At 37.8% G+C, this 114696-nt stretch overlaps 6 protein-coding genes across 6 annotated transcripts in view; 4 read left to right on the top strand and 2 right to left on the bottom strand.

Moving 5' to 3' along the window:
- Positions 1–45249: 45249 nt before the first annotated feature.
- On the top strand, positions 45250–45948 carry LOC125587215. Its single transcript, XM_048757421.1, has one exon. It carries the CDS (start codon positions 45250–45252, stop codon positions 45946–45948), a length of 699 nt encoding a protein of 232 aa, XP_048613378.1.
- A 36159-nt stretch (positions 45949–82107) lies between these two features.
- Positions 82108–83025, top strand: LOC106423826. Its single transcript, XM_013864581.1, has 2 exons — positions 82108–82381; positions 82523–83025. Exons 1-2 carry the CDS (start codon positions 82108–82110, stop codon positions 83023–83025), a joined length of 777 nt encoding a protein of 258 aa, XP_013720035.1.
- A 4801-nt stretch (positions 83026–87826) lies between these two features.
- Positions 87827–89741, top strand: LOC106423849 (protein disulfide-isomerase 5-2-like). Its single transcript, XM_013864608.3, has 5 exons — positions 87827–88174; positions 88277–88380; positions 88465–88835; positions 88918–89225; positions 89306–89741. Exons 1-5 carry the CDS (start codon positions 87965–87967, stop codon positions 89618–89620), a joined length of 1308 nt encoding a protein of 435 aa, XP_013720062.1. The 5' UTR covers positions 87827–87964; the 3' UTR covers positions 89621–89741.
- Positions 89742–96630: 6889 nt separating this feature from the next.
- On the bottom strand, positions 96631–97866 carry LOC125587214. The gene is made up of 5 exons (XM_048757420.1): positions 97857–97866; positions 97530–97776; positions 97000–97411; positions 96751–96832; positions 96631–96635 (listed from the first exon to the last, which is right to left on the bottom strand). Exons 1-5 carry the CDS (start codon positions 97864–97866, stop codon positions 96631–96633), a joined length of 756 nt encoding a protein of 251 aa, XP_048613377.1.
- Positions 97867–101521: 3655 nt separating this feature from the next.
- Positions 101522–103718, top strand: LOC106411739 (calcium-dependent protein kinase 11). Its single transcript, NM_001316222.1, has 7 exons — positions 101522–102059; positions 102342–102485; positions 102584–102736; positions 102824–102939; positions 103004–103171; positions 103265–103489; positions 103569–103718. Exons 1-7 carry the CDS (start codon positions 101522–101524, stop codon positions 103716–103718), a joined length of 1494 nt encoding a protein of 497 aa, NP_001303151.1.
- A 9834-nt stretch (positions 103719–113552) lies between these two features.
- Positions 113553–114696, bottom strand: part of LOC125587213 — a 2653-nt gene continuing 1509 nt past the window's right edge. Inside the window, exons 3-5 of the mRNA XM_048757419.1 lie at positions 114281–114696; positions 113860–114232; positions 113553–113800 (exon numbers count right to left, since the gene is read on the bottom strand). The exon at positions 114281–114696 is cut by the window's right edge and continues 556 nt beyond it. Coding sequence (XP_048613376.1) covers positions 113553–113800; positions 113860–114232; positions 114281–114696 — 1037 coding nt within the window. The remainder of the gene's footprint in view (positions 113801–113859; positions 114233–114280) is intronic.

The following is a 114696-nucleotide window of genomic DNA, read 5'->3' as shown; positions in this document are numbered from 1 at the left end:
GATGCATGAATTTTAGCCGGAAAATCTTTTATTAATTCTAATCAAACTCTTGGTCAAATCTCTTATCTTTTTCTTTTTGTAACTTTTGTAATGAATTTATCTTTCTATTTCTTGAATCAGTGTGAGTGCAAGCGTTCTCTATGTTCTCTCTTTATATCAAAGTTTCTTGTTGTTGGGTGGAATCTCTGTCTGGATCCGGCGTTTCCGTCAGTTCGCCTTGAGCTCCCACACCTTCCCTTATTTTGGCTTTCGATCTTAACAAATGGTAAGTTCTGGTTTAAGAAATTTTAAAGGCGCTTTCTCTCTTTCACGATGAATTGGTAAATTTTTTTGGTGTTGTAACTTCTAAGAAGGCCCAATTGGTTGTGGTGGTTCGCTGGTATCCACATTTTGTTTGAGGGCAGTGGAGAAGAGGCCTAATTCAGTTAGTAAGACATCATGATATAGGGTTTTTGTCTTGAAAGATATGTGGTTCACCACCAACATAGGTTCCATTTCGGGGGATGGCGGGTCCCTGGGTTGTGTTCCCTTCTGGTGTGGCTTCTCCTCGCCTCAGTAAAGGTTAAAGATGTATATGTTTGGTCGGACTTGCGAGATAGAGATGATACGAGATGACTGCGGTGGTTTGGGTTTCGGGTGTTAGATCTTGTGGTTCTGGCGTTGCTAGCAGCGAGACTCCTCCGACAGTGGGTGAATTTGACGGAGCTATGGACCAGCTTGGACACTTGGTGTCTGCAATGTAGTAATTTTCTGTTGGGCTCTCCGCCGGTGTTCATCGGAGAGGAAGCTTTGCTTCAAGATGTCTTCTTCCCACGCCAATTTCTCTTAGCTATTTTCTATTTTTATTTTGCTGTTTGTCGCTGGATACATGTAATCTATCGTTGTTAAGCTAGATGGATTTCCAACTATCGATGTGGAAGACTTTTTCTCTAATATATCTCCTCTAAATGATGGTTCTTTGAGCGTCCATCTCAGAATGTTCGAGGATTGATCGATGGGCTAACTTGGGCTAGATCGATATGGATGTTGTATTGTATTTATCGGGCTCTGATACTATGTTAAAAAGTAGATGAGTTTCCAACCTAAAACCAATAGCTGATAAATGGATTGGACAATCTATCTTATGTATTAATAAAGATCCTTTCCAGCTACCAATATGGAATATTTTGTTTTTAATAATCGGTATTGTTTCTCTGATAAAACAAAATTTTGTAACTCATCGTATTCCCATTTTTGGATTAGTAATGAATTTATTGTTTAAAAAATCTTTTATCCTTCTATCTCCTTTTTTTTTTCTCAACCTACTGTGTTTTTGTAGCATCAGTTTGTTAAATCCAGTCAATAATCTCAGAATAATTGTTATTAACTAGACATTTGGTTAACACCTACAGACCGTTCAAAGACATAGTAAATGTTTCTCCCTCATTTCTGGATCAGACATATTCCAAGAGCACAAAATACTTTGGCAGACAAACTTGCACGTGGTGCGAAAAATTCTCATACAGTTATGCTTTATGTGGATTTCACACCACCGGCTTGGCTCTCCGAACCGGCTGGCGTAGTTATTTAGTTTAGCAGTTGTTGTCAAATAAAAAAAAGTTTACACCTAATCGTGTGGGTAAAAGACCTAACCTTTTTCTAAGGATTTTGAAACCCTTGACGTTTACAAATATTTATAAAACATTGACAGTTCTATGAAAAAACAGGTTTTTCTTTTCTTGTGGCAAGGACCAAGTATGTTGGGTTGTTGCCCTACGCATAGTAAGTGGATATAATATAGTTTAGTTTATATTGTATATAAAATATACATATAATAATGCATAATATAGTCTATATCCAATTAAATAATTAACAAACTTAAAATAATATAATGCTGTGGAAGTTTGAATCCACCATCTGAGGATATATAATATCATGCTTGCCGTTGGTCCTATCCCTACTATGTTATCAGCCCGTTTTTTCTAAAGCCGGGCAAAGGAAAATAGACCGATCAGAAAAATCGAACCCATCTAATCGAAAAGTAGTACCAAATTTTTTGATTTAATATATAAAATATATAAAGTATTTTGAAGTTTGTCATAATACTCGTAAATATATACAAACAGTCAAAATAAAAAATAGTTAAACAATACAAAAAATACCAAAATACTCGAAGTATCTATTAATTATCTATCTAATATTCAAGTCAAGCTATTTTTTTTAACCATAAAGCCAAACCATTAAGTTTAGATATTTGGGCATACGTTATTCAAATTTTTCTGTAATAATATATTATTTTTCTTTAGATTTTAAGAAATTTAAAGTATATATGAACTTTAGAATTTTAAAATTAAGTTAAACATATTATCCGAACCCGAACCAAACCCACAAAGATCTAAACCAACTCGAACCGAAATTTATAAATATCGAATGAAGTTGAAATTTGTAAATTCAAAAACTCGAAACCCATAAAAACCCGAACCGAACGGATACTCTAAAACACACCCCCAATTTTTTTGATTCTTATCAACAAGCCAACTAATTGATTAAAAGCCTTTTAGTGGCAATTGAACTACACCCGCCTAATTGTTTTCTTTCAATTCCTTTACGCCCTTTCGAATCCGCTCAACTTTGACGACCCAACCCATGATCGACGTTACCTAAAGGTACTTCTTCATCCTCATTGCGAATTGGTTCAGTTTTTACATGGAAGACTACTAAGAAAAATTCAAATTCTGGTGACTCATTGGAATTACAGTAGAAATCCTTTTTAAAGGACAAAGGAGCGGCCATTGAAAACCCCTAGTTAGTCACCATGAGAGAAGTTTGTTTTTGCGTTTGTTTGAAAGGATTTTAATGACGCTGAGATGGGATGGCCGTTGGCGATGATTTCATCTCCTCCGGCCTAGATCTTCTTTCTATGCATTGAGAAGGGGGAGGGGTGTACGAGGCTTGTCAGAATTTCTGAGACAACGAGTCATAAAAAAAGCGGCGGTGATAAGCCATGGATTTGACCAACTTTCACCCACGGTTTATAGGTGTTTTTATAACTAATTATTATATTATAGAGTCTATTTATTATATTTATAAGATTACGAGTGATTTGGAGATAAGTGATGGTTTTGGAGCATTTTGGAGATATTTGGAGTAAGCACCCGAGATGACCATCGAGCTCGACCATCGATCGATACTGAGGGAGAAATATCGATCGATGTTAACATCACAACATCGATCGACAGCGAAGCGCGTAGAAAGCCCGTAGTCACAACCGACTTGGAGCCCAAGTCTTCACCAATTTACAAGATTACTCTTGACGAGTTTTAACCTAATTATATAAGCTTTGCCACCATGTTAGAGGAAAAGTGTGCTTTTCTTGTGTTTTCGTGTTTTACTATTTTCAGCAAAGGTTTTCTAAGATTTTGATAGATTGGAGAGAAGATCCAAGTTATATTTGTGATTTGAACTCCATTAATATCTATGTACTATTCTAATGAAGTTTTCTTACCTTATTGCTGTTTGAATTGTTTGACCATGTCTGAGTATTTCCATTGTTAGATTTTATGGTTTAAAAAAGTTATGAGGGATCAGCTCCAACTATAAATTGCTGAGTTATGATAATAATCATTAAGATTGTCATTAATGCAAGATTCTAGATTAGCTTCCTAGAATTTGCCATAGGATTGTTAGATATAAGCGATAGCTTTAATCTCTTCCTGAAACAATTTTAATTGAGCTAAGATTCTTGCTAGAGTAAGGCGAGAGCTGATCTAGTGAGCTTAGTGAACACATTCAACCCGCGCATTAACGCTTGACCAATAGCATCGATCAATATTCAAATAGAATAATCGATTGACGTTGCGAATAGTGTATCGATCGATATTCATATAGAATCATCGATCGACACTGGTCAATAGACAAACCTAGAAAGCGAAAGCCTAGTGGTTCGTTTATAAGTGTTGAACTCTATATTATCATGCATGCAACTCATTTGACATTTGTAGGATTATATTTTCAAGTTTTATGAATAAAAACCCTAAGTCTAGCTATTTCCTTTTTAAGCACCAAAACCTCTACCAATCAATCGAGCAATTACATGCTCAACAAACTGCAATTTTACATTTAAATCATTAAACCACCTTACTTAACAAATCCAATTAGATTTATTAGGTTCCCTAGCTTCTTGCGGATTTGATCCCTAAATACTACAATTGAACCTCTTATTTGAGAGAGTAAATTCACTACTTAGGGTAATTTGAGTGATATCAAATTTGGCGCCAATGCCGGGGAGCTTTGATCGCCTATTAGATTTAATTTTGTTAAGTTTCTAACATAAATTTTTTTTCTTGGATTTTCAGGTACATGCCCAGTAGTACCAGAAGCAACAAGGAAAGTCAACTGCTATTCTCACCAGATCCTGCAAGCTTGGAGCGTTCAATCCGCAAAGAAGCGCGCTCCTCATCGATCGACAACAACACTTGTTCGTCATTCGATTTTCGTCAACCACCGTCGACCTAGGCACTAGTCCCATCGACCGACACTCGCTCACCACCCTCGACCAAAGACACTCATCTTCTATCGACGGACATCTTCCATCTGATATCGATTGATATTTCAGTCCGAACATCGATCGATACTGAGCGCGAGACATGGTTGCAACTTTTATTCTTGTACGTGATGAGAGGGGAGACCTACATGACCAGGAGAATCATCTACGTAATGCAGCAGGTCAAAGGATAAATGCTCACGTAGCTGCAATCCCTGAGTCCGATACAAATGCTATAGGCACTACTCTACCTGTAGATGAGGCTGCTCGACCCAGAACATTGGCTGACTACAACTGTCCAGATCAGTTCTACACCAACAGATCAGCCATTCATCCTCTAACTATTCAGAGGGATTTCGAGTTGAAGCCGCAATACTACACACTCGTGGGACATACACCCTACTATGGATTATCTCACGAGCATCCTATGGACCATCTGGAGAGGTTCGAGGATCTCATATCTGCTATTAAAGTCGAGGGAGTCACTGAAGACTACCTCCTATGCAAGCTCTTCAAGTACTCAGTTGTTGGAGATGCTTCACATTGGCTTAAGCAGTTACCACCAGGATCTCTCACATCCTGGAGCGACATCAAGAATGCATTCTTATGCAACTTCTTTTATGAAGCGCGTGCTGAAGACTTGAGGAGCAAGATTGCTACATTCACTCAGGAGCCTGCAGAATCATTCAAAAGCTTCTGGAACAGATTCAAGTCTTATCAGAGAGACTGTCCACACAATGGATTCAATGAAGTACAACTGTTCAGTACTTTCTACAAAGGCATCACAGTTGCGGGGGAGCTTTGATCGCCTGTTTTCTAATTTTTGTTAAGCATTGTGACAGAAATTGTTTTTCTTGGATTTTCAGATACAAGCCCAGTAGTACCAGAAGCAACAAGGAACCCCAACTAATATTCTCACCAGATCCTGCAAGTTTGGAACGCACGATCCATAAGGAAGCGCGCTCCTTATCGACCGACAACAACACTTCTGTGTCGCTCAATTCTACTCAACCACCATCGACCCAGACACCAGTCCCGTCGACAGATTCTCGCTTACCCCTATCGATCGACAACACAAACCTTCCGTCGACCGATACCTTTCACCCGAAATTGATCGACATTCCATCTCGGACATCGATCGATACTGAACCGCGAGCAATGGTTGCGTATTTGATACTTGTTCGGGACAACAGTGGAGACCTGCATGACCATGAGGGTCATCTGTGTAATGCAGCAGGTCAGAGAATAGATGCTTAGGGGGCTGCAATCCCTGAGCCTGATGCAACTACTACATGTACTACCTTACCTGTAGATGAGGCTGCGCAACCCATGACGTTGGCAGACTACAACCGTCCAGATCGCTACTACACCAACAGATCAGCCATCCTTCCTCTTACCATTGAGAGGGATTTTGAGCTGAAAGCGCAATACTACACACTTGTGGGACAGTTTCCCTACCATGGACTATTCCACGAGCATCCTTTGGACCATCTAGAGAGGTTCGAGAATCTGATTTCTGCTTTTAGAGTCAAGGGGGTCTCTGAAGACTACCTATTATGCAAGCTTTTTAAATATTCACTTGCTGGAGAAGCTCTTCATTGCCTAAAGCAGTTACAACCAGGATCTCTTAAATCCTGGAGCGAAATCAAGAATGTCTTCTTATGCAATTTCTTTGATGAGGCGCGTGCTGAAGACTTGAGGAGCAAGATTGCTACATTCACTCAGGAGCCTGCAGAATCATTCAGAGGCTCTTGGATCAGATTCAAATCTTACCAGAGAGACTGTCCACACCACGGATTCAATGAAGTACTGCTACTCAGTACTTTCTACAGAGGCATCGCGGTGCAATACCAGATGGCTCTTGATGCTTCCAGCAATGGGAACTTCAACACCAGGAATCCAGAGGAGGCAGTGAAGGTCATTGAAAACGTAGCATCTAACATTAACACCAAGAACACTGATTTTGAGAGGAAGATATCTGCCACCATCCTTGGGAATGGTCAGATGGATGAAGTAAAAGCAAAGCTGGACAGTGTTCACAAGCTTCCCATGAAGCATGTCGGTTTGTTTGAAGATGCAGAGGCTGTAGACACAGAAGGTAGAGCAGAGGAAGAAGATGTGAACTTCATCAGTGAAACTGGATTCCAAGGTTCTGGAAACCAAAGTGGAAACATAAACTCCTAAGAAATAGGGGTAATTTCTACCAGAGTTCGCAACACCAAAAACCGTACAGCAACAACTACTACAACAACAAAGGTTATGGAAACTCCTACTACCAGAAGCCACCACCGCCTACTCAAGAGAGAAAGATTGAAGAGATGCTTGATAGGGTTCTTGAGCGACAACAGCGCATGACAGTGGACTTCAATGGGAAGATTGATTCTGTCTACACCAACCTGAATACAAAGTTTTAGACTTTGAGCACTTCTGTGAAGAAGCTAGAGATGCAGGTTGTTCAAATATGAGAAGCTGTTAAGAGGCAGGGATCCTTGACAAGAGGGGTAGAAGATGATGTGATGAAGCACCACGTGAATGCCATCATTGAGGATGATTTCTGGAAAGTGGTGAAGGAAGAGAAGCTGGAAGAAGGAGATTTCAAAGTAGAGAGTCTGATGAGTTTCGGCGGATCGCATTGGTGTTGATCTACCCCGAGCCTTGAACATCAATTGACAGAGGTCAACCAAAACTGATCGACATCCTCACCCGAACATCGATCGATAACACCTACGGAGTCCACCACATCTTGTAATGATGTGAGGATCATGAATAAAGAGGAGTTCACAGCAAAACACCCACATTCGCCCAGCCCCTGTCTACATAAAAATCGATCGACATTCTGACCCCGTCATCGATAGACATCAAGAGACCTCCATCGATCAACAACCTCCAGCACCGATCGATCAATGAGCACATCTTACATATCGAGTGCAGATGCCAAATATAGATGTTGAACATCTTAATGCACTCATGCCCAAACCCAAACCTTCAGAAAACCCACCAAAGACCGCCAGGACACCTTCAGATGATGGAGCAGATCCTATGGAAGTTGATAGGGTTTCTATGGGAAGAACCCTAAGGAAAAGAAAGGAAAAAGTGACGAAACATTTGAAGAGGGGGGCTAACGAGAAAGAAAAGGAATGTTTCCGAAAAAGAGTCTTGAGGATTCCTCTAGATAAGCCATTCGAGGAGACTTATTTTATCCACATATTGTGGATGTTCTTCGGAGAAACTAGAGAGACAGAAGAAGACATTAGGAGAATGTTCTGTGAAGCTAGAGAACATATGAGGAAGATGATTACATTGAAGAAGAAGAGTGATCCTAGAAAATTTGCAATACCATGCATGGTGAAGAGTATTGAGTTCCCACATGCCTTGTGCGACACAGGAGCATTAGTCAACATCCTACCTAGGGTTATGGCAGATCATCTGGGTCTGCAGGTGGAGCCTCCCAAGGAATTATTCACTTTGGTGGATTGTTCTCAGAGGAACCCATGAGGGATTGTGAGAGACTTAGAGGTGCAGATTGGTAATGCCTTAATTCCAGTTGATTTCCATGTCTTGGACATCAAGTTAAACTGTAATTCTTCTCAATTACTTGGGAGAGCCTTCTTGTCAATAGTAGGAGCAGTGTGCAACTTGCAAACCAACCAGTTGTGCCTAACACTCATCGATCCTCATGTCCACTATAACCCTATTCCAGTCAAGAAGCTACAGACGTCCTCCAGAAGAATCAATGATCATAGAATCATTGCAGCATGCCACTGTGGAGCCGAGTACGAAACAAAATACTCGGCGTCGATCGAAACTCACACTGCCACATCGATCGACAATGCCCATCAAAAATCGACGGACGCAGCAAGGAAAGAATCAGTCGATAGTAGTTAAGGAGAATGGGAAAACAATTACTACAATCCCACTATGGCAGCACACACCATGCATATGGAGGAGTATGGTGAAGATTATGAGGTAAAACGAGCTATAGAGAAAGAGCGATTCTTGACGAGGAAGATAGACTTCTCCATCATTCCTCTTGGAAAAAGAAGTCGCCATCGATCAACACAAACGTTTCAACATCAATTGACATTCAGCTTCATCAGCCAAGCTGCCTTCGAGCATCGATCGACACTAACGTCGACTATGCCCGAGACGGAGATTACTCAATTGGTAGTTGGGCAGATAATCACTATCACGAGATCTACGCAGTAGATACAACATACCGTGATCAAGGAGCTGATGAACTTCATGAGGCTTTCACATATGAGGAACTTCTCAACATGCAAAGAAGCGATTAAACAGATCAGAAACGAGCATAAGCTGCTTGGGAAAGAACACGTTTTAGCCATCCAATCGACAGAGCGAGCCATCCATCGATCGACATCTATCCTTCAACATCGATCGACATCGACCATACAACATCGATCGACATCCGTCTAAAACCAAAAACCACTAGAAGCGAAAAACCTAAATTTGATAACCAGTATCCAACTCCAGACAAATTTGGTATTTTCAAGGACCCAGATGGCTACGCGAAAGCAATAGATAGACGTACACTGCACGTATCTCGAGAGGATATTGTAGACATCCTTCAGACAGCCAATGGAGCAGACAACCTCTTCGTGCAACAACAAAACATTCCAGAGCACCAACAGAAGATTACAAAGGAGTTCTATGACATAACTGGTGGCATAGATAAATGCTTCAAGCAGAAGTATCGACATCCTAACCGACCGTCGATCGACGTTGACGTCCCAACATCGGTCGACAGACGTCCATAATTTGGCAGTAGCGCCTTTGATTTCTTTGGGACTAGGAGATTCTACTATGAGGAGAAGGATGAGTATGGAATCTACAGAGATGACCAGGGATTCGCCAGAGATATAGATGGACACACCATTCGTGTTCACAACAATGATATCAGAAGACTTCTAGAAAGAGCATCAAGAGATGCGCCAAACTACATATGTCGTCCTGAACATGCTAGGTCATTCACACAAACCAAGCTAGTACCATAGATCTACACCACGTACGAGATCAATGAGATGTTTTATGGAGTCTGTGGAGAACAAAAGAAGAATAAAGGAGACTTCCAGATGAAGCTTGATGGAGTCTACTATCCTTTGAACGAAAGTATCAGTTGGCTAACTACTTGCATGAAAGAGATGAGGCAAGACATAGCCATAATTCAGCGTGCGACCAACGTTTCTCGCCATACATTGATCGACAGACATCGACAAGCATCGATCGACAATCGCTTACCAGAATCGATCGACAACCGCTTACCAGCATCGGTCGACGACAATCCAAAACACTCACACACAATGAAGTCTCAACCAGATTTTCATACTAAGGCAGAGATAGATCAGTTAGTAGAAGGGATCTACAAAACTCTGGAAACTACAGAAGAGAGACTTGATAGGAGATGTAATGACATCTATTTCCCAATGGATCTTAGCATTAGTGCTTTGACTTCAAAGATAGAAGCTATTCAAGGGGAATTAGTGGAGATTCAAAGTTACATTGTCCGTCGACCAGAAGCATCGGCATCGATCGACAAACGCAACAACAAATCGACCGATATTCATAGACGAACATCAGTCAACGACGCTACAAACCCAGGGAGGCTAGTACAAAAGGTGACATCATATATGTCTGATACACACAACCATGGAGCGGAGATCTCAGCTGACACATATGCTACACTTATGAGACATCAGTTCAATCTTGAGTCTTGGATATAGACTGCAGAAGATAGAAGATGCAACTACAATAATGAAGGACAAATGACGCAGAGGATTTGAAGCAATGCGAAACTTCACTGGTACATGGTTCAACAAGCGCAAAGATGGGATGGAGACTTGTTTTCCAACAAGTGCCAGCTTTGAACATTACTAGCCCAATCACCTCCAAAGTCAAGCTAAATGACTATAACAAAGCGCTGAGTGGGAGGCAACCTACTACTAGGTAATATTTATTTGGTTTTTATTAATCTAGTATTTATGTTGGTTTTTAATTATTGCAGGTCAAAAAAAAGATCCGAGTAGACAATTCCCGTGAGTATCGACCGACGAGACACTGCCGACATCGATCGACAGAGCATCACTTGCCTTAACCGATATCAACATCCTTACATCGTTCGACATCCATTCCGGTCTGGTATATCGTTCTAACTTATTACATTGAGTCCTTATGATTGAATTATCACCATAACTCCGACTTAATTTACACAGTTTAAGTCTGGGGTAGGTTTACTGATATTAGTTTATTTATGAGTCTTATATATTTTCAAAAATAAGTTTTTATTCAGTCAAGAAGCGGATGATGAACTTTTTCAATTTTTACTTACTATCTAACCACTCTCTAGCACCATTCTTTGAGGTTATTGATTGCAGGGTGTACGGAATGGAAACACCAAAGTGGATCACCTACCAATAACATCTATGCTAGCTGAGAAAGTCTGAAGGAACCGAAGCTGACTTCCAACCTTAATCAATTCAACGTGCTTGTTTTTGGGCTTGATATACATTGGATCGGATTCCTCTTTCAGGTCTGAAAGGTACAAGTCTGTAAATTTTTGTTTCCTTCTCTCCTCTCTTTGGCATCTCAAAGATAAAAAATAAAAAAAAAAGACTGAAATGATTTCCTGGAAGAGGCAGAAGGGTTGGAGTGTCTCCTGTGACCCCATTATACTAAATCTGAAAGGAATGATCACACATTGTGGAAACGAGGGGTATGAGTGTCTCATGTGGCTCCATTATTCGCTACACTTTGTCAAAAAAAGAGTTACAAAAGTAGAAAAGTCAATGAGATGAACAAGATGGCTATATCAGCATCAACCTTCATTGAAATTGAAACTAATGAGATTCAGAGACGAGAGATATAGGGAGAATTGAAACTAGAATAAGACTACATGTTTACTCAGATACCTGCTAGAGTAAGAGTCCATGTGTCCCTTGATCGATACTCCCATGATTTAGCCTACACATTTATATGCAAAAATGAAGTCAGTGGAGGGTATGTCAGGCGGAATCAGCAAAGCTGTGGGCTGAAAGGTTTGGTTGCTAAGCTGAGGTCTAATACATGAAGTGCCTCTAAAGTTGGCACTGATTTGATGTGGCTTGCAACATTGCAGAGGTAAAAATAGTAAGTTTAAAATTGTGTGAGTCCCTGCTGTTTTCAAACTTTTTTCAGATATACTTCCTGTTTGTTTTGCTTGAGGACAAGCAAAAGGATAAGTCTGGGGGAGTTGATAAGCCATGGATTTGACCCACTTTCACTCATGGTTATAGGTGTTTTTATAACTAATTATTATATTACAGAGTCTATTTATTATATTTATAAGATCATGAGTGATTTAGAGATAAGTGATGATTTTGGAGTATTTTGGAGATATTTATAGCAAGCACCCGAGATGACCATCGAGCTCGACCATCGGTCGATACTGAGGGAGAAATATAGATCAATGTTCACATCAGAACATCGATAGACAGCGGAGCGCGCAAAAAGCCCTTTTGGTCACAACCGACTTGAAGCTCAAGTCTTCACCAATTTACAAGATTACCCCTGACGAGTTTTAACCTAATTATATAAGCTATGCCACCATGTTACAGGCAAAGTGTGCTTTTCTTGTGTTTTCTTGTTTTACTATTTTCAGCAAATGTTTTCTAGGATTTTGATTGATTGGAGAGAAGATCCGAGTTATATTTGTGATTGAAACTACATTGATATCTATTTACTATTCTAATGAAGTTTTTTTACCTTATTGCTGTTATGAATTGCTTGGCCATGTCTGAGTAGTTCCATTGTTAGATTTTAGAGTTTAAATAGGTTTTGAGGGATTGGCCTCAGCTATAGATTGCTGAGTTGTGATAATGATCATTAGGATTGTCATTAATGCATGATTCTAGATTAGCTACCTAGAACTTGCCCTAGGATTGTTAGATATAAGCGATAGCTTCAATCTCATCTTGAAACCATTCTAATTGAGCTAAGATTCTTGCTAGAGTAATACGAGAGCTGATCTAGTAAGCTTAGTGAGCACATTCAACCCGTGCATTAACGCTTGAACAATAGCATCGATGAAAAACAGAATAATCGATCGACGTTGCGAATATTGTATCGATCAATATTCATATAGAATCATCGATCGACACTGGTCAATAGACGAACCTAGAAAGCGAAAGCCTAGTGGTTCGTTTATAAGTGTTGAGCTTTATATTATCATGCATGCAACTCATTAGACATCTATAAGATTATAATTCCAAGTTTTTTGAATAAAAACCCTAAGTCTAGCTATTTTCTTTTTAAGCACCAAAGCCTCAACCAATCAATCGAACAATTATTTGCTCAACAAACTGTAATTTTATATTTAAATCATTAAACTACCTTACTTAATAAATTCAATTAGATTTATTACGTTTTCTAGTTCCTCGTGGATTTGATTTTTAAATATTACAATTGAATTTTTTATTTGAGAGAGAATTCATTATTTTGGATTTTGAGTGATATAATTTAAATGAGGCGGCTAGGGTTTTGGAGCCGTTTCTTCATTAAGACAAATAATTTATGGTCGTAGGATGCATCTACCGGTGGTTTAACTTTAGCGCTGACTAGTGACGGATCTGTGGTGGCCTTGAAGTCTCAAAAACCGGAATGCCAGCTATCGGTGTTCACCTGAGGGGAAAACTCGCTTCCCAGTCTTTTTACCCAGTACCTTCTCTTTTTGTTGCTCAAATCTGTTTGTTATTATAAATTTTTGCCAAATCTTCTGTAACCAATAAGCTGTTGTTTCTTCAGTTAGCCAGCCTTGTGTTTCTGTTCTGTCGCCTGTTTAAAAGTTGAGTTAATGCATAATTTTATTTTTAAACAAACTGACTAATTTGTGACGACGTTTTGCGTATTACATATATGATGATATAATCCTAATCATTCATTTACATGTCCTACATGGTTATTATAATACTCTTTCCGTTTATTAGGAGACAACGTTTTGGAAAAAATAATGTTTGTTTCAAATTACATGTCGATTTTGTTTATCAAAATAAAATTTATTAATTTTTATATATAAGGATTTTTTATATTCTGAAAATTATTTTTATTGATGAAAATATAGTTAACTAAATAGTTAATAGATCGAGAGTTTCCTTATTTAATTCGTGCTCCAAATAGTCTGAAATCAAATTTAAATATTGAATTATATAATAATGATTGGGATCATGAAAAACGAGATAACTCATTTTAACATCTTATACTCGTGACACGCATTATCGACGTGGCATGCACACCCGGGTTGGAATTTTGTAACTGGCGAGTTATATTTTATCTTTGATGTGAGATGTATGATTTTGTATACTCATTTTCATAAGTCGACAAGAAAAGAATACTCATTTTCATAATGGGTTGACAATAAAAAAAAGGTGTATGCAGTAGCGTGAAGCGAGCGTTATAATTTTCTAATAATAATCACGTGCACCTAATCCACCCGGTCCTTGAAATATTATAGATAATCCGAACCCTCTTATGATATAAATTGGTGATTCTGAGTAGCCATTTCCGCGAAAATGACCCAAAACGAGTTTTATTATACTTTTTTCATGTCAAATATGAAATGCAATCTAATATGTGTCGATTTATCTTCATCGTTTTCAATCAATATATGAGAGATACTTACATAGTGATAGTGACACGGAGACCATTTCTTTCGCGTTGGTCTTTATTTATTTTGCACAGGCATAAGTCATATGTTTAAACGTTACAAAAGATTTGGCGTATCTTTTTTTTTTTTTTCATCTGAAATTTTCATTCATCATTATAAAGTTTAACAAAACAATATGTGACAACCCATCCTCTCACTAGAAACCTAGGTTCACAGCGCTGCAGCGCACTGATCCCAACCCCTCCATTATGAGTCCTCGCTGACTCCATAATTAGGTTGTTGGTGAGACACGAACCCATGTTCTCACCCTTTAACAACACTCCTCCAGGATGCAGATCAATTGGTGACAGCTTGTCCTGTGGGAATGCTGTTAAAGGGTGAGGTCCTGGGTTCGAGGCCCACCAACAACCTAATTATGGAGTTAGTGAGAACTCATAATGAAGAAGTTGGGGTCGGTACGCTGCAGCGCTGTGAACCTGGAGCCCATGGGGCGGGTAGTTTCCACAGAGCGGGTTGTCACACAACACCTTTAAACAAAGAGCCATAAACAAGACCAACACTGATTCCAAACCTAAACAGAGGCCAAACTAACACACCAAGACCCTTAGTATACCAAAAAATTCGTTGAGAAGACAACTACAAGTCAAAGAGAGGCCAAACGTTTCTCACTTTCAAAGATACCCTTTCAAAGATACTCTGCAGCCAAAAAGGATAACCTGCTGCAACATAGGACTGAAGTCTTAGGTCCCTAGTAACATTTTGAGCAATGAGAAATGCACCTCTATTCCTGCTTTTCACTTCTTTAAAAATCTTCCACCATTCAATCTTCTTTAGCCCAAACAAGATATCTGCACGCATTGCTTTGAAAGATGGCCATGCTTTTGGTCTTGTCACCGCACCAACAATCATGTCATCATCAACCGCAAAAATCATCCTGTTTAGCGTATCTTATAAATGATAAAATTACCAAACACAAAACTGTCAATTTTCTAGCGTGGATAAGAATCTGACGCGGAATCAGATTAATTACTAGAAGTTTTCAGATTGGATATTTTCAATTGTCTATTTTCACCATGACTTCATGATATATACATACATGTCCAACTATCTCTCAGTGAAATGATACTGACAAATAGTTCGACTCCAGATGTTCTAATAAGACTTAAGATATGGTTTTTCCTTTATTTGACCATGCATGATCAACTTTAGTCTTTGACGGAAATCATATCTGAACTATCAGTACTAATTTTCAAAAAAGAAAAACAACAATGATTGCCTAATTTAGTGTACACTGTGTTTATCTCCTCTATCTCTATGTAGTCAACACTGAACCTATCATTCACTTAACTCTTTTATTTGTAGCACCTTCCAAATACTTACCTACTTCAAATGTTAATTTCAAAAATAGATGACTCAAAATATTTTGAAAATGCTAAATAATTTATTGTAATACTATTGTTGGGTTGCTTGAACCAGGCCCAAACAAACTCATTGAAAAAGACAATATTCTCAGCTTTCAAGCTCAATTCCATGTACAAGTTGTTGAAGACAACATATACTACAATCATGGGTCAACGTTTTCAAGATCATGTAATCAAAACATATCGAGCTTGTGGATAAATAGAAAATGGTTGTTCATGCGAAGTGTTAAAAGCGGAGCAAATATAAACCAATTTAGTTCCTCCAATAAGCCAAAGGACACTGATTGAAGATTATTGATATTTTCAAGACTTGCTCATATTAGTTACTTTCACAAGCTATTTAATCACTACAAGAAAATAGTCAATTCAATCAGTTGGGGGAATCAGTCGTTTATTTACGGTTTGCGACTGATTTGTGACTGAGGCACTTAGTCACAAAGCGTCGTGTTGCAAATATAAACAATCGGACATCAGTCACAATTTAATGGATGATTTACGGCTGACTTGCAAGTACAGAGTGCAGTGGGTATCTTGTCGAAGTTCAGTTGCAAAAAATTGTGCCTAACCTGCTACGTACCAAGCGTCTGGTCTACGACTACTTGTAAGTTGGTATGTGGTTGGGGAGAAGTTGTCGTTTGTCAGTCGTACATACGCAGTCGCTATATAGTCGTAAAATTGCGACTAAGTAGTGATGATTGGTTACTGATTTGGTGAGCTTACGGACTATCTGGGTAACTGAAAAGTGTAATTTGGCTATTTAGTGACTCCTTTACAACTGATTTGTGACGTTTTACCAACTGATTCGAACTTGTTACGTATTTAGTTTCTGGGATTTTGAAATTTTATTTTCTGGATTTCTTGTTTGGATGATGCTAATGTTATAAAACTATCCTATTAAACGATTCCAAATCTCAAATTAGAACTTAATTTGAAAACTAAAAATATTAACAAGCATTTGAACTTAATTTGAAAACTAAAAATATTAACAAGCATTTGATACAATTTACAAAAGAAGCTCCTATTCTTATGGAGTTAAACTAGTTTTCAACCAAAAGACATAAGGTTGTACAAGAGAAGGGGACCAAGAAGGGAAACTAAGCATCAGGTGGATTAATGGCGATATACTCAAGAAATCTTGGATCAGTTACAGTCAAAAACTTCTCCACCAAAGAGAGGTTGTTGATCTTCTTTTCTTGCTTTGCGTTATAAGGAGCCTGCTTCTCAATTTTGTGGTGAGCGTCGCCTAGCTGTTTTTGCAGGTTCATGAATGAAGAAGAGCATGCACTGAACTTTCGCTTTCCATTGACAAGAGTACTCTCTTGAGGCTTCCAATTCCGTAGTGTCTCCCTCTTTTGTTTGTGAAAGTAGACTACAAAAACAAATCAAATTGTCAGACTATCAAACCAGAAAAGAAGAGTATCATGTATCAAAATAAAAACCAAATATAAAAGAAGCAGTTTACCATAAGGAATATATCGTTATACTCTTCAAGGGAGAGCTGTGGATCGTGTGAAGTACTGAAGTCTTTGAGTTTTCAGTCTCAAGGAAAGTCAACTTGGTTGCTTGTTCTTTTGGTACGCATCTGCAACCTGCTGTGCTTTTTATCGACAAACGTCCCATCCTTTTTTGTATGCGTCGTGATGAAAGCTTATTCAAGATTAACCAGTCTGCCGAAATTCCTCAACCTGAAATGGTAAACAAATTAAAGGTTAATGTTACATAATAAAGCTTAACTTGTATGAATGGAGATAGAAAAGCAAGTTACCATTTCTTGTTCGATTTGTAGGTACTTCTGCCGGAGTTTTGCTTGTGAGGACCAAGTTCTTTATGGTCTGGCATTTGAGCTGCTGATGTTTTCACAATCTTATCAGAGGATTCAGCATTGTCCCAATACTCTGTCATTTGTTTCTACAATCCAGGTTGATTGCCCTCGAGAAGTTCTACATGTGCAAACCATGTCTTTCATATGGTGCTGATATATAGAAACCGATAATAACCCAATCAATCATCACTCATATTCATACAAATCAAATTGAACCCTTATTATATGAATGGTTAGTAAAGGATTGAAAAGTGATATCATTCAAATTACCTTAAGGAGTGAATCATTCTCCCAAATAAGAGGTTCAGATATAGTACTTAGGGATCGAATCCATAAAGACTCTAGGATTACACATTAGATTTATAGTCTTCGAAATAAAGCTAAATTAATATGTTTTAAGCAGTAAATGAAGGGTTGAGCAAGACAATTGCTCGATTGGTTTGATTTGAGGTTGTTAACAGTTAGGGAAATAACTAGATTCATGTATATTCTCAGGTATGATAAGTAAGCAACTTAATTTGGGGTTTTAGGGGTTTATGGATATTAATTGTTGTTGAACTCAAACTTAGGTAAAATCAAATAGATTTTCTATATCTAGATCTCGAATTTCAACCTTCGTTTATTAATCACGAGAAAGTGTCGATCGATGATTTTTAAAGAATATCGATCGATACACCTTTCAAAATATCGATCGACACAAAGATTGCTGCGTCGATCGATACTTCTTCCAGAAAGCTTTTCGAGCGGGTTTGATTAGTGTTCTCTAATTTAGTAGACCAACTTTCGTGTGTATATAGTCAGTTAGATCATACTAGTTTAGTTTCAGGTATTGAGTCAAGCTATGGCTTGTCTCAATTAATCCTCGGATCTAAGTTAAAGGGTGATCAATCCTAAACTTAGCATTAAGAACAACTAGATGAAGAATTATATTTTAAACACCCTAGCAACAGTTTAGTTAGCAATACATATATCAATCTTATGAGAAACCTAAATCTAACAGTAAGACTACTCAGACATATTCATAAGAAACATGGTTATGATGGTCTGAATAATACTTAAATAAATCAATAGTAAGAGAAATGTCTTCTCTGTTATGCAGTTCAGATCTCTCTCTCCAATCTTAAGCTCTCTATTCAATGGTGGAATCGGTTGCTCCTCTCCAAACTAGGTTTAAAAGGTCTCTAGGCAAGTTTGCCTCTAAAATGATACGAAACCCTAATAATATAGCTTAACAGGCGGCCATGGACTTAAATGTAAATATTGGAACTTTTGTGAAACTTGCAATCTTCTATTTTGTCATTAACTCGGGTGGCTCCGCTGTCGATCGATGGTAACAACTCACCGTCGATCGATTATTCTTGGTGATCGTCGGTCGACATTCTGTCTCAATAATCAAGTCTTTCTCTGTTTCCAGCAAAGCTCAAAAAGTCTCCAAATTACCCCAAATACATCATTTTACTCAAGTAAGTACATTAACCTGTAGTTACCCTAAAAAGGGTCCGAATACATATAAAAGACTAAAAACCTATATAAACCATGGTTAAAAGTGGGTAAAATACATGGCCTATCAAAAAGTACCTCAAACTTGGCGCAAGTGAAGTACATTCCATGTATGTGGTATGTGCTATATATGAGTTGTTTGTACAGGGGTGATGTGATCATGGCACAGCTATCTGATCAAGACAAGGAGATCAAGGACAATCCAGCTGATGAGGATACCTTAGCCATTCCGGTTGGGCCTATGACTCGTTCCAGAACCAAGAGGCTTAATGACACCATTTGAAGATTGCTTATGAAGGCATGAAATCAAGAATAATGTCTTGGTAGAAGCTTGATCAACTAAGACACACTCATCACCATTCAAGCTACTTCACCCTCAAGCTGATCATCATCTAGGCAAGTGACTTGTGTGTACTCTTTTTCCCTTGATTGGTTTTGTCCCACTGGGCTTTCCAATCAAGGGTTTTAATGAGGCCACAAGTTCACTTTCACATCTCCTATATGATGTATCTTGGATGAATCTCGGCCTAGGCAACTTGGACCGACTTCATCATCTATCTTATGTTATGTTTTTTAGTCTATTTGTTATGTCTTTATTTAAAAACCGTGTGGAGCCTTTCTCTTTATGTTTTCGAGACCTTGTGTATGTACAAGGATCTCTCTACTTAAGTGTTTCGAAACCTTTATTCTAAGTTAAGTTATCTTTTGTTTTAAAACTTCTTTTGTCTTTTCTCTTGCTTGGAGAGTTGTTGAAGTGTCTGGTGTTAATATCCAGTCTGCTGGTGTGTAATATCCAGTGTTAAGGGCATTAGTTTGGTGTGTCATATCCGATCTATTGCCTAGGAGTATCAAAGAGCCTTTTAATATACCATGGATTGAACCCATTTTCACCCAGGGTATATAAGTATTTTACTATCTATATACTATATATTCTATCTTATTAGGTATGTTTTCAGGTTCAGAAGTATCTTGGAGTAAAATGATGATTATGGAGCATTTAGGAGCTTAAATGAGTATTCATCCGAGCTGACCATTAGAAGTCGATACGAAGAAGACACAATCGATCGATGCACATCCAGTGTCGTCGATCGATACAGAAGAGAAGCCTCGACGATTGAAGATTATGATCGATCAATGTACATCATGTACCATCGCTCGATGTCGAGACGCGGAAGCACGACTTGGTTCCAGCCGACTTTAAACCCAAGACTTCACCAAATTACAGGATTACCCCTGACGAATTTTTAACCTAATAGATATATACTTGCCTAAGTGTTAGGAGGCAGGAGAGCTTGAAGCCACCTTTGTATTCTTATTTTCAGCAGAGAGTTTTAGGAGAGAAGATCATAGAGAGATTTGTGATTGGAACTCCATTGATTCATCTATTCTATTCTATGCAGTTTTTATTACATTTTGTGTCATGAATTGCTTAGCTATGTCTGAGTAGTTTACTTGTTAGATTCAGGGTTCAAATAGGTTAGAGAGATTAGCCACAACTATAGATTGCTAAGTTGTGGTATTCATTGATTGATTGTTCTTAATGCTTGTTCTAGATTAGCTACCTAGAATATTGAATCTATGAATCTGCATGAGTCAAGCATCCTTGACCATCCAGTCCTGAACCAAATCTGTCATACTAGACAACTGCAAAAAGGCTACCGCTGAACTAGGAAGCTAGTGAGCATTATCAACTTACGCCTAAGGCTTAACTAGAAGCATCGATCGATACTGTCTTCTGACAATCGATCGATATTTGTGAAAGGTGTATCGATCGATATCCCTATAGGACTATCGATCCACACTTTCTTGTGATCAATATATGACAGTTGAGATCCAAGATCTAGTTAGTTAACCAGTGAAACATTGCCATCGCTGATCAGTGTGTCTAAGGGGTTGAGCTCTAATATATCATGCATGCAACTGATAGGCATCTATAGGATTATAATCTCCAACACCTGAATAGAAACCATGCATCTAATACCTTTCCAACAAGTTACACCCCCAAATCATCTTGTTAGTCGAGCAATAAACTGGCTCAATTAGGATTGCTATTTACTTTAAAACCATAAAACAACAAACACTTAGAATTAATAAATTACTAGATTTAATAGGTTCCCTAGCTCCTTGTGGATTCGATCCCTAAGTACTACAATTGAACCTCTTATTTGAGAGAGTAATTCACTCCTTAGGGTAATTTCAGTGGTATCAAATTTGGCGCCGTTGCCGGGAAGCTTTGATCGCCATTACATTTAGTGTTATTAATTCTTTTCTTTTTCTTTACCCCCATTCTGACACAAAATTTCTTTCTTGTGTTTTCAGGTGCATGCCTAGCAGTACCAGAAGCAACAAAAAAAAACACCTGCTATTCTCAGAAGATCTTGCTCACCTGGAACGCACGATCCGCAAAGGTCAACGTTCCACATCGCTTGATGCAACAGCTTTCACGTCGACTGATTCTCGCACCAACCCATCGATTGACACCCGACCTTCATCGTCGACTGATACACCTCGTTCGACATCGATCGATCCTACACCGCTTACATTGATCGATCCTCAGTCGCGGAACATGGTTGCGACTGTTATTCTCAGACATGATGAGAATGGAGACCTGTATGACCAGGATGGTCATCTGCGTAATGCAACAAATCAGAAACTAGACGCTCAGGGGAATGTAATCCCTGATGCTGATGCTAAAGGAGCTGCTCAACCTGTAGAAGAGGCTGCTCCACCAAAGGTACTGGCTGATTACAATCGTCCAGACGAGTACTACACCAACAGATCAGCTATTCGCCTTCCAGAGATTCAGAAGGAGAATTTTGAGCTGAAGCCTCAGTACTACACACTCGTGTCACAGCTACCCTACTATGGGTTACCGCACGAGCATCCTATGGACCATTTGGAGAGGTTCGAGGATCTTATCGCTGCTATTCGTATAGGATGCTCGTGTGGTAACCCAGAGTAGGAGCTGTGACACGAGTGTGTAGTACTGAGGCTTCAGTTCAAAATTCTCCTTCTGAATCTCTAGAAGGCGGATGGCTGATCGGTTGGTGTAGTGACGATTGTAGTCGGCCAGTGCCCTTGGTTGAGCAGCCTCTTCTACAGGTTGAGCAGCTCCTGTAGCATCATCATCAGGGATTACAGTCCCCTGAGCGTCTAGTTTCTGACCTGTTGCATTACGCAGATGGCCATCCTGGTCATACAGGTTTCCATTCTCATACTGTCTGAGAATAACAATCACAACCATGTTTTGCGACTGAGGATCGATCGATGAACGCGGTGTTGTATCGGTCGATGTCGAACGAGGTATATCGGTCGACGGTGAGTCGGGTTTAGGTCGATGGTTGGGTGCGAGTATCGGTCGACGTGAAAGCTGCTACGTCGAGCGATGTAGAACGTTGATCTTTGCAGATCGTGCGTTCTAGGTGAGCAGGATCTTCTGAGAATACCAGGTGTTTTCCTTGTTGCTTCTGGTACTGCTGGGCATGCACCTGAAAAGACAAGAAAATTTTTGTTGTGTCAGAATGGGGGTAAAGAAAAAGAAAAGAATTAATAATACTAAATCTAAAGGCGATCAAAGCTCTCCGGCAACGGCGCCAAATTTGATACCACTCAAATTACCCTAAGGAGTGAATTACTCTCTCAAATAAGAGGTTCAATAGTAGTACTTAGGGATCGAATCCACAAGTAGCTAGGGAACCTATTAAATCGAGATGATTATTAATTCTAAGGTTTTGTTGTTTATTGGTTTAAAAGTAAATAGCAATCCTATATGAGCAAGTCTATTGCTCGACTAACAAGATGATTGGAGGTGTAACTTATTCGAAAGATATTAGATTCAGGGTTTCTATTCAGGCCCTTAACACAGTGATCAGCAATGGCAATGTTTCACTGGTTAACTAACTAGATCTTGGATCTCAACTGTCGTTTATTGACCATAAGAAAGTGTCGATCAATGGTCCTATAGGGACATCGATCGATACACCTTTCGCAAGATCGATCGATTGTCAGAAGACAGTATCGATCGATGCTTCTAGTTAAGCCATAGGCGCAAGTTGATAATGAACACTAGCTTCCTGGTTCAGCGGTAGCCTTTTTCCTATCGTCTAGTCTGACAGATTAGATTCAGGACTGGATGGTCAAAGTTGCTTGACTTATGCAGATTCCTAGATTTAATATTCTAGGTAGCTAATCTAGAACAAGCATTAAGATCAATCTATCAATAAATACCACAGTTTAGCAATCTATAGTTCGAGCTAATCCCTCTAACCTATTTGAACCCTGAATCTAACAAGTGAACTACTCAGACATAGCTAAGCATTTCAGCACACAAAATGTAAATGAAAAATGCATAGGATAGAATAGATGAATCAAATGGAGTTCCAATCACAAATCTCTCTATGATCTTCTCTCCTAAAACTCTTTACTGAAAATAAGAAAACACAAAAGGTGGCTGAAAATCTTTCTTGGCTCTAAACACTTAGACAATTATATAATCTATTAGGTTAAAAAATCATCAGGGGTATTCTTCTAATTTGGTGAAGTCTTGGGTTTAAAGTCGGCTGCAACTAGGTCGCGCGTCCGCGTGTCGGCATCGATCGATGGTACATGATGTACATCGATCGATCATAATATTCAATCGTCGAGGCGTCTCTTCTGTATCGGTCGACGACACTGGATGTGCATCGATCGATCGTCTCTCCTTCGTATCGACCTCTAATGGTCAGCTCGGATGAAATCTCCTTTAAGCTCCTAAATGCTCCATAATCATCACTTTACTCCAAGATACTTATGAACCTGAAAACATATAGTATATATAGTATATAGATAGTATAATACTTATATACCATGGATGAAAATGGGTCAAATCCATGGTATATCATGCTAGAAAGTGATTAGAGTAGCAATCAAATTGTATTTGATCTCAATCCTCTTTCGAGGCCAAGTGAATCGACGAAGGTGAGATCCCTGAGACTGATCTATCTCTCCCTCCGCTATTACTCGACTCGCCGTTCATCAACAAACATGTCTTGGCGGGACTCAATCCTTACGGGTCGAACGCTGGCCTTGTCGATCCCTGTACTGCGGTCATTCTTCGGACTCTGAGCAGTTCTCATGGCGAACAGTCGGGTGATCGTCTCGATGATCCTGCTCCCTTTTTTTGAACTCGAGGCCACGCCTGCTGCAAACGAGCTTATTGCCTCCAAAGAAACCTCTGACAATGCTCCACAGTTAGGCAGCAAGGTCGTAACCTCGCCAGGAGGCACGCAAGTTGGTGAAGGGGTCTTGGAGATTTCAGACTCTTCTTTGGAGGATAGGAGTGAGAGAGATCCAGTTGAGAAGACAATGGGTTCAGAGTTGGATGGCGCGAAGAAGAGCCCAGGCGCAAGGTCAGAACCTGTCGAGACTGTAGAAGCCACACCCGTCGATGAACAGACGGAAGGGATCAGCGAAGATCCCCTGAATTCTTCCGCCGATGTCCCTGACGGATTAGTTCCTCCAGTTGCTAACGCTTCTGAAGAATAACCCCAAATGTTGTTGTTGTTTCTCTTAGCCTTTTGCTTTCTTTTGGCCCTGCGAGACTTTTGGTGTTGTAAACCTTTTCGTTTAAACTCTATTTTAAATTTTGTTAAATTTCAGTAAGTCGTTTCGTTGTTTTTTGACTTGGAATTTTAACGAAATTTCCAGTAAGTGGTAACGCGAAGTTTTCGGACTCAGAATTGCTTCTTGTCATCGAGAGTGTTTGTTTTTGTTTTTTGGTTATAGCTGGACCGGTTAAGGCTGCCTACGTACCTCTGGGAGATGATCAAGCCACTCATAGTTCTTTTTCTTCGAGTGAAAGTGATAATGGATGCGCATTCACTCGGTTTTTTTTTGGCGAGTGAAAGTGACGGTACGTCATTCACTCGGTAATGTTTAAATTTGTTCGAGTAAAAGTGACTGGTTGTCATTTACTCGATATCTCGATGTTTCCGTTATGAATAATATCGACGGAGATGCATGGAGTTCCTTGCCCAGGGAACAGGTTCACCGGTGGATGTCTCGAGTCAGTAAACTCCTGGTTTGATGACTTGAGTGATTTTGTATGGGCCTTCCCAGGTAGTCCCAAGCTTGTCGGCATTCAAATCCTTGGTGTTTTCTAACACTTTGCGTAGTACGATGTCGCCTAGCTCGAGAGGTCAAAATCTGACTTTCTTATTGTAGTAGTTCTCGATCTGATGTTGATAATTCTGGATGCAGAGCAGTGCTTGGTCGCGTCGTTCTTCGATAGTATCCAAGGCGTCGAGCAACATGTCACTGTTGAGCTCGACGTTTGGTGGCATTTTTTATCTTCGTAGGGTGGTTACGTTTACCTCTGCGGGAGCCATAGCCTCGACTCCATGGGCCATCGAGAAAGGAGTTGACTTAGTCACTCCTCGAGGAGTAGTTCTGTGCGACCAAAGAACGCCGTCGAGTTCATCAGTCCAGTATCCCTTTTTCAAGTAGTGGTGTTTCTTTAGTCCGTCGATTATTATCTTGTTGGACGCCTCGGCTTGACCATTACTCTGAGGGTATCTCAGACTTGATGTATTGAGGTGCATCCTCCACCTCTCACAGAATTCTCGGAACTTGTTCAATATGAACTGGGAGCCATTGTCGGTCACTATTTTGTAAGGCAAGCCATGGCGACAGATGATGTTCTTCCATACGAACCGTTGAACCTCTTTTTCTGTTATGTTGGCGAATGCTTCCGCCTCGATCCACTTTGTGAAGTAGTCAGTTAAGGTTAGGACGAAACGCTTCTGTCGGGAGTTTGGCATTGGCCCGATTATGTCCATTCCCCATCGCATGAAAGGGTATGGAGCCGCATTCTCCGCAAAAGTTCTGTCGGGCAGTGGATAGTCAAAGCGTGTCGCTAGCATTGATCGCATCGTTGAGCATATGCTTCGCAGTCCGCATTCATCGTTGGCCAGTAGAAGCCAAGGCTTTTAACTTTTAAGGCGAGTGCTCGTCCTCCAGAATGATTTCCTGCGGCGCCTTCGTGCGTTTCGGCCATGACTATCGTGTTTCTTCGCCATGGATGCATCGCAGGAGTACTTTGGTTGTGGTCCATCAGTGGACCTCTCCATCCAAGACGACGTAGTGGGCACTTTGTGTTTTGAGTCGTCTCGCGATCCAATTCTCGGGGGCTAATTTTCCATCGACAAGGTAATCGATGAACTCTGTCCTCCAGTCGGGGGCCTCAATTTTTTCTGTCGCGGAGTCCTCTTCCATAGCAACAGCTTCGGATATTGGTGCTATGATGGTCATTTCTTCGGATCTCAGCTTAATGCTTGGTTTGTCGATCTTGTGGATTGGGATGGTTGTTTCACTTGATCGCGTAGTCTGCTGCCTAAGGCAGCGAGGGCGTCGTCGCACACGTTTTCCCCTCTAGGAACTTTTGTGAGTTCGAAGAACTCAAAGTCCTTAGCGAGTGTTTAGACAACTTTAAGGTAGGCGTCCATTCGTTCGTTGTGGGGCGTCGTAGTCGCCGCTGAACTGACTAGTGATGAGTTTCGAGTCGCAGTACGCACTGAGCCGTTTTTCCATGACCGCCTTAGCAAGTCGGAATCCTGCGTTGAGCGACTCGTACTCCGCTTCGTTGTTCGAGGAGGTGAAGCCAAAGCTTAACGACTGTCTGATTAATTCTCCTAATTTTTCTTGTTTTACTATCAAAAATGACTTATATCCTTGAATAAAAATCATCACAGAACGAAGAAACCAGAGTTCAAACTCACTTTGATGTCGGTGCTAATGTAGAGATTGCATCAAAAGATGAAGACAGATATGTGAAATGGTATCCAGGAATTGTGTTGAAGACATATATTCGAACTGGGGTTGAGATGTTGAAGGTTGAGTACTCAACACGGTTTCGGGACAAAGAGAAAATGACAAAGAAACTTCAGGAAAATGTGTCCATTGACAGTATACATCCTCAACCACCACCTGGAGATACAAAAGGTTTTGAACTGATGGAGAAGGTGGAGGCGTACCACAATGACGGCTGTGCAGTGGAAAAGTTCATATAATTTTAACTGATGACATATATTCTGTCCGTTTCAACAGTTCTACTAAATTCATTCAGTTCAACCGTTCTGATATGCGCATACCTAAAGAATGGGTAGATGGTGTTTGGAAGATGGAAAAAGAGGTAAACCAAATGCCTAAGATCCACTTAGATTGAAGTTCACTTCAATATTCTGATATATCGGTTTTGCTTCTCAGATAGAAGTACAGCAGACTCAGAGTGTGAAGCCAAGACAAGACGATCATGCAAAAAGGTATGAAATATTTATACATCATATTAGGAAGGCTTTCATGAATAAAAGATAAAATGATCCTGAATTTTGGTCTTTCTAAGATACTTTGTATTTGTTTTTAATAAAAGGGGAAGCATGTTGTTGGTATGAAGAGGAAAGCAACTGCTCAGCCAGTAGATCGTGTAAAAGAGGTATATAAATATTTGTACTTCATATTAGGAAGGCTTTCAAGAATGAAGGTAAAATGATACTAGATTTTTGTCTTTCTAAGATACTTTGTATTTGTTTTTAATTAAAGGGGAAGCCTGTTGTTGGTATGAAGAGGAAATCAACTGCTCAGCCAGTAGATCGTGTAAAAGAGGTATATAAATATTTGTACTTCATATTAGGAAGACTTTCAAAAATGAAGGTAAAATGATACTGAATTTTTGGCTTTCTAAGATACTTTCTATTTGTTTTTAATTAAAGGAGAAGCTTGTTGTTGGTATGAAGAGGAAAGCAATTGCTCAGCTAGTAGATCGTCTTGCTTTTCTTCAGCGAGAAGAGAAGAGGCCAATAGTACCTAGAAACCCTCCTATGCATGTAACACCTGAGGTTATCCTTCCTATTGATCTATTTGTGACACCTGAATTTCCTCTATTTTCAAGGCTTGGATATTGGATGCAGCTAAGGGGCATACATTATGTGTAAGCAAATTATGTCCTTGTATAAAATATTCGTAATTTATTTTGACAGAGATTTGATTCATACTTCTAACTTTTGTCAAGTACATGTCTCTCTATATCAATGGAAACAAAATAGAGAAATATTTCTTTGAATACCTTGACTATGCAGAAAACAATCTCAAAGAAAAGGTAATTAATTTAAAATATGTTTCATATCCCACAACTATTCTTTGTGCATATGAATATGAAGAGATTAGGTTGAGCTATACTAGATGTTCTTGTTGTTGCAATTGTGGATTTTGTCAAAAAAGAAAGTTGGTTTCGGTGGTTATAGAGCGTGATGTCATTCTTGTTTATTCGATTGTGTCAAAATTCCACTGTGTCTATGAAATCTTCTAACTATATTGTTACTTTGGCAGCACGTAGATGCTGCATTTGCAATGCTAAATCAAAAGACAATTGAGCAATCTTCTTGGTTCAGCGAGCAAGGTATTCCAAAAGCTTGGTTTGTACTAGTCCAGTACTTAGAAATGGTTGGATACAGTTATGAAAATCTCCAGAAGCCAGATAAAAAAGGAATAAAGATCTTAAAGGGTTGGGTAGACGAAGTTGTGAGAGGTTTAATACGTCCAAATAAGATGTGGATGCAAGATGTTGACATTGTCTATGGTGTCGTTTATGAAAGACTTGTGGATCACTTCATTGGGGTGGAGATATATCTGATGGAGAACACAATCACAATCTTTCATTGTGTCGTTCAAAAGGTTAAAGAAAACCCTCTAATCCAAAAACTGGCAGGTAAATGTTTGTGTTTGTTTAATGTCTTTTTTCTTAGGATTTTGCTCTGTTCTGATGTTTTAGGATTGTTGCTCTGTTGTTTAAACGCTATGTTCTTGTTTCTCTATGTGAAAATAAAGTTATCATTGGAAAGAGTAAGCATAGGATATAATTTGTCTAATTCAGGATGGCTTTCCAAAACCGTATATGAAAACATTTTTTTGTGTTATGACAGTGTTGATTCCTGCCATAAAGTTGGAAATGATGAATGAAGAGATAAAGTTCAACGATATCGTCCCGTTTCAAGTTAAGAAGGCAGAAGGGCTCCCGAAGACAAAACTTCCTTTCAATTGTGGTCTCTTTGTTGTCAAGATGCTAGAATGCAGATCATTACGATTGAAGAAAATATCCAATACAAATGATGAAACTGCGATGGATTTATGAAGCAAACTATGTTGTGAGATATTCGATCAGTTTATGGATAAAGATTTCCAGGAATGTTGCAGAAGATGATCATTCAGTTTCTGTTAGATGTTTGTGTCTGTTTAAAGTCTTCTTTCATAGGATTGTGTTTTGTTCTGATGTGTTAGGATGGTTGCTCTGTTGTTTAAGCGCTCTGTTCTTGTTTCTCTATGTGAATCCAGTGGCGGAGCCAATGAAGAACCACATGGGTCAACTGACCCATGTCAATTCTAAAATTTTATTGAGTATAGGCATATAACTGTAACCACACACTGATTACTTGGTTCATTTTTAATGGTTTGACCCACTCGATTGTTGTAAATCTTTCAATAGTTTTATATGTATATCATTTTGACCCCGGTAGATTTTGTTTCTACCTCCGCCACTGTGTGAATCTACGGAGAAAAGTTTACCCAGATATAAGACCACTAATCCTCTACATTCTAATCAGTGTTTTTGTTTTGACTGAAACACAACACATGAGAAAACACTGTAAACAAGTACTGATTCCATTGTTTTTCCAACTAAAAATAAAACATAATCTGGTTTCTTAAAACATAAAAAAAGAGAAGATGATAACATGAGATTACTCATCCAACATCCACTTTTCGTTAAGCTTAGACCAATCAGGGACTTTGACCTTCACATCAGCATGCATTTCGTCCGCTTCCATGAGTTCTTCTTTGAGTTTTTCCAACTCAGCAGTGAAGTCAAATTTTTCTTTAGCCTTTATAATCTCTTCAAGCAACTCGATTTGGGAAGCAATGGAATTTGCTTTGCTGGCTGCCTGATGCCATTCAATTTCAGATAGCCTGTGTTCGTTGGACAAACAAAGAAGAGCCCTGTAATGTTCCACAGTTTCCTCCTTTCCTTTATTGAAACCTTCGGAAGCATCAGATCCGTAAACCTTCTTTATCAGACGCTTCATCATCTTCTTTGAACCTTCCAGGATTCGAACCTGAAATGTCTGGGAGGAAAGACGGAATAAGGTCTACCACTAGACCAAGTGTGCTTCAATCGTTAGGTGATGTAAGTAATGGAATATATTTCTTTTATCTGTATTCAACTATAATTTAAAAAAAAAAATCAGATTTCAAGGGGAATCGAACCCAGGTCGAGACAAGTGTTTCAGATTTGGAAAGATATGTGGTTTAGCCGCTAGGCTGAGGTGAATCATCAGATATATGTGTCCACATAAATGAATTTAACCCCAAACGTTATATTATAAACTTTGGAAAGAAACTCTGAATTTCGGGATGGGATTCCAGAATAGTTGAATATTACTGTGTTTCTTTCTAGCGAAGAAGTTTGAACTAAAATTGAAATTAGATCAAAAGATAAGATTGTATAGTACAAAAAATAAGAAAATTTCAAATTGTGATTTGGAGTTTTGTAGAGTAATATATTAAAACCTAGGTTGTATATTAAAAACGTTGGAAGACATCATACTTATTCAGAATAGGGTTCCAAAAAGAAAATGTATATATGGTCTGGTTCATATCATGTAACCATCAAATAACCAACATCCATGAATGATCAATAAAAATGTAAAAAACATGAAAATAAAAAAGAATAGAGCAACGATGAATAAAGATCTTCATCCTATACGCCTCTTGCATGTGATCTTGTTGTGCCCTCCTATGCCACATCTGCTCAACTAGTGGGACTGAGATTTAGATCCATGAACACCAAACTCGCCAACGGATCTCTTTCTCGTTGTAGGAGAAAGTTCACTTCTCTTTTTGGTAGCTGGAGGTGGGCAAAACAGTTCGTCAATATTCGCTGGATAGGTGAACATTGACAACTCTCCACCAGGGTGTATGCTTTCGGCATAGGCTTTAGCCCACGTTTCTGTCAAGTGAGAAGTAGCGACGTAACGATTTTCATCTCTCTTAATATACTTAGCAGCAACAATTGCATGAATGCAGGGAATCTTGTCAATGTCGAAAACATTACAAGTGCAATGCCGCTTCTCTAAATCAACAACATACTTCATAGTTTCATCCTTCACCTCAAACTTGTTTTGATCAACTTGATACACATTCAGCACCATTGCAGCCCGAAACCTGGATACCCACTTCTGCACAACTTTTGGAGTAACCAGGTGCTTATGTTTCGCAGCCGCTTCGCATCGCTCAAAAAACCAAGTGGTCAGTGTCAATATGATCGTCTCAAGGAGAGAGATCAGTGGCAACTCACGAGGCAGCTTCAACATAGAACTGAGAGACTCTGCAATGTTGGTAGTCATGATATTGTACCTGTTCGCAGGGGCAAAGCATCTTGCCCACTTCCTAAAATCCGAATCTTCCAGATACTTAGCCAATTCAGAACATTTATCCTTTATGTCCTTGAAGATTAACCAGAACTCGTGACACGTGTATGCATCAGCAGCGCTTTCCACCAGATGTAGCAAACCAGTCTTCGAATATGTAGGAGTGATGTTGCGGAGCAGATGGATCCTGCAGATTCCATGGTGAGATAAGGGATAAACATCCTCCAGCGCTGAAGCAATGGAGTTACCCCTGTCTGATAGAAAAAAAAGATCCGAAGCGTCTGGGATCATCTGGCTCAGACCTCTAAAGAACCATTTCCAAGAGGCGCCATTTTCTGCGTCGACCACTGCAAAGGCCAAAGGATATAGATGATAATCCCCATCTTGAGCACAAGCTGCTAATAAAGTCCCATTGAATTTTTCCTTCGGAAATGTACCATCCACTGCAATAACTTTCCTCATCAATGAGAATCTCCTTATCGATAGACCAAAAGCTACAAATGCATACTTGAACTTTCCAGCAGCATCCACTTGTTGATAAGTTAACAAACCAGGGTTTGTCTCTGTGACTTTGTACAACCACCTAGACAAATTGTAATAGTTGTCTTCAGGAGTCCTTCTAACCAAAAACTGAGCTTCTTCTTTCACTCTCCAAGCTTGTTTGTAATTGATGTGAACACCATGCATAATCCTGACCTGTTCAATGATCTGTTTCGGTTTGAGACCTTCCTTCTTTTTTCCATAATTGCTGCAAATCAAAGAACCCAACAACTTTGCAGATGCTTGTCTGTGGTTGGCATTCCTGTGTGTTGTATCGCATGTATGCTCATGAACATACTTTTTAACAACGAAAAAGTCTGAAAGAGGTAGCTTAGTAGCACGCATCCTCCACGTGCAATTGTCATCAACACAACTCAATAAACTCTTGACTTGTTAGAAGAGACAGTATTGTACTCAAACTTCCACTCTAAAGCCCATTTCTTCATCCTCAACATCAACTCTCCCTTGGTCTTAAAATATCTATTCACCTTAATATCACCAGCTCCTCTCGTTGTTGGTGAAAATCCAATATGGACAAGACTAAAATCCGGAAGAGATTTCAGAGGAACTGTAGAAACACCTTCATAAAGAAGACACTGCAAAATCAAGTTGTTCTGGAAGGATTAGTACTTGGTTAGGAAGCCTATCCTGAACAGTCTAAGAAAGAAGAAAATCATACAAATACAAACAGCAAAAAAAGAAAAGGAAATTAGAGACGATGTACCTGTTTTTCTCTCTGCACAGTAGAACGAAACACTGGAGTGGCATTCAATGGAACATGAGAATCAAATGTATCACTAGTTTTCCTGTTACAGCTTTCTGGATCAGTATGAACCTGCAAAGGTCAAGTTGTTTTGGAATGCTTAGTACTTGATTAGGAAGCCTATCCTGAATAGTATAAAATATCATACTAACACAAACAACCCAAAAAAAAAAAAATAGAAACGATGTACCTGTATTTCTCTCTGGACAGTAGAAACAGGCGAAGCAAATGTATCAGAAGCTTGATTGTTACAGCTAGCTGAATCAACATTAACCTGCAAAAGTCAAGTCGTTCTGAAAGGCTTAATACGTGGTTAGGAAAGATATTTTGAATAATTTAGTTGAAAAAATCATACAAACTTAACACACAACCGACATGTTCCATCAAATGATCTACTCTTCCCAATAAAGCTTTTGAGATGGCGAGTGTTTGCAATGGAGATGAGAGGGAAACCTTCAACAGTACTTTTGATGTCAAGCGACATCCCTTAACTCAAACCAATCACTTCTTCTTTAAAATCTTCAGAGACAATCTTCATCAAATCTTCAAATTGAAGATCTTCTTCTATGGAAATGAAAGATGCATTCCTGTTCAAATCAAACATGAAACTCCCACTGGAATGCATCTTTTGACCTCCATTGTCCACATACGCAAAGAACTTCCATAGTGCTACAAAACAAAATCAATCGAAATCTCCAATTCTAGCTGTATTGATACAGCGAAATAATCTGATTCCTTTGCAGCCAAAGTGAATCTTAGCAACCTTTCCTTTAATACCTTTACGGCGGATGGCGGCGGATTCCTTTGATTATCGCAGCAACAGAGCTGAGTGACGGCGGAGTTAATGACGCCGACTCGCCGAGGATGAACGACGCTGGAGAAGTGGAGATGATGACGGAAGAGATGATCGACTCTGATCCGAGAAGCCGTCGCCGCGTGAGAGAGACGAAGATCTCCGAGTTTACTATTTTTCAGAAAAAAAATGTAATTAGATAATAAAAAAATGTAATTAGATAATCCCAGTTTTGTGATTTTGGGAGTGCTATTTTTGAGACAGAAACTTGGATTGGTGTCATTTTTGGTCTTTTCTCGATTAGAATTCTCTTAACCGTATGAAAACCATCACTAAATATTAAAAAAAAACAAATTACAACTTATACTAATATGTAAAATAATCCAAAAAGTAAACAAATTGCCCAACAAGACATAATAGAAGGAAACAACTAACGATTAAAAGGACTAGATATTATTCACAAACCAATATTTAATAACCATACAACATATACTTTACACTACAACGGGTTCCTCTAGTGAAATAGTTGGGCTAGGTATTAGCCTTATTGACGGGTTCATGCATAATATCTTTTACCCAAAGAAGAAAATGACGTGTGTTACTCTAGTATGTAACCTGCATATATAGACATATATATATAAACAATATTAATATACTAGGATAAGACTTGCGCTTTGTGCAGGATAAATTTATATGAAAATTATTTAAAAAATATCGTATGAAAAATAAAATTTATATTATTGATCGAATTAATATTTTTGGCCCTTAAATAATTTTTTAAAAACTTTTTTGTTAACTACATAATTTGTTTAATAATGAACTGGTCCCATTTTTAAAATTATTTTAGGTCAAAAAATTATTTATCACATAAAAATCTAACGTTTAGGCCAAAAATCTCATGGTTACAACGAAACTATGCCAGCTCGGTTTTATATCATGATTAGAAATTTAAAAGTTAATTATGGTTATGAGAAGTTTACGTTCACGTGTCAATCCTATTTATCTTCGAAATTTTTCTCATTTTTGTGTCATTTTGGTTATTTTCTCGATATAAATATTATTTGTTGTGTTTATTCTCATTTCTTTCTTTTATTTTCGCCTAAAATTTAGAAAATGTTTAAGATTCAAAATTATTAAAAGGAAAAATGATTGCTGACTACATGAAGTATTGGTTATCACATGGCTAACCATGCAAACTAGACAAATGTATACTTAGCTACACGAAGTATTTATTATGCATGACAACATCCCTCAACTTTATGATGTTATGTAGTTAGCATCACGAGTTTAATTCTATATCCAAAAAATGATGTGTATGTTAGAGACCGTTTAAATCTCTCGTTACAACAACGAAAATGTGACGTACCTGATGGTAATTTACCTAATTAGATTTTGACCAGTGTTTTAAAATCGTAAAAATATTTTTAACAAAATCTAATTTACAAAATCAAAACAGAGTTTTTCATAAACAGAAATTCCATTCATTTAAACTAAGTAAACCTTTCATATTAGATTCTTATTATTTGATTATTTTTATTCTTAAAAGTATATAATTAATAATTATATACGCAAGATTATGTTTGGTATAAGTTGACATCAAATAAGTTTTAAACAAATAAAATTTTTGAGTTAGTAAATTGACAACAAATAAGTTTTATAATTAAAAAAAATTCAAAGAATTATATATCCCACAATTAATCAAACAAATTACAATTTTTTTTAGTAAAACTTCATAACAAAACAGATTAAAATAATTTAAAAAAAATAAAACAGAGTAATAAAAATAAAAATAATAGAATTATATAGTTTTAAATGACACTAAAATAAAAATGTTAAAACATTACTTATTAAAAGTTCATAACAAAACAGATTAATATAAATAAAAGAAATACAATTATATAGTTTTAAAGCTACAAATAAAAATGTTAAAACACTATACTTATCATGTTAAAACATATTGATTTTGTAAATTAGATTTTGTTAAAAATATTCTTACGCTTTTAAAATGTGAGTCAAAATCTAATTTTAGTTAAATTATAGTCGGATGGGTCATATTTTAATTGTGGAAACAAGATATTTAAACGATCTCTAACATCCACATAGGTTTTTGGATAAATGAAATTAAACTCGTGATGTTAACTACATAACATCATAAAGTTGAGAGATGTTGTCATGCATAACATATACTTCGTGTGGCTAGGTATATATTAATTTAGTTTGCATGGTTAGCCATGTGGTGACCAATACTTCATGTAGCTAGCAATCATTTTTCCTTATTAAAAAGATACATACGTAAGTTAAGATCTGCGCTTTGTGCAAAATAAATATTTTATATTTGTTACTTATTATATATTTTTATGCATATTATGAAATAATAAAATAATAATTATATATTAAATAACTAAGAAATCAATTACTAATATGTAATAAATTGGCTTGCATATATAAATCAAATGACCGCTCTTGTTTATTCGCAATCATTTTAGAATAAATAAATCAAAAAATTAATCTTATCTATTGTATATGATATATTATTAAATTTAAACGATACGAACTATATATCGTATATGATATATAATTAAATTTAAACGATATGAAGTATATATAAACATAAACACCTATTAAAATAAAATTATTTGCTTATATGATTTTATTACCATTGTATCTTATTATAAAAAAAAATAAACATTGATCACAAAAGTTTATGTGAGACTTTTAATATTTTTTGTAATTTATATTCGTTTTGAAATTTAAAAATACAACATATACAAAACAAATCTAAATATTTAATAAATGATTTATGTAATTGTGTAATTTATTTTAATAATAAAGAATTAAAAAATGATAGAAAGTATATAGATTATTGGGGAATTTACCAAAACTAACCCACAACTTGATTTTAACCCCAAACATATACCCAAACTTGAATCAAATGCAAAACTAACCTAAATGCCTTGTGAAATTACAGCCAGTCCGTTGTGACAAAAAAAAAAAAACATGTAACTATAAAAATAAGTCTGAGATGTTGGAAGTCGTCTGAGATGTTGGAAGTCGTCTGGACGACTTCAAAGTAAGTCTTCTGATGTAGATGATCTTAAAAATAATTTATAATTTTTTAAAAAAATATTTTGATAAGCGAAAAATTAAAATCATGTAACTATAAACACTTTTAAGTGATATAAATTAAAATATAACAAAATTGAATTGTTTTCAACATAAATGAGTGTAGGTAGTGAATCATGGTATTCTTTGGTCTAGGGTTTGGCAACATATGTTGTAGTATTGTATGTACTCTTAGGGTTAGATTTTGGAAAGCTTGGATGTTTTTTTAAAAAATTAATTTTTTACCTATACGAGTTTATTTTTGTGTATAGTAAACACTTTTGAAGTTTAATTTTATTTTATGAAGTGTTTAGTTAGTTAATTAAGTTTAGGGGTTATATTTAGGGTCTAGACGATTTACATTTCAGTCGTCTGGTGAAGAAATTAAAACAGACGACTTACATGTAAGTCGTCCAAATATTCCCGCCTAAAATTTAAAAAACAATTATTTTCCCGCTTAAATAATTTAAACCAGACGACTTACAAGTAAGTCGTCTCAGAAGTCGTCTGAATCAAAATATTTAACCTAATTAGATTTTTTGTCTCCCTATATAAAGAAAAATTTACACATTCTCTCTCATCCTCTCAAATGGCTGCAACAAAAATGTAATGTTCATCATTCTAAAACTCTTCAACTTCTCTCTAATCTCTTTGACTTGAAAACATCAAACTTTATATGAATTTTTCAGTTTTGTCTCATGTAAAATCAGTAATAATGTTTCCCAAGATGTAATACATGTGCTAACAATGTGTTTACACATTTACAAATCTATGAAATAATAGACTTCAGTAGCCTTTTTCTTATCTTTGGATCTCTCATATGGAATAATAAACTCCAATGGCATTTTTCTCATCTTAATAAACAAGAATGTTGGTAGCTTCATATTGATACAACATTTTAAGAAGCATTTTAACCCTTCTTCCAACTCATAACAATAATCATCATTAGTGTCTATAACAATAATACGTAAGAGACGGAAACAAAAAATAGTAACTAGTCAAAGCATATCATATTTTTTATAAGTTTGTGTTGAAAAACTTTGTCAAATTTAGTAAAACTAAGGGAGAGAAAATATTTTGAAAATAGGAGTTTTACATATCTTGAAGTTACTTATCACTCTTAAAAATCCAAGTTATTAAAAAATTAGCGTAGAAGACTTAATAACTAGCGGAGATTAATTAACGTGAATGTTGGTAACCTCATAAATATCACCAATTAAGTTATAAATTTCATTCAGTAGTCCAAATATTCATTAATAAACATGAATTAACAACAAAATGTTAAAAAGTCTTAATAGTTTTAGAGAAAATGCAAGTTTATTAAACATTGACGCAGACGACATCCATGGAGGTCATCTAGTAGACTTCTAGAGAAGTCGTCCATTTAGGTCGACGCGGACGACTTCAATCTAAGTCTTCTAGACGACTAAAATATAAGTCGTCTGGTCAACATATAGGTTATTTTTGCAATTGACTTTCAAATCTGTTTTCTGAGACGACTGAAAGTTAAGTCGTCTGATTTTGTTTGGTTACAAGAAAATCTCCAAAGAACCTATTACATTTCAGTCGTCATAGGTTAGTTTTGCATTTGACTGAATTATTTCAGAAGTTTGACTTTCCTGGACGACTTACATTTCAGTCGTCAGGTGAAAATTAAAATATCAATATTTTATTAAAACTAGGCGACTTACAATTAAGTCGTCAGAGGTTAGTTTTGCAATTGAAAAAAAATCAATTTTTAATTATACCCAGACAACTTACAATTCTGTCGTCCGCCCGATGACTTACATGTAAGTCGTCAGGATTTACGAGGTTTGACCAGAATCTCAGAATAAAATCCTGGACGACTTACATGTAAGTCATCGGGCGAACGACTGAATTGTAAGTTGTCTGGGTATAATTAAATATTGAAGTTTTTTTTTCAATTGCAAAACTAACATATGACGACTTAATTGTAAGTCGTCTAGTTTTAAAAAAATATTGATATTTCAATTTTCACCAGACGACTGAAATGTAAGTCGTCCAGGAATGTCAAACTTCTGAAATAATCCAGGCAAATGCAAAACTAACCTACGGCGACTGAAATGTAAGTCGTCTAGGTTTTTTGGAGATTTTTTTGTAAACAAACAAAATTAGACGACTTAACTTTCAGTCGTTCCAGAAAACAGATTTCAAAGTCAATTGCAAAAATAACCTCTGCGTTGACCAGACGACTTCCAGGTAAGTCGTCTACAGCCAGACAAGACGAACAAATCTGGAAAAAAACTCGATTTCATACCTTAAATTGGTGAAATAACTTTCTTAGCACACATAAGGCTTCTCCAAGAACACATAATCTCAAACGAAAGTGACCCACCCATAATCGTTAGCTTCTTTGACTCTATGAACCATAAAAACTGTAGAATCAAAATTTTGGGTTTTTTTAGCTTAATGTGGAGAGAAAGTGAGAGAGATGTTGTGTTTAGTTCATAAGAATGGAGAAAGAAGAAGGGTAAATCGATTTTGGGAGCATTAAGAGCTTCAAATTGATTATTCATGGTGGTTAGGGTATTGATGACAATGACAATCTTGTAATTATTTGAAGATGATGAGGGTGAGAGAGTAAAAATGTTATTTTCGAAAAAAAAAATGAAAAAAAATTGATAGCATTTTCGTGAATTATATGAACTTGTGGGGTGAATAGGGCAAAACTAATTTTCAAAACAAGGGAGGTTAGTTTTGTGTTTGACTTTGAGTTGTAGGTCAATTTTGCAAAAAGCCCTAGATTATTAGCAAATCTTCATTATTTAAAATCATTAATTACTATATATGTCATAATCACATTAGGTAATTCCGTAGGTTGTATTTAAGGAAATAATATATAATAAATTTCAATTTGATAAATGAATGGTCCATCGTGAACATACTATGTAATATAACATTCTCTAGCAATTTAATTTTGGACTAACAAAATTGTCAATTGATTTTCAAGCCGCCACGTAAACAAATTAACATTCCAGTTACGTGACAACTCAGCATGACATTTTTTTAATTAGTACAAACTACAGGTTTTAAACTTTTTAAATGTTTCCCTATTAATATATAGGGGATGTTAAACCATTGATCATTAATTTTTAACATAATAATTTTAACAGTTTTAGTAATTTTGTCATTCTAAAAAAATTCAAAATATAACATATACGAAAAAATCTATACTTTAATTTTATATCTAATTTGATTGTTTAATTTATTTTAATAATATAAATTAAACAAAAACAATGGATGGGATATAAATTGTTATCAAATCTTTATTATTAGAATCATTAATTGTTATATATATATATTAGTCGTATATGGTAATTCCGTAGCTTTTATTTAAGGGAAGAAAAGAAAATAGTAATTGTACACTTTAATTAATTTTATGATTGATGTCAAGAAAATAATTAATTTTATGATTAGTTTAATAAAAAATATAATATATACTTAATTAGACCAACATATTTTCTAAGGATTCTGAATTTCATTCTGGTGATGGCACGTTGTTACACTTAAAGGTTGTAATGTTTCTCAATTAATATATAAGGGATATAGAATTATAAATACATTGTTTCAAAAAAAAGAAAAAGAATTATAAACACATCGGTACGTATATAAGGTAATAGTACTATTCAGTCATACATAATCTTTCACCCATCAATGACATTCGCCAGTTCTCTTCATAGAGTGTTCTTTTTCGGAGAGTGTTGGATATGTTGCAGTTAGAAAATCTGCAAACATCCTATATTAGACAACCACGAATATGAGAAATCATTGTGGGATAAATCAAAACCGAAGTTAATTAATTTCTAGATTATACCTGTCAATTGGCTGAATATAATCACAGTTTTTCAGAACATATGCATGTACACATCTATTGTGTTTCTCAGAAAGCCATATTTCTTGTCTTTCCCCACTTGGATGACCTACATGTTTAAATATATCATGTACTCCTGGGACATGATATAGGGACTTCACTTTCATCAAATCTTGTTAACTTGCCCAAATGATCATGAAAAGTAATCCACATTATATAGAATAAAAAGCATGTACCTGCACATGTAAAGGTTAATCCGAAGAATAATGATAGCATTTACTTTCATTTTAGTTCTTTGCTTTTGCTTTCAAATTTTGACAAAATCTTTCAAAAACATACATCCACCTATATTGCATAGATCCTCTTAACTTAGCTTCGTAAGGGAGATGTATAGGCATGCGCTCCATGACGTTGGAAATGATGGTGGAAAGATCTTCTCTAAATTGTAGATGATTAAAACCATGTTTTGTTTAAGAATTTGGACGCAATTTCTCTGCAAAGTTCTCGAACACAGGTCACGGGAAAGTACTCCAACCCTTACAATATTCAAAATGCAGATCTTACGAATACATACTATAATCATATATAAAATTGTATTGCTTCATATATAAATTGTATTAGCATCTGATAACGCAAGATGGAAGTTCTAGTCTAGGAGTTTTGAAAAGATAAATGGAAGTAGACATTCCATAAGAACATAGCAGTCATGACTCCTTATGCCTGAAAACTTGTTGTTCTCTGTATCAGCACAACTAGTTAAATCTGAAGCATAATCGTCTGGAAATGTAACCACATATTTAACACATTACAATAAACTTTTTATTTCATCTTCATCCAACGTGTAGGGAGGAAATGGAGCTTGGCCTTCACTATCAACATGTAAGTGTGGCCGATCATAGAATAGTGTTATATATGATCTTGACTTGATTGTGTCTTTCGATTTACCCTTCAAATTCATAAAAGTATTCATGACACTGTCAAAACAATTCTTCTGTATATGCATCACATCAAGATTATGTCGGACAATTAGGTCTTTCCAGTATGGCAATTCTCAAAATATGTTTTTCTTGTTTCAGTTATGGTTCTTCCCATAGCCGTGCATCCTTTTTTATGACCGTTTCCACCGCACATAGACGTTTTCGGAGGACTGACATCGTCTAACCACTCAGAATAAACTTGCTGACCAGTCAAAAACTCATGTGGAAAATCCTTCAAGGCGTGTTTTCCCTTCAAAAAGCCTTTTTAATTCTTCCTTAGTGGATGACCATGAGGTAGAAATCTTCCGTGACAAACAAACTAACATGTCTTCCTTCTATTATGCAGGTAAAAAGCATTTGTCTCTTCCATGCAAATTGGGCAAGCCAATTTACCATGGGTCGTCCTTCTTGATAGCATGTCATATGCCAGAAAGTTGTTTAGCATCCACATCATCACAACTTTAAGATTAAAAATTTCACTCAAGGACACGTTGTATGCTTCAATTCCAGTAAACCACAATTTTTTTAACTCCGCAATCAGAGGTTTGAGGAAAATATTAAGATTGAGTCACATATGATTTGGCCTAGAATTCAGAATTGAAAGAAACAATTATGATGTATTCATGCACATACTTGGGATAAAATATATGTAGTCAAGATCAAATGTCGCAAGAAATGATTACGAGACATCCCAAGTGAATTGAATCCATTTGTAAATCCAATATAAACGTTACGAGGTTCTTCGACAAACCTGAGATGTAAATCTTGAAAGTTTTTCCACTCCGCAACATTAGACTGATGACCTATTTCTCTCTCCTTTATTTGGGGCTCCGCATGCCATCTCATTGACGCTGCAGTCTTCTTCCTCTGATACATTCGGTTCAACCTTTCATTTATAGGTAGATACCACACACAATTATATGGTACTTTGGTTCTACGTTGTTTGTCCATAGGCTTTCATATTTGTGCACCACAATATTGATACTTGTCCCACAAACATGAATTTTACAAATGTTTAAAATGAAGTGTTATTAAACCTGTCATTTCATAAAATACTATGAAATTATTATTACTGAACAAAATTTATATTGTAGAATCTAAAGTGGCTAAAGTGATTCTAGAGTGTTTGCGAGAAGTTTTTTTAAAAATAAATTTTAATAGTTTTAGATAATATCGTAGAGTAATTTAGGCTTTGACTGTTTCAAACGCAATGGTTGTGATTGCACGTGTAAAAGTTTGCGGATGTGGGTGGTTGCGGTTTCAAACTTTATTAAACATTTTGTATAACTGACACAACGTTTAAAAAGTGTTGTGTTTGCTGGTCATTTTTTACTGGTTAACCCACGTATGCAAAAATTAACATATAAAAGTTTATTTAATACATGAAAAAATAATTTTAAGAAAAATAATTAAAATTAATTTTAAAACCAAATACGAAATAATAGTTAAAAAAAATTAATCTTATGGCATGGTTATTATTTCTTACATTCTAATGATCACCAAATATTTCATCGAATTGTATAACCACCAAATATTTCATCGAATTTTATAACATACAGGAAATGTTTGTTCCAAGACGTTGATTTCTGAATTCATCAAACACATATTGTAAAAAAAAACTTTTAATAATCCCAACGATTTTTAACGTGCTCCCAATTCAAATCTGTTCCAAAATGATCACCAGCTTCTTGACAATATATATGAACTATATACTGGTGATTAAGAAAAATTTGAAAAATCATCAAAAAAGGGCATTTATCTTGGAAGACACTACACCAAAATAGCACATAAAAAAAAAATGACCAAAATAGATTTTATTAAAGAGGTAAAAATCGATTTTACCCTCACTTTATAAATATATAAATATAAATAGTTATTTAAAATAATAGATAAAAAAATAAAAAAATATAATTATTTTTGTGTAATATTTTTTTAATTCGGACATTTTATAATTTTACCCTCATTTTATTTGCCTCTTTAATAAAACATTTTGATCATTTAACACTTATGTGTTATATTTAAGATAAAAAAAATTTAATGTCATCCTAAAGGTTTCCCAAAAATAAAGCTATAGAAAAAAAACATAATAATACAACAAAACTGTTATAAACCAAATGATGATCGACCATGGACAAGCCCGTACTGCAGGCCCAATCCGGGACATGATAAAGACAACCAGAGACTATGTGTTTATCTAGTATATATTCCATGTATATCTGTAACATAGTGTTTATCCTTATCCTTATCTTGTTAGGATAAACATGACCTTATGACGGTCTAATACCTTGTATATATATGGACCTTCTGGTCGACAGTAGTAATAACAGAAGTATTTCCCCAACACTTCATTTACAACACGTTATCAGCACGACGTTTCTCTCATAAACCCTAACCCTAAAAACCAGAAATAAATCCGAGCAGTAAAAACCCTAATTCCCGACGAACTTCAAACAGCTCTATCCCTCAACTCCGGTGGATCCAGACGACGAGCCAGATACCAAATTAAAGCTCTTGACGAGACGAAGCCAACGCCGCTAACCCCGCATCAATCGGAGTTCGGACGCGCCCTCACGCTCAGCTACAATACAGGCGGAAAATTTGTTCCAGAAACCAAAATCTCTCTCAACCATATACCAGTCTCTTATTCCAACAAGCAGCAACAAAAAACAATAATTCTGAGCAATCCATCAGCTATCCAGGAAGATCTCTAACTGATAGACTGATCAACCCATCAAAAGTTTTCAGGTATCATCGAAAACTCATCTAAAACCCATAAAGTATTAAATACCCCCATCCGCAGCCATGTAGCTATATTTAGCAACATGTCTCTGCAAATAAAATAAAACCAGAAACCATAAACTCTTTAAAATCTCGAACCTGAACTTGTTTTGAACATGTTCTTAATCTGAAACTGATTTTAAAATTGTTTAAAACTTTTCCTGATGATAGTTTCACATTAGAACTGTTTAGGATTAAAAGTTAAACAATTTTTTTTTAAAATCTGACTGCTATATGTTGAAAGAAACCGACTGTTACTTGCTTAAACTTATCATTATTGTCCTGTTTAATGTTCTTATCTGATCTGAATCAACTAGAACTGTTAAGGACTGCATGTTACATAATTTTTTTTGAAAATCTGATCATGGTTTCATAAATTAATCCGAGGTTTTACCTCCTGTTCTTGTCTGAGAAATTTGTTTTCCTGATGATTGATAACGACTAGAACTTGATTAGGATTGAAAAAAAAATATTTTTTTTAATATTTAAAATCGAAATATCAGAGATATATCTGAGAAAATATATTTATTTTTAAATCGAAAAGTATATAATAAATTGCTTGAATAAATCAAATCTTCCTGATTTTTTTTTTTAAGTCACAATAATTTCTGATTTGATTATTTTTCGAAAAAAAAATAATAATAAATATATGGTATATTTTTCGAAAACCCTAACCTGATTTCATGATTGAATTGGTTTGCTTGATTGCATATTGTTTGCATACTAATATTGCATACTGAACATGAAATCTCGACTGTTAGGGATATAGATCATTCATAGTTTTCAAGAAATCTGATCTGAACTGAAAAAAAAAATCATTATACTAAATGATCCGATCCAATGGGATGAAGAAAATATGGAACATTTTCCTGATCATCTAAGATAGAATCCCTAAAGGCCTTGAAACCTTGTGTTTGAAATAAGAGGACCTTAAATCTGAAAAATACATTGATCCACACCTTAAACCGTATGGTTTTAAGAAAATGCATCATTTAGAAATTTTTTTTCTTTTGGTCCGTGTGTGGCATTGATATGAAGCATGAAAAATTTCAAAAAGATTACTTGATTAAGACCTGTTTTGAATAATGATTTCAGATGTCGAGTTTCATACCCTCAGATTACAAAGCCCTTGATCTCTCTGGAGATAATTATCTTGATTGGGCTATAAACACTTCAGCCGTCTTGAAGTCTAGAGGACTTGGGAAGTGCATCAAGTATGGCAATGACACCCTTGCGTGTGAAAGACACAGAGCCATAATGATTATGCGACACCATCTCTGTGAGGACCTAAGAGACGAGTTTGGATATGTTAATGATCCTCATAATCTCTGGTCATTTTTGAATTCTAGATTCTGTGAGCCATTGTTGCACGAATCCAAGAAAAAATGGGAAGCTCTAAGGTTCCAGGATTATGAATCCGTGGACAATTATCACTCTGATCTTATGAGAATCACCTATAGTCTTAGACTATGTGGTGAATTGGTAACAAACGAGGATTTGTTAAACAAAACTCGTGACACATTCCATTCAGAGGAAGTGTTGTTATCACATCAGGCCAAAGGTTTCACCACCTATTATGACATGTTCTCATATTTATTAGACATTGAGCAAAAGAAGCAGAAAAGGATGGATAACATCAGACGGTTTAATGACATCATGGAGATATATTATAAAGTACTAGACAGTGAGATGAAAATCCCTGAAGCTAATAAAGCCACATTTGATAAGAAGAGATCTGAGGAGGATTCCGAGTGGACACTCATGGACCATGAGGTCGGATTATACATTGAATAATTTTCTGACATTCTGATTTTATGTTTTCATATCTGATTTGATTTATTTGTTATTCATTTATGTTATTGAAATAATAAAAACGATTTTGTTTTTATATTATCTTGCTTGGTCTTGCTTGATGATTTTTGATTAAATAACAAATAAAACCTTAATAAAAGGATAACCAGTCCACTGATAGTTGATTTCATGCATGGTTTAACTTTACCTTGATTGTATAGGTTTAACTTTACCTTCCTGCAATCACATAAAATCAATTGTTGGGTGTAGACTAATGAGCCTGTTCACTGATAGATTGATTTCTCGCATAGATTTAACTTCATCTTGATTGTATAGGTTCAACTTTACCTTCCTACAATCACTTGAAATCAATTAATTGGTACTGACAATGGCAAAAGACACGACATTATTCAGACCCATTGAGTTATAAAGAAAAAAAAAATCAATGTTTTCTACATTGAACCAGTTTGCAAAGAAAATACGATTCCTTTCAGATTTTTGAAAAATCGCCTAAAAGCATTATGAATGCCTATACCCATATTTTCTACTGATTTATTCTATGCTAAGGATCAGTATGAAAGAGGCATAAAGCCATGGTAACCAGTATGGTTCACCACGAAATAAACACTTATGGCATGACCAGATTAGCCATCTTGATCCAAAACATGATGAAAAATTAATTAAGGCACAAAAGTGATCCCATAAAATCTCACAATGTGTTATAAGTACACAAAAGGGAAAATCACTAAAATAATTAAGGCTCCACTGTCCTAAGCACTACGAAATTATGAGTATGTTCATGAGGGGGAGAGAGGACTAAAACCCACAGTCCATGATCATATCATAAATTCGGATTCCATGGTTTACAACCATAATATACACGGCTGGAAAGCTTTAAAGCTCTCACTAATGGTACATCACCCACGTCCAGCCTAAAGCTTAAGGACATTATGTATATAAATATTGATTTACATCAGGCCATACATGTAAGCATAGACATTCCCACCTCTGAATGATTAAGGGTCATAAACCAGACATATACACAAACCATCTTAAGAAAATACGAATATTCCACCACATATATGTGTGCCATTTAAGATGGAACCTCAGATGAGGATTGGGAATATATATTAGATAAATAAGACTTCCTCCACGAAACTATAATGTATCTTGTGCCAAACATGGATGATTTAATCAAGTGGCCAAGAACACAGATTACAAAAGATAGTAATCTGATTATCCAACTTTGAAAGGAGAAAGTTATCAGGCTGATAAAGAGTAAAGAGTAAAAGAGAAATATAATGGTATCAACCATAGTTGTCTTGGCAAGATCCTCAGACCAAAGATTATGATCTAGACGTTCTAAAAGAATATGATCAAAAGATATAAAAGCTAGCAGAAATATATGCCAGACACACTGACCCGAAAAGAAAAAATGACTATGTCATACCAGCTTAAGCACCACGAATTTGATGTCTAAGAGACACAATCAAGTTGCTACAATGTCTATTAGAGATAGACAAATAAGTTCCAAATAATAAGGAACCTCGGAAAGTAATGAAAGGTGCTCAGAATCGTACAAATCCGAGTTCATAAGAGAAACCAGTTCAGACAGAGAAATAAGGTTGCGCAACCACACATCTAAGGTACCAGACCATGTAGTTTGGGACGCCAAACTGCAAGGTATAAAGGTCTTGGATAATAAGATCTCAAAATCTAATTAGATCATGTCTGGAACAGTATGAAACTAAAGATAAAGAGTGTTAACACCAAAGATGTATTTACATACATAAGAGCTCATAAAAGATTGTAGTACTTGGGATTTGAAGGATATAACCTGAGGATCATGAACCCACATAGAGTACTCATAAAACCTATATAGGGACGTGGGGTGTTCAAAGAATTCAAAGTAATTATAAGACAGATGGGCGTAGTAACCATGTACATACAGAAAAGCCATCTAAGAAAGAAACCAGTGAATGGATCTTGTGAGATAAGAAATTTCGTGAGATTAAAGGACATGACCACATGGTATAGTGTGTCCATGTTCCTTCTAAATAACGTTCAAGTATAGCTTGATTACACAAGGATACTCACAAGGACCAAGAAACAATTTATAAAGAGATATGCTCCTATATGGTGGATGCTACTACAGAAAATCAAGTTTAATTTTGTCTGGATATTTACTAAAGAAATAATGGTGTAGTAAGCAGCAAATGGATCACTGGATAAAGGTATCAACGTACCATAGAAATATGAGAAAGAAATTCTCATAGAACAAGCTTTGTTCCTAAGTTGTTTATGGATTGTAATATACAGCAGCTGTAAGTAATATGAAAGACTAAGTATTTACTTAGTACAGTCAGTCCATACAGAAAATATTATAATTCCTTGTGATCATAATAAAGACCAACTGAGAGAAAAAAGGTTTAATGGTTCAAAGGTTCAATGATACAAGTTATCGATTGATTAAACAGGCTATGTTTTACATATGGAAAGTCTGTAGAAAAATCATAGCCGTGTGTGTGTGTGTCAGCACGCCTAAGTGAGAACCATAAACCAGGATAGTGACCAGAAGGATGTCTGGTCGTGGCTTAATGATTATAAGCATTGCTAAAGCAAGAAAAGATCGATAACCATGTACAAAGGACATGAGTGTATGACTGCGAATTCATTGTGTGATGAGTTTCATTGCAGCAAATAATTATTGATGGTATGACCTTAGACACTCATGATTATGAACGAATATAGACAAGGTCTATAGCTCAACATGGATCGACAAAAGAAAATAAAGAATGATTGGTTACAATGGATAAAGCCATTGGCACATACGAAGAGATATAAGTCCGAATGAACGAAAGATATGAAGTAAAGTTGTTCATATGTGTTCTGGGTCTATGACTCAATATATATTGAATGTCCACGTTTTGGGAAAGCCATATAACCAAAGAGAATCCGTGGGACATGAAAAAGGACCTGCAAGTAAAGTTTTATTGCAGATTATAAAGTCCATCCGAGCACCGTTTGAAGCACCATCTGTTCATCCAAGACTTACAAGTTCATTCAAGGAGAATCCAGCTGATCATCTTCACCAAGTCATAGGCAACTTCAACGTTCAAGAAGACTCGGATACCAGATGGGAATGCGTCTACTACAGTGATGCATTCATCTGGGGGAGTTCATGTGTTGTATTCTTTTTCATGTCCTTGGTTTCCCATTTTGCTACATTAGTTTTGGGGTTTTTCAGGAGAGGTTTTAATGAGGCAACATTAAGCATGCAACGAACCTGTACCGGATGTGTCGATCAAGGGGGAGTGTTATAAACCAAATGATGATCGACCATGGACCAGCCCGTACTGCAGGCCCAATCCGGGACATGATAAAGACAACCAGAGACTATGTGTTTATCTAGTATATATTCCATGTATATCTGTAACATAGTGTTTATCCTTATCCTTATCCTTATCTTGTTAGGATAAACATGATCTTATGACGGTCTAATACCTTGTATATATATGGACCTTCTGGTCGACAGTAATAATAACAGAAGTATTTCTCCAACACTTCATTTACAACAAAAACCACTTACGTTGGTTTTGAAAATCATAAACCACCGGTCATGAATGCAACACCAAAGATGGAATCAGCATCAAACCTGGATGACAACTCGAGACACGCAGGACTCCGGAGGGGCTACTATTGGAGGTGGATTTCATCCCACTCCATAACCGGTTCAAGGATCCAGCCCAATAGCCCAAGACTCATTAAGAAGATAATAAACCCAAGAAGAGCGAAGCTCCATCCCAAGCTCAGTAAGAAGTGAATGCAACCTGATTAGTAAACTCCACCATAAAGAAGATCGGAGCATTAAAAGCGATATTATTGGCACTGGATACGCACAGAGAATCACAACGCCGTTATGATTGTCCTTTGAACAGCTATAAAAGGGGGGGGGGGGGGGGGGGGCAAAGGAGAATCAAAAGGGGGATTGAGGCTTCATATATCAAAAATATACTGATTTTTCACTGAAATAAATCTGTATTCACAAATTCTTTATTCACATCATTGTATCAACTTGGAGTATCAATAAAAATAAACACTTCTGCACCTTCAAATAATTCACAATTAGTCTTTTTACTCATTTCTTGTTTGGCATATTAGGCTGGGGGGGGGGGGGGCAAAGGAGAATCACAAATTCTTTATTCACATCATTGTATCAACTTGGAGTATCAATAAAAATAAACACTTCTGCACCTTCAAATAATTCACAATTAGTCTTTTTACTCATTTCTTGTTTGGCATATTAGGCTAAACCCTAACCATAATTTATGAGTGGATCATGTTGTTCATCAGCACACAACCTAGATCATCTCCTCATATAGCTGGACCATGATGCTTGAGATAACGACATGACCCGAAGACCACCAAAACAACCATCGACATCTCAAATCTCAAACATCAAATCTATCAGAAAATATTTGTACCACAAGATGAAGCACGAGGCACAAGACCCTCTCACAGCACCGATGGCAGAACTCGACTGCCGTAGAGAGTGATTTAAGGAGATGGTATCTTCAAGAAGAGAGAAAAGATGAGAAAGATAATATATTGTAGACACAAATTTACCCTTTGTCATTTAGTTCAAAGATAAGCAATATGGTCAAAATCATGCGCCATAAATAATCAAATCATTCCAAGATAGCTCGCGTTACCGAAAAGTAGGAGAATATCTTTGAACTTGACCAAATCCTAAGATCCTAGAGGCTTGAGCAAAAGAATAATTATTTCATACAGACAAGACTAGATTTCTATTGGGAACCTTCCATCCACGTCCAACAGTCATATAAGCATCTTGACTATTACAACAAAAAGTATCACTCCACATCATTTTCTAATGGCCACAGATACCTTGTCAAGAACATGAATTCATTTCATGTCTTTATTCACTAGCGCACACACACACGAGTTCAGTATAGGACTAATACATTGTCCATTGTGCGATACCCAGTTACACCAATTCTCAGAAACTTCTTCAATTCTAAATCATCTTTTTGCACTTCTCTAACACTCCATAGCATGTCAGTTCAGTCTACTGCTTCCAATCCAACATCATTCTTGATAGACCATATATTTTACCCATTTTTAATCATGGTCTATAAGTGTTTTAAAGTGTTTTAAGATACAATTATTATGTTTTGGAGTCTATTTAGAGTATTTACAGGTTCAGGGACGTTTAGGAGAAATATGGTGATTTTAGAGTCTTTTGGAGCCTTTGGAGGTGCAGAGTTGCACAGACGCATCAGATGTTTAGCTATGGATGGAGACCTTCCGAGCGTTAGATTGAGCTCATATTTTGACACAAGATAGAGCATTGAGTTAGCTTTCCAATGCCACCGGTCTCAGGTAAATCAGCATCCTGTAGCAGACGTTATGCCCATTTTACTGAAACGTGGTCAGTCTGCCTCGTGAGAGGAAGCTGCCGAGAAGAGGAAGCCACGTCGATCGATGCAGCACTCTGCACGTCGATCGATGGAGATCCCAGATCGTGGAACTTGTATATTTTTTGACTGCGTGAAGCCCAGAAGCCACAAATTACCAAAATGCCCTTAGACGACCAGAAACCCTATTTTACTGTTTTCTAAGCCATTGTTGACGGAAGACTTTTTTACGCTTTCATTTTCATAGTTTCTCTTAGAGGTGAGAAGGGAGGAACTCCTATCAGAGTCCTCCTGGAACTCCATTGGTTTTCTTATCTATTTCGTTTCAGTTTTATATCTATTCTTCTATGATTTATGTTTTCATGTTTGCGTAGATCCACCTGTTAGATCCAGGGTTCATATAGGTTTGTGGGATTAGCCCCAAACTATAGATCTGCCTTGTTTTGATATTCATGATAGATTTGTATTCATTGCTTGTTTTAGAGTAATTAACTAGAACTTGATCATAGGATTGCATACTCAAACACCCTTGTTATCCCATCCTGACATCTATCTATCATATTAGGACTGCTAGAGAGGGCTAATCGCCAATTTAGTATCCTAATAGGGCAAATCATCTCGCGCATAGGCCTGACTAGAACCCGTCGATCGATGTCCTCAACTGACTATCGGTCGACGTAGGTAAAGGTGTATCGGTCGATGTCCCAATAGGACAATCGATCGACACTCTTTCGTTGTCAACATACTAACCGTTGAGACACGAGATCTAGCGAGTTAACCAGTGAAACATGCGACAGCTGATCACTGAGTTAAGCGGTTGAGCTCTAACATATCATGCATGCAACAAATAGGTACCTATAGGAATTATAATCTCCAACACCTGAATAGAAACCCTAGATCTAGCAACCATCCTTCCATCGAACAACCCTTGCCAAGCTGAACAATTGACTTGTTCAACTTGTTTACTGCTTTGTTTATTTAATTGCTATTTTACTGCTTTATAATCTATTAGCCTAGTTTATTATAAATTGTTTAGATCTAATCGGTTTCCTAGCTCCTTGTGGATTCGATCCCTAAGTACTATAACTCGACTTCTTTTGATGAGAGTAACACTCTTTAGGGTAACTTGAGTGATATCAAATTTGGCGCCGTTGCCGGGGAGCTTTGATCGCCATTAGATCTTTTTAGTTAGATTTAGTTTAAGATTTATTATTGTTCGAAAAAAAAAAAACTCATAAAATTTTTTCTTCTATTTCAGGTACATACATATCAGTACCAGAGCAATGAAGAGAGGATTTCTAAGTCCTTCAAGGAAGGAACCTGCTGGTCTATGCATGATCAGTACTTCTAAGAGGGAAGTATCGATCGACACCCTCCAAGCAGCATCGATCGACAGCATACACCATCAATCGATCGACACCATTCATCTGACGTCGATCGACAAACGACAAGCAACGGTGATCGACAGAGCCAACAAATCGTCGAACAACACTGTTCATCGAGGTACTGTTCATCCAGGTACTGTTCATCCAGGCACTGTTCATCCAGGCACTGTTCATCATAATACTATTCATCCTAGTACTGTTCATCGCGATACTATTCATCGCGACACTATCCAAATTCCGTCGATCGACACTATTCTTGTCCCGTCGATCGATACTGTTCATCCAAACACTGTTCATCGCGATACTATTCATCGCGACACTATTTATCTCCCGTCGATCGACACTATTCATGTCCCGTCGATTGACACTGTTCATCCCGTGTCGGTCGACACTATTCATATCCCGTCGATCGACAATGTTCATCCCGTGTTGGTCGACACTATTCATATCCTGTCGATCAACACTGTTCATCCCGTGTCGGTCGACCCTATTCATCTTCCGTCGAACAACACTGTTCATCCAGTGTCACTCGACACTGTTCATCCCGTGTCACTCGACACTGTTCACCCGAACACTGTTCACCGCGATATTGTTCATCCGAACACTGTTCATTGTAACACTGTTCATCGTGATACTGTTCATCAAAACACTATTCATCGCGGCACTGTTCCTCCAATGACGAACACCACTTACGGAGAGACAGAGAAGGTCGAAGCGCTCATACTTAAGATCTACAAGAAAGGTATTTGGCGAGACGAAGAAGGTCGCCCTTGCAGCCCCACAGGACAATTGATTAATGCAGAGGGTAGTGTAATCCCTGATGTAATTGATGTGCCTGAGACGAATACCTTTAATCTGACAAGTCAATGGTATGATTGGGGAAGTGAGGATCCATTTAACGGTTTTCCTCATGAGGATCCCAAAGATCTTATCAAGAGACTTGAGGAGTTAGCCTCAGCAAACAAGCACGATGAAATATCTGCAGACCACATTATCTGCAAGATCTTCCCCTATTGTTTATCTAGAGATGCATTTAGCTGGTTCAGTAAGCTGCAACCAAGATCTCTAACCTGCTGGGAAGACATCAAAGGTGCCTTCCTAGGTAATTTTTTTAGCGAAGCTGTAGAACTCGAAGTAAAAGGTTTGATTACATGGTGGACAAGATGATTGAAGATCACGAGAAAGGAATAATCACTAGTCTTAGTCAGATTAGTATTAGTCAGATTATGAATTTTGCTTATAGCGAGCAGGATGAAGATTTTGAAATCCTGACCACTCATGTCAAGCAGCCAGACATTCAGGTTCACCATGCAGATGAGAGTAAGCAGAAGGACGAACTGAACAGAGAAAATCTGGTCAACCATGATACAGTTAAGGATGATGAATATCATGTATCAGGAGAGCAGAGCAAAGTAGAAGGAGCTGATACAAAAGATCCAACTTCAGCATCGATCGACAGTAGTAACTCATAATCGATCGATATCCGCACTTCCGAAACGATCAGTACAGATATTTGTCATCGATCGATACCTTCTACAATCCCTGATGCTACCACTGTGTATGTTAGGCCTGGACGACCGAAGGCAATTAGAGACTATAACAGTCCTGAGGATGCATATGCTAAAAGGTCTGCATTACGTCGTTCAGCACTTCAGAATATTGTTCTTGAGTTGCACCCTGCATATATCTCTCTTGTGGGTCAGCATTCTTTCCATGGTTTTCCTCATGAAGATCCCACTAGCCACCTGGAGACATTTGTAGATCTGGCATCGACCATCAAATGCAATGGAGTCTCTGAAGACTACTATTTATGCAAATTATTCTCATACTCTCTTGCTGGAGAAGCAGCATATTGGTTCAGGAAGTTGCCACTAGGATCTCTCACTACCTGGAATGACATCAGATACGCCTTCCTCAACAAATTTCTCTATGATGTTGCATCAAATCTAGAGATTGAGATAAGATCTATGATGGAATATATGGTGGAGGATGATGAGCAACATTAGTCTGGAAAGCTGAGCACAGTAGAAGTAGCTGATATTAGTGACACGAGCTCATCATCGATCGACACCCTTACCATAACATTGATCGTCGCCCCCACCTCATCGTCGATCGACCCCAGTACCTCAGAAATGATCGACACAGACTTTTGTCATCGATCGATTCCACTTGAAATCCCTGAAATATCAAATTGTCCTCAGGACATTGCAAACTCGACACAGGAGAGCATCGATGAATCAAGCTATGATCTTACCTCAGATGTCGACAAAGTTACTCTGAAAGACTTTCTGGAGTTGGAAGAATGGCTTCGGCAGAAGCTTGATGATCAGCGTGCTTCGGGAAAAGGTCTGGAAAATTCCTTAAAGGCTGACGACAACGACCGACATAAACCTGATGAGATCGATCGACACCCACCCTATGACATCGATCTACAGTCGCCGTCTAACATCAATCAACATACACCCGACTGTATCGCTCGATACCCACCCGATTGCATCAAACGACACCCATGTTTGGATGAACTATCAGGATACATGATTAAACCAAAACTGGTTGGAAGAAAAGAACACACGTCTGGAGCCTCACACCTTGCTGTCCCCGAAAATCTAAGACCACCTCTATGCGAAGAAGAAGCTGTTGGGATTTGCAAAAGAGTGAAGAGGATACATGATCCTGTGAAGTTTGTTGTTCCATATGAAGTGTTTGAAGCTGAATCTCCTATCCCACCAGATAAAAGTATGGAGTTAAGTTCCTATGGTGGAGTATTTTATGATAAAAAGTACGTAAAAGCTTCTCAAAGAGGGCTGCGATTTAGAGATGAAGTAGATAACTGCCCAGCAGAAGTACCATCGAGCGACATCAACAGAACAAAATCAATTGACACTATCATTTCATCATCGATCGATACCGGTCAAATACCATCGATCGACACCCTTCGCGAATCAGAGCAGAAAGAGTTTGAAGTGTGTCAGAATCTTTTTGATGGAGGCACCACCATGCGATCAGACAAGTCTGGGGGAAAGAAGTGGAGGAACTGGAAGAAGAAAAAGAGAATCAATGAAGGTTCTCAGATATCATTGATTCCTCACTTCTCAGATGATGCCAGGAAATCCAGAGTGAGATTACACAAGTCTGTGGCAAAGAAGGGGAGAAATTGGAAGAAGTGGAAACGAACCAAAGGAGGTTCTCAATTACCATTGACTCCTTACTTCTCAGATAGTATCAGAAAATCAAGAGTGCGCAGCAAATGCTTCTCACAGCCTTTTGCAAAGCTCAAAGCACTCCTTATTGCTGAAATGATAGACAAAGGAGAAGGGTATATGGAGGAGGCTTTCACACAAGAATGATAAAGCTTCAAAGAGTAGACATTGAGACTTGATTTGGAGCAAGTTCTCATTCTTATGCGGACTTAATCAGATCTCCAGAAGTCAAGCTAATGACTAAAAATAAGCGCTGAGTGGGAGGCTACCCACTGTTAGGTAATTTTAAATATGGTTTATCTTTCATTTATTACTGATTCTTTGTTTTCTAAAGATTTCAGGTAAAAAAAAAAAAAAAAAAAACAGATCCGAGTAGACGATTGCTCAGCACATCGACCGATGACACCAGCTCGATATCGATCGACAGCGCTTCATATCCAACAATCGATTGTCTCTTCATTGTGTCGAATGATTGCTCTAGCCATCGACCGATGAGACCATGTCACTATCAATCGACATCACTTCATCAACATCGATCGATTGTCTATTCATTGTGTCGATCGACACTGATGTCGAGCAGGTTATCGTTCTTACTTGTTAAATTGTCTACTTATTATTTATGTTCTAACCATAACTCCGACTAGATATACACATGGGACAATGTAATTTAAGTTTGGGGGGATGTTTACTGATATTTGCTTATCTATTGAGTTTTATAAAATGTTTTCAAAACTGTTTTTATTGAGTCAAGAATGGGATAATGAACTTATTAGATTCATGCTTGTTATCTAACCACTCTTTAGCACCATTCTAGACTTACTGATTGCAGATAGTACTAAAGATACTAAAGTGGATCAACCTGTCAACTATGTTCACACTTGCTGAGATTGTTTGAAGGAACCGAAGCTGACCTCCAACCTAATTTGACTTAACTGCTTGTCTTGGGGCTTGGTATACACTAGATCGGATTCCTCCTTCAGGTCTGAAAGGTAAAAGTCTGAGTGATTTTGGTTTCCTTATCTCCTCCCTTTGGCATCCTAATAAAATAAAATAAAAGATTGAGATGATTTCTTGCGGTTTAGAGGGGTAGGTACATTACCGATGACTCCATTATTCTACTCTAATAGAATGATCACACATTGTTGGAAGTGAGGGGTAGGTACATTACCGATGACCCCACTATTCGCCTACACTTTGTCAAGAAAAGAAAAAGAAAAAAAAAATATAATAATAATAAAAAATCGAAAAGAAGGTGAATAACATGGACTGCATCAGCATCTTTGTTCATTGGAATTGAGATAAAAGGATTCAGAGAAGGGAGATATAGAGTAAAAGAAACCAGAACAAGACTACATGTTTACTCAGATACCTGTTGGGGTAAGAGTCAATGTGTCTTGTGATCGATACTCCCAAGGTAAAGCATACACATTTATTTATGTTAAAAAATGAGGTTGGTAGAGGGGAATGTCAGACATGATTTGCTAAGATGTTGGCTAGGTGAATTTGGTTGCTAAGCTAGGATATTGTATAATGTGCTTATGTGATTAGGACGTCTTAGATGTGGATTGCAATATCATAGAGGTGATGATTCTAAGTTTTAAATGATGTGAGTCCCTGCTGTTTTCAAAACCTCTTTCAGAGAGACTGTCCGTCTGTTTTGCTTGAGGACAAGCAAAAGGGTAAGTCTGGGGGAGTTGATAAACCATATATTTTACTCATTTTTAATCATGGTCTATAAGTGTTTTAAAGTGTTTTAAGATACAATTATTATGTTTTGGAGTCTATTTAGAGTATTTACAGGTTCAGGGACGTTTAGGAGAAATATGGTGATTTTGGAGTCTTTTGGAGCCTTTGGAGGTGCAGAGTTGCACAGACGCGTCAGATGTTTAGCTATGGATGGAGACCTTTCAACCGTTATATTGAGCCCATATTTTGACACAAGATATAGCTTTGAGTTAGCTTTCCAATTCCACCGGTCTCAGGTCAATCAGCATCCTGTAGTAGAAATTATGCCAGTTTTACTGAAGAGTGGTCAGTCTGCCTCACGAGAGGAAGCTGCCGAGAAGAGGAAGCCACGTCGATCGATGCAGCACTCTGCACGTCAATCGATGGAGATCCCAGATCGTGGGCCTTATATATTTTATGACTGCGTGAAGCCCAGAAGCCACAAATTACCAAAATGCCCTTAGACGACCAGAAACCCTATTTTACTGTTTTCTAAGCCATTGTTGACGGAAGACTTCTTTACGCTTTCATTTTCATAGTTTCTCTTAGAGTAGAAAAGGGAGGAACTCCTATCAGAGTCCTCCTGGAACTCCATTGGTTTTCTTATCTATTTCGTTTCAGTTTTATATCTATTCATCTATGATTTCTGTTTTCATGTCTGCGTAGATCCACCTGTTAGATCCAGGGTTCAGATAGGTTTGTGGGATTAGCCCCAAACTATAGATCTGCCTTGTTGTGATATTCATGATAGATTTGTATTCATTGCTTGTTTTAGAGTAATTAACTAGAACTTGATCATAGGATTGCATACTCAAGCACCCTTGTTATCCCATCCTGACATCTATCTATCGTATTAGGACTGCTAGAGAGGGCTAACCGCCAATTTAGTATCCTAATAGGGCAAATCATCTCGCGCATATGCCTGGCTAGAACCCGTCGATCGATGTCCTCAACTGACTATCGGTCGACGTAGGTAAAGGTGTATCGGTCGATGTCCCAATAGGACCATCGATCGACACTCTTTCGTTGTCAACATACTAACCGTTGAGACACGAGATCTAGCGAGTTAACCAGTGAAACATGCGACAGCTTATCACTGAGTTAAGCGGTTGAGCTCTAATATATCATGCATGCAACAAATAAGTACCTATAGGAATTATAATCTCCAACACCTGAATAGAAACCCTAGATCTAGCAACCATCCTTCCATCGAACAACCCTTGCCAACTGAACAATTGACTTGTTCAACTTGTTTACTGCGTTGTTTATTTAATTGGTATTTTACTGCTTTATAATCTATTAGCCTAGTTTATTATAAATTGTTTAGATCTAATCGGTTCCCTAGCTCCTTGTGGATTCGATCCCTAAGTACTATAACTCGACCTCTTTTGATGAGAGTAACACTCTTTAGGGTAATTTGAGTGATATCAATTCTCTTCAACAGTCACAACGCACATCCTTAAGGTAATTAAGATTTGTTGTAAGTTCTTGTACATCTTTGTTGCTTGTCGCATCTCTTTTCCTTCTACTTAAGGCGTCTGTAACATGATTAGCTTTTCCTAGGTGGTATTTTATATTCACTTTTATAATCTGCATTTTCCTCAATCCATCTTCATTGTCTTACATTTAAACCACCTTGAATGAATACATACTTCAAACTCTTATGGTCTGCAAGTATCTTAACTTTTTCTCCATATAAGTACAACATCATATTTTTAAAGCAAAACCCACTTATGCCAGCTCTAAGTCATAAGTAGGGTAGTTAACCTTGTGCTTTTTGTACCTGTCTCGAGGCATAACTGATTACTTTATCTTCATGCATGAGCAGACATCCTAATCTACTCCATGATGCATCAGTGTAAACCACATACGGTCTTCCCCTTTGGAATACCACAGCTGGAGTTTGAGTCAATACTCCTTCAACTTCTTAAAGCTCTCCCCATATTGTTTCGACCATTCAAACGCTACTCATTTTCCCATTAGTAGATTCATCGGTTTAGACATGATAGAAAATCCTTTTACAAACTTTTGATAGTAGTCAGCCAACCCGAGAAAACTACGCACCTCTGTGGTACTCTTAGGCAAAGGCCAATTAGTAATTGATGTGGTCTTTTTCGGGATCCACAACTACTCCCTCTCCCGTAACCACATGACCCAATAATCCTATATTTATTTGCCAAAACTACACTTCTCAACTTAGCAAATAACTGATGTTCACACAACTTATTCATCGCCACGCACAGATGCCACTCGCGCTCCCCCTTTAGTCCTTGAGTAAACCAGAATATCATCGATGAACACAATTAGAAACTTATCCAAATACTCCCAAAACACGTTGTTCATCAATTTCATAAAGGTTTTTGGCGTATTAGCTAACCCAAAACGCATAATTACTGTGGGAACCGAAATTCACATCGTCGATTTTAATGAATAAGTATGGAGGAAAACCAAGAAAACCCAATTTTCTCTGAAGGTCTGAATTCTCTGCGTAATCACTTTTAAAACGTAAAGAGATAGATAGCAAGATAAAGATAAATAGTCGCTCGGAGGTGTTTTATGAATGAAATAGTATGAATACAGGACTTCTCCGAGAGGAGTAGAGATATGCTAACTAGACAAAAGCAGAACAGAAAGGCGGCAAAACTTCCTAAGCTTTGCCTTGCTAGTCTAACCACCTAAGTTCTAAGTTGCCTAAGCTAGCATGAGTTCCCTAAGTCTAAATTCTCGGCCCCTTTTTCTTCTACTCGATCTCTCTTTAAATAGTTGTTTTAGTTTGGTGACCCATTTACTCCTTTGCCTTTGGGCCCAAGTTTATCTCTTTTGGGAATATTCCATTTTTCGTCGATCTTTGTAATTATCCTCGAATCTTGATATTTATCTTCGGAAACTTAACGTTTATCCTACTTCCGCAAGTTAGGATAAACCGTCATAACACCCATTGGGCTCGGGTCCCTTTAAAATCGTAGATTGGCCTCTAGACACCTTTAGATCCTCTCAGGCCGTTTTTAGGCGTTCGGGCTTTTCTACGATTTTCTCGATTTTAGTCGTAAAACTTCGAGAGTAACTCCGATCGAGACAAAACGAGAGGTATATGATCCAAAAGTCGGATATCCCAACTATACGGAGGACACGAGAGTCGAAAAGAGTCGGACTGACCTGGATTGGATTATCTTCGCCCTAGGGCGAGGTGAACCGGGCGCGGATCATCCTCGCCCGTGGGCGAGATGACCGCGGTGCTGGTCGTCCTTGCCCATGGGCGAGGTGACCATGGTGCTGGTCGTCCTCGCCCATGGGTGAGGAGACCTTGGTGATGGTCGTCTTAGCCCATGGGCGAGGTGACCGTGGTGCTGGTCATCCTTGCCCATGGGCGAGGTGACCTTGGTGATGGTCGTCCTCGCCCATGGGCGAGGCGGACAAGTGAGAACTGTCCAGTTCTCGGGTCTTGACCTGTCTCTTTTCGTACCGACCTTTCTGGAGACCCTCGTCCATAAGTATTTGTATTCTTGTGATCTTTCTTCCGAGAAGTCTTTCGTGAAGAACTTGCTAAAATGATAATCTTAGCCGTTGATTTCAAGATAACCATTTTCGACCCCCAACAATTACACTCATAGTGTCCATAACGAGTCCGAAATCCGTATTTCTCACATCCTCCTCCATTACAGATATTTGATGATAGCTCCCTGAAGTTGGTCTAACAGCTCGTCAATACGTGGTCACGGGTACTTGTTTTTAAATGTGACTTTATTCAATCCCCGATAGTCAATGCAAATTCTAAAACTTCTGTAAGGCCCCAACCCGGCTGCCTCAGCCGCGGTCGATACCTCATGTCGCTCGGTCCATACACTGACCGAACCTCTCAAAGTTTCGCGCTTTATTATAATGTCGCCCATAAGGCGAGGCTAACTTAGACCTTAGCTTAAGACTACCTTAGTCATTCCTTAGCTTAGATCATTTCAACTCAGCTATTGGTCTAAAACCAATATAATACTTGTCTGGTCAAATCACCTCAGCTAATGTTTAGTATACTCAACTACCAGCTAGATCCAAGGTTGATCCTAAACCCAAATCAAGTCATAAAAATCTGAGATTCCATTCCCCTAACCATTCTATCTAGATCTATGCAACATTGCTAGATCATACCTTTGCCACATCCATGGAGCTTGTTAGCTGATTGTCCCAGTTGACTTAGTTGTTTAGCTAGCTCATCCAGCTAGTTGAGCTTAACCACTTCACTTGAGGTTCCATCTATTCTCTTCCAGCTGATAGAGCTGTGAGGTAGCTTCGACCAGTTCCTGTCTACTCATACAGCTCTCTTATACCTGCATAAACTCTTTCCTTTGGTACTTAGTCATTCAGCCAACCATCCCCACAGACCAAGTACCCTTGGGGAGTCTTCAGTTACAAAAACGACCTCAAGCAAACATGCTCCAAAAATTAATTAAAATTCATGAAAACTCCTGATAAATCCCCACTAAGAGATTCTCATAATCATAATCCAGTGAATCGACCCAGTCCATGTGGATTTCAATCATGATCAGTCCAACCGGTTGAAAGTTGACATCATCAAATCAATTCCTAAAAATTAATTAAAATATGTCAATAATTATTATAAATCCCCAAAGTAGGTTTCCCATCATTAGAATCCGACCCAGAGGTCCAGATCATGTGAAACCCGACTTTGGTCAGTCCGCCCGATGGCCAAGGACTATCACCTCTTGAACTGGCCAAGGCCATGGTTCAGTGCCTCCATGTCTAAACAACATAGCATTGGATTAAAAATGCCCATCAAATCCTGAGTCGAACAACCAACCACCCCCACATGACTCAGAACTGATGAGTCTTCACACTTACCTAACCGGCCATGGAACCATGTCCCACTGAACCCGATCAGTATTGCTATTACCACCGGTGAATCCTTTGATCACTCAGAGCAGACACCTTGATCCATCATCCATGGATCAGGTCGTCCATCCTTGCCCAAGATTAGATCACACATGGCCTTCCTTGGATAAACACACCCGGCCCCATACTTGTGGTCCATGCCACTTAGTACTGGCCTTAGTTGTGACACCCACGATCGTAGATGACAGGAAATGACACGGTCGATGTTTCTCGATGGTCTATCTGAGGTTCTGAGAATACTTCCGATCGCCTTAGACCAACAACCAAAGAACACCAACGCTCCTATCGGATATAACTCTAGGCTTTTGAACCCGACAAAGCAATATCCGATAGTTAGTTTGTCCGGACAAGGACTAATATCATATGGAACATATACTTTAAAAAAACATTCTTTATATATCAATCTAAAGCATCTTACAAAATTTGTTATAAATTAACCTCGAGGTTTTTGGTCAACAAATCTTATACATAAGAAATATCAAAACGATTTTGCAAGGATAATAAAACTACCGCTGGCTAATGCTGTTCCTTCCCGTCCTAGAGTAAGGTCACCCGCCTATTAGTTACCTGCATCACAAATGGGTCATGAGTAACTAGTTTACTCAGTGAGCCTAGTCCCGCACCCCAACGTATATTAATAATATCTCAAGCAATCAACTCCATTTGTATGCAGTGGAATTGTATTCCATAACTAATAAAAATACATATATAAGCCTTTTCATTCTATCGATGTGAATCTTATCTTAAACATCACCTCCACGACACCCGCCATTCACTCATACTTATAATATATATATATATATGTATATATATAGACTAAAACCGGAAAACCACCAAGGCTAACCGAGCCTAGCAGGGAAATAAATATAACCACCATATCCATTAGATATTCCAAGATCAAACATCTAACGCTGCATGCAGTTACACGGCCTCCAGGGTGCGACCCCATCATCGTGTCTTCGTACCTTGTTCCGTATCGCAGGATCAATTCACGGTAAAGCGGGAACTTTCGGGAGAGTGAGTATACAATAAGACTTCACATGATTTATACTTATATATTTATTACTATACATATGTATTAGTACTTGAGAACAAGTACTAAGGTTTAGAATAAACCTCTATGATCATTCATAAATATTTATTAGTGTTTACACTAAGTAAACACCTCGCCAATTCAATATTGATCAAGAGACAAAGACTATCAATCATCAACATTCAGTATTGATCAACCATCTATCTAGACTCACCTTTGATTCCATGAGATTGGCTAGGGAAGACTAAACTCGAGCTCAACTAATAACAATCCATTTCACTCCTGATTCAGAACGTGTGGATACAAGATCAGTCAGATCGATTCCGTCAGAAACTCTACTCAGCTTATTTCAAAGCAGTTCAGTTCGGTTGAAGGATAATTCAGTTCAGCTAAGCCATTAAAAAATATCTAAGCGACATAACTGAACCAAGATCAATTCACATACAGGCTTAAAAACTAATCTAGACAGGAAGCTTAACAAATCAGTCCACTTTTTCTAACCAAAACTTCTCTGAACTAGTAGCTATGGCTTACCGATTTCCTTAAGCTTTAAGATGAACTTGGTTGATATAAACTTCAAGCTGAACACACGTCTAACCTGATCAGGACAAGATATCCATGATAGGTTCAAGATCAGAAACAGACCAAATCGTTTTGTTTACCTAACAAGAACTGAAGCTCAAGCAAAACTGATCTCATCAAACCCATATGTTATTACCGATAAAATCAAAGGCTAAAGAACTTGGGTGATTCTAAATTCTTGGACGCCAAACCTTCAGCTCTTAACCACACCAGAACACACTGGATAAAGTCACAGGATGGTGAGAAAGGTTCGTCCTTGCTCAGTTCTCTTCCCTGATTTTTTTGTTGAATTTTTCAACTAATTTTTCTCATAGATTTTTCTCTCTTATTTCTCTCTTTTTTCTCTGAATTTTTCTCTGGTTTTTCTTGTAGTAACGGGATGTCCAGAGGATAGAAGAGGGTATTTTATATCATAAGGAGTTGCTTCAGATGAGGGTTTGCTCCCACAAAAGACAAAGCTGAGGTTAGACAGCTGGTGACATGCTTCAGCAAACCAAGCAGCACAAGCAGCTGAACATTTCCCTTCCATGAAGAAAGATACAAGCAGCTGAAGCAAACAGCTTGTGACCAGCTTGTGACTTCTAACGAGCAAGCAGGTAAGCAAGTAGGTGCATGTCATGTGACCTAATTACTGAGGAAGCAAGTAGGCTAGAAGGTGCAAGGCATGTGACTGTTCAGAAATAATTTTAAGAGTTTTGTCGATAATTTTCGGATTGTTTCGACTAAATATTTTTCATCCTTCGAATCTCGTCCTGCTCTGAATAAAATCGCCCAGAATGAATAAAAATCGACAATAATAATTAACACTTGACCAGAACCATCAAGAGATGGTCTTTCGACCAAAAGCCAGCCCCGTCGAAAGATTAATTCACCGTGTCAATTTTTATTTAAATTCTGATCGACCAATCGTCAAACTCATCTTAAAGAATTTTCTCGACCAAAATTCTATCTGCTTGTGAGGGTTATTACATTCTTCCCCCCTCAAAAGAATTCGTCCCCAAATTCTGAAAGCATAGATGTACACACTTTAATGAACAGTCTCTGAAAGGAGTTCTGGATATTAGCTCTGACTTTATCTTAATCTGCCTATGTTTACACAACTGATTTTCGGTTCCTCAACTCTTACAATCAATCATTTCTTTTCTGAGCGAACAGCATGAGGAAGAAACAAATTTATTACTACTACACAACTTTTGTCAACTGCGATCTTGATACTTTTTCTAACAATCACGAGTCTCTGAAGACTATCACTTCCCAACCTTTTCTATTTGGCTTTCCCTCATAACAACAACATGAAAATTTGGAACATTAGGTGATGTGCCATACGTGAAGGTAACATCTCGACTCTGGTAAATGTTAACGTGATTAACCGTGCAACAATCAAACAAGAACATGCACAATCAATCACGCTAACATGAATCAGACCAAGGGTGCTATTCTCAAATACACACACTCACCCATTCCAAGATTGATTTCCCTTACAGTATTCTATACACTGCTGATCTATATGAGACCCTCTTCATAATATTCTAAACAACTTAATCTCTCATATGTTTCCCATTACCAAGTCTGGTTCTATTGCTTTCTGATTTCTTTCTTATGCCCATCAACCGAGGATTCAACAGGTCCGTCTATACCAAGCTTGATTCACCAACTGAGTACTCTTGTACCACGACTTCACACTTTATGTATTGATACATCCTCTTATATCTTAACAACCTTGGCATTCCCATATGCCTTACGGTCATACCTACTCCTTAACTCATCAATCTTCTTCGGCGTTCACTTAGCATCTATTTTAATCTTCTGGTAAAACTTGAGTTCCTTCGCCCACATCTTTTCTAACTATCCTTGTGTGCATAACACTCCTCATATAATCCACTGAAATTATCTTCATTCAGCTCCTCCTAAATTTTCCTTAAGTTCTAATTTCTCAACTGGGTTCCTCAGATAGAAACGAGTAAGCCATCTTGATTTACTACTTGCGATCTTGGAGACTCTGTGCTCTCTCCTGGTATAACAGCCAAATCAATCATTTCTATTCTGCTTCTTGATTTTTGAGTTCCTTCTCAATATTGACACCAACTTCTCCTCTCCTCAAAGGATAAGCAACTGCATTTGCGTTTCTTATGTTTTTTTTGATAAGTGAACACTTGCATTCTTTCTCCATACTGAAATGATAACCAATTCTGAAGAGCAAACAAAACTATAGCCAACGCTTACTCATGCATTGAATAATTTTCAGTAAGCCTCTTTAGCTCCCCTGATATATAAACGATTATCCAATCGTCTTGCATCAACATTCACCTAACTGGTTGACATATTAGGCTCATGCAAGGCTAAGATGTGTGTAGAGACATAGAGACTTCCTCGAACTGGTTGATTACTTCTACAATCATTTTACCTTATTCCAAGGTAACACTTTTCTCAGATAGTCGGCTCACTGGTTGATGGGTTCCAAATTTTGAACACACTTCTGATGGTAACCGGCCAATCCAAAGAACTTCGAATCTTGATAACAATGACTAGACAGGACCATTATTCAATAGCAGCAACCTCTTTTTTAAATCTCCAACAAATCCTTGTTCGAACTTGCTAACTATCGGATCCAACTTCCAATTTCCCAGCAGTAGCATTTACTAAAACTTGATGCATCCATCGAGCGTCTCTGAAAACCGTTTGCACCTTGCAACTGATATTAACCACTCTAGAAAGTTTATACTTGACAATAGTCATGACAGCTATAGTTGAACATAACCACAAATCTCATCCTTCTTCTTTATCACTGACATGGCACTCGCCCAGAAAAGATCTACATCGAACGAAACCTTTCTTAAAACAAATCTTTTAAATGCTACTAGAACTCGGCGAGAACCACTTGGTGAGATACCAGGCTATGGCAGAAAATCCAGATTCAACAATAATATTGAACAGCTTACTTCTAGATAGCAACAACTCTTCCAATTCCTTAAGCATAACTTCAAATTCTCTAGCTATCTGATTGTTCACTATATTCTGATCCTTGTCATCTTCTCTTTTCCTAATGATCAAGATAATGGAATACACATCTTCACCTTTTCCCAAAAGGTCTTCAACTCCCAAGACTGATACGAACGATGCTCCAATACTTGGTAGAATACCATTGTAGGCCATTGGCGACTAGTCTTCTTCCAAAAAAATTCTTTCCTCAACATCCTAATTGAGCTCGGTAACTAGATAGCCAATCTCATTCTAGATAGAAACATTCCGCTCTAACGGAAGTACTATGGAATGGGGAAAGGCATACCACATATTTTAACTGGCAGAGAGTACTTTCAAGAATAAGAACGAGTACTTAAATTCACTAAAGTGAATCCTACTTACAACTATGACACGACTCGGGAACTACGACTACGTGTGGTTCCCGAATCAAACACAATATATACGGAAAATTCCATCCATAGGCAAGGTCTCTTACGACACCTTGATCACAGTTCACTTTTTTTTAAATTTCAATCATTCATAAAATATTAAGAATGCACACAACACACAAATGGTATAAGAAGCAAACCTGTGATTGGACCTTTCATGGGTTTTGACGGTCCAGTCAATTATAAAGTGTAGGCTCTACCCAAATAGCCTAACACTTGGATGTGGACTAACGGTAAGGAAAAGCGGACAAGTTCAACAAGTGTTATCTTAGGTATAGGTAACGTAGATCGGGTAACTTCATGAGGAAGGGTAACCTAAAATCCTAACTCTTCACAAGAACCACCAAAGCGCGAATGATGCAAACGTTCCAGGATTTCCCAAACTTTGACAATCACGACCATTCTGTCTTTGCTAGTCACAACCATAACGGCTTGATATTAAGAGTTTTCAAGGCTCCTAAGACAAATGTTGTAGTATAAAAGATTGTCGAACCAGTTCTGAGGGATATCAAAGCACCGAGAATGCAAGTACTCACTTAATCTAAGTGCAACCAATGATTTAGATGGGTTTTAAACTACTACTAATACTAGAAAGCAATAACAGAATGATACTTTCTTGACTAAGGAAAAAGAGAACTCATGGGCATAGGGATTAGACCTTGGGTGATCAAGTATCGAACTAAGGATGACAAATGATCAATCAAACTATCAACCTTAAGCCTAGACACAATTCTAAGCAAGCTCTATGTCTAGATGAATGCTCATTTGCTAACATATCTCAAACATCAAATGTCTTTGGTTGAATAATATGAAAGCAATCATTACTAACATGTCTATTAGCTATTTTAGCACCTTTAACAACAAATGTCTTTGGCAAAGTATACTAAAAGCCTAGGAGAGTTGTTTCAGGCATTTCATCAAACACCTTTTGGGTGGGAAATGTCTATTGATCAACTTTTGAGTGGCCAACTCAGCAGATGCATTATGAATACTCTACTAGCAAGGAACAAGAATGATCTACACTAAAAATCCTAGAACTAACCTAATCACCCTTAATCTCCCTAACCCATGAATTCAAAAGGTGATTACTCACTAATCTCCATGATTCCTCTTAAACCCATATTGGATTTCAGATTAATCATGTAGAGAAATAGATAAGAAATCAACAAGAACACAAGATGAAAGCAATGAAATCTGAATCAAAAGAAGTTTTTACTAGTTCTTCTCTCTTGAAAAGAGATTATCTGCCTCCAATGGCTACCAAAGGTACTTAAAACATAGGTTTTGAAAAGTAAAAACGTGCATAATGAAATGACCAAAAGGCCCTTGAGTAAACTGAATTCGAGCAAACAATAGGCGCGCAGCGACCTCCAGTAGTCGCTCCGAGAGGTCGCTCCAGGCTTCGGGAGCGACCTCAGTGGGTCGCTCTGAGAGGTCTCTCCGGCTCCATTGTGTTGTCGTCACGCGATAGAAATGCGAGCGACCTCGGGGTGTCACTCTGGCCAAGTCGCTCTGGGCTTCGGGAGCGACCTGGAGTGGTCGCTCTAATAGGTCGCTCCAGGTCAGTTTTCGGCTTCCACCGGGATGAAATGGCGAGCGACTTCTCCGCATCGCTCTGGTAAGGTCGCTCTGATAAGGCAGGTCAGAACGACTTGCTGGTGTCGCTCCGGGAAGTCGCTCCCAACGCTCTGCTCGTCCAATGATCATCTTTACACCTCTTTCGAGCTCCAAACACACCCAAATGTCTCCGAGAACTTCATGTGGTACTCCAATACCTGATAAAGACTTATGTATGCAAAATGCAACTTAAACATGGCTAAATCCTAGTCTATATGATCAAAATGCACATGGGTGAATGGATAAAACAATGGAAATATGCAAGATATCACGGCTCAAGGTCCTCGATCTTGATCTGAAGAAATATACACCCAAAATCATCCCCAACGACTTACTTAACTCACTTCTTGAAACTGACATTTGATCTGCAGCGGTTGGAAAATAAACGGTCTGCATGACTTGGTTAACTTCTTCAGAAATAATAGCTTCTTTAACATTCACGTCATACTCTAAAATCTCCTCGAAGATTTGAAACTCCATGGTCTTTTATCTACTCCAAAATTATTGGCTAAGTTCCCAAAGATTTTCCGTTTGATCTTTGGCTTATTCTCCAAACCATAATCGATGAATGAAATTCACTCGACCACATATCTCGATGCTGAAATTGTTGTATATGATTAACTCGACCTGAACCTTCTCGCGGAAACATCCCATTGTACCAACTTCGTAAACTGAATCTTCAATCGGTCCCATATCTTGTGTAGAAAATTCTACTTCTTAAACTCTTGAGATCTGTCCAACTCGATCTCACCTCTCTGAAGTAATTCTTGACTCTCGACTAACAACTCATCGCGTTCATCTCCAAATAGCTTGCTACAAAATCCTTCATGTAATTCTCTGAATATTGGCCACGTCAATGTTTTGCTCTGGGTGTTTCATCCCAAATCTGCCTCAAGCCAAAGTATACCTCAAACAGTTTAGTGTTTCTTCAGTATCTTATGGTTCCAACTTCTTATTCTTTGCATCATAAGCATTATGATGTCTCATTGCAAACAAAATGCTTCATGTGCTTCTACCATCTTGTAATAAAGTCGAGCTATCAATTCTAAGCTTAAAACAAATGATGAACAATTCAGGATTGTACGGTTCTGGTCCTGGTACGGCTCATCATAAACTGGATCAACCTGAGCAGAAGGTAGAACAAGTGCATCTGAGTGATCATGTGTAGTCGAATCTCTCTGAATCGGATCACAATCAACACCCACCTTGACATCGATAACACATGAGTCTGGAGATGTATTTGAAGTATCAATTCTGTCCCATATCTCTCTCTAAAGAATTGGCATCCCCACTAGAACTCAAAAGAACGGCAGGAAGGCATGACGTTACTGACTCCTAAAAGGACGGTAGTGAACCCGGCCATGAGGGTAGAAAACTCGAGCATGATGATAGCAACATCGATAAGTATGGTCCACCCGTTTAAGCTTGTCTTGGTGCTTCTACTATGAAAGATCAGGTTAGGTAACTACCCATGACTATCTATTCTAAAATGAAGGAACCAGCCAGCATATCCTAGTTATTCTTGCGACTCATTTTGACTCGAAAAACATTTGAAACAAGTCCCATTCTAGCATCGTATAACCATGCTCTGATACCACCTTTGTGACACCCGCGATAGTAGATGATCGGAAATGACACGGTCGATGTTCCTCGATGGTCGATCTGAGGTTCTGAGAATACTTCCGATCGCCTTAGACCAACAACCAAAGAACACCAACGCTCCTATCGGATATAACTCTAGGCTTTTGAACCCGACAAAGCAATATCCGATAGTTAGTTTGTCCGGACAAGGACTAATATCATATGGAACATGTACTTTAAAAAAACATTCTTTATATATCAATCTAAAGCATCTTACAAAATTTGTTATAAATTAACCTCGAGGTTTTTGGTCAACAAATCTTATACATAAGAAATATCAAAACGATTTTGCAAGGATAATAAAACTACCGCTGGCTAATGCTGTTCCTTCCCGTCCTAGAGTAAGGTCACCCGCCTATTAGTTACCTGCATCACAAATGAGTCATGAGTGACTAGTTTACTCAGTCCTAGTCCCGCACCCCAACGTATATTAATAATATCTCAAGCAATCAACTCCATTTGTATGCAGTGGAATTGTATTCCATAACTAATAAAAATACATATATAAGCCTTCCATCGATGTGAATCTTATCTTAAACATCACCTCCACGACACCCGCCGTTCACTCATACTTATAATATATATATATAGCCTAAACCTAGAAAACCACCAAGGCTAACCGAGCCTAGCAGGGAAATAAATATAACCACCATATCCATTAGATATTCCAAGATCAAACATCTAACGGTGTATGCAGTTACACGGCCTCCAGGGTGCGACCCCATCATCGTGTCTTCGTAACCTTGTTCCGTATCGTAGAAACAATTCACGGTAATGCGGGAACTTTCGGGAGAGTGAGTATACAATAAGACTTCACATGATTTATACTTATATATTTAATACTATACATATGTATTAGTACTTGAGAACAAGTACTAAGGTTTAGAATAAACCTCTATGATCATTCATAAATATTTATTAGTGTTTACACTAAGTAAACACCTCGCCAATTAAATATTGATCAAGAGACAAAGCCTATCAATCATCTACTTTCAGTATTGATCAACCATCTATCTGGACTCACCTTTGATTCCATGAGATTGGCTAGGGAAGACTAAACTCGAGCTCAACTAATAACACTCCATTTCACTCCTGATTCAGAACGTGTGGATACAAGATCAGTCAGATCGATTCCAACAGAAACTCTACTCAGCTTAGTTCAAAGCAGTTCAGTTCGGTTGAAGGATAATTCAGATCAGCTAAGCCTTTAAAAAAATATCTAAGCGACATAACTGAACCAAGATCAATTCACATACAGGCTTAAAAACTAATCTAGTCAGGAAGCTTAACAAATCAGTCCACTTGTTCCAACAAAAACTTCTCTGAACTAGTAGCTATGGCTTACCGATTTCCTTAAACTTTAAGATGAACTTGGTTGATATAAACTTCAAGCTGAACACACGTCTAACCTGATCAGGACAAGATATCCATGATAGGTTCAAGATTAGAAACAGACCAAATCGTTTTGTTTACCTAACAAGAACTGAAGCTCAAGCAAAACTGATCACATCAAATCCATATGTTATTACCGATAAAATCAAAGGCTAAAGAACTTGGGTGATTCTAAACTCTTGGATGCCAAACCTTCAACTCTTAACCACACCAGAACACACTGGATAAAGTCACAGGATGGTGAGAGAGGTTTGTCCTTGCTCAATTCTCTTCCCTGAATTTTTTCTGAATTTTTCAACTAAGTTTTCTCACAGATTTTTCTCTCTTATTTCTCTCTTTCTCTCTGAATTTTTCTCTGGTTTTTCTTGTAGTAACATGACATCCAGAGGAGAGAAGAGGGTATTTTATATCATAAGGAGTTGCTTCAGATGAGGGTTTGCTCCCACAAAAGACAAAGCTGAGGTTAGACAGCTGGTGACATGCTTCAGCAAACCAAGCAGCACAAGCAGCTGAACATTTCCCTTCCATGAAGAAAGATATAAGCAGCTGAAGCAAACAGCTTGTGACCAGCATGTGACTTCTAATGAGCAAGCAGGTAAGCAAGTAGGTGCATGTCATGTGACCTAATTACTAAGGAAGCAAGTAGGCTAGAAGGTGCAAGGCATGTGACTGTTCAGAAATAATTTTAAGAGTTTTGTCGATAATTTTCGGATTGTTTCGACTAAATATTTTTCATCCTTCTAATCTTGTCCTGCTCTGAATAAAATCGCCCAGAATAAATAAAAATCGACAATAATAATTAACACTTAACCAGAACCATCAAGAGATGGTCTTTCGACCAAAAGCCAGCCCCGTCGAGAGATTAATTCACCGTGTCGATTTTTATTTAAATTTTTATAGACCAATCGTCAAACTCATCTTAAAGAATTTTCTCGACCAAAATTGTATATGCTCGTGAGGGTTATTACATTACTCACCTCCACGGCTTGCTGCTGGTTCCAAACGAATTGGACCTTACACTCCACGTGGTTCCTCATGTACTAGGACCCCCATGTGTCTTCTCCATGTGTCGGATCATTGATTCACACCATGATCAGAACCAACACACACCATGATCCACCATGGATCACTATCCAATGAGTGACCTCTAACTTCCATCCCACATGGATGAGTTAGATCAACCAAGATCCGCCCTTCTCTCAGGCTCCTGGATCCTTAGTTTACATCACAACATATGGTCTTCAAGGGGCGTGCCATACTTGTCCTTAACCGCACCACAAGAGACAGAAATACAAACTAGAAAGTAATCATAAACATGTTACCTTATACTTGATGGTTGTTGATCTTGTGTCCTCCTTTACCAGGAACGACTATAACCCTCTTGAACACGCCTCTATCAATCCTTATCATATACTTTCAGTAATGATAAGATCCATTCAAGGGCCGTGTCTCTCTTCCCTTGAATTCCCATGAAACCAGTTTCGACATTGCATCCACCTTTGAGGCTGTTCATGCCATTGAGAGTGAAGTCCGGCCTTCTCCCTTCTCTTATGGTTATTTGCGTGTATTCCCAAGACACAGAAGAATCCTAGGACGTGTTCATCCATGATCAAACACCACCCAAGAGTCGTACATCACTTCCCCCCTTAAGTGCCCATGAAACTGCCTTTCTACACACATCTGCCTTCGAGGCTGTCTCAACCATTGGAAGTGCATTCCGGCCCTCCATATCCTCTCCTGGCTACTTGCGTGTATTGTATGGATGTAGAGGAAGCCTATGGTGTGGCAAACAATAATCAAAACTCATCAAATGGTCGTTTATAACTTCCCCATTGATTGCCCTCCAAAATTGCATCTTTGTTGCCTTTGAATGCATCTTGGTATTGGATTGTTGAATCCGACCATCTCTTTGTTCTTCTCTGGTTTTAATTGTGTTTCAAGGGGTGGGAAGAAGTCATGGCGTGCCTGAAAAGGCACGGACTTGCGTTCCTTTTATAGAAGAAGGAGTGGTTACTTCTTAACCATTGCAACCCTTTGGTATTAATTTTGTCCATTGATTTAATCAATGGACCAGATCACACTCATTTGCCTATGGAAGTTACCAGATGTCCCTGGCAGTCCTAACTTCTCCTAGACACATCACACACAAGCCCAGGCTGGTTTCCCAAGCCCCTGGTCCGATCCCAATTGCCCACCGGCGCATAGCCATCATTGACCAACCAACCGGCCCGGTAACTGCCCAGACCCGACCCCATGGTCCGAGCTTCCAACACTCCATTTAGCTGAGTTGAGCTGATCCCCAGCTGTCCCACCTGACTGAGCTAATAGTCCAGCTGCTGGAGCTGACCTACACTTCAGTGAGCTACACCAAGCTGCACTACACTTCCCCTAGCTGGTCGAGCTTGCTTACCGCATCGCCTAGCTGTTATACACTGTGTCTAGCTTGCTTCCTTTATCTTCTTCAATCCTTCAAAGTCCCTTGGCCTATTTCCAGACCTAGACTTAGTTTTTCCATGATCCATTCTGATCATTCACTTCATCGAGCTTCACCCGGACCTCGTCTAGCTACCGGCTCGGTCCAGCTCCTTTGAGCTTGCCTCTGCCTTATTTTGGTTAAGTTCCAGCTATCTGATTCCCTTAACCATGTTTTGGACCTTAACCATGTTTTGGACCATGACACGCTTGTCTTTAGGTCGTATGACATGGCTGGTGCGTCTCCTCGCACCATATTCCATCCAGACGATCCTATCTAGGATCGGGAATGCTACAACTTCCATCATTTTTCTTTACAAAAAAGAACTGGTGTTCCCTATGGCGAACTACTAGGTCGGATGAATCCCTTGTCTTTTAAATCCTTTAACTTATTTTTTAACTCCGCCATCTCTGCATAAGCTAAGAGATATGGCGTTTTAGACACTAGAGCAACCCTGGATCTATCTCAATGGTGAAAGCATCTCCTCTGTTAGTGGGGCTTCTTAATATTTCAAAAAACGTTCTTGTATTCTGCTATAATTGGAGTAATGTCTAATTTTTCATCTACTTCACTACCCTCCATTGACTTTGTCGCAAGATAAGCTTCGTTTACCTTTCCTAACAACCCTTCTGCTTGAATCATCGAGATGATAGTGACTCTACTATGACATTTAATTTCATCGTAACCTAATCTTTTTTCTTGAATGCGTAAATATCTTAAAAATTCGACACTTCTTACTAATCAACATGATGAAGTCTCCGCCAAAAAAAAAAAATCAAACTTATTTAGAACGTTTCAAGAGTACTCTAACCTCTACCCTTTCTATTATGACCCTCAGGTTAGAACTGGAGTGGTCTTTAATCTAGGTTCTGATATCAAATTGTAACTGCCATCCTCCAATCTCTAATATTGTGCCATAACTTGAACCACAAGAAACACCTACATACGCTAAAAAGGAAAAAGGGAAAGAGGGGAATAAGACAAAGATGGTCATGTCCGCCAACATGAATATCAACACTACTAACCGATCTGCAAGTGAAAATACTAGTCCTAGAACATGCATGACTATTACCATAAACAAACATATCCCGTCATTCATATCAACACTCATATTTATTAAACACATTAACACTTTTCATCTCATAACCATTCCAAATAATAATAATAATAATAATAATATGACACCTGGACTGGCCATCACCTTACACAATTATTTGATACACAAAATAGTAATTATAATAATAAAAATTAAAATATTGTAAAAAAAAATTAAATAATCCCAACGATTTTTAACGTGCTCTCAAGTCAAATCTATTTCAAATTGTCCGTCTCTAACAGAAGGAAAGAGACGGACAGATGCTTGTTGAAGCTTGCTCTCCAGGCAAGCATTCATAGCATATGGCGTGAGAGGAACATAAGGAGACACAACAACAATCCTACCAGCACTGGTCAGATGGTTCACTACATCGACAAAACAATTAGAAACAGGCTATCTTCCCTCAGGCAAAGAAACCCGACATTCTATGCCGAAACGATGCAGAGATGGTTCGAAAGAACATCTTAATTGAAATTTTTAACGGCTTCCTTTATCCAGATAATGTATCCTGTTTCATATGCTGCTTTTTGTTTCTTTTGAAAGCATAAACTAAAGTTGCCTGTAATTTTTTCTTTTGTTGTTAATCAATTTAAAAGTTCAACAAAAAAAAAATCTATTTCAAATTGATCATTAAGCATCTTGACAATATATATGAATTATATACTGGTGATTAAGAAAATTTGAAAAATCATCTCAAAATAAAAGGCAATTTTCTTGAAAGACACTGATTCACGAAAATAACACATAAGATAAAAAAAATGATCAAAAGAAATTTTATTATTGGATAAAAGATGATTTACCCTTATTTTATAGATATATAAATATAAACAATTATTTAATAAAAATACATAAATACATAAATAAATAAAAATAATTTTTTTATGAATAATACGTTTTTGAAGTCAATTTTATAATTTTATTTTCAGATTCTTTTTTAAAACGAAAATATTTTGAAATCTAAAAATTGTTTTGAAAAATATTTAAAATTTTTGTTTTAAATTTATATATTTATTTATTTTTTAAAATCTTAAATCTCATTCTATAACCGTATCCCTCAAATTTAAACTTTAAGTATAAATTAGTTGATCATAGGAATATAGACGTTTATTTACATGTTTATTGAAACATTCTGATCACTTTAACCCTTATGTGTTATATTTATATTAAAACATTTTTAATGTTATCTTAAAGACTTCTCAAAAATAAAGCTACAAAAAAAAATCATAATCTCAATATAACAAAACTCTTGACTTTCTTCTTGTATGGAAGCCATGATCTCGGAAAACTAGATTAGGAGTAATGTAAAATAGAGCTTGATCCGCACGTCCGTGCGGGTTTAGTTTTATCTTTTTATAAATTGTTTAGTGAGATTTTTATACATAGAGGTTATTTAGATATTTTTATGTTCATACAAACTTATCCCGACCCAAATGAATCCAAATCGAATCATGTCCAAAAATTTATAATACCTAAACATAGTTTAATTTCAAAATCCAAAACCAGATACCCGTAAAAAATGATCTGTATCCGAACGTATGCTTAAATGTCAATGTCTAACTGATTATGTAAACAAAGAAAAACAATTTTGTTAACCGGTTTGAATTTTTGTCACTAATGGACCAATTTCATTAAACACGTGAAATTATTATGGTTAGTACGTAAAATAAATAACATCAAATTTTTATGGTAAATGCAATTACTAATTTAGTTTGGAAGAGTGAAAAAATGTAAATGATATAAAAAATACTTAAATAAAAATAATAAATGAACTGGTTAGAATTAGGAAAAAAAATGAAAATGCATAAAAATCCACTTAAAAAGACAAGTATTATTTTGCACTTCAGTTCTAATAGAGTGAATTAATTAAACTTGTATGATATAATATAGAGAAGTGTCGATGAATCTATATATATATATATATATATATATACCATATTAAAATGCCAATATACTCTATTGTGAGGGTGTCCACGTCCTCCAATTTAATCAGTCAATCATAAAGTTTTCTTATGCCATGTCACTTCTATGAGTCGAGAATATATAATATATATATACTATACTAAAAGGCCAATATACTCTATTGTGAGGGTGTCCACGTCCTCCAATTTAATCAGCCAATCATAAAGTTTTCTTATGCCATGTCTATGAGTCGAGAATATATAATAATGGGTAACTTATGTGGGCTATATGTTAAATGGCCCATCATTAAAGAGCCCAAGAGAACTCAAATCCTGTCCCGACTTCCACTTCAACCGAATCGATTTGACTTGCTGCAAATTTCCGTTTTGTGTATTAATCACCAGATTCACCACCCAGTAACCGCTGCTCACATGTTGTTCAAGATCTCTGCTTTTGATTCGATTGTTTACCTAGAATCTCAAACTGAAGCTTGAAAGGGGCAAAGAAGCTTGGAATCAGATGGATTGGAATGTTAACAACGCTTTCAAAACCTACAAAGGATAACGTATTTGTGAGAAAAATTATTGAACTTGATGATGTTTTCTGGAGAGAGAGACTACTTATTGATCAATTCTTTTTGTTTTGATGATTGTAGAAATGGAACCAAAAGAAATGATGGTCACTCCTTCCACACTCTGATCCCACTGACATTGCCTTAGGCTCCTCTTATGAAAACAACGCCATTGCCAATACCGCTCCCCCTAAACGCAAGAAGACTATGACTTCAGTCTTCCTTAAATACTTCGAGACTGCACCTGACAGCAAGACTCGCAAATGCAAACTTTGTGGTCAAAGCTACTCCATTGCAACCGCCACAGGTAATTGCATCAGTGTTTAAATCTTCCTCCAAGGTCCTGATGTAACCTTTTATGTATTCCCTCTTTTAAAGGTAATCTTGGAAGGCATCTGAATAACCGACATCGAGGATATGATATGGCATCAGATGTTGCAACCACCTCAGTACCACAGACACCACAAGTTGCTGCGAAACCCTCACAGTCCCATTCCAAGCCACCGCAGATTGATTATGATCATCTCAACTGGTTAGTTCTAAAGTGGCTATCTCTGTCATCACTCCCTCCCTCTACCGTAGACGAAACACTATGCTGATATTTCCGATTCGTTCTTTGACTGTGACTGTAGACATGATCACTCAACACTACTTATGTTACCCATGCCACATGTTAGCTTAATTTCAAAGATTGTTTTCTCAAAGGTCTTTTAGTCAGAATGACTCACGAGTTTGATCACCACAAGGACAACGAGTGTCTTGAGTGTCTTGAAGAATGGTCTACTAGGTAAAGAACTTTAGAAACCATCACCAACTGTCTTAATAAACTATACGCAGAGTGATAATCTTATTTGTTTGCTGCAGATAATTTTGAGTATCTTCGGGATAGTTTACTGAATTTGAACGACTTCTCTTGGTTTTGATTTTCTTCGGCAGGAGGAAGGAGCGAACAGACTTGCAACGGTCTGCTGGTGGTAACCTTGCTACAAGAGACTACACTGCAGGAGTAGGGAAAATCACAGAGGCTCATTCAGATTTTGTGATGGGATTCATCTCGGTTAATCCTGCGTCTTGGGAATGGGAGATGTGTAGCCGTCTATGATTCATGCAACGCCTGGTGTTCAAGTGGTGAAAAATGGTGATGCACTTGGTCAACAATACAACACTCCACACTCTGTGAGTCTCTCGCTCCTGGTGTTCCATATTTTGTAAAGACTATCCCCAAATGCTAATACATCATAACACCACCTAGCAACGTGTGGATCAAGACTTACATCAAAAGGCCTCCTTCAGTGATTGAATGGGAATAAAAGATTCTGATCAGTTTGGCTTTTGTTTTTGTGTGTTTATGGTTGTCTGTATTCATGCGTATTACTATTACAAGCAGGCTATATAGTTTCTGTAAAACCTATTATTATTGATCTAAAACTTGCTTAATGTTAACAAAAATTACATATATATGTGTCGTAGTTAAACTTACACATCTTAAAGATGAGTTGTATTTAACTTTATTTATGTTTTATGTAAACTTATGTATGTTATAAAATATACTCAAATTTAATCATATACGCAGGTGTGCATACTTTTTTTAAAATGACAATATTTATAAAACAAAATGAGCAATATTTAAAGTAGTAATTTTGTTACGTAAAATAATTAGTTTTTATCTATAAAAGTTCAAACATTATCATATTATATTTCTTATATAATAATTAGAACAAAACCTATAGACATTAATAGAAATATTATAAAAGTTAAGGGAAAAATCAATATACGAAAAACAGTATCCCACTCTTATAAGAAAAAATTCAACAAAAAAAAAAAGAATAAAAACTCCAACTTACTTTTATTATCTTTATTTTTTAGTCGTGTTACTATAATAAATTTTGGTTTTATAAATGTAAAACAATTTTAAATTAAAATTACTTTAGGTTTTACTAAAACAACAAATGATATTAAGTTATACAAAAAATGATATTAAATTGTCAATTGAAAATTTCTACTACCAATATTCCATGAATTCTACATATTTAAAAATATGGCATATGTCATGAATACTTTCTTCAAATATAAGAATCTAAAGTTCGTTTAAAAAAAACAAGAATCCAAAAGTTGTGTTTCTACTGACAAAAACATGGAAAATTGCTACAAATAGCAAGAACTTCATCTCCATGATATAGTGGAAAAAAAATTAAAACTCAAATTATCCATTTTGTAACTGTCTAAAATTTTCAATTTATACTAATAATTAAAGCACAAATAGTAAGAGGAGTTGAAACTGGTCAAACAAATAACTTTTAAAATAAAATCAAATATTATATTTCTTTTTACTAAATTTTCATTTTGATATTTTTCACACAAATTAAAATATGATTAAAATTCATACTTATCCCTAATAATTACATATGTTTAACTAATGTTCACTGAGATATTAAGGTATTTTTAAGATCACAATCATTTTTTACAGTAAAATAGATATAACCTTTAAAATTATATTGAAATTAGAAAATGACACAATTTGTGTAATAAGAAGAAAAATGTCAAACAATGCCATTTATGAAACAAAATTTACACACACATATAAATCGAATATGTAATCATAAAATCTTAATTAGGTTCAAACATAATTCTCAAAATCTTAATTAACTCTTAAAAATTATCAATGACTTCAAAAGGAAAGATAATAGTCAAGTTCAATACATAAATTAGAACTACACTTTCTATTTACAGCTCGGAAGATAATAATCGAAGAAACACAGCTAAGAACAACTTCACGACATCATTCGTGCTGCTTTTGTATTCTAAACTCAGTTTTGATATTTTAGTAAATTAATAACAAAATTATTACAAAAAATGCGAGAAACAATATATGCAACATTCAAACAACAACAAAACAGAGCATACCCTACATAATACATAGCTTATATACATAGAAAAATTCTACATTATTTTCTTTTCGCACAACAAAATTATTTGTAAATATTAAAAAGTAATTATCCGCGCTAATATTAAAAAGTAATTATCCGCGCGTAGCGCAGAAAATAGATCTAGTATAAATAATTTCATTGATTAACATTTCATTGCTTTGTTTGTGCATGTTTAATTAGCTACGAGTGGGGAAGAAAATAAATCGGAGAATGTAACAGATTTATGGTTTAATATTTTAGCTATGCGTGAAGATGAAAATGATTTGGACAATATAGAAGATTAATGGTTTGATAAATTTTCATGCGTAGACGTTGGCAAGCCAATAAAAATGTTGCATTGATTGTATTTGATTTCTAGAGATTCATTTAATTGCCGAGTAAGTTGGATCAATTTAGGAAATCTTTATTATTAAAAGAGAAAAAGACAAAATACTTAAATATATGTTCATTAATTATCTCAATGGCATTCTAATGTAAACAAATTGAAAAATTAAGGGGTATTTTATTTTTGTACTCCTGTTTTTAATAGATTAGATGGTATATTGTAAAAAAAAATATAACATTGCCAAAAGAGAAAAGAGATTAGTTTGTATGATTAGTTAGGATATATCTAAGTCTTTTTTTTGGATCAAAATCGAATTTAAAGTTTTTTTTTGTTTTACCCAATCACAGTAAGATTCGGAGTCAATCTTCCTAGTTTTTCTCTCTCTAGAGAATATCCTCTCTAGAGCTTTGGACCCTCTTTCTTGGTTTCTTCAACAAGAAAGAGCTTTGATTCCACGCTCACCATAAAAAATTCTTGATCTTGTTCTTTCATCTTCCTGTTCTTTCACCTTCCTCTTCTTTACCTATCTCATCATGACCTATGATAATGGATAAAGTTCTAATGACCCTTTCTCTTAAAGATGAAGATGAAGCCCCCTACAATCTTCCAGATCTCCCACAATATTTCGCTACTGAAAGGAATGCATGCAGTCTGATCGGTCGCATCCTCAGCCCGGAGTTTCAAAATGTTGCGAATCTCATCCTGGATATGCCGAGAAAGTGGCAGAAAGTTAATCGAGTTAGAGGAATTGCTCTTACCAGAGAGCGTTTCCAGTTCATCTTCTTGCATGCACACGATCTTCAAGATGTCCTTGACAAAGGCATGCAAAATTTCAATGACTGGGGATTGGCAATAGAAAGATAGGTCGAGAAGCCTCCACCGGGATATCTTCAGTATGTCTCGATCTGGGTCAGAATTAGCAACATCCCTGTAAACCATTACACTAAACCGGCTATTACAGATCTTGGAGGTCTGATCGGGCATGTCGAGCTTGTAGCGTTTAACCCTGAAAAATCTCAAAGACAAGACTATGTTCGAGTAAAGATAAGGATCGAAGTTGCTAAACCTCTCAAGAAATCAAGAGTTCTAAACCTCCCGGGTGGTGATCAAACTACAATCTATTTCTTCTATGAAAAAGTACAGAAGAGATGTACTTACTGCCAAAGACTCACGCATGCAAAAGAGAGATGTCCTCTTCTGGTCAATATTCACAACAGACAAGTAACGCAGATTAGCAGTAACCATCTTTCTCAATCTTCAAAAAGTAATCCGATATTGTCTGAAGGAGATCCTCTGTTTGGAGTTTTACAAGAAGATCAAGTAGGTATCAATCATATCTCTGGATGTCCCCGCATTGCTCCTGAGATCTTACAAGAAATGCGCAACTATCTGTTAGCCTCAAGCAATAAAGAAAGACATGTCAGAGAACATATAGTGATATTCTCAGTCAAGGAAGCAGAATAAGATCCTATCTCTCAAAAGGCGATGCTCCAGCTTACTCCTCCACTGATGTTTACTACAAATTTAAACAAAGGAAAAGGAGTGGTCTTCAACTTTGATAAAGCGTCTGTTTCATCTCAAGTCTCTACCCTCAACCCCCAAGCTCCAAAGCTTATGGCATCAGCGATCTCTGCAGGTCATACACTGGTTAACTCCATGACCAATGTATTTTGTAGACTCTCTTTGCCGACCTGTCAAGCTTCTTCTAGTCGGATATCAGAGCTATCACCAGTCATGTTTTCAAGCCCCTCCCAGATAAAAGAAAAACCCAAGAGAAAGCCGGGGAGATACAAGAGAATCCCAAATGACCAAAAGAAAGCGTCAAAGGCCTCAGTGAAGAAACCTCAAACTCTTATTGAAGGGGGCTCCAACAAGAAGCGCAAGGCAGGAAATGACAGACGACAATTTCTCATCAGCAAAAAAGAAAATGCATTTGGCAGATGTATCCAAAGCCGCTCCGAGCAATGCATCATTGATGGTCCCGCATGAGGGACCGTCCAAAGCTTAAATGAGCATCCTTAGTTGGAACTGCCGGGGTTTGGGAGATCCTCATGGCCTGACAGTTCAATGCCTCACGGAATTGGGACGTACGTACTTTCATGAGGTTCTCTTTCTCATGGAAACAATGAATCCTAGGAATTATCTAGTAGATATGCAATGCTGGCTAGATTATGACCATGTATACACTGTCGACCCGGTAAATACTTGGGGGGTCTTGCTTTTTTTTGGAAGAACAGTGTGGGTGTACACATTTTGTATGCTGACAAGAATATCTTGGATGTAAAAATCATCTATGTCTCTTGTGTTTATGGCAATCCTAATATTCGTCTACGTCATCTTGTTTGGGAACGTTTAATTCGATTCAGTCTAACCAGAAGTAGCAGCTGGTGTATGTTTGGTGATTTCAATGAAATTTTAAATAACTCTGAGAAAGTTGGAGGGCCTAGAAGAAGTGATTCTACATTTCAAGAGTTCTCATACATGTTAGATATTTGTGGAACGATAGAATTACCAAGCTATGGGAACGGTTTTACTTGGAGTGGCAAGAGAGGTAACTTATGGATCCATAGTAAACTTGAGAGAGCATTTGGTAACCAAAAATGGTTTGATCATTTCCATGCTTCAAATCAAGCTTTCCTCGATAAGAGAGGTTCTGATCACTGTCCTATTTTGATAAAGCTAATCTCATCTCAAGACTCATATAGAGGTTCTTTCAAATTTGATAAAAGGATGTTCCATAAACCTCTGGTCTTTGAAACCATTAGTCAAGCTTGGAACTCCTCTTCTCCGCATTCAAACCTCAATGTTGCTTCCAAAATCAGATCTTGTAGGAAGGCTTTAAGTAGATGGAAGAAAGATAACTGTTCAAACTCTTCGCTAAGGATATCTAATCTTCAAGTCGAACTAGAGCAAGAACAGTCTACTTGGAATCCATCATCCTCCAAATTGAAATTTTTTAACAAGATCTCTTATCAGGGCTTATAAAGATGAAGAAAATTTTTGGAAACAAAAATGCAAGGACGAATGGATCCTTCATGGAGATGGGAACACAAAAAATTTTCATGCAGCAGTCAAAGTCTCGAGATCAAGAAATGAGATTGTGAAGCTTCAAGATGTTAACGGTATTTTCCAAAGGTCTGAAGCTTCAAAAGGTCAGATTGCTATAAACTACTTTAGTAACCTTTTTAAATCTTCCAACTCAGTGGACTACTTTGATCTCCTCAAAGACTGCCCAGTTTGAGTTTCTAGTAGTATGAACCTCCTTCTTACTAGAAAGTTTACTAGTGAAGAAGTTAGAGAAGCAGTTTTCTCTATCAAACCGGATAGTGCGCTTGGTGCTGATGGAATGTCAGGTTTTTTCTTCCAAAAATATTGGGATATTGTTGGAGATCAACTCACCAAGGAGGTTCTTTGTTTTTTTGAAACGTGTGTTATGCCTCCATAATGGAATTATACTCAGCTTTGCCTCATGCCAAAGAAGCCAAACGCAGAGTTGATGTCTGATCTTAGGCCTATCAGTTTATGCTCGGTAATGTACAAAACTATTTCTAAAATTTTAGCTTCAAGGATTCAACATCTTCTTCATGTGATCGTCTCTCCTACACAATCTGCTTTTGTATCTCAGACAACATTATACTAGCTCATGAGGCAGTGCATAGTCTCAGAACCCATGAAGCAATCTCTAAATCTTTTATGGCTGCCAAGACTGATATGTCAAAAGCTTTTGACAGAGTAGAATGGAATTACTTACAAGCTCTTCTTCAAGCTATAGGTTTTGATATTCTATTGATCAAGTGGATCATGTCTTGTGTTTCTACGGTGAAGTATTCTATTCTCATCAACGGGCAATCTTATGGTTTCATCTCTCCTAAAAGAGGACTAAGACAAGGAGACCCGTTATCACCATTCTTGTTTGATCTTTGCACGGAAGGTCTCACTCACGTGCTAAATCAAGCAGTCTCCAGAGGATCTTTGAATGGGATTCAATTTGACTGGAGTGGTCCACAGCTTCATCACTTGTTTTTTGCAGACGACAGTCTGTTCCTCTTCAAAGATGACATCTCTCAATGTCAAGTCTTTCAAGAAATTCTACACAAGTATGGTGAAGCAACAGGACAGGTTATTAATCTCTCAAAATCTTCCCTCACTTTTGGTAAAAATATTAGTTTAGAACTAAAAGAACAGATTCAAGAAAAGTTAGACATTTTTTCTGAGGGAGGTGTTGGGAATTATCTTGGACTTCATGAATGCTTCAGTGGTTCAAAAGTGGAAATGCTTGCTTATATTCAAGATAAAATGAAAGGAAGGATGACTAGCTGGTACTCTAAGTTCCTATCTCAAGCCGGTAAAGAGATCATTTTGAAATCTGTTGCCATGGCTATGCCCATTCATGACATGACTTGTTTTAAACTTCCCAAGACCACGTGCAAAAACTTGTCCTCTGCCATGGCGGCTTTCTGGTGGAGAGTTTCAGAGGATAAAAGCAAGATCCATTGGCTCAGTTGGGACAAGTTTTGTGTCTCAAAAGAGTTAGGAGGAATGGGATTTAAAGATATTGAGTTATTCAATCAGGCTCTTCTTGCTAAACAAGCTTGAAGAATCCTAACTGATCAACATTCCCTCCTCAGTAGTTTTTGAAAAGCCGTTATTTCCCTAATGGCTCTTTCCTATATGCTACTCTTGGAAATAGGCCATCATACGCTTGGCGTAGTATTATTCACGGTAGACATCTCCTAGCAAAGGGTTTAAGACATATGGTGGGCGACGGATGCTCTTTACCAGTATGGTCTACACCTTGGTTGGTTGATGGAGAAAAGATGTGCAATCCTTTGATGAAGAACATTAATCTCAAGGTTTTAGATCTTTTACTTCCAAACTCTCATCTGTCGGATTTACAAAAGCTGGAATCTTTTTTCTACAGACAAGACATCGACATAATACTACAGATAAAACCAGTAGTGTCTTCTCAGGATTTTTTTTGCTGGAACCATTCTCGATCAGGAGAATATTCTGTAAAAACTGGTTACTGGTTGGCAGAAAGGGAGGCACGTAAGGATGCTTATGTATCAGGTCAAATCCTTCCTTCGCTGAATGGTATTAAACATTGCATCTGGTCTTTAAAAACGGCACCAAAAATCAAGATTTTTCTTGGGAAAGTAATCAGTGGTGCCATTCCAGTTGCTGATCACCTCATTGAAAGAGGAATGAAGGTAGATACTCGATGTCAAACCTGTGGTATGGAAGGTGAATAGATGAATCATGTTCTTTTCACTTTCACCATTGCAAGACGATCATGGGTTCTATGCAACTACCCTGTACCTGGGAATGGTTTTGATCCCTCCTTTATCTACTCCAACATCTTCTATGTTTTAAAGATGGGGAATAACCGGAGATGTCCTTCAAATATCAGAAGGAGTGGTTCCTGGATATTGTGGTCAATCTGGAAAAACAGACACAGTCTACTATATAATGGTAGTCTATCAGTAGGTCAGATATTTGCAAAATCGATATTTGAAGAAGTGGATCATTGGTTTCCAGTCAAAGAAATGGAGAATCATGATCGAGCATTTGATCTTGAAAGAAAGAAAATGATCATTTTTGGATGGAAACCTCCTCATGTTTCTTGGCTTAAATGTAACATTGGCTCTTCTTGGAACAAAAGCAACTTTGAGGGTGGTGCCTCTTTCTCAAACATCCGCAGCAAACTAGAATCTACTTTTGAAAGTTGGAAATGGACCATTGAGAGTATGAAATCACTCCGTATGAACTCTGTTATCTTCTCCAGTGAAGACCTCAACCTAGTAGGAACCATTACAAAACCAACTTCTTGGCCCTCTTTAAAGTTCTACTCTATCAAGCTATCTTCTATGTTTCATGAACTATTGTCTTGGCGAGTGAAATCGCAATCTCGTAAGGCCCGAAGACCTGCATTCCTCTTAGCAGACAGCGTGGTTAAGAAGAACTTTTTTCAATCTTATATTTCTACAGGTTTCCTGGCTTGGCTTAGGCATTTTTTTGTCTAGTTTTTCCTCTGCTTTTTAAATGGATTGTCCTTGCTTTTCTCTTGTTTATGATCATGTATTACCTAAAAACTTGATAATACCAGTGTATAAAATAAAAGTTTTATCCAATCACAATCACAAATGTTTGTGGTAAGTAACTTTTGATTTTGAACGGTACAAACTGATTCAAAGCAGTTTGTATGATTGTTAAAAAAAAAAAAAAAAAAAAAAGCTATTAACTGTTATGATCTATCCCCAAAAGATGCATAAAGGGATGGTAAACTGAGAAACCAGTCAGATCTAAAAAATCAGGTTAAATTCTGAGATTGACGTAAAATCATCTACAAACTTATTAAAAATCAAATTGAGTTCAAAACCATAGATCGTCTTCGTCCATCGAGATGCGTTCGTTAGGGTTGACGTATTGGTGGATCTCGTTTCTGGCGTTATCAATCTCACTCTCAGCTGCATCGGATGATCAGTTCACAATCGACGGAACAGTACTCGAACTCACCGACTCCAACTTCGAATCCGCGATTTCCACTTTCGATTGCGTCTTTGTGGATTTCTATGCTCCTTGGTGTGGTCACTGCAAGCGTCTTAACCCTGAGGTCTTTTCTTCTTCTCGATCTGGCCTTGTTCTAGAGTATTATGGATCGAAATCGTATAGCTTTTGCTTTGTTATTGATTTTCTTCTTGTCGATCTGGTGCAGTTAGATGCAGCTGCTCCTATTCTTGCTAAACTGAAGCAGCCTATCATCATTGCAAAGCTTAACGCTGACAAATACACTCGTCTCGCACGCAAGCTTGACATCGAGTATGTCTGAAAAGTTTCACGCTTTAGCTTCTGTACTGGTGTTTTTACCTTATCAAAGTAAATAGTTTTTTTTTTTTTTTGCAGTGCATTCCCCACCCTCATGCTCTATAACCATGGAGTGCCAATGGAGTATTATGGACCCAGGAAAGCGGATTTGCTAGTCCGTTACTTGAAGAAGTTTGTTGCTCCAGATGTTGCCGTTCTTGAATCAAACTCGCATGTCAAGGATTTCGTTGAAGATTCCGGGACTTCCTTCCCTGTGTTCGTCGGCTTTGGGTTGAACCAGTCTTTGATATCGGGACTAGGTAGAAAGTATAAGAAAAAGGCATGGTTTGCTGTTGCAAAGGATGCCTCTGAGGATGTCATGGTTTCCTATGATTTCGATAAGGCTCCTGCATTAGTTGCCCAACATCCTGCCTACAATGAGCATAGCGTCTTCTACGGTCCATTTGAAGGTCAGCGATTACTTACTTCTTTTTGATATCTTTATCTGTTCTAAAGTAAGTAGGTTTGAGAGAGTATAATTTTCGTTTGCAGATGGTTTCTTGGAAGAATTTATGAAACAAAATTTCCTTCCTTTGATTCTGCCAATTAACCATGACACCCTGAAGCTGCTGAAAGATGATGAGAGGAAAATGGTATTGACAATTGTGGAAGATGAAACTCATGAAAGCATGGGGAAACTGATTAAGGCACTAAGAGCAGCTGCTCATGCCAACCGCGACCTTGTTTTTGGTTACGTCGGTGTGGAGCAGTTTGAAGAGTTTGCAGACTCGTTTCATGCAGACAAGAAGGCAAAGCTGCCTAAGATTGTTGTATGGGACGGAGATGAGGAGTATGAGCAGGTAAAGAACTGGTTAAACCGGTTGAATGATAACTAGATTAGAATAATAAATCGCATCAACATCTCTATATTGACATACAGGTGAACGGCATAGAGACAGTTAGCCACGAGGAAGATCATTTGACTCAAGTCTCCCGGTTTCTGGAGGGATACAGAGAAGGAAAAACAGAGAAGAAGAGAATCAAAGGACCATCTTTTATGGGATTTATTAACTCAATGATCGGGATTAGGTCCGTGTACATTATTGTGTTCTTGGTTGCTGTCATTATGATGCTACGGAGCCTCGGTCAAATTGAGGAGCCTGCTCGGGTCAGGACCGCTGCATCCGATGGTCAGGCCACCAGTGTCCTTGAAGGTGAAACCAGTGAGCATAAACCCAGGGACAAAGAGGACTAGTTTTTGGTAGAATTCAGTGTGGTATGTTTTTCCTTTTTATTTAGGCTCTTCAGCCAGAAGCCAACTCAACCTGTTGACAGTTATTTATCTTCGTCTTTATTTTATACGGAGCATTTTGATATTTCACACTATCGAAACCCATTTTTGCCATATGCACAGGGCTGGGCCTGAATAAAGGCTGATCAAGCATTAGCTTGAGGGCCGGATAGCTTAAAATTAATTTAGGGGCCATTGTCAATAAATTTCAGTTAGTTCTGATGGTAAGCTTGGTCGCTAATTTTGTCAAGGTACTGAGTTCGAAGCTCCGATCCTGTATATTATTACATTAATTTTTTATAAAATAAATTTATAGGGCAAAAAAAAATTAGTTGCTTCTAACCTTATATATGTCAGGCACGGCCCTGCGCATTAGTTCTTGGTGCCAACTATTTGCGTATAAAAATCAAGAAGCATATACACTAAAGATAGCAAATCTGTACTAAAGATTCTCACTTTCCGAACTCACCCTTCTCACAAATTGCACTAAAGATATCAAATCTGCACTCATCAGTCTGAAGTGAAGTGCGGGGATGAGATTGAAATCCTTGAAGACTCCATCATTATCAAAATACTCAAAGCTTTCAGGACCGATTTGCTTCTCAACCTTTTTAGGGTTCTTTGGTTTTAAACTTGGGTCTAGGTTTGGTTTAGGTGCAGAAGGCATTAAAAGCATTTGCTCCATTAGTGTAAGCATGGTTTATGCATCTTCTTTGCCATCTTTTTTATTTTAAGTTACAAACCCAAAGTTTCTTTACAATCATTCACAACTATGTTTTTTTTTTTTTTTTGGACAACACACAACTATGTTTTTATATGCCTTTTTTGCCTTATTTCTATTTTCCTTTGTTGTTAGACTGCAAGAATTGGTTCTCCATATTCCCGGTTCATCAAAATGATTATCAAGATCTCATGGTCTTATCCACCGAAATCCAACAAAAAAAAATTAAAAAAAAATCCAAAGACAGATTCAAAAACATAAAACAAATTTCCATGATAAAAGAAGTGCTTATAGTCGTTTAGAAAAAGACGTGATTATAGAAACTGATTTATAGCGTTAACATTCCAACAACAAAAAAATCTATATCCATCATCAAATCCAAATTACAATTTTCAGATTCAATATTCATGCTATACAAATTGAAATTAACATTAGGAAAATCAAGCATATATCATCAAAAATATGTTAAAATAAGTATACCAACTGCATTAACTATTCTTAAAAAAGGTCAAATTTGAATATAAGTTTAGATAGTAGATGTCTTTAATAATAATAATGCTTTCCAGCGATATATGTTCTGTATTTTCAGTGCAAAATTGCTCAACATTTTGCAAATACATTTAACCTGTTAGCTAGTATTAGAAAAAACCACCAAAATTATTATAAACTTAGGAAAAGAAAACCCGGATTTTTTTTGAGTCTCTTAATGATTAGTTTTTGGGCCTATAAGTCTTTGAGATCACACCAAGGTATCAAAAAAATTAAGAAAAAAAAAACAAACTTCAACTCGTGTACGGATAATTTAAATCTCTAACTTTTGAATATTGGTCATTTTGATCTTGTTGTTGTGTTGGCTCATCCATTTTAACTTAGCAATAGTCAACTATTAACTTTGATTAATAAACATTAAACATAAAATATCGTCAACTATTGAGGATCATAACTTGCTTGATACCATATGATAATATGAAAGTGTGTTGTATTGATTTACATAGCAAAATATTTATACAAAGAATAGATCCTAAACTGAAGAGGAATATACACCAATATTGGATTATTGGATTCATCATTGGTAGTGTAGCTTGGCTGGTTTGTGCAGGTCGTTAGAGCCCTCTCGGTCGGTGTGTGACATGGAGGTCAGGCCCGTTTTGTACAGGTATCGGGGCGGCAGTAGCGAGCCTTTCTGCTTGTTTGGGAGGCGGTTTCAAACGTTGTGTACAAGCCGAGACTTGGCGGTATTGCAAGGCTCATGTGGTCAGTATCCGAAACCCTCCCCTATTTGTCGTCTAGTGCTTCATAGATAGTGACGGTTACAAGTTCGGTGGAGTTCGTTGGGAGCTAGCTACTCCAGAGACGACTTCAGAGGTCCCGACATCCGAGGAAACAAGGAGAACCTCACCTTCTTTGGATCATCGTCAATGGTAGAGAACGGTAACCAATTCCAGAGAATTTTGAAAGACGGACTAGCGGAATATGCCGGGTTTAGTGGGCGGGCGAAGCTAGTTTGTAATAGTTTAACTTTGGAAATTTTGTTCAAAACCTGTTTGTAACCGAATCTAATTCCCGATTTCGGGTTGAATTAATATATATATTAAAAAAAAAAAAGAATATACACCAATAACAACAAAATGATGGTTATTCTTATCTTTATAATTTATATCCTTATTTTTTATAATACTTCCTTGTCGACCCTGCAACTAACACATATCTTTTTCCGTGCTTTGGATTCACTCGCACGATATCGTGAATCAAATTTCGATAAGTTATCCATTTTTTGATAACTCCAATTCATATTCATTTAACTCTAGAATTCTCTCATGATGTGTCACTGAAATGATAATACATTTAAGTGACATAGTAGTAAAATCAATTTTGTAAACCTTTTAATGTACACTACCAATACCACAAACAGGATGTTACATTGATATCACGGAATCATCTCAACATATACCAGAAGACATCTAAGTTTCCAAACTGTTAGGCAAAGGGAAACCCCGTGGTTGAGAATGGGTATGGCCGTGTGGGAGTCCACGTAATTTGTAGGAATCAAATGTCTTTAGCCCACTCACACCTGGCTTTGACTTTAAATGGTGGAAAATAGATATAGTAAACACATATAAACCTCTCAAACTGTAGTATGTACAAGGCTGGCTCACAAGGGGAGATAAGCGGTGCAATTGTCCTGTGGCCAAGCCCGTGTTCTCCCGTATAATAATAATTAAAAGTTTTATAAATTTATATATTTATATATAAAAATATAATAAATGAAAATGAAAAGGGTTCAAAATTATTTGATATGTATATAGTTTTATTTTCATTACAAATATACAAAATATTACTGATTAAATTTTAAAAATGTTTTAAACATTATTTACATATAAATTTTATAAATTTTAAAAGGTAAAACTTTAAAAATGTTTTAATCATTTTCTACATATAAATTGTAGGGTAAATTTTTTTTTTGTCTTAGAGTCCCTGACGATGTTGAGCCGGCCTGACTATGTAATGGGAACATACAATCAGAAGACCTTCCTAGCCGAAACCTCATCCTTTTAAAAAGGTCAAGAATTAATTCCTTTCTTTTAGTTCACAAATTGTGTTCGGGCAATAATGCTAATCTCCCGTTTTCAATTCAAAGCATGTTCCTAATTTTCTGTAATGATATTCATTTCTTACTAAATTTCAAAGACGTATCGGACGGTTTATTCTTTTTTCTCTGTATTATTGGGCCACTATATATAAATTAGACATAAATTATACAACTGGATTCAGAATCACAACTCTCCATAATGAATGCAAATAAGAAGGAGACGTGCAAGATAAAGTGGGTCCATGTCATGTAAACGTGTTATCCATTATCCGCCAATCTACTCTCTCTGCGACCAGACCCCACTAGCCAATCAAATAAAATTATTTGTTGAGTTTTTTTTTGGGGTCAAAACGGCTAGTTGAGTTTATTTGATTTTATTTCCAAGGTTATTTTCTTGATTCTAAATTATTTTGTGTTGTTCTTACGTACGAACATGTTGGTAACATATACGTTTATTTGGATTATTTTACTCATGCGTTGGCAGGACCGGCTTATATAGAGCGCGAGCGGTGCGACCATTCCGGGTTCAATCTGTGTCTCCCTATTTTTTAATAGATAAGAGTCCGATTTTTTTTAAAAAATACATGTATTTTTATATTAAAAATAAGAAAAAAGTTCAAATTCTTTTATATCAAAATATTTTTTTATTTCCATAGATTTATTTTACTTTTGGTATTTTGTAAAACAACATATATCTATCAGATTTTTTAAAGAAAAATAATAGTTTGGAAATTAAATTTTTTTTACCTCAAAATTCATGACACCATTGAGTCGGCCTTGTGCGTTAGGCCACATCAAGCTGAATTTGATAGGACAAGCCGAAGCCATGAATAATTAAAAACATTCTATTTGTATTAGTATTACAACAATTATTTTCCAGACCAAAGAGGATATATGCTACAAATCAATATACAATATTAAAAGGGATATATGAGGAGTAGAGAGGGTGTCCACGTCGGACAATAAAATCGACCAATCAGGAGATCCCGTTTTGACACGTGAGCAAACTCTCTCCTGCGTTTTGTTCATTTACGGTATGTATTATTTGGGCTTTCTAAATATTGAATTGTGTGGATTTGTATAATATTTATATTTGGGCCCTCGGTTAGTATGGCCCAGAGTTAGACGTAGAAAACCTTTCTATATTGTCTTCATCGCCGCTTTCCTTTGAACCCTAATCATAGTTCTTCGTCGAACTGCAGATCTTTGTAACGGCTTCACGTTCGTGCCATTAAACCTTGCCATTAATCACAGTTAATTCGATCTCCACTACGACTGTTTACTTCAGAAAGTTCTATCTCTTCAGATTCTTCGGGATTATGAACCTATAAATAAACGTCTCTGGCTTGATGGTCCTCACAGATTCATCGCTCCTTCCAGCTCATAACTCATACAAAGTCCTGCAAGAACGATGGCTGCTTCCCATATCTCCCTTTCCGACTTGAAGACATGATGTTGTACTCGAACCATTGTCACACGCTTGCTTACTCTGATTTTGGGAAGCAAGGAATGTTTAGAAGGGGGGTGCACTAATGGGCGTCGATAAGGTTTTTTATTTTTTTCCAGTTTCTGTCTTACGTCTTCGTTGTCATGTCGTCCATATTTTTGGATTCTAGCTTCTGATCACAAAACAATCCTTATTTTGTTGTCTTATCTCATCGAAGCATCTGTATATGTCCATCGCCTGAACACATTCCTAGAACTTCTTAGCGAGAGAGAGCTATGTCTGAGCTTAGTGGATTCGATGTGACTAGAAGCAACAATTATTTCAAGCTTTGTGTTTCTCCTGTGGCCATCCGTCTAAACGAGTTTACGAAGATGGTTGAAGTTTCTGCTGTTACTCATCTGATTTCTACTGAGATGTTTAGGTTTCGATCTGTTGAGCAACTCATGTCTTTAGCTAATACTAACGTTGAGCTTCCAGGTATGTCTTCATCTGTACTTCGTCGCTATGAATTTAACTTTTGTATTCACACACATCTTATACCATTTAACCCTTCTTCTGCACCACATGTATGTCAACAAAACTTATTTATTTACTTGACTCCTTATATAAGATAGTAATAGGTAATATTGTTGATCGACAGGGTGGTGGCCACACCCCTGATGATGATATGCATGGAAAGAGAAGTGCTTCTTCCAAGTTCAATGTTGGTGTCTCATCTGGCGGTAATCCCGCCGAGGGGGGTGAAGACCCCAAGGAACCATCTGATGCTGAGGAAACCATAGCAAGTCGTGAGCAGACAAAATACAATTCTGAGACAGTTTATAACGTCTCACCAGATTCACCTGAAGGGGAATCCACCGAAAAAGGGTCGGAATGCAAAGTCCTTTAAGTAGCAGATATGAGAAACTATGCCAACGTGACATACGCTTTGTCTTTTGTCGCTCAGTTTATGCTAGGACAGTTGGTCCACTATCTAATTTAAAATTCATTTGTGTTTGTTTCTATTTGCTAGCTGTTTGAAGTTTTTAATATTACTCTTTTCTTATTTTATAATGAACCCACTTTTATGGAATACATGACTTGATACGTATATGAAACATATATTAAAATCATGCAGTGTTCTGTCCTCATTATTAGTCAACTAAAGGCACTCAAACATAGCAGTATAGCGAGAATCATATCAAACCTTGAAGACTCGAGACCTGAGCAAAATTATGGTTAATAAAAGAAGAATAATAGCTACAAAAAGTCAGTAAAATTATGGTTAATACATTGATATTAATACACTAATTGTCACCAAACGAGTCTGTTAACCCCTTTACCTTTCGCCCCCGTCAGTAGGTATGTTATGCAATGATCTGAAGCTATATAAAAAGGTAAATTGTAATTAGCAAAAAAGGATGCGTGACATTATAAATGAGAATATTTTAAAAGCAGTTTTTAAATTTTTGTAGTACGTTAAAAAAAAACATTTTAAGACACCATATTCAAATTGAAAATACATTGTTTCCTTTCATTGAAAAAAATTAAACTATTATCTGTAGTAAGAACCCATAAGAATTAAAAAATATACTAATAAGAATTTATTATTACAATAAATTTTGTGGGAAAAGTTATACAGTTAAATTATACTGAAATTATGTTTAAAAATATATATTTGAAGGAATCTTTAAAGAAATAATATTTAAATTAATAAAGCCCAAGCTTAAATAAACTTTTATCATTTATTAGTTTTTATATTAAATAAATTAAAATTTTGAGTCATAAATTTACATACATAATTATGATAGATATTTGATGGCCAATTATGATATATTTTTTTGTTATAAAGAGATAAAATTCTTCTATATTTTTTTTTTTGAAACACAGATTCTTCTATGTTACAATGTGGTTTTCGATATAGTATTAATTTCACATTTACATACAAAAAGAGTAATGACTATTTATTAAATAAATATGTTGGATAAATTATCGAGATATAAATAAAATACAATATAAAAATACATATGATTAATAAATAATCAAATTAAATATAATTATATTTATTTTAGAATATATACTCGAAAAAAGATCTAATACATCTTAAAACCCCCCAAAAACAAATAGAAGATGAATCTCTGATTCGTTCTTCTTCAACTATTTGATATGGTAAAACATTCTCACGTAGTGATTAGTCTATAGCTAATGTGATTATATCATCCAAAGTTTTTTTTTTTCTAAACTGTAAATATCATATGAAAAGAAGATTTTACAAGAACATCTTTCGTCTGAGCTATCTTGGCAAAAAGAAAAAAAAGATGGATCATGATTTAAACCTACAAGACTGGAAAATTTACATTTCGGCATCGCCAGGTACAGAGAACCGACACGTGACAACACGTGACTAGTGTGGATCACTTCTGTGGGGCCAGGATACCTCTGTATAATTCAAAAAAAAAAAACTTATAAGACACATTTTATCTTAGCCACATGGCCATAAGTGAATCAAAATGTTTCCTACGCCTCCTTGATGAGATGATATTCTGTAAGTCTTTGTCAATGCCATAGAACACAGCTGCTACTGAGATATATGTTTGATTGCGTACCAGGTTGTTTCTCTGCTTCCATAGATGGTATATCACCGTCTGAACCGCTAGCTTCCTAAGGAGAGAAAGTTTGGAAGAAGATGCAGCTCTGATCCAGGACAAGAGCTCTGACCAGTCTACGAACATGGTGTTTGGTGGCTGGCATCTGAGCAGGACCTCCCTCCAAACTTCTTGAATGTATTCGCATGAAAGCATGAGATGATCCCTCATCTCTTCGAAGTTGGAGTAAAAAGGGCAGGAGGGTGAGACCGGTAATCCCCATGCTGCAAGTCTTGATCGTGTAGGCAACCTGTCGTAGTTTACGATCCACATAGTGAAGCTATGCTTCGGAATTGCTCCTTTGAACCAGACCACATCCACCCAATTTTTGATCTGTTGACGCGACATGAGCACTTCCCACGTTGTGGAAGACCTGAAAACATGTAAAGAAGAATCACCAGCCACCCATTCGTAATCATCACAAACATCAACATTTAATGGCAAGGTTATAGTCGTAAAGTGAGCATGTAAATCAACTTCCTCTTGAGAACGTGGATGTGTAAGGGTCCAATGTGATCCTGCTATAGCATCTGTTCGGACCAGAAGCTTGCTGTGAGACAATGGGAGTCCACTGATCGGACCAGAAGCTTGCTGTGAGACCGTTACCCAGCCTTGTTTTACTAAACTGAAGCGCAAGAGGTCTCAGGTCCAGCAGCTTTCTCCATGCCCAAGAGTCAGAAGCATTCTCTGCGATGGTCCAGAAAGAATGGCCATTCAGGTGCGTGCTCCAGTGCCAGTCTGCCCACAGAGAGGGAGTTCAGATGAACTTTAGGCATAACACTAGATAGTAGTATCCAGATGAAATTTAGGCATAACACCTGGTTCCATATGGAGAAGCTCCGGAGGCCTAGACCGCCTTCTTCCTTAGGTAGACAAACAATTGTCCAAGCTATCTTTGCTATGCTTCTCTGGTTCCATATTGGTCCAGAACCGGTGAGGTTTTTCCTGATTGAGTTCGAGCACCTCACTGGTCTGAACTACGAATGTATTAAGAACCTGGATAATCCCGCTGTAGAGGTGACAGATGAGTTGGCTCGTTTCTGGGAGTTGATGGCTGTGGATATTGATGATGGTCCAAGTTCTCAGCAAATAGTAACAGCATGTGAGAGATGTGGAGAGTAGTCTCGGGATGACTGCATGTGGCTAGGATACTTAGCCATCTACACATGATTCATTGAAGGAAAAAAGTATTCATCCGCTACACGGGCGAGTCCTGCAAGGCTAATGATGGATCTAAAAGACTTTGAGACCTACCCATGGGGAAGACTGGCCTTTAAGACCCTGATCGACTATGTGAAGGCCAAAAATTTGACAAAGACTTGTTATACCGTAGATGGGTTTATTCAAGTTCTCCAAGTTTGGGTCTACTACGCTCTGCCCGACCTTGCTGCAAGCTTTGGAAAACCTATACGAAACAAACCAAGTCCCCCTTTGTTGGCTTACAAGGGACATAAAGGACAAAATTTTGTCAAAAAGACTATCAGCACATGTATATCTGATTATTCCAAATAATATAGTACTAATTAATCTTTGTCATTTATAACTTGATATTTACTTAATGCAAACTCGCGTGGTCAACTATGAGGCGAAGGAGATAGATGAAATGTTCCCTAAATGGGACAATGATGAGAGTGATGTGGTGGTTGAAAACTTGGTGAAGTTCATGTTTGCTGCTAAAGGTAAATGGAAGTGGACCCAAGAGTGTTGGCCAGTCCAAGGTGCTGAGAAATGGACCAATCCTGTCTATGTGAAGCAAGAAAGTCCTCAGCCCACTGTGAACGAAGAAAAAAGAGCTCCGAAGAAAGCTCGTACAGAATCCCCTGCTGCTGATAGGAATGAGATTACGAGAGTAGAGATTGAACAATTATTCAAGGATATGACGGAAGTTATGACTGTTGGGTTTGGTCAGTGCGTAAAAGAGGTGAAGCTTCTCGGGGGTAGGATGGAAGCTTTGGAGAAGAAGGTGAGAATCAACCAGAAAGGCACTGACTCTAATGAACTTCAAGTCCCCCTTTCAGACACCGGGAAGGATATGAAAGAACCAGGGGTTAGTACCAAACCGTCAACCAAAAAACGAGTGCTGCGAAATACTAGGCTAAATACTAAGTTACCGTAGTGAAAGTTGGATTTGGTTTGTTATGTTTGAATGGTTTTCCTCCCTTATGTCAGAACTCTTGGATTTGGTTTGTTATGTACGAATTTTTCTTCCTTATGTGATTGTTGGCTTTTTTATAACTGTGATTGTTATGTTGGTTTTGACATTCCCATTGTAATCAGAATTGCAGAGTGAGAGTGTTAACGGGGAAAAAGGAGGAAGGGAAAACAATGTTCATGCTGCCAACACAGAACCAAGTGTTGTCATTATGGACAAAATAAAATCAACCAAATCAGATTTAGAGAGGGAGGAAGAGAGACGCGTATCAAAGAAATATATAGTTAAGGAATATTGTCATGCAAAGAGTGAATGAGAAAGGAAGCTTGGTGCGTCACATCAATCTCCATTTCTGAGAAATAGCACAGCCAAACAGATCGTTCCAACCAAGAACGTTGGTCATGGATATGATCCATTTGCACCCCGTTGACAAGAAGAACGCTAAAGTGCTTCTTGACCTTTTGAAGAAAGATCCGTAAGTCATGATATCTCACACATTTTGAAAAAAATGTCAAGTTTTTCTGATAGAATTTTGCTGTTTACACGCATCATACACTATGTTTTGAAAAAAAAAAGCCTTCTGGAAGTCGAAGTTTTTGGTTTGCCACCCTCCGAACCCCTCTGAAATGGCTCTTAGGCTCTGTAAGTCTCCTAAACACTACTCGGACCATAAGACTTCAGGAAGACTTCATGAAGTATTCGGGAAGACTTTTGACTTCATGAAGACTTCAGGAAGACTTCAAGAAGTCTTCATTCAGTCTTCCTGAAGTCTTCCCTAAGTCTTCCCGAAGTCTTCCCGAAGTCTTCCCGAAGTCTTCCTGAAGTCTTCCCACGTCTTTTTGTCTCTTATGAAGCGTTCTGACTTGTTATATTTTGAATGCAGCACATGGATGGTTTTATGAATTTATTGAGGCTTCGATATTCCGAGCATCCATAGCATTTTAGGTCCGATAGGCTTTGCTTTCTTGATTCCAATTTTGGTATGATGTGGATCGACAAGTACGGGGAATTTAAGAGCTCAGAGCTTGGTATCAACGGTTTAGGAAGAAGGCTCCCTCCCGGGGCATTTGATCATTATGCAGGCCTGGTTCCAGAATACCGCCATTCAAACCGTACTTGGGGAAACGAAGTGGATGATATATATGCGCCAGTGAGACGTACATTATGGATTTTACATATCTTGATCAAGTTCCGAACTTGTCTATCACTTGTGATGTGAATAGGAGGAGTATCTGGAGCCATTTGTTACATCATTTCTTCTGGTAAAGAGTAAGTAAAATGGACAACCGCTCTATTCATGTCAAGGTTATAATCTTCTTGAACCATTTCAACGAGATCGGCATGTGTAGAACTATCACTCAAAAAGCACAATCTCGCTCCCTTGACATTATCCACCACAAAATCCCAACAATTATCTCTGAACAACCATTTTCCATAGACTACACTTAACGGCCGAATCATCTACAAAAAATATATCAGATTAGAACAAATTAGCAAACACAGAACATCAACTTAATAAAACAAAATCTTCGGAGAAGACATCTTATGAAGTCTTCTACAAGTATTCTATGAGGAAGACTTACAAAAGACTTCTCCGTTTAGCTTGAAACATTATTAAGCATCAATGTTTGTAAATTCATAATTATCACCAATTAAATTATAAATTCAACTCAGTATTCCCAATATTGACTAATTAACATGAATTAGCAAGAAAAAAAATTAAAAATTCATTTAAATTTTTGACAAATTTAAAGTTTAATAAATATTTACGTAGAAGAACTTTTTTGAAGTCATCTACGGAAGACTTCAAAAGAAGTCTACTCTGTGTAGACTTCAAAAGAAGTTTTCTATTTATGTCATTTTCGCAATTGCAAATTTACGAAGGAAGACTTCTTAAGAAGTCCACTCTACAGAAGACATCTTCGGAAATTTTTCTTTGTAAATATTGGCTTAGTTTTGAAATTGAATTTTTTTCGAAATCTCCATAGAAGATTTCTAAATAAGTCTTCTCGGATAAATATGTTACTTTTGAATTTGAGCGAAGTTAGTAAGAATTTTGACTTTTTGTAGAAGACTTCTAGGTAAATCTATCTGGACAATATTTCAAAAGAATTGTTTTCTAAGTTTTCCAGAAGTCTTTTCAATGTTGCATATTTTTTTGCAATTATGATACCTAATATTTCAAGAAATTAAAATAATAATAGAAAATGAAAAATAAACAAATGTGATGAAAATGATATAAGAGTGAGTCAAAAAAAAATATGGAGAAGAGGGAAGAAAGCAAAGAAAAACTCCGATATCATCATCTACAGAAATCGAGATCGCAGAAAAATGGAGAAAGCAAATCCTAGACGCCCTTCAAACACTGTTCTTCCTTACCAAACTCCTCGATTAAGAGATCACTACCTCCTGGGGAAGAAGCTAGGCCAAGGCCAATTCGGCACGACCTATCTCTGCACCGAGAAGTCAACCTCCGCGAATTACGCCTGCAAATCGATCCCTAAGCGGAAGCTGGTGTGCCGAGAAGATTACGAAGATGTCTGGCGCGAGATTCAGATCATGCATCATCTCTCGGAGCACCCGAACGTTGTCCGGATCAAGGGTACCTACGAGGATTCCGTCTTCGTACACATCGTGATGGAGGTCTGCGAAGGAGGTGAGCTGTTCGATCGGATTGTGGCGAAGGGTCATTTCAGCGAGCGTGAGGCGGTGAAGCTTATAAAGACGATTCTTGCGGTGGTGGAGGCATGCCATTCGCTTGGGGTTATGCATAGAGATCTCAAGCCTGAGAATTTCTTGTTTGATAGCCCTAAGGAAGATGCCAAGCTTAAGGCTACGGATTTTGGCTTGTCTGTCTTCTACAAACCAGGTTTGCTTTTAGATTCATCTCTTTGTTCAAATCTTTCCCACATTGTCAACTTCTTGGTTTTTTTTCTTTTGTTTAGTTGAAATTCAAAAGTTTGCTGCTTGCTTGATCATTGTTTCTTTGTTAGCAAAACGTTTCTTGTATTAGATGTTGTTTCTTGGTTGATCAGATCTTTTGCTTAGATGGCTTCTTCTTGCTAGGAAAAAGGTTTTGGTATGCGTAGGGTTGGTTATGTGTTGATTGGATCATCGAATAATTGTTGTTTTGTTTTGTTTGCGTCTTCAGGACAATATCTATACGACGTAGTTGGAAGCCCGTACTATGTTGCACCAGAGGTTCTAAAGAAATGTTATGGACCTGAAATAGATGTGTGGAGCGCCGGTGTTATCCTCTACATTTTACTAAGCGGTGTCCCTCCTTTCTGGGCAGGTTAGTCTACAAAAGATAAAAAAGCCTTTTCTTATTTACAAGTTTCATGTCTTATTTGAATGATGGATGCATCTCTCTCTCTATCTTGGCGCTTGCAGAAACCGAGTCTGGAATCTTTAGACAGATATTGCAAGGGAAGTTAGATTTCAAATCTGACCCGTGGCCTACTATCTCAGAAGCTGCTAAAGATCTGATCTACAAGATGCTTGAAAGGAGCCCCAAGAAACGAATTTCTGCACATGAGGCCTTGTGTAAGGCTTGTTCATTTAGTATCAACTCTTTTTTTTTTATTGTGTCTTTGTGGATAATGAGTATTGAGTTCGTTCTGAATGTATTAGGTCACCCATGGATTGTGGATGAAGAGGCAGCACCAGACAAGCCTCTTGACCCAGCAGTCTTATCACGACTAAAGCAGTTCTCACAGATGAACAAGATTAAGAAAATGGCCTTGCGGGTATTAATGAACAACAGTCTTTTTTATGTTCAACCCATTAGCTGATTCCTCTCAACACTCTCAGGTTATCGCTGAGAGGCTTTCAGAGGAAGAAATTGGAGGTCTAAAGGAATTATTCAAAATGATAGACACAGACAACAGCGGGACGATTACATTTGAAGAGCTCAAAGCGGGTTTGAAGAGAGTCGGATCCGAGCTGATGGAATCAGAGATCAAGTCTCTTATGGATGCGGTATCACTAACAATACCATGACCAAATAAACTCTCTTTCTCTTTTGTCAACATTTGGACTTGTTAAGAGAGAACAATTTTGTTTTGGGCACAGGCGGATATCGATAACAGTGGTACAATAGACTACGGAGAGTTTCTAGCAGCGACACTACACATGAACAAGATGGAGAGAGAAGAGAATCTGGTGGCAGCATTTTCGTATTTTGACAAGGACGGGAGCGGATATATCACCATTGATGAGCTGCAGTCAGCATGCACAGAGTTTGGTCTATGTGATACACCTCTTGATGACATGATCAAGGAGATTGATCTTGATAATGTATGTAACCAACCACACTTGTTCTCCTCTAATGTTGATGTATTATATACGAGTACTGAGGTATTGTAAACGAATGTAGGACGGGAAGATAGATTTCTCGGAGTTTACGGCAATGATGAAGAAAGGAGATGGAGTTGGGAGAAGCAGAACCATGATGAAAAACTTGAACTTCAACATTGCTGACGCTTTTGGAGTTGATGAACAAAGCGCTCAAAAGTCTGATGATTGACCCCCCACCCCAGCCAATCGATCCATCGACAATTTCTTTTTTGGCAAAACTAAAAAAAATAATATCAATTTTAGTTTCTTACATATCTCTTGGAACTGAGAATAATGAAATGTTTTTTTTTTTTGCTTTTTTTTTGCTTTTTTTTCCGTAGATGAGCAACTTTTAGAATTTTTGTCATTTTGCTTCACAATAAATGACTAAATTTCAGAGAAATGAATGTAGAGGTACAGTGCCTCGGAATAATAAAACTCTAAGCTACTAAAAAAAATGAATGCCCATTAGTTGATAAAAGTTTTCTAAAAAGTTATATTAATGGTAACGTAGGCTTCTGGACTTCTTATTTGTGCTTCTGGACTTCTTATTTGTTTAACTTTTTTTCCTCTAAAATATATGTTTATTATTATAGCATAAAGAGATTACAATGCCGGCGGATTATGATCCCGATCGAAAGCTGGCGGACGACAGAGATGTCCCCGAGACATTAGCCCACACATAGGAAACGAAATGATATAAGTAACTAACCTTAAACATACCATAGCTAAACCCATAACCACATAACCCATAACTAGCCTCTGCCAAACATTGTCTTCTTAAATACATGACCCTGCAGAATACGAGCAACTTTTCAGTATGTTAACACACTATACTAACCATGAAGTTTTTTTTAAAGGTGTCAACAGTGGGGATTCGAAGCTGGGTTAAGGGGTGTCACAAACGTACTTTACCAACAGAGCTGGTGATATTTCAATGTTAATGAAGAATGTGTCCATTGTATTAATGTATGTGGTTATCTCGAACCACCGGTCTAATAGAACTAGAGTAACCGGTTTAGGTTATCTAGATACATGTGTTGTATCACGTGAGCTAAGCGGTGTAAAACGGTATTGTATAAACCGTTATGCTTAGCCTTATCTCGAGCTAGAGTTCTAAGTGATAGAGCAGAGCTTTTAGACTCGAGATAGATAGAGAGATCGGTGGAGTCGAGGTTGTAATCCGAGAGCTCAAGATTGAGCTGAGTAGTGGATTGCTGATCAAAGATCAGCCCCAGGAGTAACGGCCTTCTCACATTGAGGAGGTGCAGTGAACCTGGGTAAACATCTCGAGTCTCTTCTTTCTTGTTGATTCAATCTCATAGATCTAGGTCAATCGAAGCAGATAATCACACAAAGTGGTATCAGAGCTTGTGTTAAGCTTCGGGAAGATCTCATCGCGATTGGAGATCCTAGGGTTCGAAGAAGAAGATCGATGACGGGATCCAAGATTGAGATCGAGAGGTTCGACGGCGATGGCGATTTCTCGTTTTGGAAGAGGAAGATGTACGCTTATCTAAGCGTGTACGGTTTCAAAGATGTTCTAGAAGAAAAGATCTCAAGCTCAGAGGTCAAGGAAGATGTATCGGAGGAAGAAGATCCAGACACGAAGAAGAAGAAGGCATCAGATCAAGAATCGAGAATGGAGCGGTGCGAAAAGGCGATGAATATGATCTTCCTGAACGTAGGAGATCACGTTCTGAGAAAGATCGAAAGATGCACAACGGTGGCGGAGACATGGTCTCTTCTTGAAGCTCTCTACATGCCGAAGTTGCTCCCTAATAGAGTTCATGCACAACTGCAACTCTATGGATTCAAGATGCAAGAACACCGATCCATTGATGAGAATATAGACGACTTTCTCAAGATTGTTGGACAACTAAGTCAAAGTATGATCAACTCAAAGAGACGTTGAAGTACAGCAGATACGTGATTAAGGTAGGGGACATAGCGAGTTCTGCTAAGTCAAAGGAGAAAGAAATTAAGGAGTTGTTAGGATCTCGTCCAAGTTCAGAAGGGCACTATGTTCGGGGTAGATCAGAAAATCGCAACTGGTCAGGGAACAAAGGAAAGAGGAATGGAAGGTCACGGTCGAAGTGAGCTGAGGGAAAGAACATATGCTGGATTTGTGGCAAAGAGGGCCATTTCAAGAAGCAGTGTTACAAGTGGTTGGAGAGGAACAAAGGGAAGTTTCAGTCTCAGAATAAGCCTGAGTCATCGTTGGCCAGAGACGATGCACAAGATCTGGTTGGTCTCATAGCAAGTGAGATCAATCTCACTCAGAGCCAAAATGACTTAGAGGAATGGGTGTTAGACACGGGCTGCTCTTTCCACATGACGTCGAGAAAAGAGCTTTTCATCAATCTACAAGAAGTAACTTCTGGAAAGGTCAGGATGGCAAACGAAAGTCACACAGAAGTCAAAGGCATTGGGTCAGTCAGATTTAGAAATCAGGATGGTATGACATTGGTTCTACACGAGGTGAGGTACATGCCATGAATTGCCAGAAATCTCATATCATTGGGACGCTTGAGAGCAAAGGGTGTGAGTTCAAAGGCTCTTGTGGTACACTAAAGATTGTGCTGGGATGCGTGGTGATAATGAGGGGAGAGCGCAAAGGCAATGACACATTGTATATTCTACAAGGCACTGCACTCGAGCCAGAAGCTTGTTCTGCTAAGTCTACCAGTTCAGTGCAGTCAGAGGAAACAAAGATGGCCACAACGCGCATTTGGCACAGCAGATTGGGGCATGTAGGACAGAAGGGCTTAGAAATCCTTGCTAAAGAGCGCTGTATTGACAAGGCAAGTATTACAAGCCTTGAGTTATGTGAGGACTGTATCATAGGGAAAGCTCACAGGGTAAGTTTCGGACCAGCTAAGTATGTCACTAAGGAGAAGCTGGACTACGTGCACTCAGACTTATGGGGTTCTCCTACCGTACCCAAGAGTCTTGGGATGTGTCAGTATTTTATCACCTTTACTGATGATTGGTCGAGAAAGGTGTGGATTTACTTTCTCAGGACCAAAGATGAAGCCTTTGAGAAGTTTGTAGAGTGGAAGAAGATAGTTGAGACTCAGTCTGAAAGAAAAGTGAAGAAGCTAAGGACGGATAAGGGCTCGAGTACTACCACTTGAGATTTGATAAGTTCTGTAAAGATGAAGGTGTAGTACGGCACATGACATGTACTTATACCCCTCAGCAAAACGGAGTAGCTGAGAAACTCAACATAAGCATCATGAATAAGGTCCGAAGCATGCTCAGTGAGAGTGGTCTGGAGGTCAAGTTTTGGGTAGAGGCAGCTTCAACATCTGTTTACGTGATCAACATGCTATCGTCCTCAGCAATTGAATTCAAGATCCCTGAATAGTTGTGGACTTCAGCCATGCCAGACTTATCATAGTTGAGAAGATTCAGGTGTGTGGTGTATGTTCATACCAACGAGGGAAAGCTGAATCCAATATCAAAGAAGGGGGTCTTCACTGGTTATCCTGAGGGTGTCAAAGGATTTAGAGTCTGGTTGACAGAGGAGGAACGATGTGTCATAAGTAGGAATGTCATATTCCGAGAAGAATTGATGTACAAAGACATCAACAAGACTGATTCAGGTAACTCTATCCCCGTTCCATATGATTAAACTAACAAAAATTCGAGTCTTGATCTTGCAGGGAATCAAGAAGAGCAGGTTACAGCTCAAGGAGGAGTTTCATGTCCTAGTGGTGATGGTGAAACTTCAGCTCAATCAGAGACTACAGACACGTCAGTGGAAGCAGTGCGTCAACAGGATTTAAAAGACTATCAGCTAGTCAGGGACAGAGGCAGGAGACAGATCAGACAGCCATCAAAGTTTTCAGATTATCAAGTCTATGAGGGTGATGAGGTGATAGCTGGGTTCGCGTACTTAGTCATGGAAGATGATGGGAGACCTGAGTCAAGTAACCATCAAGAAGCCTGGGAGGATCCTGATAGCGAATTATGGACTGGTGCAGAACGAGAAGAGATGGCGTCTTTGGTGAAGAATGGTACATGGGTACTAGTGGACAGAGTCAAAGATGAGAAACCTATTGGGTGTAAATGGGTTTACAAGAGAAAGGCAGGAATCGAAAGAGTAGAGGATCCAAGGTTCAAAACGCGTTTGGTGGCTAAGGGTTATGCATAGAAAGAAGGGGTGGACTTTCAGGAGATTTTCTCTCCAGTAGCCAAACATGTGTCGATCAGGTTTCTGCTGTCTATGGTAGTGCATTTCAACATAGAGCTTCAGCAGATGGATGTGAATACGACATTTTTTCACGGCTATCTGGATGAAGATATATATATGGAGCAGCCAGAAGGTTATGAAGATAAAGAACATCCAGAGAAGGTGTGTCTCTTGAAGAGATCTTTGTACGGTTTGCGTCAGTCACCTCATCAGTGGAACACTCGGTTTGACGAGTTCATCGTGAGCCAAGGGTTTTCAAGGAGTGTATATGACATTTGTGTGTACTAAAAGGAGTATGAGGAGAACAATTTTGTATATCTGCTCCTATATGTAGATGACATATTGCTGGCATCGAAGAGTAAATCTCAGGTTGAAGGTTTAAAAAGGATCCTTAGCTCATAATTCGAGATGAAGGATTTGGGGGATGCTAAGAAGATACTAGGAATGTAAATTTCTCGAGATCGGAAGAAAGGTATCTTGACAGTATCTCAAGAAGATTATGCTTGGAAAGTTCTGGGTAACTTCAATATGGAGAAATCAAAGAGTGTATCCACTCGTCTTGGAGCTCATTTTCGTCTGAGTTCAGCTACAGAGAAGGAGGTGAGGGAGCAGGAAGTCTACATGAGAGATATTCCTTATCAGAGTGCAGTTGGGTCGTTGATGTACTCAATGGTAGGAACCATGCCTGATCTAGCCTATGCTATAGGAATGGTTTGCTGATTCATTAGCAGTCCTATCAAGATTCACTGGCAGGCGGTTAAACGGATCCTTAGGTACTTGAGAGGCACTACAAAGGTGAAGCTGGCGTATACGAATGAAGGAAAGTTTATTGTTCGAGGGTACTGTGATGCAGACTATGGAGCTGGCTTGGATAAAAGAAGATCAGTTACTGGAATGGTATTTACAGTCGGTGGTAATGTTGTGAGCTGGAGATCAAATCTTCAGAAGTCTATAGCACTGTCAACTACAGAAGCTGAGTGGATCACATTGGGTGAAGCATCGAGAGAAGCTATGTGGCTGAGAGGTTTTATCAACGAGTTGGGGTTTGAGCAGGATCTGGTAGAAGTGTTCTGTGATTCTCAGAGCGCTATTGCGCTTTCCAGGAACCCGGTTCATCATGAGAAGACAAAACATGTGGACGTGAAGTATAACTTTGTTCGTGGGTTAGTCAGTGAGAAGATCATTGATGTGGTGAAGATTGCGACACAGTACAACCCTGCAGATATTTTCACGAAGGTGTTACCAGTTGGGAAGATGAGAGAAGCCTTGAGGTTTCTCAGAAGGAGTTGTTTCCAAAGATCAACCACAGAAGTAATCATATGCGATAATACTTGGACAAGGAGGAGATTTGAAGAATGTGTCCATTGTATTAATGTATGTGGTTATATCGAACCACCGGTCTAATAGAACTAGAGTAACCGATTTAGGTTATCTAGATACATGTGTTGTATCACGTGAGCTAAGCGGTGTAAAACGGTATCGTATAAACCGTTATGCTTAGCCTTATTCCGAGCTAGAGTTCTAAGTGATAGAGCAGAGCTTTTAGACTCGAGATAGATAGAGAGATCGGTGGAGTCGAGGTTGTAATCCGAGAGCTCAAGATTGAGCTGAGTAGTGGATTGCTGATCAAAGATCAGCCCCAGGAGTAACGGCCTTCTCACATTGAGGAGGTGCAGTGAACCTGGGTAAACAGATCAAGTCTCTTCTTTCTTGTTGATTCTATCTCATAGATCTAAGTTAATCGCACAGTTAATCCATATAAAACATATAAATATCCAAATTTAAGGGGTGACATACCATCTGCTCACATAGGTCTACCACTGCATGCATTGCAGATAAATAAAAATGTTAATTCAAGGACAATACTAACCATGCATTCTTCGTCTAACTCTATGGCTTGTGCTGGGTTCACACAATACCGCACGACGTTGGGTGTATGTGGTGGGACGTTCCACTTTACTTCTTCTTACTAGGTAAAGACCCACGCCGAGCACTAGATGAAAGAATTGGAATTGGAAATCTAATTAAATTTACTTTACATTTTTGTTCATGATTTCCACATCCTCTATGTTCAGAAAAAGCAAACAATGCTTCATTTAGTGAACTGCAAAGCGAAGTGAGACATGTGTTGCCTTCTTTTTTGTTTTGAATTATACAGAGGTATCCTGGCCCCACAGAAGTGATCCAAACTAGTCACGTGTTGCCACGAGTCGGTCCTCTGTCCCTGGCGATGCCGAAATGTTAATTCCCTAGTGGCCGGGATTCGAACCCAGGTGGCGGTACTCACAGCTGTAAGCCCTTTACCACTAGAGCTTGAAGTCCCGGTTAAATGTGTTGCCTTCATTAAGCCTTGTATAAGCACTTCATTGTTCTCATATCCCAGACATAGACTTGTCCATCGCCTCCTGAGCTCAAGAAAGCTGCTTCACATCATCACTGAATGCTAAGGACCTGACTGAACCATTCAACTTCAGGTTCCCGTCAGATCTTCCATTTTTATGGACACAAGTAAGATATAACGTTCGTTACTGATGTTAGGAGTTTTCAAGACTCCTAATCAAATGTTGTAGTATAAAAGATTGTCGAACCATTCCTAGGTGATTCTAAAGCAAAAGGAATGCAAGTTCATGCTTAAGCTAAGTACAATCCGGTTTTAAAGATTGTACGAACTAAGAACTAATAAGCTAATGCAATAAAGTAATGAACTTTCTTTCTCAATATGAAGCAAGAGGACTCATGGGGCTAGGCATTTGATCTTGGGTGATGTAGATCCACTCTAAGGGTGGCAAGCTATCAATCAAACACTTTCCTTATGCCTAGTCACTAAGCTAAACAAGCTCTATCTCTAGATGAATGTTCTTTTGGTAAAGCAACTCAAGCATCTAATCTCTTAGGTTGAATGTTACTAAAGCAAACATGGAGAACAAGTCTAATAGCAATCTTAAATCCTTTAGCAACTAATCTCTTAGGTAAAGCAAGCTAAAAGCATTGAAGAGTTGGTTCAGGCATTTCATCATACACCTTGTGAGCAGGAAATGCCTAGAGATCTATTTTAGTATGATCAAGACTAAAATAGAATTGAGAACCCTCAACAAGCATGTAAACAAGTAAATTTAACACTAAACACCCTAGATCTTCTCTAATCACCCTTAATCACCCTAGCCTACGAATCCAAGATTAGTCTACTCACTAATAGACATGAATAACCCCAAAACCATGGATGATTTAAGGTTAAACATGATTAGAGAGCAAGATAATCACACAAACACAAAGAATATAGATGAAAAATGATTCAAGATCCAAATTTTCTTTAAAGAGGTTTATGTGTTCTTAGAGAGAAAAGAAGATAATTCCCAACTTTGGGATCTACATGTCTTTGGTAAACCTAATGGTTTCCATTAAAAAGTCTAAAAAACCCTTTAAAAACACTAAAATTCGACCAGCTGAAAATGTGGCCCGGGTAGAGGTCGGGTCGCCCAACCCGCGCTGGTCTACCCGCGCTGGGTCGTCATGGGTCGTCTTGGGTCGTCCACGCGGGTCGTCCAACCCGCGCTGGTCTACCCGCGCTGGGTCGTCCGTGCGGGTCATCTAACCCGCGCTGGTCTACCCGCGTCAGCTTCCGTCGTCCAGCCTTCTTCGCCCGCGCGGGTAAGGGAACCCGCAGTGGTCTACCCGGGTTCGACCAGGGTTGATATGCCTCTAGTAAATCGATCATAACCCCTCCAATACAGCTTCAAATGACTTGAAACCACTTCCATTAGAAAGCTAATTCAATTTACTATGTCCTCCCAAAATACTAGCAACAGAAGATATCTTTAAGACTTTCATCCATGTTCATCTTTCACCCTTTTGCACCAGAAATGTCTCAAAACACCTCCAAGAACTCCATAGGACACTCCAACACCTGATAAAGACTTTTGAATGCAAAATGGATCTTAAAGATGCCTAAATCTATTCTACATGATCAAAATATACAAGAATGGATTATTAAAAACATGTAAATATGCAAGATATCACCTCCCCCAAACTTGTTCTTTACTTGTCCTTAAGTGAACTTTCAAGAACTCATAGGAGAAGAGGTTTGAAGGTGGGAGCTCATAGCCAAAAGAAACACTCAATGCACTCAACTTGACATCCTAAAGAAATATAGAAAATAGCATGAACACACTCTCTTATTATGCTCTAGCTTCTCTAGGCCTATAAATACTCTTATGTCTCTACACAAGATGCAATGCTTTTCAACCGACATGCTCTCTCCACCAACCCTCATATTGATTCACACACACACACACAGAAGGTGAATTATCATAGATGGGCACATGATCTCAATCATTTGGCTAGGTGATCAAATGATCTAATATGGATGAAGAGGAGGGTTCAATGCAATGATTTTATGGTGGCAAACACTCAAGAATCAAGGAGCTTGATCATTATGCAAAATTTATCTAAGACTAGAAGCAATTCATGCATACATGTATCCATCCTCATCATTCTACTCCATTCCTAAGTGATTACAAATTCTACACCCTTTTCATTCATCCCATAAACCAAAATGAAAAACACTCACATCACTCACCCAATGAACAACATTATTTTCTTAAGACTCAACCACTAAGGACCTCTTATTCACTTTTCATATTTCTAAGCTCTAACACTTTTAATTATCCCTTCCCCACTATCTTATTGAATCTTTCTTCTTTTTTTTTTTTTTTTTTTTTTTTTAATAGAGGGGGAAAGTCTCAAACAATACAATCAAGAGCTTTATTATCTTTCTATTCTAGGTCCCTAGGGCTTTTCTTTCTCATGACAATCTTTTGTTCATCAATCTCAACTTTGTCACTTCCCAAACACAAGATATAAACATTTAAGGAACAAAGACCCCACTCACCATCCTAGAAGCTAGCTCAAATGATGACTCTATGCTAGCAAGAGATGAGAACAAATTCATGTCGCTCCCAATACTCTCAAGATTTTGCACATGACAAACTACCAAAAGATGCCTCACTCATGCAAATCAATGTAGGCTTCAAAGAATGGCTAGGGTTCAAGGGTAAGGAAGTGCCATTTGGGTTAACAAAGAGTGGTACAATGGGGAAAGATAACCCAAATGTGTATGAGACCCATGATCAAGTATGCAAATGCCCATATGCAAGAGAGATTAAGTTCATTAAGCCCTAGTTCATTTGGAGTTGGTTTCAAAAACAACGCCAATCATCAAGCAAACAACATGTTTCAAGAAGAGTTTTCAAGGCTCGAAGCATGCAAGCCTTTCAAAAAATGCTTAAGCTACTTGATAAGTTTAACTAGGGTGTCAAATTCAGTGCAAACAAGTGTTCTATACAAGACAATATCAATCAGCTGCTCCATATGCAAGTGAATGCATCCTATATGCTCTAGACTCAATCTTAAGAATGCAAGTGATGCAACTACATGATTCAAAAATTTCAAATTTTTTTTGGTTTTTCTATGCATATATATATGTACAATGCAATACATGAGACTCAAAATCATCAAAGCAAACATGATCAAATACTTGGTACCTCCCCCCACACTTAAATCACACAGTCTCTGTGTGAGTAAGGGAGAGATACCCAAAGGAAAGCAATATGCAAAGATAAACTGGTATGTACAAGATTAAGGTGAAGGAGTACCTCTGATGGAGTGTTGGAAAAGGCAGTGGTGTCTAGGGAGCAATGTCTAGCCGCTTTCCTCCTCAGCCCAAGGGTCTTAAAAACGAAGATCCTACTGATATGTACAGGGATAGTCATGGGACTTCCTCCCAAGTGAGCTTGTTTTAAGTCTCTAGCTTGACTTTCCTTCCTTTGGCTAGTGAGAGGGAAGGTCCTTCCCACCTTCAAGAGCGATGGTGAGGACGTGGGAGAGAAGCTCTTGAAGCTTGATTGGATCATTTTGGAGCTGAGGAGTGATGATGATCCTTGCACTTGAGAATGGCTTAGACCTTCCCTTGCACTTGATTTTGTACTCAATAGGAGTCTTATCAAGAGGTGGAGGATGAGGTTCTTTCACAATCTTCTTCTTGTCATGAGCAGCCTTTGTGGCGCTACTCACCTCCTCTTTTTAGCACTTTCCAAGTGCTCAGCACACAACTCTTTAGAGGACTCTCCAGCAAGACCTTCTTTCTCAATACTAACCCCTTCAGCCTTGGTCTTCTCAATGGAGGATGCTCCACAAGTGATTGTTCCACAATACTCAACATTCATCTTTGGGGATTGTAGTGGATAGGAGACAGCTTTGTTCACATTTAGGAGTGTGACCTTCTTGTTGGCAAAGTCTATGCAAGCTCCCACTTTTATGAGGAATGAAGTGCCAAGGATCAATGGGACTCTCTTTTCAGTTGCAATCTTCAGAACAGTGAGGTCTATAGGAACAGTGCATGCTCCAATCTTCAAAGGGAAGTCCTTGATGAGACCAATAGGAGTTGTAGAAGAGGAATCTCCAAACTGTAGGGAAGATGTGTTTGGCTCCATGCGCTCAATCCATAGACTCTTCATCATCTCCATTGAGATCACATTCGCACTTGCACCAGAATCAACAAGAGCATCATCAAAAGTGAGCTTACCAAGGTAGCAAGGCAAGGTGAACATCCCTTGAGACTCAAGCTTAGGGAGGGACTTTGGAGGGATTGGTGGATCAATCTTCAGAATGGAGATGTCCAAAAGCTCGGCCACTTCAGCTTGGTGGTCTAGAATGTCCTTGATGAGCATCATCTGGACATGAGCTTCACGCATACCCGAGATTTCTGGAAGCCTGACCCCAACATCACTAAGATCTTTCCTGGACTTGGAGAGCACCTTCTTCTGAGCTTTGGTGAGAACTCTTTGGGGGAAAGGGAGCTTATCATAGGGTGATAGCTCAACCTCAGTGGCTTCCTCTAGCTTAACCTTTTTCAGCTTGTTATCAGCTCTCTTCTCAACTTGTTTCTCAGCCTTATGCTCAGCTCTTTGCAGAT

The sequence above is a fragment of the Brassica napus genome, chromosome C5 (assembly GCF_020379485.1).
Source record: "Brassica napus cultivar Da-Ae chromosome C5, Da-Ae, whole genome shotgun sequence".
Lineage (NCBI taxonomy): Eukaryota > Viridiplantae > Streptophyta > Magnoliopsida > Brassicales > Brassicaceae > Brassica > Brassica napus.
Note: the sequence above shows the minus strand (reverse complement) of the source record. Positions and strands in the feature narration are given on the sequence as shown.

Bases quoted from the DNA above. Each gene is read 5' to 3' on its own strand.
- LOC106423826 (XM_013864581.1), top strand. From the start codon at position 82,108: ATGGATAAAGTTCTAATGACCCTTTCTCTTAAAGATGAAGATGAAGCC. The intron at 82,382-82,522 runs GCATGCAAAATT...CGGCTATTACAG, and splicing joins TCAAGATGTCCTTGACAAAG to ATCTTGGAGGTCTGATCGGG.
- LOC106423849 (XM_013864608.3), top strand. From the start codon at position 87,965: ATGCGTTCGTTAGGGTTGACGTATTGGTGGATCTCGTTTCTGGCGTTA. The intron at 88,381-88,464 runs GTATGTCTGAAA...TTTTTTTTGCAG, and splicing joins GCACGCAAGCTTGACATCGA to TGCATTCCCCACCCTCATGC. The intron at 88,836-88,917 runs GTCAGCGATTAC...TTTCGTTTGCAG, and splicing joins CTTCTACGGTCCATTTGAAG to ATGGTTTCTTGGAAGAATTT.
- LOC106411739 (NM_001316222.1), top strand. From the start codon at position 101,522: ATGGAGAAAGCAAATCCTAGACGCCCTTCAAACACTGTTCTTCCTTAC. The intron at 102,486-102,583 runs GTTAGTCTACAA...TGGCGCTTGCAG, and splicing joins TGTCCCTCCTTTCTGGGCAG to AAACCGAGTCTGGAATCTTT. The intron at 103,490-103,568 runs GTATGTAACCAA...AAACGAATGTAG, and splicing joins AGGAGATTGATCTTGATAAT to GACGGGAAGATAGATTTCTC.
- LOC125587215 (XM_048757421.1), top strand. From the start codon at position 45,250: ATGTCGAGTTTCATACCCTCAGATTACAAAGCCCTTGATCTCTCTGGA.
- LOC125587214 (XM_048757420.1), bottom strand. The intron at 97,412-97,529 runs GTTCTCAAGAGG...ACATGTTTTCAG, and splicing joins TTGGACCCTTACACATCCAC to GTCTTCCACAACGTGGGAAG. The intron at 96,833-96,999 runs GTACGCAATCAA...TGAATTATACAG, and splicing joins GGAAGCAGAGAAACAACCTG to AGGTATCCTGGCCCCACAGA.